General features: G+C 32.3%; 2 protein-coding genes across 2 annotated transcripts; both read right to left on the reverse strand.

Annotated features, from left to right (window-relative positions):
* Window positions 1–1,773: 1,773 nt before the first annotated feature.
* Window positions 1,774–66,156, reverse strand: LOC101901730 (gustatory receptor for sugar taste 64e). Its single transcript, XM_059121377.1, has 7 exons — window positions 65,935–66,156; window positions 57,613–57,772; window positions 7,300–7,494; window positions 5,312–5,586; window positions 5,002–5,156; window positions 2,100–2,262; window positions 1,774–1,905 (listed from the first exon to the last, which is right to left on the reverse strand). Exons 1-7 carry the CDS (start codon window positions 66,154–66,156, stop codon window positions 1,774–1,776), a joined length of 1,302 nt encoding a protein of 433 aa, XP_058977360.1.
* Window positions 66,157–82,585: 16,429 nt separating this feature from the next.
* On the reverse strand, window positions 82,586–83,566 carry LOC101894096 (uncharacterized). The gene is made up of 3 exons (XM_011293479.3): window positions 83,297–83,566; window positions 82,872–83,195; window positions 82,586–82,807 (listed from the first exon to the last, which is right to left on the reverse strand). The coding sequence occupies exons 1-3, from the start codon at window positions 83,378–83,380 to the stop codon at window positions 82,652–82,654; spliced, it is 564 nt and encodes a 187-aa protein (XP_011291781.1). The 5' UTR covers window positions 83,381–83,566; the 3' UTR covers window positions 82,586–82,651.
* Window positions 83,567–144,179: the final 60,613 nt, after the last annotated feature.

Raw genomic sequence — 144,179 nt, forward strand, 5'->3', positions numbered from 1 at the left:
AGACGAGCAGACGCTCAGGGAGTCTCAATAGACGAGCTGGAGCTCAGGGAGTCTCAATAGACGAGCTGGAGCTCAGGGAGATTCAATAGACGAGCTGGAGTCTCAATAGATATACTGAAGCCCAGAGAGTCTCAATACATGAGCTGACGCGCAGGGAGTCTCAATAGACAAGCTGACGCTCAGGCAGTCTCTATGGACGAGATGGAGCTCAGAGAGTCTCAAGGAGTCTCTATTGACGAGCTGCAGTTCAGGGAATCTCAATAGACGTGCTGGAGCCCAGGGAGTCTCTGCAGCCTGGACGTGCTGCAGCCTGGCTGGCTGAAGGACGTCACCATAGACGAGCTGCAGCCTGGCTGGCTGGAGGACGTCACCATAAACGAGCTGCAGCCTGGCTGGCTGGAGGACGTCACCATAGACGAGCTGCAGCCTGGCTGGCTGGAGGACGTCACCATAGACGAGCTGCAGCCTGGCTGGCTGGAGGACGTCACCATAGACGAGCTGCAGCCTGGCTGGCTGGAGGACGTCACCATAGACGAGCTGCAGCCTGGCTGGCTGGAGGACGTCACCATAGACGAGCTGAAGGCAGGCTGGCTGGAGGACGTCACCATAGACGAGCTGCAACCTGGCTGGCTGGAGGACGTCACCATAGACGAGCTGCAGCCTGGCTGGCTGGAGGACGTCACCATAGACGAGCTGAAGGCTGGCTGGCTGGAGGACGTCACCACAGACGAGCTGCAGCCTGGCTGGCTGGAGGACGTCACCATAGACTAGAAGAAGGAAGGCTAAAGGACGTCACCATAGACTAGAAGAAGAAAGGCTAAAGGACGTCACCATAGACGAGCTGAAGGAAGGAAGGGTAATGGACTCTCTATAGGAGAGCTGAAGAACGTCTCTATCGACGAACTGAAGGATGGCTCGTCTAAGGATTTTAAACGAGCCTATAAAATCCTCAAGACCTCTATGTCTTCCATACTCTATAAAAGACCTCTTGATCTTCAATATTCGATAGAAGACCCCTGGGTCTTTTACACTCCATAGAAGACCTTTAAGCCTTCTACACTCCATAAAAGACTTCTAGGTCTGCTAAGATTTATAAGTTCGGCTCTTAGTCGTCTATGAAGACGGCCTCCTACGGCTCGTCTATAGATACTACGTGCTGCTCTATGCTCCATAGATGACCTCCGGATTTTCTTTACTCCTCTAGGCCTACACCCCATAGACGACCTCTAAGTCATCTGCTATTTTTACACTCCATAGACGGCTCTGGGTCTTCATAGAAAAAATCTAGGTCTTCTAGACTCCATAGAGACCTCTGACTCTGCTAGACTCTTCTATACTCCAGGTCTCCATTCTCCATAAAAGACCACTTGATCTTCAGAGAAGACCTGTAGGTCGTCTGGACTCTGTAGAAGACCTCTAAGTCTTCTATACTACAATGAAGACCCTGGGTCTTCTATACTCCACCACCTACAGCTCGTCTATAGAGAAAACTCCTCCGGCTTGTCTATAATAAAGAACTCCTTATGCTCCGGCTCGTTTGTAGAGCCGACCTATAAAGACGAACTTCGGACATCTCTCCGTCTATAGCGACTTCATATTGCACATGTAAAGAAATTCACTCTCTCCAGCTTGTCAGAATGGACTCCTTCCAGTTGCTCTATAAACATTCTCTCCACCCTTTATATTTTTTGTTATGTTTAATTTTGAAAAACACAAGCCTTATACGACTCCATCACTTCGATTTCCATGAAAATTATCCTACACAAAAACACTTTAAGTTTCCAAACCATATTGACTTTTCCAACCCGACAACAGATGGCAATTTATTATCGCTGCTCGTGTCCATAAAAATGAGACCTTATATTTTGAAAAATTGCGGTAGCAAAAATTGCTTTTTCGGGGAGACTGAGAATTGGGGTGGCAAAAAAAATCTAATCCAATTTCCCAAAAATTTTCTCCACGTATTGGGGTTGGGGCCGATACACGTGTGACAATTATTGACTCCAACAAAAGTCGACAAACAAACACCAGATACCATTTAACTGTTGCTTACAATATATTATTGTTGTTGTTTTGTTGCTGTCGCTTTTATGACTTACCTCCGAACACCAATATTCCCTTTTGACATTACGAAATATGACCAGAGGACGTTTCGATTCATCATGAACGGCTGCCGCAAACAGGGCAAACAAAAAGGTGCGAAATATCACAAAAATCAATGAATACCAAAAGTAGAGAGTGTGGGCGATGGATGGCTTCTTTCTTTTGTTTTTTTTTTTTTTTCGAGATTGTTTGATTTTGGAATAGCCATCCGCCAGCCATGGGTGTTGCCGAAGTCGTTTGGAATTTAGGTTGTGGCAGTTGTCGTTATCGTTGATCACAGTGCGTGGTGGGAAATAAGAGACAAGGGAAAGGAAAAAAAGAAGGGAATAAATAAATTGAAATGTCTAAAAGATTTTTTTTTATTTAAAAACAATGGCAAAATCTCCTCGAAAATGAGAAAGGCCTATAATGTGGGACAACTGAGAAAAAAAAGGGAGATACGATTATATTGGGTGTAAGTACTGGAAAAAATATCCCTAAAATCCAGATATTGTGGTTCCTATGGTCCTTGAAAAATATTATGAAAACAATTTTTGTGGCTGTTATAGTCGAAAGGTCCTTATTAGTCCTTGAAAAAATATTCTTAAAAAAATGCAGCTGATTTGGTCCTTGAAAAAATATTTTAAAAAATTCAAAAAAAATATTTTTTCAAGGGCAAGGAAAATCCAGGAATTGCGGTTCCTATAGTCCTTGAAAAATATTATGAAAACAATTTTTGTGGCTGTTATAGTCCAAAGGTCCTTATTAGTCCTTGAAAAAATATTCTTAAAAAAATGCAGCTGATTTGGTCCTTGAAAAAATATTTAAAAAAAAATAAAAAAAGAAATATTTAAAAAAAAAATATTTTTTTCAAGGACAAGGAAAATCCAGGAATTGCGGTTCCTATGGTCCTTGAAAAATATTATTAAAACAATTTTTGTGGCTGTTATAGTCCAAAGGTCTTTATTAGTCCTTGAAAAAATATTCTTAAAAAAAATGCAGCTGATTTGGTCCTTGAAAAAATATTTAAAAAAAAATAAAAAAAGAAATATTTAAAAAAAAATATTTTTTTCAAGGACAAGGAAAATCCAGGAATTGCGGTTCCTATGGTCCTTGAAAAATATTATTAAAACAATTTTTGTGGCTGTTATAGTCCAAAGGAAAAAATATTCTTAAAAAAATGCAGCTGATTTGGTCCTTGAAAAAATATTTTAAAAAAATATATTTAAAAAAAATATTTTTTCAAGAAGAAGGAAAATCCAGGAATTGCGGTTCCTATGGTCCTTGAAAAATATTATTAAAACAATTTTTGTGGCTGTTGTAGTCTAAAGGTCCTTATTAGTCCTTGAAAATATATTCTTAAAAAAAAATGCAGCTGATTTGGTCCTTGAAAATATATTTAAAAAAATTAAAAAAAAATATTTTATCAAGGACAAGGAAAATCCAGGAATTGCGGTTCCTATGGTCCTTGAAAAATATTATTAAAACAATTTTTGTGGCTGTTATAGTCCAAAGGAAAAAATATTCTTAAAAAAATGCAGCTGATTTGGTCCTTGAAAAAATATTTTAAAAAAATATATTTAAAAAAAATATTTTTTCAAGGAGAAGGAAAATCCAGGAATTGCGGTTCCTATGGTCTTTGAAAATATTATTAAAACAATTTTTGTGGCTGTTGTAGTCTAAAGGTCCCAATTAGTCCTTGAAAATACATTCTTAAAAAAATGCAGCTGATTTGGTCCTTGAAAATATATTTAAAAAAATTTAAAAAAAATATTTTTTCAAGGACAAGGAAAATCCAGGAATTGCGGTTCCTATGGTCCTTGAAAAATATTATTAAAACAATTTTGTGGCTGTTGTAGTCTAAAGGTCCTTATTAGTCCTTGAAAATATATTCTTAAAAAAAATGCAGCTGATTTGGTCCTTGAAAATATATTTAAAAAAATTAAAAAAACATATTTTATCAAGGACAAGGAAAATCCAGGAATTGCGGTTCCTATGGTCCTTGAAAAATATTATTAAAACAATTTTTGTGGCTGTTATAGGCCAAAGGTCCTTATTAGTCCTTGAAAAAATTTTCTTAAAAAAAATCAGCTGATTTGGTCTTTGAAAAAATATTTTAAAAAATTTAAAAAAAATATAAATATTATAATAATGTTATATTATAAACTAATCTAAAGGTCCTTATTAGTCCTTGAAAGTATATTCTTAAAAAAATGCAGCTGATTTGGTCCTTGAAAATATATTTAAAAAAATTAAAAAAACATATTTTATCAAGGACAAGGAAAATCCAGGAATTGCGGTTCCTATGGTCCTTGAAAAATATTATTAAAACAATTTTTGTGGCTGTTATAGTCCAAAGGTCCTTATTAGTCCTTGAAAAAATATTCTCAAAAAAATGCAGCTGATTTGGTCCTTGAAAAAATATTTAAAAAAATTAAAAAAAAAATATTTTTCAAGGAGAAGGAAAATCCAGGAATTGCGGTTCCTATGGTCCTTGAAAAATATTATTAAAACAATTTTTGTGGCTGTTATAGTCCAAAGGTCCTTATTAGTCCTTGAAAAAATGTTCTTAAAAAAATATTTTTTCAAGGACCAAATCAGCCTGCATTTAAGGAATACTTTTTCAAGGACTAATAAGGACCTTTGGACTATAAGAGCAACAAAAATTGTTTAAATAATATTTTTCAAGGACAATTTTTAAACAATATTTGTTTGAGGACTAATAAGGACCATAGATCTGTTGGAGCCACAAAAATTGCTTAAAGAGTATTTTTACAAGGACCACAGGGGCCAAAATTCGTGGATTTAAAAAAAAATCACACCTTTTTCCGATTTGTATTTTTTCATACCCCTAATACCGAAAGAGTTATTTGTGTTTGGGTATGTATGTGTATGTGTTTTTGAACAAAATAAACTTACTGTAAACTTTTTAGAATTTTATTACAAATAAAATATAGATTATTTGTCAGACACAAAAGGGTCGCCACAGCAATGGTGTCATCCACAGCTTCGCACAAATGACAGAGCATCCGATAGGTCTTGCGTCTCTCAATCCAAAATGAACGAGTTGTGGGCTGCCGAATTCGTGGAGAAGACAAAAAAAGGTCAATACAAAATGCTATTAGTTAATAAAACAAACAAAAAAGAAACAAAACAAAAAAAAAAAACGCAACCCAAAAGACATTTGAAATATGTTTTTGTTTAACTCAGGACTCTTTTTTCTTCAAACCTTTTTCGAATATTTCGCCATGTAATCATTTAACTGTCGAAACTTGGCCGTCATGGACACACAGAGACACATCACAAAGACATCGTTGAAACTCCAGGCAAATGTCGACAGGATATTGATGACCTTGCCGCAAATGCCCGCAAAGGTGGTGTATTCAAAGAAATAAAAGAATTGGCTGAAATTCGTAAAGAGAAAGCTATTCAACGGCTGATTCTGGAAGCGGGGACAGCGATTGACATAATAGATAATGGTCAGCATGCTGAGAATATGTTCCGCTATTAAAAAGGAAATAAAAAGATAATTACAAAAAAATGAATATATAAAAATGAGAGAAAAAAAAGAGAGAGAGAGGGGGTGAGAGAGAGAGAGAAGAAAGGTAAGGAGAATTTCTGCATTATATAGGTCTTCTATACCCCATGGAAAACCTCTAGGTCTTCTATAACCCATAGAAGACCTCCATGTCTTCTATAATCCGTAGACGACCTCCAAATCTTCTATAATCCATAGAAAACCTCCAGAGAAGTCTTCCAGGTCTTCATTAATTCAGAGAAGACATCCAGGTCTTCTAGAAACCATAGAAGACCTACAGGTCTTCTAGACACCATAGAAGGCCTACAGGTCTTCTAGACACCATAGAAGGTCTTCTAGACACCATAGAAGACCTACAGGTCTTCTAGACACCATAGAAGACCTACAGGTCTTCTAGACCTCCAAATCTTCTATAATCCATAGAAAACCTCCAGAGAAGTCTTTCAGGTCTTCCATAGACACCATAGAAGACCTCCAGGTCTTCTAGACACCATAGAAGACCTCCAGGTCTTCTAGACACCATAGAAGACCTCCAGGTCTTCCAGACACCATAGAAGACCTCCAGGTCTTCCAGACACCATAGAAGACCTCCAGGTATTCCAGACACCATAGAAGACCTCCAGGTCTTCTAGACACCACAGAAGACCTTCAGGTCTTCTAAACACCATAGAAGACCTCCAGGTCTTCTAGACACAACAGAAGACCTCCAGGTCTTCTAGACACCATAGAAGAACTCCAGGTCTTCTAGACACCATAGAAAACCTCTAGGTTTTGAATACCTCTAGCTTTCAATACTCCATGGAAAACCTAGCGGACTTTTAGACCTTTTAGAAGACTTCTAGGTCTTCTAGACTCCCTAGAAAACCTCTAGGTCTTGTGGACACTCTAGAAGACCCCTAGGTCTTCTGGACTCTCTAGAAGACCTCTAGGTCTTCTGGACTCTCTAGAAGACCTCTAGGTCTTCTGGACTCTCTAGAAGACCTCTATGTCTTCTGGACTCTCTAGAAGACCTGCAGGTCTTCTGGACTCCCTAGAAGACCTGTAGGTATTCTGGACTCCCTAGAAGACCTGTAGATATTCTGGACTCCCTAGAAGACCTGTAAGTCTTCTAGGCTCCACAGAAGACCCCTAGGATCCATATGCTCCACAGAAGACCTCTAGGTCTTCTAGGCTCCACAGAAGACCTCTAGGTCTTCTAGGCTCCACGGAAGACCTTTAGGTCTTCTAGGCTCCATGGAAGACCCATAGGTATTCTAGGCTCCACAGAAGACCCCTAGATCTTCTATGCTCTATAGAAGACCCCTAAGTCTTCTAAAATTTTTAAAATACCTCTAGGTCTGCCATGCTATAGAAGGCCTCTATTCTAAGTCTTCTTAATTCTTGTTCAAACACTCTTTTTCCTCTATCACCCTAGTGCTCCAACCCTTTAAATGTTTTAACCTTCACAGACCCAGAAATATTCACTGACCATAAATATTTTTCTAAAATTAGCAGCATTCAACACGCAACCGGATCGAAAATCCCCTGAAATTGCCATACAAAAACCTTCCATTTCTAAATTTTATTGCAAAATAAATCTCGCAGTAAGACATGAAGTGACCCCACCCACAAATCGGAATGGACATCCTTTTCTCTCTCCCCCACCCACCCCTTAGTTTCTTTTATTGTTGTTAACTTACCCAGGGAACAAGTGACCGCCACCAGCATTACCATCTTTATGCGATGCGATAGCCATGAGCGTTCCCTTTCCGAGGCCTGTGGCGGCAGTGCCCTCTCCACTTGTTGCCATTGTTGCATTAAATCTGGCCATTTACCAGCAATGCGAAAGAAAATGATGGCAATCAAAAATATCGACGTATAAAACATGATACCCTCTGAAAATAGAGACAACAGCAAAGGAGATGAAGGAGGAACAGAGGAACAAAGCAATAATGAAATTTCAACACAGAAATAACAAGAAAAAAAGTTTATCCCTCCAACACCCACCCACTGCGTTGTGGTGGCAAGAAAATGAGCCCAAAAATAAATAAGCCGAAAATAGGATGCTGAGGCAAGAAGAAAAAAAAAACGCGTTCACGATATAAGCCACAGGCAAATGCTCGGCAAACAATGTAACAACAGGATTCCGAAGCAACAACACAGAGCAAATAAATCTTGAGATATTTTCATGGCAATGTGACAATGTTGCAATATTTGCTTAGACTTCAAGATTTCTTTTTTTCGGTTTTCTTTCATTAATGGCGGGATTTTTTGCCATCGGTATGAGTTTGATTTATTTTATGGAAACGCTGGAAACACTGGGAAATAATTCTCGATTCTAGGAAAAAAAAAACATAATCTCAAGGAGTTTTTGTGGGAAAAGAAAACAATTTGTACTTAACATATGCGACAAATTGAAATCGCATATGTCACTTGGGCGCCGCTAATTGGAGATCACTTTCGATAGTGGTGGTGGGGAGGATTCGAAAATTCCCATTTATTTATGAAAATATTTGTAATCCGAACAGGAGAATTAACGATGTAGGGAAATTTTAAGCAATGCTATGACAGATTTTCTCTGAATATTTAAAATGGCCATAACTCCTTAAATATTGACATTTCGGGGTTTTTAGCTATTATTTGCGATCACTTTTTAAAAGAGGAAAAAAAGCATACTTTAAAATGGCCATAACTCCTTAATATTGACATTTCGGGGTTTTTAGCTATTATTTGTGATCACTTTTTAAAAGAGGAAAAATAGCATACTTTAAAATGGCCATAACTCCTTAATATTGACATTTCGGGGTTTTAGCTGTTATTTGTGATCACTTTTTAAAAGAGGAAAAATAGCATACTTTAAAATGGCCATAACTCCTTAAATATTGACATTTCGGGGTTTTTAGCTATTATTTGTGATCACTTTTTAAAAGAGGAAAAATAGCATACTTTAAAATGGCCATAACTCCTTAATATTGACATTTCGGGGTTTTTAGCTATTATTTGTGATCACTTTTTAAAAGAGGAAAAATAGCATACTTTAAAATGGCCATAACTCCTTAAATATTGACATTTCGGGGTTTTTAGCTATTATTTGTGATCACTTTTTAAAACAGGAAAAATAGCATACTTTAAAATGGCCATAACTCCTTAAATATTGACATTTCGGGGTTTTTAGCTGTTATTTGTGATCACTTTTTAAAACAGGAAAAATAGCATACTTTAAAATGGCCATAACTCCTTAAATATTGACATTTCGGGGTTTTTAGCTGTTATTTGTGATCACTTTTTAAAAGAGGAAAAATAGCATACTTTAAAATGGCCGTTAACTCCTTAAATATTGACATTTCGGGGTTTCTAGCTATTATTTGTGATCACTTTTTAAAACAGGAAAAATATCATACTTTAAAATGGCCATAACTCCTTAAATATTGACATTTCGGGGTTTTTAGCTATTATTTGTGATCACTTTTTAAAAGAGGAAAAATAGCATACTTTAAAATGGCCATAACTCCCTAAATATTGACATTTCGGGGTTTTTAGCTGTTATTTGTGATCACTTTTTAAAAGAGGAAAAATAGCATACTTTAAAATGGCCATAACTCCTTAAATATTGACATTTCGGGGTTTTTAGCTGTTATTGTGATCACTTTTTAAAAGAGGAAAAATAGCATACTTTAAAATGGCCATAACTCCTTTATATTGACATTTCGGGGTTTTTAGTTGTTATTTGTGATCACTTTTTAAAAGAGGAAAAATAGCATACTTTAAAATGGCCATAACTCCTTAAATATTGACATTTCGGGGTTTTTAGCTATTATTTGTGATCACTTTTTTAGATAGGAAAAATAGCATACTTTAAAATGGCCATAACTCCTTAAATATTGACATTTCGGGGTTTTTAGCTATTATTTGTGATCACTTTTTAAAAGAGGAAAAATAGCATACTTTAAAATGGCCATAACTCCTTAATATTGACATTTCGGGGTTTTTAGTTGTTATTTGTGATCACTTTTTAAAAGAGGAAAAATAGCATACTTTAAAATGGCCATAACTCCTTAAATATTGACATTTCGGGGTTTTTAGCTATTATTTGTGATCACTTTTTAAAACAGGAAAAATAGCATACTTTAAAATGGCCATAACTCCTTAAATATTGACATTTCGGGGTTTTTAGCTATTATTTGTGATCACTTTTTAAAAGAGGAAAAATAGCATACTTTAAAATGGCCATAACTCCCTAAATATTGACATTTCGGGGTTTTAGCTGTTATTTGTGATCACTTTTTAAAAGAGGAAAAATAGCATACTTTAAAATGGCCATAACTCCTAAATATTGACATTTCGGGGTTTTTAGCTATTATTTGTGATCACTTTTTAAAACAGGAAAAATAGCATACTTTAAAATGGCCATAACTCCTTAAATATTGACATTTCGGGGTTTTTAGCTGTTATTTGTGATCACTTTTTAAACAGGAAAAATAGCATACTTTAAAATGGCCATAACTCCTTAAATATTGACATTTCGGGGTTTTTAGCTGTTATTTGTGATCACTTTTTAAAAGAGGAAAAATAGCATACTTTAAAATGGCCATAACTCCCTAAATATTGACATTTCGGGGTTTTTAGCTGTTATTTGTGATCACTTTTTAAAAGAGGAAAAATAGCATACTTTAAAATGGCCATAACTCCTTAAATATTGACATTTCGGGGTTTTTAGCTATTATTTGTGATCACTTTTAAAAGAGGAAAAATAGCATACTTTAAAATGGCCATAACTCCTTAAATATTGACATTTCGGGGTTTTTAGCTATTATTTGTGATCACTTTTTAAAAGAGGAAAAATAGCATACTTTAAAATGGCCATAACTCCTTAAATATTGACATTTCGGGGTTTTTAGCTGTTATTTGTGATCACTTTTTAAAAGAGGAAAAATAGCATACTTTAAAATGGCCATAACTCCCTAAATATTGACATTTCGGGGTTTTTAGCTGTTATTTGTGATCACTTTTTAAAAGAGGAAAAATAGCATACTTTAAAATGGCCATAACTCCTTAAATATTGACATTTCGGGGTTTTTAGCTATTATTTGTGATCACTTTTTAAAAGAGGAAAAATAGCATACTTTAAAATGGCCATAACTCCTTAAATATTGACATTTCGGGGTTTTTAGCTATTATTTGTGATCACTTTTTAAAAGAGGAAAAATAGCATACTTTAAAATGGCCATAACTCCTTAAATATTGACATTTCGGGGTTTCTAGCTATTATTTGTGATCACTTTTTAAACAGGAAAAATAGCATACTTTAAAATGGCCATAACTCCTTAAATATTGACATTTCGGGGTTTTTAGCTATTATTTGTGATCACTTTTTAAAACAGGAAAAATAGCATACTTTAAAATGGCCATAACTCCTTAAATATTGACATTTCGGGGTTTTTAGCTGTTATTTGTGATCACTTTTTAAAACAGGAAAAATAGCATACTTTAAAATGGCCATAACTCCTTAAATATTGACATTTCGGGGTTTTTAGCTGTTATTTGTGATCACTTTTTAAAAGAGGAAAAATAGCATACTTTAAATGGCCATAACTCCCTAAATATTGACATTTCGGGGTTTTTAGCTGTTATTTGTGATCACTTTTTAAAAGAGGAAAAATAGCATACTTTAAAATGGCCATAACTCCTTAAATATTGACATTTCGGGGTTTTTAGCTATTATTTGTGATCACTTTTTAAAAGAGGAAAAATAGCATACTTTAAAATGGCCATAACTCCTTAAATATTGACATTTCGGGGTTTTTAGCTATTATTTGTGATCACTTTTTAAAAGAGGAAAAATAGCATACTTTAAAATGGCCATAACTCCTTAAATATTGACATTTCGGGGTTTTTAGCTGTTATTTGTGATCACTTTTTAAAAGAGGAAAAATAGCATACTTTAAAATGGCCATAACTCCCTTAAATATTGACATTTCGGGGTTTTTAGCTGTTATTTGTGATCACTTTTTAAAAGAGGAAAAATAGCATACTTTAAAATGGCCATAACTCCTTAATATTGACATTTCGGGGTTTTTAGCTATTATTTGTGATCACTTTTTAAAACAGGAAAAATAGCATACTTTAAAATGGCCATAACTCCTTAAATATTGACATTTCGGGGTTTTAGCTGTTATTTGTGATCACTTTTTAAAAGAGGAAAAATAGCATACTTTAAAATGGCCATAACTCCCTAAATATTGACATTTCGGGGTTTTTAGCTGTTATTTGTGATCACTTTTTAAAAGAGGAAAAATAGCATACTTTAAAATGGCCATAACTCCTTAAATATTGACATTTCGGGGTTTTTAGCTATTATTTGTGATCACTTTTTAAAACAGGAAAAATAGCATACTTTAAAATGGCCATAACTCCTTAAATATTGACATTTCGGGGTTTTAGCTGTTATTTGTGATCACTTTTTAAAAGAGGAAAAATAGCATACTTTAAAATGGCCATAACTCCTTAAATATTGACATTTCGGGGTTTTTAGCTGTTATTTGTGATCACTTTTTAAAAGAGGAAAAATAGCATACTTTAAAATGGCCATAACTCCCTAAATATTGACATTTCGGGGTTTTTAGCTATTATTTGTGATCACTTTTTAAAGAGGAAAAATAGCATACTTTAAAATGGCCATAACTCCTTAAATATTGACATTTCGGGGTTTTTAGCTATTATTTGTGATCACTTTTTAAAAGAGGAAAAATAGCATACTTTAAAATGGCCATAACTCCTTAAATATTGACATTTCGGGGTTTTTAGCTATTATTTGTGATCACTTTTTAAAAGAGGAAAAATAGCATACTTTAAAATGGCCATAACTCCTTAAATATTGACATTTCGGGGTTTTAGCTGTTATTTGTGATCACTTTTTAAAAGAGGAAAAATAGCATACTTTAAAATGGCCATAACTCCCTAAATATTGACATTTCGGGGTTTTTAGCTGTTATTTGTGATCACTTTTTAAAAGAGGAAAAATAGCATACTTTAAAATGGCCATAACTCCTTAAATATTGACATTTCGGGGTTTTTAGCTATTATTTGTGATCACTTTTTAAAAGAGGAAAAATAGCATACTTTAAAATGGCCATAACTCCTTAAATATTGACATTTCGGGGTTTTTAGCTGTTATTTGTGATCACTTTTTAAAAGAGGAAAAATAGCATACTTTAAAATGGCCATAACTCCTTAAATATTGACATTTCGGGGTTTTTAGCTATTATTTGTGATCACTTTTTAAAGAGGAAAAATAGCATACTTTAAAATGGCCATAACTCCTTAAATATTGACATTTCGGGGTTTTTAGCTATTATTTGTGATCACTTTTTAAAAGAGGAAAAATAGCATACTTTAAAATGGCCATAACTCCTTAAATATTGACATTTCGGGGTTTTTAGCTGTTATTTGTGATCACTTTTTAAAAGAGGAAAAATAGCATACTTTAAAATGGCCATAACTCCTTAAATATTGACATTTCGGGGTTTTTAGCTAGTTATTTGTGATCACTTTTTAAAAGAGGAAAAATAGCATACTTTAAAATGGCCATAACTCCTTAAATATTGACATTTCGGGGTTTTTAGCTATTATTTGTGATCACTTTTTAAAAGAGGAAAAATAGCATACTTTAAAATGGCCATAACTCCTTAAATATTGACATTTCGGGGTTTTTAGCTATTATTTGTGATCACTTTTTAAAAGAGGAAAAATAGCATACTTTAAAATGGCCATAACTCCTTAAATATTGACATTTCGGGGTTTTTAGCTATATTTGTGATCACTTTTTAAAAGAGGAAAAATAGCATACTTTAAAATGGCCATAACTCCTTAAATATTGACATTTCGGGGTTTTTAGCTATTATTTGTGATCACTTTTAAAGAGGAAAAATAGCATACTTTAAAATGGCCATAACTCCTTAAATATTGACATTTCGGGGTTTTTAGCTATATTTGTGATCACTTTTTAAAGAGGAAAAATAGCATACTTTAAAATGGCCATAACTCCTTAAATATTGACATTTCGGGGTTTTTAGCTATATTTGTGATCACTTTTTAAAGAGGAAAAATAGCATACTTTAAAATGGCCATAACTCCTTAAATATTGACATTTCGGGGTTTTAGCTATATTTGTGATCACTTTTTAAAGAGGAAAAATAGCATACTTTAAAATGGCCATAACTCCTTAAATATTGACATTTCGGGGTTTTTAGCTATATTTGTGATCACTTTTTAAAGAGGAAAAATAGCATACTTTAAAATGGCCATAACTCCTTAAATATTGACATTTCGGGGTTTTTAGCTATTATTTGTGATCACTTTTTAAAGAGGAAAAATAGCATACTTTAAAATGGCCATAACTCCTTAAATATTGACATTTCGGGGTTTTTAGCTATATTTGTGATCACTTTTTAAAGAGGAAAAATAGCATACTTTAAAATGGCCATAACTCCTTAAATATTGACATTTCGGGGTTTTAGCTATATTTGTGATCACTTTTTAAAAGAGGAAAATAGCATACTTTAAAATGGCCATAACTCCTTAAATATTGACATTTCGGGGTTTTTAGCTATTATTTGTGATCACTTTTTAAAGAGGAAAAATAGCATACTTTAAAATGGCCATAACTCCTTAAATATTGACATTTCGGGGTTTTTAGCTATTATTTGTGATCACTTTTTAAAAGAGGAAAAATAGCATACTTTAAAATGGCCATAACTCCTTAAATATTGACATTTCGGGGTTTTTAGCTATAATTTGTGATCACTTTTTAAAGAGGAAAAATAGCATACTTTAAAATGGCCATAACTCCTTAAATATTGACATTTCGGGGTTTTAGCTATATTTGTGATCACTTTTTAAAGAGGAAAAATAGCATACTTTAAAATGGCCATAACTCCTTAAATATTGACATTTCGGGTTTTTAGCTATAATTTGTGATCACTTTTTAAAGAGGAAAAATAGCATACTTTAAAATGGCCATAACTCCTTAAATATTGACATTTCGGGGTTTTTAGCTATATTTGTGATCACTTTTTAAAGAGGAAAAATAGCATACTTTAAAATGGCCATAACTCCTTAAATATTGACATTTCGGGGTTTTTAGCTATAATTTGTGATCACTTTTTAAAGAGGAAAAATAGCATACTTTAAAATGGCCATAACTCCTTAAATATTGACATTTCGGGTTTTTAGCTATATTTGTGATCACTTTTTAAAGAGGAAAAATAGCATACTTTAAAATGGCCATAACTCCTTAAATATTGACATTTCGGGGTTTTTAGCTATATTTGTGATCACTTTTTAAAGAGGAAAAATAGCATACTTTAAAATGGCCATAACTCCTTAAATATTGACATTTCGGGGTTTTAGCTATATTTGTGATCACTTTTTAAAAGAGGAAAAATAGCATACTTTAAAATGGCCATAACTCCTTAAATATTGACATTTCGGGGTTTTTAGCTATATTTGTGATCACTTTTTAAAGAGGAAAAATAGCATACTTTAAAATGGCCATAACTCCTTAAATATTGACATTTCGGGGTTTTTAGCTATAATTTGTGATCACTTTTTTAAAGAGGAAAAATAGCATACTTTAAAATGGCCATAACTCCTTAAATATTGACATTTCGGGGTTTTTAGCTATAATTTGTGATCACTTTTTAAAGAGGAAAAATAGCATACTTTAAAATGGCCATAACTCCTTAAATATTGACATTTCGGGGTTTTTAGCTATTATTTGTGATCACTTTTTAAAGAGGAAAAATAGCATACTTTAAAATGGCCATAACTCCTTAAATATTGACATTTCGGGGTTTTTAGCTATTATTTGTGATCACTTTTTAAAGAGGAAAAATAGCATACTTTAAAATGGCCATAACTCCTTAAATATTGACATTTCGGGGTTTTTAGCTATATTTGTGATCACTTTTTAAAGAGGAAAAATAGCATACTTTAAAATGGCCATAACTCCTTAAATATTGACATTTCGGGGTTTTTAGCTATATTTGTGATCACTTTTTAAAGAGGAAAAATAGCATACTTTAAAATGGCCATAACTCCTTAAATATTGACATTTCGGGGTTTTTAGCTATATTTGTGATCACTTTTTAAAAGAGGAAAAATAGCATACTTTAAAATGGCCATAACTCCTTAAATATTGACATTTCGGGGTTTTTAGCTATTATTTGTGATCACTTTTTAAAGAGGAAAAATAGCATACTTTAAAATGGCCATAACTCCTTAAATATTGACATTTCGGGGTTTTTAGCTATATTTGTGATCACTTTTTAAAGAGGAAAAATAGCATACTTTAAAATGGCCATAACTCCTTAAATATTGACATTTCGGGGTTTTTAGCTATATTTGTGATCACTTTTTAAAGAGGAAAAATAGCATACTTTAAAATGGCCATAACTCCTTAAATATTGACATTTCGGGGTTTTTAGCTATATTTGTGATCACTTTTTTAAAGAGGAAAATAGCATACTTTAAAATGGCCATAACTCCTTAAATATTGACATTTCGGGGTTTTTAGCTATATTTGTGATCACTTTTTAAAAGAGGAAAAATAGCATACTTTAAAATGGCCATAACTCCTTAAATATTGACATTTCGGGGTTTTTAGCTATAATTTGTGATCACTTTTTAAAGAGGAAAAATAGCATACTTTAAAATGGCCATAACTCCTTAAATATTGACATTTCGGGGTTTTTAGCTATATTTGTGATCACTTTTTAAAGAGGAAAAATAGCATACTTTAAAATGGCCATAACTCCTTAATATTGACATTTCGGGGTTTTTAGCTATAATTTGTGATCACTTTTTAAAGAGGAAAAATAGCATACTTTAAAATGGCCATAACTCCTTAAATATTGACATTTCGGGGTTTTTAGCTATATTTGTGATCACTTTTTAAAGAGGAAAAATAGCATACTTTAAAATGGCCATAACTCCTTAAATATTGACATTTCGGGGTTTTTAGCTATAATTTGTGATCACTTTTTTAAAGAGGAAAAATAGCATACTTTAAAATGGCCATAACTCCTTAAATATTGACATTTCGGGGTTTTTAGCTATATTTGTGATCACTTTTTAAAGAGGAAAAATAGCATACTTTAAAATGGCCATAACTCCTTAAATATTGACATTTCGGGGTTTTTAGCTATATTTGTGATCACTTTTTAAAGAGGAAAAATAGCATACTTTAAAATGGCCATAACTCCTTAAATATTGACATTTCGGGGTTTTTAGCTATAATTTGTGATCACTTTTTTAAAGAGGAAAAATAGCATACTTTAAAATGGCCATAACTCCTTAAATATTGACATTTCGGGGTTTTTAGCTATAATTTGTGATCACTTTTTAAAGAGGAAAAATAGCATACTTTAAAATGGCCATAACTCCTTAAATATTGACATTTCGGGGTTTTTAGCTATAATTTGTGATCACTTTTTAAAGAGGAAAAATAGCATACTTTAAAATGGCCATAACTCCTTAAATATTGACATTTCGGGGTTTTTAGCTATATTTGTGATCACTTTTTAAAGAGGAAAAATAGCATACTTTAAAATGGCCATAACTCCTTAAATATTGACATTTCGGGGTTTTTAGCTATAATTTGTGATCACTTTTTAAAGAGGAAAAATAGCATACTTTAAAATGGCCATAACTCCTTAAATATTGACATTTCGGGGTTTTAGCTATAATTTGTGATCACTTTTTAAAGAGGAAAAATAGCATACTTTAAAATGGCCATAACTCCTTAAATATTGACATTTCGGGGTTTTTAGCTATAATTTGTGATCACTTTTTTAAAGAGGAAAAATAGCATACTTTAAAATGGCCATAACTCCTTAAATATTGACATTTCGGGGTTTTTAGCTATAATTTGTGATCACTTTTTAAAGAGGAAAAATAGCATACTTTAAAATGGCCATAACTCCTTAAATATTGACATTTCGGGGTTTTTAGCTATAATTTGTGATCACTTTTTAAAGAGGAAAAATAGCATACTTTAAAATGGCCATAACTCCTTAAATATTGACATTTCGGGGTTTTTAGCTATAATTTGTGATCACTTTTTAAAGAGGAAAAATAGCATACTTTAAAATGGCCATAACTCCTTAAATATTGACATTTCGGGGTTTTTAGCTATAATTTGTGATCACTTTTTTAAAGAGGAAAAATAGCATACTTTAAAATGGCCATAACTCCTTAAATATTGACATTTCGGGGTTTTTAGCTATATTTGTGATCACTTTTTTAAAGAGGAAAAATAGCATACTTTAAAATGGCCATAACTCCTTAAATATTGACATTTCGGGGTTTTTAGCTATATTTGTGATCACTTTTTAAAGAGGAAAAATAGCATACTTTAAAATGGCCATAACTCCTTAAATATTGACATTTCGGGGTTTTTAGCTATATTTGTGATCACTTTTTTAAAGAGGAAAAATAGCATACTTTAAAATGGCCATAACTCCTTAAATATTGACATTTCGGGGTTTTTAGCTATATTTGTGATCACTTTTTTAAAGAGGAAAAATAGCATACTTTAAAATGGCCATAACTCCTTAAATATTGACATTTCGGGGTTTTTAGCTATATTTGTGATCACTTTTTAAAGAGGAAAAATAGCATACTTTAAAATGGCCATAACTCCTTAAATATTGACATTTCGGGGTTTTTAGCTATTATTTGTGATCACTTTTTAAAGAGGAAAAATAGCATACTTTAAAATGGCCATAACTCCTTAAATATTGACATTTCGGGGTTTTTAGCTATATTTGTGATCACTTTTTAAAGAGGAAAAATAGCATACTTTAAAATGGCCATAACTCCTTAAATATTGACATTTCGGGGTTTTTAGCTATATTTGTGATCACTTTTTTAAAGAGGAAAAATAGCATACTTTAAAATGGCCATAACTCCTTAAATATTGACATTTCGGGGTTTTTAGCTATAATTTGTGATCACTTTTTAAAGAGGAAAAATAGCATACTTTAAAATGGCCATAACTCCTTAAATATTGACATTTCGGGGTTTTTAGCTATATTTGTGATCACTTTTTAAAGAGGAAAAATAGCATACTTTAAAATGGCCATAACTCCTTAAATATTGACATTTCGGGGTTTTTAGCTATATTTGTGATCACTTTTTTAAAGAGGAAAAATAGCATACTTTAAAATGGCCATAACTCCTTAAATATTGACATTTCGGGGTTTTTAGCTATATTTGTGATCACTTTTTAAAGAGGAAAAATAGCATACTTTAAAATGGCCATAACTCCTTAAATATTGACATTTCGGGGTTTTTAGCTATAATTTGTGATCACTTTTTAAAGAGGAAAAATAGCATACTTTAAAATGGCCATAACTCCTTAAATATTGACATTTCGGGGTTTTTAGCTATAATTTGTGATCACTTTTTAAAGAGGAAAAATAGCATACTTTAAAATGGCCATAACTCCTTAAATATTGACATTTCGGGGTTTTTAGCTATATTTGTGATCACTTTTTAAAGAGGAAAAATAGCATACTTTAAATGGCCATAACTCCTTAAATATTGACATTTCGGGGTTTTTAGCTATAATTTGTGATCACTTTTTAAAGAGGAAAAATAGCATACTTTAAAATGGCCATAACTCCTTAAATATTGACATTTCGGGGTTTTTAGCTATATTTGTGATCACTTTTTAAAGAGGAAAAATAGCATACTTTAAAATGGCCATAACTCCTTAAATATTGACATTCGGGGTTTTTAGCTATATTTGTGATCACTTTTTAAAGAGGAAAAATAGCATACTTTAAAATGGCCATAACTCCTTAAATATTGACATTTCGGGGTTTTTAGCTATAATTTGTGATCACTTTTTTAAAGAGGAAAAATAGCATACTTTAAAATGGCCATAACTCCTTAAATATTGACATTTCGGGGTTTTTAGCTATAATTTGTGATCACTTTTTTAAAGAGGAAAAATAGCATACTTTAAAATGGCCATAACTCCTTAAATATTGACATTTCGGGTTTTAGCTATATTTGTGATCACTTTTTAAAGAGGAAAAATAGCATACTTTAAAATGGCCATAACTCCTTAAATATTGACATTTCGGGGTTTTTAGCTATATTTGTGATCACTTTTTTAAAGAGGAAAAATAGCATACTTTAAAATGGCCATAACTCCTTAAATATTGACATTTCGGGGTTTTTAGCTATATTTGTGATCACTTTTTAAAGAGGAAAAATAGCATACTTTAAAATGGCCATAACTCCTTAAATATTGACATTTCGGGGTTTTTAGCTATAATTTGTGATCACTTTTTTAAGAGGAAAAATAGCATACTTTAAAATGGCCATAACTCCTTAATATTGACATTTCGGGGTTTTTAGCTATAATTTGTGATCACTTTTTTAAAGAGGAAAAATAGCATACTTTAAAATGGCCATAACTCCTTAAATATTGACATTTCGGGGTTTTTAGCTATAATTTGTGATCACTTTTTTAAGAGGAAAAATAGCATACTTTAAAATGGCCATAACTCCTTAAATATTGACATTTCGGGGTTTTAGCTATAATTTGTGATCACTTTTTAAAGAGGAAAAATAGCATACTTTAAAATGGCCATAACTCCTTAAATATTGACATTTCGGGGTTTTTAGCTATAATTTGTGATCACTTTTTAAAGAGGAAAAATAGCATACTTTAAAATGGCCATAACTCCTTAAATATTGACATTTCGGGGTTTTAGCTATAATTTGTGATCACTTTTTAAAGAGGAAAAATAGCATACTTTAAAATGGCCATAACTCCTTAAATATTGACATTTCGGGGTTTTTAGCTATAATTTGTGATCACTTTTTAAGACAGGAAAAATAGCATACTTTAAAATGGCCATAACTCCTTAAATATTGACATTTCGGGGTTTTTAGCTATAATTTGTGATCACTTTTTTAAAGAGGAAAAATAGCATACTTTAAAATGGCCATAACTCCTTAAATATGACATTTCGGGGTTTTTAGCTATAATTTGTGATCACTTTTTAAAGAGGAAAAATAGCATACTTTAAAATGGCCATAACTCCTTAAATATTGACATTTCGGGGTTTTTAGCTATAATTTGTGATCACTTTTTAAGACAGGAAAAATAGCATACTTTAAAATGGCCATAACTCCTTAAATATTGACATTTCGAGGTTTTTAGCTATAATTTGTGATCACTTTTTTAAAGAGGAAAAATAGCATACTTAAAATGGCCATAACTCCTTAAATATTGACATTTCGAGGGTTTTTAGCTATAATTTGTGATCACTTTTTAAAGAGGAAAAATAGCATACTTTAAAATGGCCATAACTCCTTAAATATTGACATTTCGGGTTTTTAGCTATAATTTGTGATCACTTTTTTAAGAGGAAAAATAGCATACTTTAAAATGGCCATAACTCCTTAAATATTGACATTTCGGGGTTTTTAGCTATAATTGTGATCACTTTTTAAAGAGGAAAAATAGCATACTTTAAAATGGCCATAACTCCTTAAATATTGACATTTCGGGGTTTTTAGCTATAATTTGTGATCACTTTTTAAAGAGGAAAAATAGCATACTTTAAAATGGCCATAACTCCTTAAATATTGACATTTCGGGTTTTTAGCTATAATTTGTGATCACTTTTTTAAAGAGGAAAAATAGCATACTTTAAAATGGCCATAACTCCTTAAATATTGACATTTCGGGGTTTTTAGCTATATTTGTGATCACTTTTTTAAAGAGGAAAAATAGCATACTTTAAAATGGCCATAACTCCTTAAATATTGACATTTCGAGGTTTTTAGCTATATTTGTGATCACTTTTTAAGAGGAAAAATAGCATACTTTAAAATGGCCATAACTCCTTAAATATTGACATTTCGAGGTTTTTAGCTATAATTTGTGATCACTTTTTAAAGAGGAAAAATAGCATACTTTAAAATGGCCATAACTCCTTAAATATTGACATTTCGGGGTTTTTAGCTATAATTTGTGATCACTTTTTAAAGAGGAAAAATAGCATACTTTAAAATGGCCATAACTCCTTAAATATTGACATTTCGGGTTTTTAGCTATAATTTGTGATCACTTTTTAAAGAGGAAAAATAGCATACTTTAAAATGGCCATAACTCCTTAAATATTGACATTTCGGGGTTTTTAGCTATAATTTGTGATCACTTTTTTAAAGAGGAAAAATAGCATACTTTAAAATGGCCATAACTCCTTAAATATTGACATTTCGGGGTTTTTAGCTATAATTTGTGATCACTTTTTTAAGAGGAAAAATAGCATACTTTAAAATGGCCATAACTCCTTAAATATTGACATTTCGGGGTTTTTAGCTATAATTTGTGATCACTTTTTAAAGAGGAAAAATAGCATACTTTAAAATGGCCATAACTCCTTAAATATTGACATTTCGGGGTTTTTAGCTATATTTGTGATCACTTTTTTAAAGAGGAAAATAGCATACTTTAAAATGGCCATAACTCCTTAAATATTGACATTTCGGGGTTTTAGCTATAATTTGTGATCACTTTTTAAAGAGGAAAAATAGCATACTTTAAAATGGCCATAACTCCTTAAATATTGACATTTCGGGGTTTTTAGCTATAATTTGTGATCACTTTTTAAAGAGGAAAAATAGCATACTTTAAAATGGCCATAACTCCTTAAATATTGACATTTCGGGGTTTTTAGCTATAATTTGTGATCACTTTTTAAGACAGGAAAAATAGCATACTTTAAAATGGCCATAACTCCTTAAATATTGACATTTCGGGGTTTTTAGCTATAATTTGTGATCACTTTTTAAAGAGGAAAAATAGCATACTTTAAAATGGCCATAACTCCTTAAATATTGACATTTCGGGGTTTTTAGCTATAATTTGTGATCACTTTTTAAAGAGGAAAAATAGCATACTTTAAAATGGCCATAACTCCTTAAATATTGACATTTCGGGGTTTTTAGCTATAATTTGTGATCACTTTTTTAAAGAGGAAAAATAGCATACTTTAAAATGGCCATAACTCCTTAAATATTGACATTTCGGGGTTTTTAGCTATAATTTGTGATCACTTTTTAAAGAGGAAAAATAGCATACTTTAAAATGGCCATAACTCCTTAAATATTGACATTTCGGGGTTTTTAGCTATAATTTGTGATCACTTTTTTAAAGAGGAAAAATAGCATACTTTAAAATGGCCATAACTCCTTAAATATTGACATTTCGGGGTTTTTAGCTATAATTTGTGATCACTTTTTTAAAGAGGAAAAATAGCATACTTTAAAATGGCCATAACTCCTTAAATATTGACATTTCGAGGTTTTTAGCTATAATTTGTGATCACTTTTTTAAAGAGGAAAAATAGCATACTTTAAAATGGCCATAACTCCTTAAATATTGACATTTCGGGGTTTTTAGCTATAATTTGTGATCACTTTTTTAAAGAGGAAAAATAGCATACTTTAAAATGGCCATAACTCCTTAAATATTGACATTTCGGGGTTTTTAGCTATAATTTGTGATCACTTCTTAAGACAGGAAAAATAGCATACTTTAAAATGGCCATAACTCCTTAAATATTGACATTTCGAGGTTTTTAGCTATAATTTGTGATCACTTTTTAAAGAGGAAAAATAGCATACTTTAAAATGGCCATAACTCCTTAAATATTGACATTTCGAGGTTTTTAGCTATAATTTGTGATCACTTTTTTAAAGAGGAAAAATAGCATACTTTAAAATGGCCATAACTCCTTAAATATTGACATTTCGAGGTTTTTAGCTATAATTTGTGATCACTTTTTTAAGAGGAAAAATAGCATACTTTAAAATGGCCATAACTCCTTAAATATTGACATTTCGGGGTTTTTAGCTATAATTTGTGATCACTTTTTTAAAGAGGAAAAATAGCATACTTTAAAATGGCCATAACTCCTTAAATATTGACATTTCGGGGTTTTTAGCTATAATTTGTGATCACTTTTTTAAAGAGGAAAAATAGCATACTTTAAAATGGCCATAACTCCTTAAATATTGACATTTCGGGGTTTTTAGCTATAATTTGTGATCACTTTTTAAGGCAGGAAAAATAGCATACTTTTAAATGGCCATAACTCCTTAAATATTGACATTTCGGGGTTTTTAGCTATAATTTGTGATCACTTTTTTAAAGAGGAAAAATAGCATACTTTAAAATGGCCATAACTCCTTAAATATTGACATTTCGGGGTTTTTAGCTATAATTTGTGATCACTTTTGTAAAGAGGAAAAATAGCATACTTTAAAATGGCCATAACTCCTTAAATATTGACATTTCGGGGTTTTTAGCTATAATTTTGATCACTTTTTTAAAGAGGAAAAATAGCATACTTTAAAATGGCCATAACTCCTTAAATATTGACATTTCGAGGTTTTTAGCTATAATTTGTGATCAGTTTATTAAGGAGGAAAAATAGCATACTTTAAAATGGCCATAACTCCTTAAATATTGACATTTCGGGGTTTTTAGCTATAATTTGTGATCACTTTTTTAAAGAGGAAAAATAGCATACTTTAAAATGGCCATAACTCCTTAAATATTGACATTTCGGGGTTTTTAGCTATAATTTGTGATCACTTTTTTAAAGAGGAAAAATAGCATACTTTAAAATGGCCATAACTCCTTAAATATTGACATTTCGAGGTTTTAGCTATAATGTGTGATCAGCTTTATTAAGAGGAAAAATAGCATACTTTAAAATGGCCATAACTCCTTAAATATTGACATTTCGAGGTTTTTAGGCTATAATTTGTGATCACGTTTATTAAAGGAGGAAAAATAGCATACTTTAAAATGGCCATAACTCCTTAAATATTGACATTTCGAGGTTTTTAGCTATAATTTGTGATCACGTTTATTAAGGAGGAAAAATAGCATACTTTAAAATGGCCATAACTCCTTAAATATTGACATTTCGGGGTTTTTAGCTATAATTTGTGATCACTTTTATTAAGGAGGAAAAATAGCATACTTTAAAATGGCCATAACTCCTTAAATATTGACATTTCGGGGTTTTTAGCTATAATTTGTGATCACTTTTGTAAAGAGGAAAAATAGCATACTTTAAAATGGCAATAACTCCTTAAATATTGACATTTCGGGTTTTTAGCTATAATTTGTGATCACTTTTTTAAAGAGGAAAAATAGCATACTTTAAAATGGCAATAACTCCTTAAATATTGACATTTCGGGGTTTTTAGCTATAATTTGTGATCACGTTTATTAAGGAGGAAAAATAGCATACTTTAAAGTGGCCATAACTCCTTAAATATTGACATTTCGGGGTTTTTAGCTATAATTTGTGATCAGTTTATTAAGGAGGAAAAATAGGATACTTTAAAATGGCCATAACTCCTTAAATATTGACATTTCTGGGTTTTTTGCTATAATTTGTGATCACTTTTTTAAAGAGGAAAAATAGCATACTTTAAAATGGCCATAACTCCTTAAAATATTGACATTTCGGGGTTTTTAGCTATAATTTGTGATCACTTTTTTAAAGAGGAAAAATAGCATACTTTAAAATGGCCATAACTCCTTAAAATTGACATTTCGGGGTTTTTAGCTATAATTTGTGATCACTTTTTTAAAGAGGAAAAATAGCATACTTTAAAATGGCCATAACTCCTTAAATATTGACATTTAGAGGTTTTTAGCTATAATTTGTGATCAGTTTATTAAGGAGGAAAAATAGCATACTTTAAAATGGCCATAACTCCTTAAATATTGACATTTCGGGGTTTTTAGCTATAATATTTGATCACTTTTTTAAAGAGGAAAAATAGCATACTTTAAAATGGCCATAACTCCTTAAATATTGACATTTAGAGGTTTTTAGCTATAATGTGTGATCAGTTTATTAAGGAGGAAAAATAGCATACTTTAAAATGGCCATAACTCCTTAAATATTGACATTTCGAGGTTTTTAGCTATAATTTGTGATCACGTTTATTAAGGAGGAAAAATAGCATACTTTAAAATGGCCATAACTCCTTAAATATTGACATTTCGAGGTTTTTAGCTATAATTTGTGATCACTTTTGTAAAGAGGAAAAATAGCATACTTTAAAATGGCCATAACTCCTTAAATATTGACATTTCGGGGTTTTTAGCTATAATTTGTGATCAGTTTATTAAGGAGGAAAAACAGCATACTTTAAAATGGCCATAACTCCTTAAATATTGACATTTCGAGGTTTTTAGCTATAATTTGTGATCAGTTTATTAAGGAGGAAAAACAGCATACTTTAAAATGGCCATAACTCCTTAAATATTGACATTTCGGGGTTTTTAGCTATAATTTGTGATCACTTTTTTAAAGAGGAAAAATAGCATACTTTAAAATGGCCATAACTCCTTAAATATTGACATTTCGGGGTTTTTAGCTATAATTTGTGATCACTTTTTTAAAGAGGAAAATAGCATACTTTAAAATGGCCATAACTCCTTAAATATTGACATTTCGGGGTTTTTAGCTATAATTTGTGATCACGTTTATTAAGGAGGAAAAATAGCATACTTTAAAATGGCCATAACTCCTTAAATATTGACATTTCGGGGTTTTTAGCTATAATTTGTGATCACTTTTGTAAAGAGGAAAAATAGCATACTTTAAAATGGCCATAACTCCTTAAATATTGACATTTCGGGGTTTTTAGCTATAATTTGTGATCACTTTTTTAAAGAGGAAAAAAAACATACTTTAAAATGGCCATAACTCCATAAATATTGACATTTCGAGGTTTTTAGCTATAATTTGTGATCAGTTTATTAAGGAGGAAAAATAGCATACTTTAAATGGCCATAACTCCTTAAATATTGACATTTCGAGGTTTTTAGCTATAATTTGTGATCAGTTTATTAAGGAGGAAAAATAGCATACTTTAAAATGGCCATAACTCCTTAAATATTGACATTTCGGGGTTTTTAGCTATAATTTGTGATCACTTTTTTAAAGAGGAAAAATAGCATACTTTAAAATGACCATAACTCCTTAATATTGACATTTCGGGGTTTTTAGCTATAATTTGTGATCAGTTTATTAAGGAGGAAAAACAGCATACTTTAAAATGGCCATAACTCCTTAAATATTGACATTTCGGGGTTTTTAGCTATAATTTGTGATCACTTTTGTAAAGAGGAAAAATAGCATACTTTAAAATGGCCATAACTCCTTAAATATTGACATTTCGGGGTTTTTAGCTATAATTTGTGATACTTTTTTAAAGAGGAAAAATAGCATACTTTAAAATGGCCATAACTCCTTAAATATTGACATTTCGGGGTTTTTAGCTATAATTTGTGATCAGTTTATTAAGGAGGAAAAACAGCATACTTTAAAATGGCCATAACTCCTTAAATATTGACATTTCGGGGTTTTTAGCTATAATTTGTGATCACTTTTTTAAAGAGGAAAAATAGCATACTTTAAAATGGCCATAACTCCTTAAATATTGACATTTCGGGGTTTTTAGCTATAATTTGTGATCAGTTTATTAAGAGGAAAAATAGCATACTTTAAAATGGCCATAACTCCTTAAATATTGACATTTCGAGGTTTTTAGCTATAATTTGTGATCAGTTTATTAAGGAGGAAAAACAGCATACTTTAAAATGGCCATAACTCCTTAAATATTGACATTTCGGGGTTTTTAGCTATAATTTGTGATCACTTTTGTAAAGAGGAAAAATAGCATACTTTAAAATGGCCATAACTCCTTAAATATTGACATTTCGGGGTTTTTAGCTATAATTTGTGATCACTTTTTTAAAGAGGAAAAATAGCATACTTTAAAATGGCCATAACTCCTTAAATATTGACATTTCGGGGTTTTTAGCTATAATTTGTGATCACGTTTTAAGGAGGAAAAATACCATACTTTAAAATGGCCATAACTCCTTAAATATTGACATTTCGGGGTTTTTAGCTATAATTTGTGATCACTTTTTTAAAGAGGAAAAAATACATACTTTAAAATGGCCATAACTCCTTAAATATTGACATTTCGAGGTTTTTAGCTATAATTTGTGATCAGTTTATTAAGGAGGAAAAATAGCATACTTTAAAATGGCCATAACTCCTTAAATATTGACATTTCGAGGTTTTAGCTATAATTTGTGATCAGTTTATTAAGGAGGAAAAATAGCATACTTTAAAATGGCCATAACTCCTTAAATATTGACATTTCGGGGTTTTAGCTATAATTTGTGATCACTTTTTTAAAGAGGAAAAATAGCATACTTTAAAATGGCCATAACTCCTTAAATATTGACATTTCGGGGTTTTTAGCTATAATTTGTGATCAGTTTATTAAGGAGGAAAAATAGCATACTTTAAAATGGCCATAACTCCTTAAATATTGACATTTCGGGGTTTTTAGCTATAATTTGTGATCACTTTTGTAAAGAGGAAAAATATCATACTTTAAAATGGCCATAACTCCTTAAATATTGACATTTCGGGGTTTTTAGCTATAATTTGTGATCACTTTTTTAAAGAGGAAAAATAGCATACTTTAAAATGGCCATAACTCCTTAAATATTGACATTTCGGGGTTTTTAGCTATAATTTGTGATCAGTTTATTAAGGAGGAAAAATAGCATACTTTAAAATGGCCATAACTCCTTAAATATTGACATTTCGGGGTTTTTAGCTATAATTTGTGATCACTTTTTTAAAGAGGAAAAATAGCATACTTTAAAATGGCCATAACTCCTTAAATATTGACATTTCGGGGTTTTTAGCTATAATTTGTGATCAGTTTATTAAGGAGGAAAAATAGCATACTTTAAAATGGCCATAACTCCTTAAATATTGACATTTCGAGGTTTTTAGCTATAATTTGTGATCAGTTTATTAAGGAGGAAAAACAGCATACTTTAAAATGGCCATAACTCCTTAAATATTGACATTTCGGGGTTTTTAGCTATAATTTGTGATCACTTTTGTAAAGAGGAAAAATAGCATACTTTAAAATGGCCCATAACTCCTTAAATATTGACATTTCGGGGTTTTTAGCTATAATTTGTGATCACTTTTTTAAAGAGGAAAAATAGCATACTTTAAAATGGCCATAACTCCTTAAATATTGACATTTCGGGGTTTTTAGCTATAATTTGTGATCACTTTTGTAAAGAGGAAAAATAGCATACTTTAAAATGGCCATAACTCCTTAAATATTGACATTTTGGGGTTTTAGCTATAATTTGTGATCAGTTTATTAAGGAGGAAAAACAGCATACTTTAAAATGGCCATAACTCCTTAAATATTGACATTTCGGGGTTTTTAGCTATAATTTGTGATCACTTTTTTAAAGAGGAAAAATAGCATACTTTAAAATGGCCATAACTCCTTAAATATTGACATTTCGGGGTTTTTAGCTATAATTTGTGATCACTTTTGTAAAGAGGAAAAATAGCATACTTTAAAATGGCCATAACTCCTTAAATATTGACATTTCGGGGTTTTTAGCTATAATTTTTGATCACTTTTTTAAAGAGGAAAAATAGCATACTTTAAAATGGCCATAACTCCTTAAATATTGACATTTAGAGGTTTTTAGCTATAATTTGTGATCAGTTTATTAAGGAGGAAAAATAGGATACTTTAAAATGGCCATAACTCCTTAAATATTGACATTTCGGGGTTTTTAGCTATAATTTGTGATCACTTTTTTAAAGAGGAAAAATAGCATACTTTAAAATGGCCATAACTCCTTAAATATTGACATTTCGGGGTTTTTAGCTATAATTTGTGATCAGTTTATTAAGGAGGAAAAATAGCATACTTTAAAATGGCCATAACTCCTTAAATATTGACATTTCGAGGTTTTTAGCTATAATGTGTGATCAGTTTATTAAGGAGGAAAAATAGCATACTTTAAAATGGCCATAACTCCTTAAATATTGACATTTCGAGGTTTTTAGCTATAATTTGTGATCAGTTTATTAAGGAGGAAAAATAGCATACTTTAAAATGGCCATAACTCCTTAAATATTGACATTTCGAGGTTTTTAGCTATAATTTGTGATCAGTTTATTAAGGAGGAAAAATAGCATACTTTAAATGGCCATAACTCCTTAAATATTGACATTTCGAGGTTTTTAGCTATAATTTGTGATCAGTTTATTAAGGAGGAAAAATAGCATACTTTAAAATGGCCATAACTCCTTAAATATTGACATTTCGGGGTTTTTAGCTATAATTTGTGATCAGTTTATTAAGGAGGAAAAACAGCATACTTTAAAATGGCCATAACTCCTTAAATATTGACATTTCGGGGTTTTTAGCTATAATTTGTGATCACTTTTGTAAAGAGGAAAAATAGCATACTTTAAAATGGTCATAACTCCTTAAATATTGACATTTCGGGGTTTTTAGCTATAATTTGTGATCACTTTTTAAAGAGGAAAAATGGCATACTTTAAAATGGCCATAACTCCTTAAATATTGACATTTCGGGCTTTTTAGCTATAATTTGTGATCACTTTTTTTAAAGAGGAAAAATAGCATACTTTAAAATGGCCATAACTCCTTAAATATTGACATTTCGGGGTTCTTAGCTATAATTTGTGATCACTTTTTTAAAGAGGAAAAATAGCATACTTTAAAATGGCCATAACTCCTTAAATATTGACATTTCGGGGTTTTTAGCTATAATTTGTGATCACTTTTGTAAAGAGGAAAAATAGCATACTTTAAAATGGCCATAACTCCTCAAATATTGACATTTCGGGGTTTTTAGCTATAATTTGTGATCAGTTTATTAAGGAGGAAAAACAGCACACTTTAAAATGGCCATAACTCCTTAAATATTGACATTTCGGGGTTTTTAGCTATAATTTGTGATCACTTTTGTAAAGAGGAAAAATAGCATACTTTAAAATGGCCATAACTCCTTAAATATTGACATTTCGGGGTTTTTAGCTATAATTTGTGATCACTTTTTTAAAGAGGAAAAATAGCATACTTTAAAATGGCCATAACTCCTTAAATATTGACATTTCGAGGTTTTTAGCTATAATTTGTGATCAGTTTATTAAGGAGGAAAAATAGCATACTTTAAAATGGCCATAACTCCTTAAATATTGACATTTCGAGGTTTTTAGCTATAATTTGTGATCAGTTTATTAAGGAGGAAAAATAGCATACTTTAAAATGGCCATAACTCCTTAAATATTGACATTTCGGGGTTTTTAGCTATAATTTGTGATCACTTTTTTAAAGAGGAAAAATAGCATACTTTAAAATGGCCATAACTCCTTAAATATTGACATAACTCCTTAAATATTGACATTTCGGGGTTTTTAGCTATAATTTGTGATCACTTTTTAAAGAGGAAAAATGGCATACTTTAAATGGCCATAACTCCTTAAATATTGACATTTCGGGCTTTTTAGCTATAATTTGTGATCACTTTTTTTAAAGAGGAAAAATAGCATACTTTAAAATGGCCATAACTCCTTAAATATTGACATTTCGGGGTTCTTAGCTATAATTTGTGATCACTTTTTTAAAGAGGAAAAATAGCATACTTTAAAATGGGCATAACTCCTTAAATATTGACATTTCGGGGTTTTTAGCTATAATTTGTGATCACTTTTGTAAAGAGGAAAAATAGCATACTTTAAAATGGCCATAACTCCTTAAATATTGACATTTCGAGGTTTTTAGCTATAATTTGTGATCAGTTTATTAAGGAGGAAAAATAGCATACTTTAAAATGGCCATAACTCCTTAAATATTGACATTTCGAGGTTTTTAGCTATAATTTGTGATCAGTTTATTAAGGAGGAAAAATAGCATACTTTTAAAATGGCCATAACTCCTTAAATATTGACATTTCGGGGTTTTTAGCTATAATTTGTGATCACTTTTTTAAAGAGGAAAAATAGCATACTTTAAAATGGCCATAACTCCTCAAATATTGACATTTCGGGGTTTTTAGCTATAATTTGTGATCAGTTTATTAAGGAGGAAAAACAGCACACTTTAAAATGGCCATAACTCCTTAAATATTGACATTTCGGGGTTTTTAGCTATAATTTGTGATCACTTTTGTAAAGAGGAAAAATAGCATACTTTAAAATGGCCATAACTCCTTAAATATTGACATTTCGGGGTTTTTAGCTATAATTTGTGATCACTTTTTTAAAGAGGAAAAATAGCATACTTTAAAATGGCCATAACTCCTTAATATTGACATTTCGAGGTTTTTAGCTATAATTTGTGATCAGTTTATTAAGGAGGAAAAATAGCATACTTTAAAATGGCCATAACTCCTTAAATATTGACATTTCGAGGTTTTTAGCTATAATTTGTGATCAGTTTATTAAGGAGGAAAAATAGCATACTTTAAAATGGCCATAACTCCTTAAATATTGACATTTCGGGGTTTTTAGCTATAATTTGTGATCACTTTTTTAAAGAGGAAAAATATCATACTTTAAAATGGCCATAACTCCTTAAATATTGACATTTCGGGGTTTTTAGCTATAATTTGTGATCAGTTTATTAAGGAGGAAAAACAGCAGACTTTAAAATGGCCATAACTCCTTAAAATTGACATTTCGGGGTTTTTAGCTATAATTTGTGATCACTTTTGTAAAGAGGAAAAATAGCATACTTTAAAATGGCCATAACTCCTTAAATATTGACATTTCGAGGTTTTTAGCTATAATTTGTGATCAGTTTATTAAGGAGGAAAAATAGCATACTTTAAAATGGCCATAACTCCTTAAATATTGACATTTCGAGGTTTTTAGCTATAATTTGTGATCAGTTTATTAAGGAGGAAAAATAGCATACTTTAAAATGGCCATAACTCCTTAAATATTGACATTTCGGGGTTTTTAGCTATAATTTGTGATCACTTTTTTAAAGAGGAAAAATAGCATACTTTAAAATGGCCATAACTCCTTAAATATTGACATTTCGGGGTTTTTAGCTATAATTTGTGATCAGTTTATTAAGGAGGAAAAACAGCATACTTTAAAATGGCCATAACTCCTTAAATATTGACATTTCGGGGTTTTTAGCTATAATTTGTGATCACTTTTGTAAAGAGGAAAAATAGCATACTTTAAAATGGCCATAACTCCTTAAATATTGACATTTCGGGGTTTTTAGCTATAATTTGTGATCACTTTCTTAAAGAGGAAAAATAGCATACTTTAAAATGGCCATAACTCCTTAAATATTGACATTTCGAGGTTTTTAGCTATAATTTGTGATCAGTTTATTAAGGAGGAAAAATAGCATACTTTAAAATGGCCATAACTCCTTAAATATTGACATTTCGGGGTTTTTAGCTATAATTTGTGATCAGTTTATTAAGGAGGAAAAATAGCATACTTTAAAATGGCCATAACTCCTTAAATATTGACATTTCGGGGTTTTTAGCTATAATTTGTGATCACTTTTTAAAGAGGAAAAATAGCATACTTTAAAATGGCCATAACTCCTTAAATATTGACATTTCGGGGTTTTTAGCTATAATTTGTGATCACTTTCTTAAAGAGGAAAAATAGCATACTTTAAAATGGCCATAACTCCTTAAATATTGACATTTCGAGGTTTTTAGCTATAATTTGTGATCAGTTTATTAAGGAGGAAAAATAGCATACTTTAAAATGGCCATAACTCCTTAAATATTGACATTTCGGGGTTTTTAGCTATAATTTGTGATCAGTTTATTAAGGAGGAAAAACAGCATACTTTAAAATGGCCATAACTCCTTAAATATTGACATTTCGGGGTTTTTAGCTATAATTTGTGATCACTTTTGTAAAGAGGAAAAATAGCATACTTTAAAATGGCCATAACTCCTTAAATATTGACATTTCGGGGTTTTTAGCTATAATTTGTGATCACTTTCTTAAAGAGGAAAAATAGCATACTTTAAAATGGCCATAACTCCTTAAATATTGACATTTCGAGGTTTTTAGCTATAATTTGTGATCAGTTTATTAAGGAGGAAAAATAGCATACTTTAAAATGGCCATAACTCCTTAAATATTGACATTTCGGGGTTTTTAGCTATAATTTGTGATCAGTTTATTAAGGAGGAAAAACAGCACACATTAAAATGGCCATAACTCCTTAAATATTGACATTTCGGGGTTTTTAGCTATAATTTGTGATCACTTTTGTAAAGAGGAAAAATAGCATACTTTAAAATGGCCATAACTCCTTAAATATTGACATTTCGGGGTTTTTAGCTATAATTTGTGATCACTTTTTTAAAGAGGAAAAATAGCATACTTTAAAATGGCCATAACTCCTTAAATATTGACATTTCGGGGTTTTTAGCTATAATTTGTGATCAGTTTATTAAGGAGGAAAAACAGCATACTTTAAAATGGCCATAACTCCTTAAATATTGACATTTCGGGGTTTTTAGCTATAATTTGTGATCAGTTTATTAAGGAGGAAAAATAGCATACTTTAAAGTGGCCATAACTCCTTAAATATTGACATTTCGGGGTTTTTAGCTATAATTTGTGATCACTTTTTTAAAGAGGAAAAATAGCATAGTTTAAAATGGCCATAAATCCTTAAATATTGACATTTCGAGGTTTTTAGCTATAATTTGTGATCAGTTTATTAAGGAGGAAAAATAGCATACTTTAAAATGGCCATAACTCCTTAAATATTGACATTTCGGGGTTTTTAGCTATAATTTGTGATCAGTTTATTAAGGAGGAAAAATAGCATACTTTAAAATGGCCATAACTCCTTAAATATTGACATTTCGGGGTTTTTAGCTATAATTTGTGATCACTTTTTTAAAGAGGAAAAATGGCATACTTTAAAATGGCCATAACTCCTTAAATATTGACATTTCGGGGTTTTTAGCTATAATTTGTGATCACTTTTTTAAAGAGGAAAAATAGCATACTTTAAAATGGCCATAACTCTTTAAATATTGACATTTCGGGGTTCTTAGCTATAATTTGTGATCACTTTTTTAAAGAGGAAAAATAGCATACTTTAAAATGGCCATAACTCCTTAAATATTGGCATTTCGGGGTTCTTTGCTATAATTTGTGATCTCTTTTTTAAAGAGGAAAAATAACATACTTTAAAATGGCCATAACTCCTTAAATATTGACATTTCGGGGTTTTTAGCCATAATTTGGGATCAGATTATTAAGGAGGAAAAATAGCATACTTTAAAAAGGCCATAACTCCTTAAATATTGACATTTCGGGGTTTTTAGCTATAATTTGTGATCACTTTTTAAAGAGGAAAAATAGCATACTTTAAAATGGCCATAACTCCTTCAATATTGAGATTTCGGGGCTTTTAGCTATAATTTGTGATCACCTTTTAAGAGAGGAAAAATAGCATACTTTAAAATGGCCATAACTCCTTAAATATTGACATTTCGGGGTTTTTTAGCTATAATTTGTGATCACTTTTTTAAAGAGGAAAAATAGCATACTTTAAAATGGCCATAACTCCTTAAATATTGACATTTCGGGGTTTTTAGCTATAATTTATGATCACTTTTTTAAAGAGGAAAAATAGCATACTTTAAAATGGCCATAACTCCTTCAATATTGAGATTTCGGGGTTTTTAGCTATAATTTGTGATCACCTTTTAAGAGAGGAAAAATAGCATACTTTAAAATGGCCATAACTCCTTAAATATTGACATTTCGGGGTTTTTTAGCTATAATTTGTGATCACTTTTTTAAAGAGGAAAAATAGCATACTTTAAAATTGCCATAACTCCTTAAATATTGACATTTCGGGGTTTTTAGCTATAATTTGTGATCACTTTTTTAAAGAGGAAAAATATAATAACTTAAAATGGCCATAATTCCTTAAATATTAATATTTTGGGGTTTTTAACTATAATTTTTTATCAATAACTCCTTAGAATAACTCCTTGAAATTCACTCTGATAGCCTCAAATATATATTTTTATAAACACATGTGTGTTTATACCCAAACACATTTATTTAAAAAATATTCGTAAAAATCGCCATAGATTGGTGTGGAGGGCCTTGAAAAAATATTTCTACAAAATACCATTTCGTGTCTTAATGTTTTTTGTAAGAAGACGATCGGAATTATCTTCTTTGAATGGACTGAAGACCCTTAAAGCTCTTTTCTTTAATTTCCTAAAGTGTCACCTTTATTGGTCTGAAGGCCTATAATTTTTTTTTTTTTTTTTTTCGTAAAAATCAACTTTAAAAATTAGTTGGTTATTATAAATTTCCCCTTTTTTCGCCAAACTTGTACTCAATTTCAAGCTTAACATGTCTTAAAGACAACATGCATTACATGGTGCTGGCATTGCGGCAAACATGGATACAAGGAACATGTTCATTTTGGCTTCAAACATTTTTTGTAACAAAACAATGAACCAACATCAAAAGTATATTATCGGAAGTTCTTTCTTTCACTTATGGTTTGAATTTTTTGTGGGGTAAGACTATCGTGACACAGCGATGGAAAAGGAACGTTGTGGTGGTATGGTAATTAGGTGAAGTTTAGAAATTCTGCAATTTTATTTTTAAATTATGTTCTAGATCTAGAGTCGTTAACATTTAAAAATAAAAATTTTATTTAATGCCAAATAAATTAATTTTAAAGTCAATGTGTATGATTTGCACACTTTGCCCATTTGTGCGTATGATCAACATTGCGGTGAGTAAATATTACGCATACGACCACATGCATGGACGTTAATTTGCCACGTATTCCAGTCGTATACAAATATTCACACACAATGCATAATATTTATAATACCAATATTACCAGACACTCTCCACAGGATATGGGAACAGAAACCTTGTTTTCGGTTTGGAACAACTGTAATGCATTAATCACAGTGAAGTAGACCGAAAATGCAATACCTTATGAATTACTTTGATAAAATGTGCATACAAGATCCCCCATTATGGGTCTAACAGAACTTGAACACAATTTTAAAAATCCTCGTTTAAATGTTTAGTTTTCCTTGCAATTTGTAAATTGTCAATATATTGTAGAAAAACTACATATTTTTCAGAGACTTTAAAACATATTCCTAAAAGATCCGCCTTAAGAGTCATTGAAAATATATTCCAAAAAATCTACGTTGATGGTCTTTGAAAAATATTATCAAAAATTCTTATTTGAAATATCCACGTTGATTAAATAGTCCTTTAAAAAATACAATGGGATTATGTGGAGCCGATCTGGCGATGTCCGTCCGTCTGTCTGTCTGGCTGGTGCGCACGATAACTCTTGAAGGGAGTGTCCGATTTGATCCATACTTGGTACATCGTAATATTATTGTCAAACTTAGATCAAGTTCGGATGTGGACAATATTGGTCCACTTCTTCTGGTACCTCCCACACAAAATATCAAAATATTCAAAGCACAGTGAGAAGAAGGATAATCCGATTTTCCTTCAACTTTGGATATTTGCATCAATATAGGTCCACTCCATCAAGTACCTCCCCCACAAAGGGTCAACCTTTTGAATATTCATGAATTTCTTTAAGCGCGAAATTAACATCCGATTCCGTTCAGACTTAGCGCGTCTCAATACTTCCATCAATACAAGATCTGATATAAAGATGGTAGAGATCGAACCATTCCTTCTGGTGCCTTCCACACAAAGGGTCAACGGTTTGAATAACCACAACGATCATAAAACCCGAAATTATCATCCGGTTCTCTTCATATTTCACACATCCCATTATTTCTACTAACGCAACATCTGTTGTGAAGATGGGATATATCGGTCCACTCCTGCAAGTACCTCTCCCACAAAGGATCAAAAAGTTTGGAAATTCATGAAGCTCATAAAACGCGAAATTAACATCCGATACCATTCAGCCTCGTCACATCTCAATGTTTATATCTACACAAGATCTCTACGATGATGTCTAAAGGGACTAGCCTTAAAAGTCCACGCTGAAAGTTCGTTGGTCCGAAAGACTTAAAAAAAAATTCTTAAACATCCATGCTGATTGGTCTGAAGATCCTTGAAAGAATATTTTTAAAAAATTCACGTTGATAACCCTTAAACACATATTCTGGAAAATGCACGTCCTTGAAAATTCTATAGTCCTTGAAAAGAAGCACGATGATTGCTCTTGAATAATATTCCTAACAGTTCGATTTGATTATCCTTTCAAATATATTCTTCATAAATTCAAATTAAAGGATCTAGATGTCCTTGAAAAAATATTGTTAAGAATCGACGTTGATGTTGTTGAAAACACTTATAAAATATCCAGATTGGTCTGAATGTCCTTGAGAAAGTGTTCTCAAAAAATTGAAGTTGGTTTTTCATACTAACCAAATCCTTAAAATTTTTTCTCAAAAGATCCCGGTAAATAGTCCTGACAAAATATTCTTAAAAATTCCATGTTGATTTGTCTGAGGGTCCTTAAAAAATATTTTTTAAAATGTACCTTTAAAGTCCTTGAAGATTTTATTGGCAAATCAATGTTGATTGGTCTAAGATCCCTTTAAAATTTCATAATGATAATATTTATAAAAAATTAGATCCACAATTGCTGGTCTACAGGTCCTTACCAAAAATATTTTTAAAATTCCAAGTTGATTGATTAAGATCCTTAAAAAAATATTATTAAAAATTCACGTTCATTAAATATTCCTCAATGAAATACTCTTAAATATTTAGTTCAATAAAATAATTTTTAAAAGTATTATTTATAATTCCGCCTTAATTTTATTATCCTTAGAAAATATTTAAAATGTTCAATATTTTTATCCTTGATTATATATTAATGAATACCGATATAAAAAATATTTTGGTTCTTGATGGTTCGTATGTGGGTCCTCGGAAAGCTATTTTAGAAAAAATTAACATTTTTGGTCCTTGGAAAGATATTTTAAAAAATCTAACTTTGTATGGCTGATCGCACTTGCAAAAATATTCTACTTAACTATTCATATTTTTAAACCTGGTAGACCTTGGAAAAATATTCGCCAAAAATACGGGTTGTTTCAGACTAACTAACTTTTTTGTATTCTTAAACAATTAATTTTTAGAGACCTAACAGTCCGTGAAAAAAAATCATTTTTTTAATCCACGTTTATAGCTCTTACAAAAAAAAAAAAAAAAAAAAAAACACTTTTCAAAAATCCTCGGTTATATGTCCAATTGTAATTGAAAACATTTTAAAGATCCTTTAAATTATTTTTTTAATCCTCTTTTATAGTTCCAATAATCCTGAAATAACTCTGTAAATAAAAGATCCACGATACCAGGTCCAATAGTTCTTAACAAATATTTTTTTTTAAATTCACGATTATTTTTCCAATATTCCTGATTCTAACTTTTCGTTATTTTCCAAACAATTGGAACAAACCCATGTTACCCTACCCCACCGCACCCTGCTGTTCGGTTAAACATATAAAAAAGAAGTTTTCAAATTGTTTACTACAGTTTTTCATTTACATGCTCTTATTGCTCTCATCTCTCCATGTCTCTACATGTGTATGTTTGGGTATGTGAACGTGTACATATGTGTGTGCTCTGCATGCAGATGTGTTTGCAAATCGGAGTGTATTTACCAGAGTTAAAGTGTTGTAGTACATTTATACCATGGTTAAAAGTCTGTTTGGAATCATTTAAAACAAAACAAAAACAACAACAAGAACCTTGTCGAGTACATTTTCAATGTGGTTGTTGTTGTTTAAACCACATCATAAAAAACACAACAACGGCATGAGGAAGCCAACGCCGGGGAAAGGGGAACAAAAACGGAAGTTGTTGTTATTATGTTTTATTTCTTGATGTGCTTTTGTGTAACAAATTTCTTAACTTTTTTTGTTCTGTCAGTGAGGTTAGATTCAGGCAAATTTCCGAACATATAACGTAAATGATGGCAAGAGTTCTTTTGTTTCACTTTTTTTCTGTTTTTCTGTGAAGTACCTTACCACAAAATGTGGCAAGACTGGTACATATTTGTCACAGGTGACACAGTTGCTTTTAAGGGGTTAATTAGAAATGATAAAAGTAACATTGGCATGCCACATCTGAACCACAAATTCTTACACCTAATTGGTGAGAGGTGGTAAGAGCTTTTGGAAATTTGGGGAAATATAAAGCAGAAAGAATATAATATTTTGTTTCATAGGTCTATGACCTATAGAAATTTATTGAATTGTATTGGACTGGATTAAAATTCTAACGTTCTTACAGGCTTGACAAATAGTTTGGAAAATTGATTAGGCTTATTATTTGATTTATAGAAATTCAATTGGCCCAGAGGCCAACAAAAATGTTATAACAAAATTGAAATCAGTCAAAAATTGTTCGAATTTTAAATTTAATTTCTCTTAAAAGTCTCCGCTGTTTAAAGGCCTATACAATTAGTTCGATAATGTATACAAAAGTAGACGAGTCTCAGAGTCCTGCAAAAAAAGGAATTCTATAAAATTTTCTAGGTCTGGAAGGCCTTTTAAAAATTCTGTATAAAATGTTATTATCATCAGAGGACTATGAAAGAAGAAGATATTGTTTTTTTAGTCATATTTTTGAAAATAATTTGCTGTAAATTGGCAGGATATGTTTCCTATATGTAGGAAATATATTTCCAATGAACTGTCCATACAGATCCAAGTTTTGATATTGTCCCCATATAACTCTAACTTCAAAATTCTGCATTTTGATCATTTGTATTACATTTTCACCGGAATTGTATCAAATTTTGTATTAGGAGTTCGTAATGGATAATACCCCCCACATACAGAAAATTTCCTGTACAGATACACCACTTCGTATAGGCCCCATATAACGGTACCTTCCATTTTATTCCGTGTTTTAACGATCTTAGCCACATTTTTCAGCAGAATTATCTCAATCTTGGTATTTGTAGTTTATAATGCACGCCGTTTTCTCTGACAAATAATTGAAACCAGAGGTCAACGTTTTTGTATGGCTCCCATGCTGCATGCACTGTATATCCTTACGTTCGGTATTTTGATGATTTGTTTCATACTTTTCACCAAAAATATTTCGTAAATAAAATTTGGAGTTCGTTCGAGTTTGGTACTATTTTCTAGGACAGAAATTGGCCTGTACAGATCCAAGTCTTCATACAGACGCCATACAACGGAACCTCCCAAGTTCCTTCCAAATGGTGGAGGGTATTAAAAGTTCCGGCTGGCCAAAGTTAGCTCATTTTTTATTTTTCATTTTATATGCATCTCAGAATACTATAATCCGTAACCTTTTGTAAGCCCATTGAAATCTGTTCATAAAACTGTAGGCCTTACTAAGTTTTTCAGTAAAAATTTTTTTTTAATAATAAATCGTAAAAACCTACGTTGATTGGAAAGAATGTGCCTGAAAGACTTTTTTATGAAATACACGTCCAATCTCATAAAAATTTTAAAAGATCCACGTCAAATCTTATAAAATTCTTAGAAAATACAGTTTAATAGTCCTTGAAATAACATTCTTAAAAATTCGCAGTTGTTGGTCTGAAGGTCCTTAAAAATATAAAAATATAAATAAAATCCACGTTGATAGTCCTTCCACGTTGATAGTCCTTGTTCACGGATAAGTGAACATGTTGTTATAATAAAAGAGAATAGCGGGGCTACCTAGCGTAGATGAGAGGGATTTGTTAAACTGGGATCTTCTTAATACAGTCCACATGAAATAAGATAAGAACATGTGTTGAGCAGACCTTCGAGTTACAAATAAATAATATAGAATTTTCAATTGCTGCATGTGTTATGGTGGAGTTAGATTATGGGATGTAATCTTTACTCAGACTGATAAGCAAGTGCAGCATGCCATGCTTGCCACATGTGAGATAGCTATGCGTGTGTATGAACTCCCCCTAATTTTTATGGTGGCATGGTGCAAATGCATGTGTACGGTTGATATTTATCTCTCTCTCTCATTTACACTTAATTATAATTTAGGTTAAGTCATAATCTCACAACTAGTTCTTAAGAAATGTTTTTAATAAATAAATTCAGTGTCTTACAAACGCTCAAACGGAAAAGACGTTTGATCTTTTAATTGATCCCGGTTTACAGTCCTTAAAAAATTTCTTTTAAAGTCCACTTTGATAGTCCTTTTTTTAAAATCCACGTTGATAGTCCTTTTTTTAAAAATCCACGTTGATAGTCCTTTTTTTAAAAATCCACGTTGATAGTCCTTTTTTTAAAAAAAAATCCACGTTGATAGTCCTTTTTTTAAAATCCACGTTGATAGACCTTTTAAAAAAAAACACGTTGATAGTCCTAATTTAAAAAAAAAATTCACGTTAATAGTCCTTGAAAAATATCTTTAAAAATCCACGTTGATAGTCCTTGAAAAATATCCTTAAAAATCCACGATGATAGTCCTAGAAAAATATTTTTTAAAATCCACGTTGATAGTCCTTGAAAAATATCTTTAAAAATACATATAGGTAGTCCTGAAAATATCTTTTTTCTTTATATATATTTTATTATTATTAAAAGAATTTAAAATACATATTTACAGATCTAATAGTCTTTGACCAAATATTTAAAAAACGCATGTATTAATCTAAAAGTTCTTAAGAAAATATTTAAAAACATTTAATATTAAAAAAATTGTTATTGGGCCCAGAGGCCTATGAAAAAATTTAAAGTCCTGAGAGTCTACAAAATGTATATGAACCAGAGGCCTGTGAAAATTTTTCTATAAAATTCTAATGCCTCGAAGGAACTTACAATTTTTCTATAGGCCTATTAATTTCTATTAAAAATGTAAAATGTTTTTGAGGAATAACATGGATTCCTCAATATATATACATTTTTTTGGACTCAGAGGCCTATGAAAATTGTTTTTTTTTTTCCTGAGAGGCCTGTGAAAATGCTTATAAAGAATATACAGTCCCCAGAGGATTATGAAGAATTTTGTATGGAATTGTATAAGCCTCAGATGTCTATCAAACATTTCATACAAAAGTTAATAGGCCTCTTTCTTTCTAGCTTTTTGACCAAGGACATTTGCCCAATATTTACGAATTCCGTCGTGCTGTTAGTTGTTGTGATCCATTTTACAGCTGAATTTAATCCAATGGTCATGCAAAATGCTAGACTTCTTCCCTGTCCTTAACTCTCTTCTCGTGCAAACTTTAATGTCGATTGGTTTCAATTTTATGATCAGGAAAATTTTTCTGTTTTTGGTTCAAATGAACACTAAATATTTTGCGATAATCTCCAAATGCAAGAGGCCCCTCTGTATCTCCAAATTAAGACTCATCTATATGATTTGCCTATCTACGATATTTGGCTTTATTCGTCAAAGAAATCTACATAAAAAGCCAGAAGTTCAAAGAAGTTGATCGTGTTTGCTTGCCAAAAAAAGTCAGCTGAAAACGTGCACCTTCGGTTGGCCACCAGAACTCAAGCGCCGGCCATGGTGATGATGTGCGCCGCCATAACAGCCGATTATCGCTCTCCGCTCGTATTATTCGACCGTGGCATCATGACTCAGCACCATCGCACTGAGCACGCGCCACCCAAGTATGGTTACAAAAGGAGGTTCCTCGCTTCATTTCCAACGCACAACGGGCACCAAAATCTCCGGAAAATACCAAAGTGTCGATCACCTCAAGCAAGTGCTTCGCCGGGAATGGGCAAAAATATCGCAGAGCAACATTCGGGCAGCGTGTGTTACTAAAGAAGACCAGAAGGTCTTCTTCATTGGGCGTTTAAAGGCCATAATTCGTGGCAAAGGTGAACAATTCGAAGAAATCTAAATTTATTCTACAATTTGATGCTATTTCCGACATTTTTGCTTTCATTCAATAAAATTTAAAAAAAAAATTAAAAATTATGGTGTTTGACTTTGTTGCAGTTTTTTTATCTCACCTTGTATATTTCCAAAGAACTGTCAATGTAGATCCAAGTTTTGCTATTGTCCCCATATAAGTTTAACTCCGATATTCTGTATTTTGATCATTTGTGTTACATTTTTCACCGAAATTGCATCAATTTTATATATGGAGCTCGTAATTGGTACTACTTCCTATAGGCGGAAAATTTCCGTTCATACCTATAGGTCCCATATATCGATACCTCCCATTTTATTCCGTGTTTTAACTTTTTTAGCCGCATTTATTATTTCAAACTTGTTATTTGTAGTTCATAATGCACGCCGTTTTCTCTGACAGATAATTGGCTATAGAGGTCAACGTTTTTGTGTGGCTTCCATGCAACGGTATCTCGTTATATTCGGTATTTTAATTATTTGTGTCACACTATTCACCAAAATTATTTCACATTCACAATTTGGAGTTCGCAATGGACACTACTTTCTATGACAGAAAATTGCCTGTACAGATCCCCAGATCCACGGTCTAGGACTCACAGAGATGAGGACCAAGTTTTTCAGTTAAAGTTTTTGTTTAAATAATAAATCTTAAAAAAACACATTGATTGGAGAGAAGGTGTCTGAAAGCTTTTTTTATAAAAATTCGTGCAATCTTATAAAAATCTAAAAATCTAGTTCTTGAAAAATATCTTTAAAAATTCATAATTATTGCTCTAAAGTTCCTTGAATATTATCTAAAAAATCCATGTCAATTGTCTTTAAAAAATATCTTTAAAAATTCAAATTATTGGTCTAAAGGTCCTCAAATTATATTTTTAAAAAATCCACGTTGATAGTTAAAAAAAATATCTTTTAAAAATTCACGTTGATAGTCCTTGAAAAATTTCTTCAAAAATCCACGTTGAAAATCCATGTTGAAAGTCCTTGAAAATATCTTCTAAAATCCACACTGATAGTCCATAAAAAAGATCTTCAAAAATGCATGCTGATAGCGTCCTTAAAAAATTATTCAAAAATATTTAATAAAAAAATTTTGTAGACCTCAGAGGCCTACCAAAAAATGGTAAAATCCTAAGAGACTAAAAACTGTATATGAATCAGAGGCCTACGTCAATTATTCTATAAAATTCGAATGGTACATAAAAAGTGTCTATAAATTTCTACTAAAATTGTAAAATGCTCCTGAGGTTCCATGTTCTATAAATTTTTCCGGGACTCAGAGGCCTATGAAAATTGTTAATTTGTAATCACGTCACAGGTGTCTTTGAATATGTTCTTAAAACATTTAGAGGTTGATGGACAAAAACTGTAAATTTTCCTCATTCACTCTTCAGGTCACAATTAAATTTCTTAAAATCTTTTTAATTTTTTTATAAATCTCGGAAGCCTATGAAAATTATTCTATGAAATTTTGGAAGCGGTTAGTCAATTTTTCCAAAAATTATGAACGATTCATGTATCGTCGAAATATGCTTCAAAAATTGGTAATTTTTATGTGTAGGGTATCACCACTACTACTAACGTCCTTTACAATATTTCAATTTCCTTTTCTATTTTACATAAAATGTCGTCTGCACATTGCTGAAATTTCAACATAAACTCACTCACACACATAAATAAATATAGTTAATCTTTTCCCAGAAAGTTAATTGTGTGTGTATGATTTCTGCCACCCAAAAACCAAAAAAAAAAGAAACTTTTTCCAAATTTCTGCTTTTGTTTTTCTCGAATGGCATATTCAGTTAAAAATAAAATTAACGTATCATGTGGCTGAAATTGTGTTTTTAACAATTTAATTTCAAAGTTAAGAAAAAAAACGTTTGCTTTCCTTGAAAGGATTGTACGAAACAACATTAATAAGAATCTTTCAAATACTGACGTCGTCAAGTAAATAAAAGTTGAGGCAATTTATTTTGATTTAAACGGAGAACAGTTACTCACCGAGAGTCTATTTAATTGAAAGAGTTTATGAGCAGGTGTAGAATGAACCCTGACCTGTTCACTAAGATTGATTGGCAACATTAGAGGGTAAATTAAATTAGAAGTGGAAATGAATGAATGGGTTCATAAAAAAGTGCTCTTTGTGGAATGTTTATTTAAAAAGCAGCTGCTATTTTATTAGTTTTTAAAATTTCTCCAAACTAATTTTGGTATATTTTTTCATTAAAATACTCATAGTTTGCAGATTTTTTTAAAGCTTTTTTGTCACAATATAAAAAATTAATGCTTTTGATTTTGCTATGCTTTTAGAACAAGCATTTTATAGCTCAACCTTAGTCATTGTCATTAATTTGATTTTGTATCTTCTAAGGTTATTTGTTTAAGAGGTCTGCCAAGGAATTTTAATAACTAATGCCTGAGTGTCCCTAGCAGAAAATCTTAATGTCAACCTACGTCATGATCATGAAAACAAAAACTATGTTATTGCAATATTGCAGTTGTTCATCATTTTTATACCCTCAGCCATATGGCTAACCTCAGGCACATTTTACATGAGATTTCAAGTACAAATTTAATTTTCTTGAACAGTCCTTGACCTAAATCATTGGGGAATGAATGTTTATTCTTTCCAATGTGGATTAAAAATTCTAGGTCGATTCATTTGAGTATCTTTTAAAATATCAATTTGAAAATGAACCTTGGATCCTTGAAGTAATAATCTTACAAAATCCTGTTAGATTCATTGGCAATCAGAATATTTCTTAAAATTCTTCAAACCTCTTCTCATTAACGTAATTGTGTCTTCAATAGACCCTAACAAGTAAGAAAACGCTATAGTCGGGTGGGGCCGACCATGTGATACCCTACAACACTACAATATGTTGAGAGATCGCTTATGTCAAAATCCATTTTGGTGCTGTTAGTTGTTGTGATCCCTCAGCTAAATATTATCCAATGGTCATCCAAAATGCTAGAATTCTCCCTGTCCTTAACTCTCTTCTCAGGCGTGTCGATTGGCTTTAATTGTGTGATCAGGATTTTTTCTGTTTTTGGTTCATTTGACCCCGTAAATATTTTGCGATCATCTCCAAAAGCAAGAGGCTCCTCTGTATCTCCAAATTAAGACTCATCTATATGATTTGCTTGTCTACGATATTTGTCTATATTGGTCAACGAAATTAGCATAAAAAGCCAGAAAAGTTTGCCTTTTGTGTATTTCGGATATCGCATGCAAGTAATGTTCTCATTTTTCCACACAAAAGTAGTGGTCCATTCTACCCGCTGTCTTAAATTCTAACTTCATGCAAGATTTCGTGTCCTTTGGTTTCTATTTGTGACCTTTATAATGGCTGCAAAATCAGGAAAATTTTTAGTTGTTGGTTCATTTCAACCCCTATATGTATTGCGGACATCTTTAAAAATAATAGGCCTAGCCATTCTGATCCTAACCATACCCTTGTGAAAATTTTCGTGATAATCGGACGATAATTGCAATCTGTGTATAATATCCACAACCTGTGTTGTAAGGTGAAAAAAATATAACAAAATATTATAAGTCAAATTGAAAAAATCGCATGCGATAAAAAATATGAAAAAATAAAAAAAATGTCACAAAATACTACAAAATCTATATTAACATCATTATTGGCACCTTTTTGTGCGATTTTTTTAGATTTTATTCTTTTATGCCTAGAATGCATTCTGAATTCAAAAAATTGTCAATCGGTCCAGCCATTCGTGAGATATAAGCATTCTAGCTAACACCTCCTTCCTTTGTATATACACATTGTATATATATTTCGCTATATATATCCGATATACCTACTATCGGCATCTACGTAACGGTCTGAATTGACCTTTTCGTCTATTTGCGATTTCGTCGGGATTAAAATTATTCATGGTTTAATGAAAAAATTTACTTTTATTTAACACAAATGTTATGGTCTATTTTACCCACTAAATATTACCCGATTACCATCAAAATTGGAAGGCTTCTGCCCAGACCTAAGCCCTAGCCATATTCTTACTTCCACGTCGATTTGTCCATAATTGCGACCTGTAGAGCAACTGCAAAATAAGGAAATTTTCCTAAACATTATGCGATCACCTGCAAAAGCAATAGGCTTCTATTCTGACTCTAATCCCACCTCCATTCTAATTTTTTTGAAGATCGGGCATTAATTGCGACATGTAGCGTGATTACAAATTAACAAAGACAGACGGACGGACGAACGTATATAGCTAGATCGACTCAGCTCGGCGAAATAGGAAGATCCATATATACTTTCCTATGTGGGAAACCAATATTTTGAGGTGTTACATAATTGTTGGCCCAATCAAACTTATAATGCCCCCAACACATAGCGTTGTAGGGTATAAATATTCCTCAAAAACCCATGAATCCTTATAGAAATTCTTTCTTAAACAATCAAGAGTGTCTTAAAAAATCTAGTTTGATTCCTTTGATATTCGTTAAAAAAGCTTCATTAATCGAATTTCATTTAATAATGAGTCCTTAGGAAGCATTTTTGAAAATCAAGATTTATTTCGACGTTGAATTCATTACAGTCGCTCAAAAAATATTTCTAAAAGTTTCAAGTTCATTACTTTGATAGACCATTAATCATGTGCAATCCATGTTGCAATCTTTTAAAGTTCTTATAGAAGTAACCCTCAAAGATCGACATCTATTACAAGACCATATCTTTGAAAATCATCAAAACAATTACTCAAAAATCTACGATAACTACTTTATGAACCCTTAATAAAAATACTCTCTAAAAAATCCAGATTTGATAGTATTAAAGAATTTCGCAAAAGTTTACATTTTTCCTTTTCCTTAGTCCAGGTTAAATCTCAAATAATCCATAATAAGTTTAAAAAATAGTTTTCTTAAAAATTTACCAAAAATAAAGAGTTTTCTCTTTGATAATGAAAATTATTCCTCAAAAATCCACATTAATTTCCTTAAGAATCCTTTGGACTTTTTTACAAACCAGATTGATTCCTTTGAAATTTCTTAAACAAATTCTTTAAAAATTGACACAAATTCACAATTTGATATCGTAGAAAACATTCCATAAAATCGTTGTTTTATTACTTTTATAGCTCTTTAAAAATGTCCGCAAAAATCTACTTTGAGACTTTAAAAATATTTATAAATCCAGGCTAAGTAATTTATCCAGTTAAATGCTTTGATCGTCCTTAAAGAAATATTTGTGTCCTTTTTTCCGTATCAAATGATATATACCCTCTGTAGCCTCTGCATAAAAAAAAACACGTTAATTGTTCTTGAGAACCTTTTCAAAAAAAACTCGAAATCAAAAATCCATGAAACTATCTTGAAAAAATGTCTAAAAAACTCGAAAATATTTTTTAAGAATATTGCTTAAAAATCTGTTTGGTAGTCCTTGAAAAAAATGCTTACAAAAACTATTCTTCAAAATAAACTAACAACCAATTTCGATACACTCAACTTCCCTTCCTTTGAAAATAATCGAACAGTTTATTCACCGTTCAGCACAAACTATTGTTAAATATTCATTGAACAAAAAATGTTCCCAACCATCCGATGTCCCTTTTGCGAATTAAAACATTTTGTCAACTCATACATTATGGAAATTTCCCACAGGCTTAAAATGGGGACAACAACTCGGCTGTAAACCGAAAAACCACATACATGTGAATCCTTTCGTTTAAAGCCAATGACTTTTGGCGGAGGAAGAGGAGGGGGGGATGGGGAACGAATATATTGTCATTAAATAACAATGGATGAACAAATAAATCAACAGAAGACAAATGGGGAAAATATGTTTTGGCTTTTGATTTAATAACAAAGCGGCTTTAAGTTCAGGGACGGCACAAAAAGAGTGACTTGACAAATTGTGGCTTTAATTTTTGAAAGGGTAGGATTTTTTTTGGGAGGGATATGAATGAAATCGTTCCACAAGTTTCAATTTGTTCTTAAATGGACATAAGGACCAATATTAAACAATAATTATAATTCTACCAAAAAGTATCCCAGGTTTAGATTTTTTTATTGCCTTGGAGATTTTGACTAAAATTCTTTAAAACCAGTTTTATATTCATAATTTAAATATCTTAATAGGGTGAGATGAAAAAACTGCACCAACTTCAGACTGCTGTCATTTCTAAGCCACTTATCCGACAGCTGTTAAAATGCCAGTGACAGCTCAATTTATTGCTTACAAGCGTACAAAAGCATTTTGGTGAGAATTTTCCAGAAAAAAAAAATTATTCGTAATGGAACTCAAGGGTGACAGTGGGATTTCTTTATATTTGGCTGTAAAACCAAAAGTGGCTATCGTTAGAGCACTCCAGCATTTAAATGTGAATAAATCGTTTGTGTCTCCTACCATCGCTCGCTACCGTGATACTAGTAGCGTAGCCCGACGTCAAAGAAGTGGAGGAAGAAGGAAGAAAACAGCAACATCAGCAGAAATGGTCCGAAGAGTAAAGAAGCAGCTTGATCGAAAACCGCGTCGCAGTTGCCGAAAAATGACTCGTGAGCTGAACATATCGCAATATTGCATTCGGCAAATATTGAAAAATGAGCTCTAAGTAAAGCCAATGAAATTCCAAAAAGTGCAAGAACTTACACCACAACAGAAAGAAAATAGACTCAAAAGAACTAAAAAGTTGCATCGCTTGGCCGAAAGGGCTAAACTGTCGCATTTGGTTTTCGGTGATGGGAAAACATTCCTCGTCCAGCAGTTTGTAAACAAAGGCAAACAAAATGACCGTGTTTACTTGTCAAAGAGGTCAGCTGAAAATTTGCACCTTCCGTTGGCCATTAGAACTCAAGCACCGGCCATGGTGATGGTGTGGGCCGCCATAACAGCCGATGCTCGCTCCCCGCTCGTATTAATCGACCGTGGCATCAGAATAAATGCCAAATATTATCTCGAAAATATTCTGCAGGGTGTATTAAAGCTTTGGGCAGACCGTGGACATTCGAACAGGACTCACGCACTCATCTCAGGACTCACTCACTCATCTACGAACTATTTTTACTATTGTTTCTGAAGTATTTTGGAAAGCAAGGTAGGCATTAAAAAATACCAAAGAGTCGATCACCTCAAGCAAGCGCTTCGCCGGCAATGGGCCAAAATACCGCAGAGAAACTTTCAGGCAACGTGCGACGGTTTCATTGGCCGTTTGAAGGCCATAATTCGTGGTGAAGGTGACCAATTCGAAAAAAACTAAACTTATTCTAAAATTTGATGCTATTTCCGACATTTTTTGCTTTCATTCAATAAAATTTAATCGAGTCTTGCATCAGAATAAATGACGAATATTATCGCCAAAATATTCTGGGCCAAAATCCCGCAGAGCAACATTCGGGCAGCGTGTGACGGTTTTATTGGCCGTTTAAAGGCCATAATTCGTGCCAAAGGTGACCGACTCGAACAAATCTAAACTTATTCTAAAATTTGGCTATTCCGACATTTTTTGCATTCATTCAATAAAATTTAAAAAAAAAAATGTAAAAAATTAGTTCGTTTGACTTTGTTGCAGTTTTTTTTTATCTCATCCTGTAGATTTATGCTTCGAAACCCGTTTCGACTTTGATTAATTTTTTTCACATAAAATACATTTTTATATTCGGAGCCATATAGCCCCGAAATTTTCGTGTGCCATTTTAAAGATGCCATTCATTCCCTGCCCCGATATTCCAAGGTTGCTCCCATACTTTCGTAACACCTTCCAGACTCAACTGTCTTTTGCTATTCATTTGCAATGGTTAAGACAAATTCAAGCCTTGCATGACAAACATTCCTCGGAATGAATGTCTGTAATGGTCGCATTCATAGCCCCATTCTTTAAGAGCTACACTTTATTTAACGCGGCGTTGAAATGAATTGCATGATTTTAATTTTGTTGGTTTTCTTCTTTTTTTTCAACATTGTGGCCACAAAAATTACAAATGTTCTCCCACACACATTCAACCACCCAGTCAACCGCAGACGGGACGGAAACACACAGACACACACAGAAACACTCCAACTCATGGCATCTAAGAAGAAACCTCTAAATGGATGTGTCTGTCACATATGTGAAGCTTCAACAAAAAAATAGAAAATTACTTCGACCCTTTAGACACAAGTGGACGAGGGAGGAATGATAATTTGAGAAAATCGAGGTTTTCCAAAATTTGAGATTCTAAACTTTTCTTTGAATTTTTATATTCTACAACACTCTGTGTTTGGGGGTACTATAAGTTTGATTGAGGCACCCCAATATATTGGTCATGGACCGATGATGATACATATGGATCTTCCAATATCGCCGAGCTGAGTTGATCTAGCTATATGTGTCCGGCCGTCTGCCCTGTTAATTTGTAATCAACCTACAGTCGATATAATGCTCCGATCCGCATGAAATTTTGTATGGAATCGGGGTCAGAATAGAAGCCTAATGAACCAGGAATATTTTTAACCCCACCGGAATGACCTAGAATTCTGGTGCCTAGGGATGTGATAAGGTTGGGTTTTTGGAAATTCGTACTAAAAGGGTTCTAAAAGTACTAAAAATTGAATAATTTGTATTGGGCAAACGGAATAAACTTGAATTTGGAATGAAGGTCACTGATGGAGTGAAGGATAGATGTACCAAAGTGCTTTGGAATTTCGAACTGTAAGGTTACGATAAGTTCTGAATTGGTACTAAACTTCTAAAATGTTACCATTTGGTACTAGGTTAACGGAAGTAAAAAATTGAAAATGAAGATGGTTTCCGAAATGTGTACTAAATGTGCACTCTGCACTAAATGGTACTAAATTTGGAAAAGTTTGGTTTAAGATGAACGGATGAAGCTGGATTTTTGTATTGAGTTCACAGTTGGTGGTAGATTTATAATAAAGAGGTTGTTTTGGAAATTTGTACTACAAGTTTACGAAAAGTACTAAATAGTATTATGTTTGGTACAATATGGTGTTGGGTGAAAAGTTAATGCTTAAAATGTGGAATTTGGTATTTGGGTCGCTGCTCATGTGTAGCCTGTACTAAAAGTACTAAATGTTACTAAATTAGGTATTTGGTTAAGGGATACAGATAAAATTCTGAAATTTGCGTTTGAGATTTGGCGGTTGCGGTGCGTCCGAAAAGTACCAAATGATACTAAATCTAGTATTGGGTGAAGGAATAGGGCTGAAATCCTCAAATTTGATATTGAAGTCTCTATTCCTCAAATTTGATATTGAAGTCTCCATGGGTATCTGGGATTAAGATGTGGAGGTGGTTTTAGAAATGTATTCTATAATTGTTCGAAAAGAACTAAATGTGATATTGGTTGAAGGATAGAGCTGAAATCCTTAGATTTGATATTGATGTCAATGTGGAAATATGTACCACAAGTGCCCCAAAACTACTAAATAGTACTATATTTAGTACAATTTGGTATTGAGTGAAAAGATAGTGCTCGAAATCTGAAAATTGGTATAATGATCGCTGTTCATGTGTGGCCTGGACATGTAGAGGTAGATTCGGAAATGTGTACTATAATTGTACGAAAAGTATCAAATGGTACTAAATCTAGTATTGGGTGAAGGGATAGGGCTAGAACCCTCAAATTTGATAAAGAAGTCGCTATTAGCATCTGGAGTTGAAATTTGGAGAAAGTTTTGGCAATGTGTACTATAATCGATCGAAAATATTGAGATATGGAGATGGTTTTGGAATTGTGTACCATAATTGTACGAAAAGTACTAAAGAATAGAGCTGAAATCCTGGAATTTGATATTTAGGTCACTGTTGGTATCTCGAATTGAGAAATGTGGTAATTTCTGAATTGTGCACTACAAGTGAACGAAAAGTACTAAATAGTACTACATTTGGTACAATTCGGTATTGGTAATGGGCAAAACTACAGAGCTGAAATCCTAAAATTTGATATTGAGGTCACATTTTGTAAATTGTTTAACCCTACAACTAACTCTATGTATTGTGGTATTATATACCGATCGTCATTTAAGTCCGATTATCGCAGATTTTTTCTTGGATTCTTTAAAATATTTTTTGAAGTACACTAATGGGGCTTGGGTTTTTTAAAACATTTTTTGAAAGACACTCATGGGTCGCTGATTTTTTAAAATATTTTTTTTAAAGGATTTTTTTGAAAGGCTCTCACGTGACGAGGATTTTTTAAAATATTTTTTGAAGGACACTCATGAGTTGTGTTTTTTTTTAAATATTTTTGAAGGATTTAAAAAAAAATGTGAAGGAAAGGCACTCATGGGGCGCGAATTTTTTAAAATATTTTTTGAAGGACATTCATGGGGCGGGTTTTTTAAATAATCTTGAATGACACTTATGGGGCGTGTTTTTATACCCTACAACACTATGTGTTGGGGGTATTATAAGTTTGATTGGGCCAAAAATTATGTAACACCACGAAATATTGATTTCCCACATAGGAAAGTATATATGGATCTTCCTATCTCGCCGAGCTGAGTCGATCTAGCTATGTATGTCCGTCCGTCCGTCTGTCCGTCTGTCCGTCTGTCCATGTTAATTTGTAATCACTCTACAGGTCGCAATTATGGTCCGATCTTCACGAAATTTAAAATGGAGGTGGGGCTAGGGTCAGAATAGAACCCTATTTCTTTTGATGATGATCGCATAATAATTAGGGGTTGAAATGGACCAAAAACTGAAAAAATTCCTGATTTTGCACTTGCTCTATAGGTCGCAATTATAGACCAATCGATGCGGAATTTCGCATGTAGCTAGAGTTTAGGGCTGGCAAGAAGCCTACCCATTTGGGTGGTCATCGGATAATATTTAGCGGGTAAAATAGACCATATCTTTTTTGTTGAAAAAATTCAAAATTTTTCATTAAACCGCGAATATTTTAAATCCCGGCGAAATCACAAAGCCATGACAAGGTTACTTCTGATCTTTACATTGATGTTAACATCCAACAAATCGGATATATAGCAAAATATGTGCGATATATATGTCTATCAAAGAAGATATGCTTGAAAAATCTCTTATATGTCGAGAACGGCTGAACTGATTTCAACAGTTCTCATTAATTCAGAATGGCCTCTTGGCAGGAAACATAAAACGTCTAAAAAAATCGCATAAAAATATCTCTCTAAAGATGAAAATATTGATTTTGTAAAATTTTCTCATATTTTTTCAATTTTGTCATATTTTTGGCATATTTTAATTTTGAATTAAACATTTGGTAATATTTCTACAGCTAACAAAACTAAGTAGTTAAGATATCAGGATATCATATACAGATCGCATTTATGGCCCGATCCTTACGAAATTTAGCATGGAGATAAGATGAGGGTCAGAATAAAAGCCTATTCTTTTTGGAGATGATCGCCATATATTTAGGGGTTGAAATGGACCAAAAAACTGCAAAATTGTCAGCAGGTCGTAATTGTGGGGGTTACCGGACATTGCAAGAGCCAAGCAGTTTTGGATGGCCATCCAAAAATATTCAATGTGTGAAGGAGTTTGCCAACTTTTATAGACAAAATACGAAAATGTCCATTCCAGTGACTTTTTGGAGAATTCACAAATACAGGAAAGACACACTTCTGACTATTTCGTTAACGCTGATTTCGTTACAGAATATAGTCAAATGTCTGTATCTCATATAGATGCGTTTCAGTCAAAAACCAATAATAAATGTTAATCTTTTGCCACTTCTGAGAGATTATAGGTCTTTGGGAAATATTGGTTCCAGATCTTGGAAGACCATTTAAGTGCAACATCTTCCAATAAATTGGAAATGAGCAAATTAGTTTAAGTTGCTATTATTCAAAAATTAGAGAACGAAACCTGATGGTTTTCTTTTATTATTTGTCACAATATCTTTTGGAATTCTTTCGAGTATCTCGCCTATATAAGCTGTATCGTTTATTATAGTGTTGTAGGGTATTCAACGGTCGGCCCCGCTCGACTGTAGCCTTTGCTTACTTGTTTTTAATATATTTTTTTGAAGGCAAACAGAGGGCGTGGATTTTTTAAAATATTTTTTGAATGACACTCATAGGGCGTGTTTTTTAAATATATATAATTTTTTGAAGCGCAATCATAGGTCGTGGATTTTTTAAAATATTTTTTGAAGTTGACTCATGGTTCTTGGATTTTTTAAAATATTTTTTGAATGTGACTCATGGTCCTTGGATTTTTTAAAATATAATTTTGAAGGTCACTCATGGGTCGTGGATTTTTTAAAATATATTTTTGAAGGTCACTCATGGGACGTGGATTTTTAAAATATATTTTTGAAGGTCACTCATGGGACGTTGATTTTTAAAAATAGTTTTGATGGACATTCACGGCGCGTGGATTTTTTAAATATTTCTTGAGAGACACTCATGGGGCGTGGATTTTTTAAATATTTTTTGAAGGGCCTGAAACGCTACGGATATTTTAAATATTTTTGAAGGATGCCCATGGAACATGGATTTTTTTAAAATATTCTTTGAAGGACCTGAATAGCTGTGGATATTTTAAATATTTTTTGAAGGACCTGAAACGCTGCGGATATTGTTAATACTTTTGAAGGATGCTCACGTGGCATGGAATTTTTTAAATATTTTTTGAAGGACTTGAATAGCTGTGGATATTTTAAATATTTTTTGAAGGACCTGAAACGCTGCGGATATTTTAAATAAAGGGCCTTCAAATAACGTGGATGTTTAAAATATTCTTTATTTTGAGGCCTAAAAATTACATGGATTTTTATTGAATATTTTGTGAAATAATCTTAATTACAAAATGTTTTGAAGGACCTCCAACAACTGCTGTTTTTTACATTTATACATTTTGTTTAATGTTTTGGAAGGACCTTTTTTTATTATTATTATTATTATTATTATTATTATTATTATTATTATTATTATTATTATTATTATTATTATTATTATTATTATTATTATTATTATTATTATTATTATTATTATTATTATTATTATTATTATTATTATTATATTATTATTATTATTATTATTATTATTATTATTATTATTATTATTATTATTATTATTATTATTATTATTATTATTATTATTATTATTAGTATTATTATTATTATTATTATTATTATTATTATTATTATTATTATTATTATTATTATTATTATTATTATTATTATTATTATTATTATTATTATTATTATTATTATTATTATTATTATTATTATTATTATTATTATTATTATTATTATTGATCTTCATTAGATGTAGATTTTTCTATTTTTTAACAAAAATATTATTATTATTTTTTCTTTATTTATTTATTTATTTTATTATTATTATTATTATTTTTTTCTATTTTTAAAAGAATACTATAAAAATTGATTGCTATAAATTTTATTGTTTGAACGAGCTTTAAAATACAAATAGATTATAAGGATTTTTAAATTATATTTTTCTGCATTACCCATACCACCCACTTTCTTGGTTTTTCGAATTTTGCGTTGAACCCAACACGTACTGTCTGTCCTTCAAAAAAAAATGAAAATGAATGAATGAATGAAATACCTTTTGACCATAAATTCGCACACAAACACACTTGATGTCTGTAACCCAAGAAAGCAAACAAAAATTGAACACAACACAACTGAACAAAGCAAAATATATAACAAGACTGTTGAGAATACAAAGTGTTGAAGAATGATGGCAAAACAAATGTAACTGACAACAACAAAGCATTGTTAACGTGTTAACTATGTTATAATAGAATGGCATAAATTTGCATTGTTTTCCTTTTCGTTTTTTGGTTCAACACTTTTTGGCTATTCAAAATTTACCAAAATATACCAAGTGCTGAGTGAATGAACGAACAAAAAAAATGCCAACCAAAAAAAAAACACTTCTACACACACACAAAAGCAATAAAAATCTTTGGCAGACATGTTGGCAGACATTGTGGGTGAAAATAGTAACATCTGTATCGAAAGGATATTCAAGGACCAGAATATGAAAGATGGAAAACCTTTGCAACATGTGTTTTGGGAACCATATACCCGATGCTCATTCATTCATTCATTCATCCAAGTGTTAAGTGTGGCGAATTTTTGGCTAACCTGCCAAATGCTGTCAATCGCCCTTTGAGAGTGGAGCAAAAAAAGGAAAGAAAATTATGCACTGACAATGATTTACACACCAAACTTACCTTTATTGTGTGGAAATTCATGTTTGCAGATGATGGAAATAGTGAATAGATTTTCCATACCCTTAGGGACTTGGTGACCACATGTGGTGATGTGTGCTCGTGTGGCTCCCCAAGGAGGCAATGTGTTAAAGTGCAAATATACGATCATTTTGTCCGTGTTCTACATCATTGAATACGGTTGTGCAAGATGTCAGAGATTGATTATGAGAGTATGGAAAAGTGTGGGCCTTTTTTGAGGGAGGTAGCGGAGCCTTTGTGGGGGAGATTCCAGAAGGAGTGGACCGATATATACCATCTTCACAACAGATCTTCTGTTAGTGGAAATAATGGGGTGTGTAAAATATAAAGAGAACCTGATGCTAACTTTGGATTTTATAATCGTTATTTAAAACTTCGACCCTTTGTGGGGGAGGTACTAGAAGAAATGGTCCGATCTTTATCATATTTATAACAGATCTTGTGTTAATGGAAATATTGAAATGTGCCAAGTCTGAATTGAATCGTATGTTAATTTCGCGTTATATGACCTTCATAAATATTCAAAATTTTGACCCTTTGTGGGGGAGGTATAAGAAGGAGTCGACCGATATATTCCATTTTCACTCCAGGTCTTGGGTTGTTAAAAATATTGTGATGTGTGTAATTTGAAGACACTTGCATCATAATTTATAAAATTAAAATTATTCAAAACTTTTACCCTTTTTGGGGGATAGGTACAAGAAGGAATGGTCCGATCTCTACCGTTTTATAATAGATCCTATGTTGATGGAAATATTCAGCTGTGCCAAGTCTAAATGGAATCGGATATTAATTTCACGTTTTATGAACTTAAAGGATATTCAAAATTTCGACCTTTTGTGGGGGAGGTACCAGAAGGAGTGGACCGATATATTCATCTTAACACCAGACCTTGGGTTAAAATAAATATTGGGATTGATGAAATTCTCAGGCAATCGGACTCTTGCATCACATTTTATAAGAGTTGCAATTGTTCAAAATGTTGACCCCTAGTGGGGGAGGTACTTGATACTATCCATTTTCGCACCTGACTTAGCACTGATAGAAATATTAGGACTTGCAAAGTTGGAGCAAAATCGGATAACCCTTTCTCTTTCTGAGCAATAAAATAGTTTCTTTGAAAATTTCGACATTTTGTGGGGGAGGTAGTGGATCGATATCACCCATCTCCGAACTCGATCTCAGTTTGACAATAATATATCTATGACCAAGTTTGGATCAAATCGGACACTCCCATCATGGGTTATCGTGCGCACCAGCCAGACAGACGAACGGACGGGCGGACATCGCTAGATCGACTCCAAATGTCCTGAAACAGATTTGGTCCAAAGAGACCTAGGATCTAAAAACGTTATTTCGACTAGGCACGTTTTGACCGTATCAAATGATATATACTCTCTGTAGGCATATGGCTGAAGGTATAAAAATATTACTAAGAAATAAATTACAATTACTGATCCTGTAAATATATATTTTTAAAAAATCTGCCATTAAAAAAACTGTGAGAGTATTATTAAACAATTAGAAGGATCCATGAATTTTGTCATTAGGTTTTGGAAAAAATTTCTCAAAAATCAACGATTCGTGGACCCACAGCAATTGAAAATGTTCCTTAAAAACCAAGGTTATTGGGCTGATAGTGCTTGAAAAAATTAGAAATTAGAATATTCACTAAGGTTCTTGAAAAAATTTTCTTAAAATGTATCCCAAAATATTATCGCTTTTGTTGACTGACAATCCTTTAAAAATGTTTTTAAACATTGTCCGTAAAAAATACTCGTTAAAATTAGGCTCAATTCTCTTTGTTGCTCCATTTTTTGTTTCAATTTTTTTTTTCAAAATAAGTTTCTCAAGACACCTAAGCTATAAAAAATAAATCCTATATCCAAATATACAACGTTTCTATTCAAATCCATAATTCCAACCTACAGTCTATAAATATCACAAACTCTGGTAACTGTTTTTGTGCCTGTCATTTATTCGCTCAAACTTTTCTAATTGAGTTTCTAGTTTTGGAAAGTAAACGCCCAGAGCGGCAATGGTGCTGGCGTTTTAGAACTAATCCCAGTTTGTTTTCGTTGCATTGCAGTGTCTAATTATTATCTATATTTCATCAACTTCAATTAAATTACCTAATTACTTTTGATAAATATCAGCGTGACATACATACGAGTACTGCTAAATGTGCGTAGATATTTGAGTGAATGAACATACAAATGTGTATGTGCCTAACTTTATTAACATGATTGCTAAATTTGGATGTTAACATTTCGATACACACATTAGTTGTGTTCCAGTACTTTTTTAGTAGTAAAACTAGCAGAAGAGAGAACAGTTCGAAATGTCATTCTCATTTAGGTTTGCTCAAAAAATAAGGGAACGGAAAATTAGCAGAAATGCGATAAAATATCAAAATTCAAAATTCCAAAAGTAAACAGCCTAAATCGGACTGGTGAAACCTTACTGAAAAGAACGCCAAAATTTAAAAAATGAGAATTGAAGACGATAAGTTAAAATTAATAATTTATAATAGTAATTAATAATCTGATTCCTCATTCAGCCAGTCCTCTTCACTGCTGGAATCATCCAAAAGTGAATACATCAGTTGCCCCATATTTCCTCTTTTTGTTTTTTGAACGACAAATATTAGTTTTTCCTTTAGTTTTCAAGTTGGTTATTTTCTTTATTGAAATGTATCAATACATTTTCAACCTTGTTAGCCCTGCCAATTAAATGTCAAATTTACAATATGCACATTTCTGCTCGGCCAAATTCATGTAGCTAAAACAAGCAGAAATGTGCACCACTCAGCGCCATTTTTTTCTCGAGAGAGCTGCAAGTTTTGCTAGTTTGTGGAGTACGGGAACGCGTTGTAGCAGAATTAGTGCTAATTAGTACTAATTTGCAGGTTCTGGAACACAACTATTATGTGGCAGAACCTTGTAAAACTTTTGAAATTTCCAAAAAATGTTCCTTGTAATTCATAAACCATAGGTTCCATCTACCTGTAAATTAATTAGACAATCAGTCAAATATTACTTTTGCATACATCCCAAAATTTGTATTTATTTTTTATACCCTACAACACTATGTGTTGGGGGTATTATAAGTTTGATTGGGCCAGAATTTATGTAACACCTCGAAATATTGGTTTCCCATATAGGAAAGAATATATGGATCTTCCTAGCTCGCCGAGCTGAGTCGATCTAGCTATGTATGTCCGTCCGTCCGTCTGTCCGTCTGTCCATGTTAATTTGTAATCACTCTACAGGTCGCAATTATGGCCCGATCCTTACGAAATTTTGCACGAAGGTGGGGTTAGGGTCAGAATAGAAGCCTATTTCTTTTGAAGATGATCGCCAAATGTTTAGGTGTTGAAATGGACCAAATACTGAAAAAATGTCGGATTTTGCAGTAGCTATACAGGTCGCAATTATAGACCAATCGACGCGGAATTTCGCATGTAGCTAGAGTTTGGGGCGGGGAAGAAGCCTACCAATTTGGGTGGTCATCGGATAATATTTAGCTGGTAAAATAGACCATATCTTTTGTGTTGAAAAAATTCAAAATTTTTCATTAAACCGCGAATATTTTAAATCCCGGAGAAATCACAAAGCCATGCCAAGGTTACTTCTGATCTTTACATTGATGTTAACATCCAACAAAACGGATATATAGCAAAATATGTGCGATATATATGTTTATCAAAGAAGATATACTTGAATAATCTCTTATATGTCGAAAACGGCTGAACTGATTTCGACAGTTCTCATTAATTCAGAATGGCCTCTTGGCAGGAAAGAAAAAACGTCTAAAAAATCGCATAAAAATATCTCTCTAAATATTGATTTCTCATATTTTTTTTTTTCAATTTTGTCATATTTTTGGCATATTTTAATTTTGAATTATACATTTGGTAATATTTCTACAGCTAACAAAACTAAGTAGTTAGGATATCAGGATATCATATACAGATCGCATTTATGGCCCGATCTATACGAAAATTTGCATGGGAATAAGATGAGGGTCAGAATAGAAGCCTACTCTTTTTGGAGATGATCGCCATATATTTAGGGGTTGAAATGGACCAAAAAGTGCAAAATTGTCAGCAGGTCGTTATTACCGCCCGATCCTCACGCACATTTGAATGGGAGTTACCGGACATTGCAAAAGCCAAGCAGTTTTGGATGGCCATCCAAAAATATTCAATGTGTGAATAGTTTGTCAACTTTTGTAGACAAAATGTACATAAACTGTATCGTTCATTATAGTGTTGTAGGGTATTCAACGGTCGGCCCGCTCGACTGTAGCCTTTGCTTACTTGTTTTAAATTAAATTCTCCAATTTATTATCATATTTTTGCAATATTATTTGCTTTAAAGACTTAAAAAATGTATATTTTAAACTCTTTTCCCTTCCAAAAGTCCCCTACATCATCTTTGTGCCGATGTATGTCAATTAGCTTCAATGATGGCAATAGACTTTATCTAAATACTTGTATCCGAATACTTCTAGGCCAGGCCTAAGTAGACAATGTATGTGAGCGCCATAAGTGCATACGGACGGAAATATATACAGTTCTTACACAGTAAAAAAATTATTGATACATTCGGAATTTGTTGTCCATCTTTACTTGGAAAATGTATCTGCGAATTATATGCAATCAAAACTTATTTCTATATTTTTTATACCCTCCACCATAGTATGGAGGGTATATTAAGTTTGTCATTCCGTTTGTAACACCTCGAAATATACATTCTAGACCCCACAAAGTATATATATATTCTTGATCAGCATAAAATTCTATGTCGATTTAGCGATGTCCGTCCGTCTGTGGAAATCACTCTAGCTTCCGAACGAATACAAGTAGAATGTTAAAATTTTACTCAAATGTATGCTATGTCTGCAGGACTTTTGGTATTGAAAATGGGTCATGTGGGTCCAAGTTTTGGTATAGCCCCCATATAACGGTACCTCCCAATATTCGGTATTTTGATGATTTTAGCGATATTATTCAACGCAATTCTTTCAAATTTTGCGTTGAAGTTCGTAATGGATATTACAGCCTATGATAGAAAATTGTCTGTGTAGGTCCACGTCTTCGTATAGCCCCCATATAACGGCATCTCCCGATATTCGGTATTTGGATAATTTTAGCGACATTATTCACCGGAATTGTTTCAAATTTAGTATTTGAAGTTCGTAAAGGATATTACTGCCTATGATAGAATATTGTCTGTGCAGGTCCACATCTTCGTATAGCCCCCATATAACGGCATCTCCCGATATTCGGTATTTTAATGATTTTAGCGACATTATTCACCGGAATTGTTTCAAATTTGTGTTGAAGTTCGTAATGGATACTATAGCATATGACAGAAAGTTTTCTGTGCAGGTTCACGTTTTGGTATAGCGGCCATATAATGGCACCTCATTAAATTTTTTGATGATTTTAGCGACATTATCCATTGACGTTTTTTTATGTTTCGCATTTGAATATTGTAATGGCTTGCCCATGCAGGTCCACGTCTTCGTATATACCCTAATATAACGGCTACATTTGGTATTTTTAAGATTTTAAGAGAATTTTTAACGGATTTTATTTTTTTGAAAATTTTCTAAATTCGTTCCAAATGGTGGAGGGTATTCAAAGTTCGACCCAGATGAACTTACAGCCTTTTTTACTTGTTTTGAATATAATTTTGTTGAAAATACACCACTTAAGTGGTAGGTAGGGAATGTTTAAACATATGTTGACTTATGATATGATTATTCAAAATGTTGACCCTCTATGGAGTAGATTCCGGAGGAACAGGTCAATGTTGTTCATTTCGTATCGGACCTAAATAAATATGATATAAATATTGCGACGTTCCACGTTATGTTCTATATAATATATATTCTTCACTTTATATGAGATATGTGATAATTTCTAGAAAATGTTAAAATGTCCGTGAGGTACCAGATGTATCGGATTTTTTAATTGTTTTGGTTATTCAAAACCTTGGCCCTTTGTGGGGAAGATACCAGAAGGAATGGTTAGATTTATAACATCTTTACAACAGATCTTGTATTGATGGAAATATTAATATATACCAAAATCTGAATGGAATCGGATGTTATTTTAGATTTTTGTGAGAGGGTATTCAAGACTTTGACCCTTTGTGGGGGAGGTATCAGTTGGTGTGGACCGATATATTCCATTTTTACACCAGACCTTGGGTTTATCTAAATATTGTGATGTGTGTAATTTGAAGAGAATCGGATGCTTATTTTATAATCGTTTATTCGAAAGTTTAAGCCTTTGTGGGGAAGATACCAGAAGGAATGGTCCGATCTCCACCATCTTTATAATAGATTTTTTGTTGACAGAAATATTGAGATGTGCCAAATCTGAATGGAATCGGATGTTAATTTTGAGTTGTATAAGCTTCATGGATATTCAAAATTGTGACCCTTTGTGGGGGAGGTACCAGAAGGTGTGGGTCGATATATTCTATCTTCCCAGCAGACCTTGGGTTAATAATAATATTGTCATATGTGTTACTTGAAGACAATCGGACCCTTAAATCACATTTTATAAGAGTTATAATTATTCAAAATTTTGACCCTTTGTGGGGGAGGTACTTGATGAAGTGGACAGATGTTGTCCATTTTCGCACACGCCCTAACACTGATGCACATTTTAGAATTTTCAAAGTTGGAGCAAAATTGAATTATCGTTTCTCATTCTGTGCAGAATTTTTTTTTTAATTCGACCTTTTGTGGGGATGGTATCAGAGGGAGTGGACCAATACATTCCATTTTCACACTAGACCTTGGGTCAATAAAATTATTGAGGTGTGAGAAATTTGAAAACAATCCGATTTCTACATCACATTTTATAAGAATTGTAATTATTCAAAATTTTGACTCTTTGTGGGGGAGGTACCTGATGGAGTGGACCGATATTGTCCACTTTCGCACACGCCCTAGCACTGATGCAAATATTAGGATTTGCAAAGATGAAGCAAAATCTGATTATACTTTCCCTTGCTGTTCAGTTAAATATTTTCTTTGAAAATTTCTACGTTTTGGGGGGTAGTATCAGAGGGAGTGGACCGTCATTGTCCATCTCCGAACTCGTTCTAAGTTAGATAATAATATTACGATGTAGCAAGGACCAAATCGAATACCCTCTTCGAGAGTTATCGTGTTCACCAACCAGACATACGGAAGGACATCGCTAGATCGACTTCAAATGTCCTGAAATAGATTTGGTCCAAAGAGACCTAGGGTGTAAAATGTTATTTCGAGGAGGCAAGTTTTGGCCGTATCAAACGTATATATACCCTCTCTAGCCATATGACTGAGGGTATAAAAATGGCTATAACTTATGGTACGATGAAAAAAATAAAATAGTAATTGAACAATATATAGAAAGCGAGCATATTTTCTTAACAAAAAGTCAAAAAGAAGCCAAGTTCGGCCGGGCCGAACTCTTTATATCCTCCACAATTCGGAAGGAACTTGAAAATTTCCAAAAAAAAAAAAAAAAAACGCTCCAATAAAAAACCTTTATATGGCACACACCTGGTGCTTCATAAGTGATTTTTTGTCATAGGCTGTAGTAATGATTCCGAACATTAAATACGAAATTCGAAACAATTCTGGTGAAAAATGTCGCTAACATCGTTAAAATACCGAATTAAAGGAGGTACCATTGCATGAGGGCTATAAAAAGACTTGGACGTGCACAGACAAATTTCTGTCTTAGGCTGTAGTATCGAACATTACGAACATCTAATACCAAATTTCAAACATTTCCAGTGAATATTGACGCTTAAATCACCAAAATACCGAAAATAAGGAAGTATTATTATATGAGGCCTATACCAAAACGTAGGTCCACATGGTCCATTTTCAATACTAAAAGTCCTGCGGATATAATATACATTTGAGTAAAATTTTATCAACCTACTTCATTTCGTTCGGAAGATAAACGGACGGACATCGCTATGCTGATCAAGAATATATGTACTTTGGGGTCTTAAATGTATATTTCGAGGTGTTACAAACGGATTGACAAACTTAATATACCCTCCATACTAGAGGGTATAAGAAACAGTATAAGTAGTACCATGAACATGATTATAATAACTTGTTCCCGTACTTAAGGCTACCAAAATGAAAAAAAAAAAAAACTTTTAATCGAATTATACAAAATTCATTCAAATATTTTTCTCGGTGTATGCATCCACGTACACATTTATATACACACAGTATCTTGCATTTCCATGCAGTAGTTACATATCTACACCTAACATTGGTTGCATTTTCCTTGCCTTTGTTGCCATGTTCGGTGACTTGAGTGCATCTTGTACTTGACGTACTTGTACTTTTCGTATTGCCTTGAACGAGGCTACTGCCAATGGGCGGAGAGGGAGGATAAGAATACTTGTGGGTGTACTTGCCTGATATTGTGTAGGCAGGCAGGCAGGCATATGCCACACAGTTATCTAACATAATTGGCATTGGCATAGACATTTGCTGGGTGTCGATATTGTTTTTTTTTTTTTTCCTTTCTTCGATACGGTCTATTGACCTTTAAATGCTGGCGAATCGAAAGGTGGTAACCTTAGCATTGATTTGTAGGTTGAAGATTTTGTAATTGTTATGCATTTGTGGTTTTGCGATAATTTGTAGAAATGTGAATAAAGGTGAATTGTAATAATGAAATAATTTGGAATTTCGAATTGCATTAGAAGGCAGAAAGTTGTATATGGCATTCTATATAAGGAAACGCTTAAAAAATGTTAGAAAAATATATTTTTCTAAAGAAGACCAATAGCAGGACTTCTTAGAAAACGAACGACTGGGCATACATAAAATAATTAATAATTAAAAAAAAACTGGTAAAATATTAACCTATATAACGCTATTCCCTCAATGTGCATATCGGTTGGCAGAGAATTTTCTTAAAAATCCATAATTATTTGCCAAAAGTTTCGAATGACATCAGAAAATTCTTAAAAATATTGTTATGGAATCCCGCATTTTTAGGCATTATTTTTGACAAAATATTTTTAAAAATCAATAATTGTTTTTCCAGAAAATACACTTAATCCACGACTTTTAGGCAGTGAATATTTTATGTGTCCTTAAAATTGTCAACTGAAAATTTCCTTAAAAATCACTACTTTTGGTCAGAAGGCTTTCGATTTTATTTGTATTCATTATTTTTGGTCCATGAAGAAACCTTTAATAAAATCAACGACTTTGTACAAGAAATCTATGAATGAATATTTTTAAGTTTGATATTTTTTTAAAAAAATTTCCTGAACTCTGTTAACGATTTTTGACTAGAAACTATTACAGCTATTCTATAAAAATCTGCGAATAAAAAATCTTAAAAGTGCAAGTGTTTTTGGTCAAATGGTCAATGATTATTTTTAAATACACTAGTTTTGTTCGAATAGCTCGTTTTTTTTCTAATTTTTGATTTTTGGTTGTTAAACAATACAGGACTTTTGTCCACGAAAGCAATGAGAAATATTCATAAATATCCACCTTCTTTCAAAAGTTTCTTGTAATAAGTTCATGATTTCTGAGCAGAAATTATTAAAATTTTTCTTAAAAACAATTGGTAATCATAAATCCACGATTTTTGATATGCAAATATTAAAAAGATTCATTACAAATTAGCCATAAAAAAATTTAAATATCCTGGAATTTTGTCTTAAAGTGTTCTTAAAGATCCACGATTTTGGACAGGAAAAAATCATAAAAGTCCCGCAATAGAAAAATTTCATAAAAGAGGAAAAGTAGCTTATCTTAAAATGCTCATAACTCCTTAAATATTGACATTTCGGGGATTTTAGTATGTTTAGGAGGCCTTTAAAAATATATTTAAAATAAAAAAATTTTGTCCGAAGGACTTTGAAAAATATTCCTAAAAATCCACAATTTAAAAAACAAACTTTACAAATAGGAAGGAAAAAATCTTAAAATTTAATGTTTGATGAGTTAGTAAAGATTGAAAAAGGTAATTTAAATCCATTTTGGCCAAAAAGATCTTGAACCAAATCTAAAAAAAAAATCCAACAAAGAACTGGACAATTTTTAGGCAGAATGTCCATGAAAAAATATTTTAAAAACCCTTATATTTAAGGTAAAGATTTATTTTGAAAAAAGTAGAACTTTCTGTCAGCTAGGTTTGGAAAGCTCTTCTAAAATATCAAAGATTTTTGGTCAGAATGTCCTAAAAAAAAATCTACGATTTTTGAACAGTTCATCCTTAAACAAATTTATTATAAAAAAAACACCATATTTCAGTCAGGAAGGCCATGAAAATGTATTAAAAATTAAATCTTTGGTTAAAAGACCCCAAAGAACTGGACGATTTTTGTTCAGGATGTCCACGAAAAAGTCTTAAAAAAACACCCAAGATTTATGGTATGAACTTCTTTTGAAAAGGGTAGAATTTTTAGTCAGGTAGATTTTGAAAAAATCTTTTAAAAAATCGACGATGACGCCTTAAAATAAACTTATTTAAATCCAATATTTTTATTTTTTAAAAATTTATTTAAAAAAATCAACCATGTTTTAGTCAGGATATCCATCAAAAAAGTATTTAGAAAAATCCATGATTTTCGGTCAGAATATCCATACGATTTTGTGTAAGGCGGTCCTATAAAATCTTTTGAAAAGCTTCAACCTTGAAAAAGTCTTTAACAAATCCCAACATTTTTGGTAAAGACGACTTTTCAGAAAACTTGATTTTTTAATCAGTAGGATTTTGAAAAATATTTTAAAATATCTACGACTATTGGCCACGAAGTCCTTAAAATAATTTCATTTAAATCCACTAGTTTTATTTATTAAACATTTATTAAAAAATCTACCAGATTTTAGCCAGGTGGTGCTTAAAAAAAATATTTTGAAAAATCGGTGATTTTTTCGTCGGAATGTCCATTAAAAATTATTTAAAACCCCCTAAGATTTTGTGTAAGGTGGTCCCAAAAAAATCTTTTGAAAAATAATCAATTTTTAGTTCGAAGCTCTTAAAAAAATATTTTTATGGGTTTGGATTTATATCCAAGATTTTTGGTAAGGAAGAGCTTGACTTTTTTTGAAAAATTCATAATTGTTGGTAAGTAATAATAAAATGTTATTATTAACAATAATAACAAATAATCTTTAAAATATTTAAGTAAGAAGTCCTGAAAAGGTATTTTAAGAATATGGTATTGAAAATGGACTGTTTTCGGTTTCTTTTATCCAGAAAATCTCTAAAATATTCTTTAGAAAACCTGGTTAGAAGGTTCCAAGAAACGTCCTTAAAAATCCATAATTTTTATTCAGGAGGTCCAAAAATGTCTTTAAGATGGTCCAAGAAAATTGTTCATTCAATAATCCATGATTGGTCAAATTCCTTAACAAATTTTACAGGATATCCAAAATTTTCGGTCGAAGGATAAAACAATTTCAGTAATGCACGATATTTTGTCCAGGGATTATTAAAAATACTCTTAAAAGGAATTTTCTGTAAATATCAAAGCGGTTTTGCTTAGAAAGTCTTTGAAAAAATATCATTAAAAAAAAAATAATAAAACTAATTTCAGGTTTTCCTGATTTGATTTTTATCCAACAATTTTTGCCAAAAAATGTCCTTTAAACTGGTCTTTGAGAAAAGTCGTATAAAAATTCAGTATATCTTGTAAGTAAGTTCTTGAAAAAAACCCCTAACAATATTTTAGGAAATGAGAATCTTGAAAAAAAAATGATTAAAAGATTCATAATTTTATGTCACACGCTATGACAATTTTGTTCTTAAAAATCCTCTGATTTTGGGTGAGGCGATTCTTGAATCAAATTTTTTAAAATTCCCTGAAAATTATCTGTAATAAAAGCCATTTATTTTTTCCGAAAAATGTTAAAAATATATATTTTATATAAACAAATAAAAAATTTTGGTAAGCATAATTCTAAAAAAGTTGTGCAGAAAATTTTAAATTTATGCACCGAATTCAAGATTTTTTTTTTGTCCGAAGATCTTTGAACATTTTTTTTTTTTTTTTTTTTTTTTGAATTTCAAGATCAGTTATTCCCTACAAAAATTTATTCTTTATAATCCCCGATTATTTTGTCACGATGTCTTAAAAATATTCTTCAAAAATCCAAAATCCTTGACCAATTTGTGAATAAATCTTAAAACATCACGATAGCTGAGACTACCTTTTTTAAAATTTTATATTATAAACTCTTAAATTTATGCAAAAAACTCAATTTTTTCAGAAGATCCTTGAACCAATATATATATATATATATATATATATATATATATATATATATATATATATATATATATATATATATATATATATATATATATATATATATAACACTTTTCAGACCTAGGACTTGAGGCAAACATTACTTGAAAGAATTTTTATGAACTTTTCCATGCTCTGTATAACACCATGAGCATTCACATCAATATAACAAAATCTGCACACCGATTGATACTTGAAGCGAAACAAATCAACATCTGTTATATTCAACAAAACAATCACCGCCTAACAATGAAATTTTCATTTACCCAGAAAATCGGAATTTTTAGTGATTTTTTGTTGTTGTCGATGGTTTTCCGCATTTTATTCAGGCGCTTTACAATTGCATAGCTTGCTTTCAAAACCGAAACAAAAAAACAAGCCAAACAAAAAAACAAAGCTCTGATAAAAATCGTTTGTTATTCGATAGTACCATTGTTTATTGTACTAGTATACATATATACATACATATTTCAAAGTGATTTTGAAACAATATTGAATTTCAATTCTTTGTTTTGTATTCTTTTGTGAACTTGTGTTATTGTGTCTCTGTTTTGGAAACTTTTGTTTAAGACAATTTCGAGCAATTCATTCGATTAAAGTGCATTTGAAAAGAGAAAAAAAAACCTTTTTGATATTTAAATTTTATGGTTGGGGATAAAAATGTTTTTTTTTTTTTAAAGACGATACTATTGTGTTGAAGATACATTTTTGAAATTTTGGAGTTAACCAAACCAAAAAATCAGATATGTAGCAATTTCATCAAATAAAGTACTATAACTATATTATTTTTTAATAATGAGGACTATAACTGTATTACTTTTTTTTAAGAGGTTAATCTAAATTGGAAATCGAAAGAAACCCCTCAGAAAGCCCTTGAAAAAATTTTCTTTTAAAATGTTTGGTCAAGAGAACCTTAAAAATATTCTATAAAATTTAACAAATTTCTGGACCTTGTCTGAAGGACATTTATTAAAATTTTTTATCTACAATTTTTTTGTTAAGAAAGCCCTTGGAACTGGGCTTTGGGAAAAGTCGTATTAAAAATCTACTATTTTTTGGAAAGTAGGTGCTTGAAAAAAAAATTGCTGTAAATCCCAGATTTATAGTCAGGAGAATCTTGAAAAAAATTATTAAAAAGTCCATAATTTTAGATCAGCACGCCTTGGAAATAATTTTCTCAAAATCATAGTCCTTAAAAAAATTTATTCAATTTCCATAGCTTCCCTAAACATTTTTCTCAAAAAAAAAATCCATTTCCATCCATTTGTTTTCTAGAGAATCTTAAAAATATTAAATATAACAAGTAAAAAAGCAGTACCGAATATCGGGGGGTAGGTTATATGGGGCTATACGATATCGTGGACCTATATAGATAATTCTCTTCCGAGGTATACAGTACCCACAAGGTACTCCTTGCGTGATTTTTCAGACAATTCCTTTGAAAAAATGTGGGTGAAATCATCAAAATACCGAATATCGGGGGGTACCGTTATATGGGGCTATACGATAACGTGGACCTATATAGATAATTTTCTTCCACGGGATAAAGTACTCACAAGGAACTCCTTGTGTGGATTATCAGACAATTCCGTTGAAAAATGTGGCTAACATCATCAAAATACCGAATATCGGAGGGTACCGTTATAATTCTCTTCCGAGGTATAAAGTACCCACTAGGGACTCCTTGTGTGGATTATCAGACAATTCCGTTGAAAAATGTGGCTAACATCATCAAAATACCGAATATCGGGGGGTACCGTTATATGGGGGCTATACGATATCGTGGACCGATATAGCCCATCTTCGAACTTGACCTGCCTGCAGATAAAAGAGGGATCTGTGCAAAATTTTAGCTTCATATCTTCATATGATGGAGGGTATAAAAAAGTAACAAATTTTGGTTATAAGGTCCAAAATACTGAAAATCAGGTACCGTCATATGATGTCTACAGATCGTTGTAAATAGTAATCGGTTAAAGTTCACGCTCCTCCATAGGAAAAATCGACAATGTTGCTCCACATTTTTTCTTACAAAATTACTTTTCCCAAGGAAGAATGTGAACATCTTACACCATCATACCTAAGTTCTTTTGAAAAAAAATTTAAAAGCTCCACGTTATGCTTAAAGAAAATGGGGAGCATAGGCCCACTTTCCTCCTATGAAATAAATGGTAATATAGATCCACCTTCTTCCTAAGAGAAATAGATGGATAGATAGGTCTTCGTTCCTCCAATGAAATATGGAAAGCTGAGGTCCGGGTTCCTTTTTGAAAATAAAAAAAATATATATTCCTTCCTTTTACGAAAAATGGGTAATGGGTGGACCTGCATTTTTTCATAGAAACAACGTGGACTTTTGAAGTTTTATGCAGTTCCACGTGCCTTCAAATATAAAATGGAAAATATAGTTCAATTTTTTATACCCTCAACTATATGGATACAGAGGGTGTATATCATTTGATACGATCAGAATGTGCCTCATCGAAATAATTGTTTCAGATCCTAGGCCTCTTTGGACCAAATCCGTTCCGGGATATTTGGAATCGATGTAGGGATGTCCGTCCGTCCATTTGGCTAGCTGGCTGGTGCGCACGATAACTCTCGAAGGAAGTATCCGATTTGGTCCAAACTTGGTGCATCGTAATATTATTGTCAAACTTAGATCGAGTTCGGAGATAGGCGCTATCGGTCCACTCCTTCTGGTACATCCAATGGGTTGAAATTTTTACAAAAAAATATTTTTATCAATAAAAGAAGTAAAGCTTGCCCTATTTTGAGTAAACTTTACAAATCTCAATTTTGTCATTAGTGTTAGGTCAGAAACGAAAATTGAGTACATCGGCCCACTCCATCAAGTACCTCCCCCGCAAAGGGTTAACGTTTTGAATAATTATAACTCTTGTAAAATGTAAATCAAGAGCCTGAATGTCTTCAAATTTCGCACAACTAAATATTTTTATTAACATAAGATTAAGTGTGGAAATAGAATATGAAGGTTCACTCCTTCAGGTACCTCCCCCACAAAAGGTCACAGTTTTGAATAATAGTCGCTCTTATAAATTGCGCAATAAGTGCCCCATGGTCTTAAAATTTCACACATCCCAATTATTTTACCAACACAAGATCTGGCATCAAGAACAGATAGAACGGACCATTCCTTCTGGTACCTCCCTGAAAACGGGTCAAAATGTTTGATAACCATGATGCCCATTAAAGGCGAAATAAGCATCCGATTCTTTTTAAACGTGGCACATAGCAACATTTCCACCAACACAAGATCCAGCATGAAGATGGGATACATCCGCCTTCTCCTCCTGGTACCTCCCCCCATTAAGGGTAAAAATTTTGAATAATTATGACTCCCATAAAATGTGATACAATAATAATGGTACGAAAATGAAATACATCGGACCACTCTTTCTAGTACCTGTCCCACAACGGTTCAAAATTTTGTATAATTATACCTCTTAGAAAATGCGAAATAAGCACCCGATTCTCTTCAAATTTCGCACATCCCAATATTTTTATTAACAAAATATCTGGTGTGAATATGGAATATGTCCATCCACTCCTCCCGGCACCTCCCCCATAACGGGACAAAATGTTGAATAATTGTATGTTTCATATTCTTTCTTTCGTATAGCCCCCATATAACGGTACCTCCCGATATCCGGTATTTTGATAATTTTAGCGACATTATTCACCGGGCGGTTTCAAATTTGGTATTTGAAGTTCGTAATGGGTACTACAGCCTAAGTCAGAAAATTGTCTGTGCAGGTCCACGTCTTCGTATATCCCCCCATATAACGGTACCTCCCGAAATTCGGTATTTTGATGATTTGATCAACATTTCACATTTGAATATTGTAATTGCTTACGACAAAAGTTGCCTATGCATGTCTACGTCGCCGTATAGACCTTAATATAACGGCTACATTCGGAATTCGGCAGGTTTTAACAGAATTTTTAACGTTCCAAATGCTGCAGGGTATTCAAAGATCGGCCCGAACGAACTTACTGCTTTTCTACTTGTTTAATAATTATATTTATTCCCTACAACACTATGTGTTATGTAACACGAAGAAATATTGGTTTCCACATAGGAAAGTATATATGGATCTTCCTATCTCGCCGAGCTGAGTCGATCTAGCTATGTATGTCCGTCCGTCTGTCTGTCCATGTTAATTTGTAATCACTCTACAGGTCGCAATTATGGCCCGATCTTCACGAAATTTAGAATGGAGGTGGGGATAGGGTCAGAATAGAACCCTTTTTTCTTTTAGAGATGATCGCATAATATTTAGGGGTTAAAATGGACCAAAAACTGAAAAAATTAATGATTTTGCAGTTGCTCTACAGGCAATTATAGACCAATCAAAGCGGAAGTTAGCATGGGGCTAGAGATTATAGCTGGTCAGAAGCCTTCCAATTTTCATGGTCACCGGGTAATATTTAGTGGGTGAAATAGGTCACAGCATTTGTGTTAAATAAAAGACAAACTTACTATTAAACCGAGAATATTTTTAATCCCGGCGAAATCACAAATAGACGAACAGGTCAATTCTGACCGTTACGTAGATGCCGATGGTAAATATATCGGTTATATATAGCGAAATGTACACAATGTGTATGTACAAAGGAAGGGGACGTTAGTTGGAATGCTTATATCTCAAGAATGGCTGGACCGATTTTGACAATTCAGAATGCCCTCTTGGCATAAAAGTATAAAATCTTAAAAAAATCGCAGAAATATATGCCAATAATGAAGTTAATAAAGATTTTGTTTTATTTTGTGACATTTTTTAATTTTTTCATATTTTTTATCGCGTGCGATTTTTTCAATTTTGTAATATTCTTTCACCTTACAACACAGGTTGGGGATATTATATAAGTATTGCAAATATCGTCCGATCCTCACGAAAATTTTCACATGGGTAGGGTTGGGCTGAGAAGGGCTAGGCCTATTGTTTTCAAAGATGTCCGCAATATATTAGTGGTTGAAATGGACCAACAACTAAAAATTTTCCTGATTTTGCAGCCGTTATAAAGGTCACAAATTGAAACCAGAGGACAGCAGGTACAATGGACCACCAATTTTGTGTGAAAAAAATACCAGCTTTACTTACAGGCGTAATCCGAAATACACAAAAGGCGAACTTCTGGCTTTTTATGCTGATTTCGTTGACGAATATAGCCAAATATCGTAGACAAGCAAATCATATAGATGAGCCTAAATTTGGAGGTATGTAGGGGCTTCTTGCTTTTGGAGATGATTACAAAATATTTAGGGGTTCAAATTAACCAAAAACGTAAATGTTTTTTCCGATCATACAATTGAAGCCAATCGACACGCCTGTGAAGAGAGTTAAGGACAGGGAAGAATTCTAGCATTTTGGATAACCATTGGATTATAATTAGCTGTAAAATGGACTACAACAACTAACAGCCCGACAGAGTGCATAAATGTTGGGCAAATGCCCCTAGTCAAAATCCAAATTTCAAAAGCGAAATCTTCCAATATGGATTTGGACATAAGGGGGCTTCTAACATATTGTAGTGTTGTAGGGTGTAACATAGTCGGCCCCGCACGACTATAGCCTTTGCTTACTTGTTTTGACATATTTTCATTTTGAATTAAACATTTGGTAATATTTCTACAGCTAACAAAACTAAGTAGTTAGGATATCAGGGTATCATATGCAGATCGCATTTATGGCCCGATCCTTACGAAATTTTGCATGGGGATAAGATGAGGGTCAGAATAGAAGCCTACTCTTTTTGGAGATGATCGCCATATATTTAGGGGTTGAAATGGACCAAAAAAACTGCAAAATTGTCAGCAGGTCGTAATTATTGCCCGATCCTCAGACACATTTGAATGGGGGTTACCGGACATTGCAAAAGCTAAGCAGATTTGGATGGCCATCCAAAAATATTCAATGTGTGAAATAGTTTGCCAACTTTTGTAGACAAAATACGAAAATGTCCATTACAGTGACTTCTTGGAGAATTCACAAATACAGGGAAGACGCACTTCTGACTATTTCGTTAACGCTGATTTCGTTGAAGAATATAGTCAAATGTCTGTGTCTCATATAGATGCGTTTTAGTCAAAAACCAATAATAAATGTTAATCTTTTGCCACTTCTGAGAGATTATAGGTCTTTGGGAAATATTGGTTCCAGATCTAGGAAGACCATTTACGTGCAACATCTACCAATAAATTGGAAATGAGCAAATTAGTTTAAGTTGCTATTATTCGAAAATTAGAGAACGAAACCTGATGGTTTTCTTTTATTATTTGTCACAATATCTTGTGGAATTCTTTCGAGTATCTCTCCTATATAAACTGTATCGTTTATTATAGTGTTGTAGGGTATTCAACGGTCGGCCCCGCCCGACTGTAGCCTTTGCTTACTTGTTTTAATTAATTCTCCATAAAAATTTTTTGTTCAACTTTTGCTCTTTCTGTGATATGGTGTTTGTATGTCTCCACACCTTTTTCAGTCGGCGCCCACACTTTATATATTTAAATAAATAAAACTATTTACCTACAAACCTATACTTACAAATTAATACCCCAAATCCCATTTTATACACACACACACATATGCATGCCATTATTTAAATAATCAAAGCCTATCAAAAATTCTATTAAAATTGTGGCTGCTAAGGACATTTTTGTGGATAAACCACAAAATACTTTCAGGAAACACAACAAACAAACTATCAATGCAATGAATATGGCTTTCAGAAACTGACAACAACAACAGAAACAACAACAACGACAATACCAATTGTAATAACGAAAGAAAAGTAATCGCTTATAGGTAAACCACAAAAGCAAACCGGAGAACAACAAAAAAATGCTACGCAACAATTGAGAAAATAATAAATTGTTGTGGTTGAGTTGTGAATGGCAAAAACAAACAAAAAAATAATGGCAACTTTAATAAAAACCGAGATTAATATTAATTTTTGTTATTTTGTATTATTCTTTTTCACTTTTGCTATTTGTGTGTGGAGGTATGTCTTTTTTTCGCCACCCCTTAAATCACAACCGTTCCCCCATTTCCAACCAACTGTCATCGTCGCTGCTTATTTATTATTTGGTTTAGTGAAATTTATTTCCACGTAATTGTAATAAATGCCGATTTTTATCGAAACAAATAAATTTTAGTAGGTGTTGGGTATTTTGTTTTCATTTCGATTTTCTCTTTTCGTTTGGAGGCCATTTACTCGAGTAATTGTCGTATTTTTTGCAGACGACCAATGAAGAAGGTACTTTGATGGGATGGTATTAAGTGGGAAATTACAGTGTTTTTCAAGGAAATTAATAAAATTTATTTCGAAATAAAACAGATGAAAATAGGCTATAGTTGGGAGCGGTCGACCAAGAGATACCCCACACCAATACAACTTCTGATAAAGTTTCTGTAGAATTTTCAACAATATTTGAAACTATGCATTTCTAATAGAACTACCGGTATCAATTGAACATTTATATTGGAAGTTTCCGTGAAATACAAACTAAACCACGACGGATATAAGGATATAAATTTAAAACCGGATGAAACCAAGCTATATCTTAATGTTTTTACTTATGTGCTTCCAATGGGATCTCTAGTAGCAAATACCATTTCTAGAGAGCAGGTTATGACTATTAAAAAACTTTACTAGAAAACGGGTAAAACATATATATCGGAGCTGAAGCTAAACCGAATTTTATCAAAATCGACATACTTGTAAGCAGACTGAACTTTGTCATACGTGCCCAAATCTATTCAAATCATATATGCGATTTTTATTTAATTTTGAAAATGAAGAAATACTTATTTGATGAGAAAACTTGTTGCATGTCATTATACCCTCAGCCATATGGATACAGAGGTTATATATCACTTGATATGGCCAAAACGTGCCTCACAGAAATAACGGCTTTAGATCCTAGGTCTCTTTCAACCAAATCCGTTTCAGGATATTTGGAGTCGATTTACGAGTGTCCGTACGTCCGTGTATCTGTTACGATAACTCTCGAGGCTTGGTTCATCGTAATATTATTCTCAAATTTAGATTCAGTTCGGAGAGGGGCAACATAGGTCCACTTCTTCTGGTACCTCCCCCACAAATTATTCAAAGAAAATATTTACCTTATAACAAGTAAAAAAACTGTAAGTTCGGCCGGGCCGAACTTTTAATACCCTCCACCATTTGGTACAAATTTGGCAATTTTCAAAAAAAAAAATCTGTTAAAATCTTAAAAATGCCGAATGGCTATACGACGACGTGGACCTGCATAGTCAAATTTTGTCATAAGTTATTACAATATTTAAATGCGAAACTTGAAGAAAAATCTGTTTAAAATATAGCTAAAATCATCAAAATACTGAATATAGGGGGTACCGTTATATATACGATGACGTGGACCTGCACAGACAATTTTCTGGGATGGGCTGAAGTATCCATTACGAACTTCACATGCGAAATTTAAAACAATCCCGGTAAATAATGCCCCTAAAATCATCAAAATACCGAATATCGGGGGGTACGGTATATGGTGGCTATACGAAGGCGGGGACCTACATGGCCCATTTTCTTTCTTATGCTGCAGTACGTATTACGAACTTCAAACACCAAATTTGGAACGATTCCTTTAAGTAATGTCGCTAAAATCATGAAATACCGAATATCGGGGGGTACCGTTATATGGGGGCTATACGAAGACGTGAACCTACATGGCCCATTTTCTTTTTTATGCTGCAGTATGTATTACGAACTTCAAACACCAAATTTGGAACGATTCCTTTAAATACTGTCGCTAAAATCATCAAAATACCGAATAACGGGAGGTACCGTTATATGGGGGCTACATGAAAACGTGGACCTATACATATAATGTTACCCCACTGGAGCTTGAATCCATTACGACTTACAGAGGTCAATTTTTAGACAAATCCGTGGAAAAATGTGGCAAAAATAATCAAAATACCGAATATCGGGAGGTACCGTTATATGGGGGTTATACCAAAACGTGGACCGATATATCCCATTTCCAATATCAACCATCCTAGGGACAATACACACACTTGTGCCAAATTTCAAAGGTCTACGTCAAATAATGTGGGCTCTATCGTGATTTCAACAGACAGACAGACGGACAGACAGACAGACAGACAGACGGACAGACAGACGGACATCGCTAAATCGTCTTAGAATTTTATGCTGATTATGAATATATATACTTTATGGGGTCTACGACGAATATTTAGAGGTGTTACAAACGGAATGACAAAGTTAATATACCCTCCTACCCATGGTGGAGGGTATAAAAAGAGAAAGAGTTATATATATAGGGTGAGATGAAAAAAGTACCACCAACTTCAGATTGCTGTCATTTCTAAGCCACTCGCCAGACAGATGTTAAAATTATTCCAGTGACAGCTCATTATATTTCTTACAACCGTACAAAAGAATTTTGGTGAGAATTTTCCAGAAAAAAATTTATTCGTGATGGAACTCAAGCGAGGTAGTGAGATTTCTTTATATTTGGCTTGAAAACCACAAGCGTCTATCGTTAGAGCTCTCTAGCATTTAACCATCGCTCGTTACCGTGATACTGGAAGCGTAGCCCGACGTCAAGGAAGTGGACGGAAGAAAACAGCAACATCAGCAGAAATGGTTCGAAAAGTAAAGAAGCGACTTAATCGAAACGCGCGTCGCAGTAGCCGAAAAATGGTTCGTGAGCTGAACATGCCGTAATATTCCATTCTATAAATATTGAAAAATTAGCTCGGGGTGATGCCATTGGCATTCCAAAAAAAGGGAAAAACATACACCGCAACAGAAAGATAATAGACTCAAAAAAGCTAAAAAGTTGCTTCGCTTGGCCGAAAGTGGTGAACTGTCGAATTTGGTTTACTCCGATGAGAAAATATTCGTTGTTCAGCAGTTGGTAAAGAAAGGAAAACAAAATGATCGTGTTTACTTGCAAAGGGGGAAGCTGAAAATGTGCTCCATCGGTTGGCCACCAGAACTCAAGTGCCGGCCATGGTGATGGTGTGGCGTGGTGTGGACGGCCATAAAAGCCTGCGGTCGCTCTCCGCTCGTATTAATCGATCGTGACAAGCGTCTCAAGCAAGCGTTTCGCCGGGAATGCGAAATACCAAAAAAACCACAGAGCAACATTCGGCCAGCGTTTGACGGTTTCATTGGCCGTTTTAAGGCCATAATTCGTGCCAAAGTGACCTATTCGAACAAATCTAAACTTATTCTAAAATTTGATGCTATTTCCGACATTTTTTGCTTTCAATCAATAATAAGGGAGGCCGCCACCCCAAAATGCTTACTATTCTGACATTTTTGTAATGTTTGCACAGAAAATATACATATTTTACCACATATTTTATGACAATTTCAACTATTTAAATGCTCCATAGGAAGTGGAGGTCTAATATTATAAGAGTTGCCAATATTGAAAATTTTGACACCTTGTGGGAGAGTAGGTCTATATTTTCTTTATTCACACCTGATTCCTTACGATATTTTGTTGAGTCACATACAAAACGGTATCTACCCTCTGAAGCCATAAAGCTGTGGTTATACAAATATTTAACCAGTGTACACGATATATATTACATATGTAGTTACCACTATCCGGATTTGTTCTCAAATAAACCTAAAATGACTTTTGTTTTTATGTTCAGCTTTCTTGCAGAATCATGTTTCTTTCTTTCTTCTTTTTTTTTTGCAACTATTCCAAATGTGTTTTATTGTTACGGGTGAATGATTAGTTAGCAGAGCAGGTGATTGCTTGTGGCGGAATGACTTCAATGGATTTCATGGAAGTGTGAGTTAACTACATACATTAATCACACTGGAGCTACACAGGTACACACACATATCTGGTTGTAAATTGCTTCATTTCGTTCATAATTGCAAGAGTTAATTACAAAAAAGAACAATTTAAAAATCAGTAAGTTCGGCCGAGTCGCACTTTTAATACCCTCCACCATTTGGGACGAATTTGCCAATTTTCAAAAAAAAAATAATAAAATCCGTTAAAAATTCTGATAAAATCTGAAAATACCGAATGCAGCTGTTATATTAAGGTCTATACGACGACATGGACCTGCATAGGTAACTTTTGTCATAAGCCATTGCAATATTCAAATGTGAAACTTAAAAAAAAAACGGTGAATAATGTCGCTAAAATCATCAAAATATCGTATATAAGGAGGTACCGTTATATCGGAGCTGTGCGAAGACCTGGACCAGCATAGACAATTTTCTATCATAGGCTGTAGCATCCATTACGAACTTCAAATACGACATCTCAAACAATTTCGGTGGGTATTGTACCTAAACTCGTCAAAAGGGAGGTACTGATATATGGGGCTTATACGAAGACCTGGAGCTGCATTGAGAATTTTATGTCATAGGCTGTAGTATCCATTACGAACTCTAAATACGGAATTTGAAACAATTCCAATGAATAATGACGCTAAAATCATCAAAATACCGAATATCGGGAGGTAACGTTATATGGGGGCTGTACGAAGACGTGGACCGGCACAGACAATTTTCTGTCATAAACTTCAAATACCAAATTTGAAACAATTCCGGTGAATAATGTCACTAAAATCATCAAAATACCGAATATCGGTAGGTACCGTTATATGGGTGCTATACGAAGACGTGGATCTGCACAGACAATTTTCTGTCTTAGGCTGTAGTATCCATTATGAACTTCAAATACCAAATTTGAAATAATTCCGGTGAAGAAATGCGCTAAAATCATCAAAATACCGAATATCGGGAGGTATCGTTATAAGGTGGCTATACGAATACGTGGACCTGCACAGACAATTTTCTGTCATAAGCTGTAGTATCCATTACGAACTTCAAATACCAAATTTGAAACAATTCCGGTGAATAATGTCGCTAAAATCATCAAAATACCGAATATCGGGAGGTACCGTTATATGGGGGTTATACGAAGACGTGGACCTGCACAGACAATTTTCTGTCATAGGTTGTAGTATCCATTACGAACTTCAAATACCAAATTTCAAACAATTCCGGTGATTAACGTCGCTAAAATCATTAAAATATCGAATATAGGGAGGTACCGTTATATGGGAGCTATACGAAGACTTGGACCTGCACAGACAATTTTCTGTCATAGTATCCATTGCGAACTTCAAATACTAAATTTGAAACGATTCCGGTGAAAAATGTCGCAATAATCATCAAAATACCGAATATCGGGAGGTTCCGATATATGGGGGCTATACGAAGACGTGGACCTGCACAGACAATTTTCTGTCATAGGCTGTAGTAGCTATTACGAACATCAAATATGAAATATGAAACTATTCCGGTGAATAATTTCGCTAAAATCATCAAAATACCGAATATCGGGAGGTACTGTTATATGTGGGGTTATCCCAAGATGCCAGACGGATAGACGGACGGAATAGAATTTTTTGCTGATCAAGAATATATATACTTTGTGGGGTCTAAAACGAATATTTCGAGGTGTTGCAAACGGAATGACAAACTTAATATACCCTACATACTATGGTGGAGGGTATAAAAAGAACATGGTGGGAGGAGGAGTCGAATATGAAACTAAGTACAAATTGCGGTATTTACCAAGAAAAGACATTTGTTATTTTATTTTTGATGTACATCGAACTATCGGACTTTTACTTTATATATGCCACCCGACCCCAAAACATGGTTTTCGCTATGGATTTATTTTCATATTTTACAGAGTTGACTGCTGTGAACACACCTTCAGGCAGATACGATGGATAGAGGCTTGTGTCGAATTTAAATCCGATTAGGGTGTAATTGAAATTCTAAAAAAATGAAATAAAATTTAATTTAAAATCCTTCAAAAAAATTAAATTTCCTCCCTCTTACCTTTCGAAAAGGACACTTGGCATCGGCATTGTAGTATCGTTTAAATGACTTCAGCAATGTTATAAAGAGTCGCAACCTATTCAAGTTGGCCAAAAAATCACAGGCACTCAAATTCACATCATATATTGTTAAGGTCGGCATCTTGGGACGATAGCCCTTCATTACGGAGTGAATTTGAAAATCCCTTATTGTCGTGGTCAATTCCATGCGTATATCCAAAACACGTATATTGCTTTCATTTCGAAGCGAACATTGCAAAGCCTTGAAATGTGTGGAGTTTTGATAGCATCTCACTTTGGTTAATTCTATGATGTAGTTACGCTCCTGAAAATATAGGGAAACCTTTATTTGTCTTTCTTTCTCTAAGTATATAAGGAAGTAGATCCATATGATACAATAACATATCTTACTCTCTGTCTACCCACCTGTGCACTTAAAGATGCGATCGAGAGACAAATTACTGCTATAAAAACATATGCAAGATAGATCGATGTGTTATTCGATGACATTCTAAAAATTTTCCGGAAACAAAAAATTGATTTTCTGCCGTGACAATTTTAATATGTTTAGTTCCATTGGATATTTTGTTTTCTAATAATTGCCTGTTTCAATAAAAATTTCCATTCAATATTTTCATTACTTTAAACACCAATTAAATATAATTCAAATAATTAAAATCTGTATTTTAGTTCAATGACATTATTAATAAAGCTATTAATTTTGATAAATGTATTTTTTAATATAATGTATGTATGTATTAATCAACGTATCATGTGTCAAGATTTTTCGAAATTTTTGAAATCAAAACATGTTTGTTTACAATTGAAGAGGTAAAAAACATTCCAAACGTTTGAATAACAATTTTATACCTCACCATATAGATGTCGCAAAAAGATGTCATTAAAATACCAAATATCGGTAGGTACCGTTATATGGGGGCTATACGAAGACGTGAACCTGCACAGACAATTTTCTGTCATAGGTTGTAGCATCCATTACGAACTTCAAATACTAAATTTGAAACAATTCCGGTGAATAATGTCGCTAATATCATCAAAATACCGAATATCGGGAGATCATCGCCAAGTTTACCAATGGGATTTTTGGATGCGAAAATTTGGCCAATGCTCTGGGGGAATATGTCTCGACGGCGAGACGAATTTCTATGGAATAGTAGTAATAGTGTGAATTTTCGAAAATCGTTCGAAAAATGTTATTAAAAGATAGACACTCGAACCTAAACAATAAGTTTTTTTTTGGCGGGGCCGACTTTATGATACCCTACACCACTTCACTAATTTAGTAGATCTCCACATAACAATTAAAAGTCTTTATGGGAAAATTCATTCATACACGCTATGTTTTTTATTATATTTTAAAGTTGAAAGAACTAAATATGCCGAAGCATTTGTGCCTTTCAAATTCGGACTTGTATTGCTCATTTGGTGCAAAATTAATTTGAAATCAGATAAAGATATATATAGGAGCTATATCCAATTCTGAACCGATCTCGATAAAATTTGGAAAAGATATTTCTGAGCTGTATTTCATATATTTCCCTGAATATCGTTGTTACGGAGTGCATATTACGACTGTGGGTAACAAATATAACAAATCGGATGAACAATATATATGGGAGCTATAGCTATATCTAAACCGATCTTCACCAAATTTGACATACTAGCTTCTAGACTCATTTCGGTTATAAGTGCCAAATTCCATCCCATTTGGACAAACATTAGACGTTTGGTGCACAATACAAGGTAAATCGGACGAAGTTATATATGGGAGCTATATCTAAATCTTAAGCGATCTCGATAAAAATTTAGCAAAGGTATTTCTGAGCTGTATTTGATATATTTCCCCAAATATTGTTGTTACAGAGTGCATATTACGGTTGTGGAGGACAAAAATAACAAATCGGATGAACAATATATATAGGAGCTATAGATATTTCTGAACCGAGTTCGATCAAATTTGGCATACTTATTTGCAGGCCTAATTTGGTTGCATGTGCAAAATTCCATACTATTCGAACTGACATTACACGTTTGGTGCACAATAAAAGGCAAATCGGACGAAGAAATATATGGGAGCTATATCTAAATTTTGACCGATTACCTCCAATTTCCTTTTGACCGATTACCTCCGTCCTTGGGCCAAACAAATGATTTGTGCAAAATTTCATCTGGATAGGCAATAAATGCAAACTGTGTTTTGTTTACAAAAATACATGGACAGACGGACGGACGTATATGCATAAATAGACTCAGAATGTGATTCTATGCAGATCATCAATAGGAACTATGGGTCTATCTCGTTTCCTTTTGCCAGTTACAAACAAATGCACAAAGACATAATACCCTGACCACCTTGTGGTGTAGGGTATAAAAACAGCCAAGTTCCGCCGGTCCGAATTTTTAATACGTTATAATACCCTGGCCACTTTGTGGTGTAGGGTATAAAAACAGCCAAGTTCCGCCGGTCCGAATTCGGTTAAATATGAAAAAATCTATCCAATTCGAGCTGATATTACACATATGGTGAACAATAACCGTAAAATCGGATGATATCGGATAAAAATCTGAACCGATCTCGACAATATTTGGCAGAGGTATTTTCGAGCAGTGTCTGATGCCCGGTATCAAATATCATTGTTGAAGAGTGCATATTACACCAAATTACATATACATATATGGGATCTCCGATTTCGATAAAATTTTACAGAGGTATTCCTGAGTTCTATGAGTTTCTCCCGAAAAATGTAAACACCCATTAGGTCGTAAATTTCAAGTCTAGAATTTTTTCCAAATTTTAGGAATTTTCGAAATTTGAACTCTCTCGAACTTACGGTAATAGTTTTTATTTTATTTTCTAAAGTTATCCTAATATTTTCGCATAGGATCTCAAAACATATTAAATTATTTGTCTCCTAAGAAAGGCTTACTGTCCACGTTTCAATGTTTTGAGTTCCGAATAAACACAATACTTTATTACTCTTAACATGCAAAAAAGTTTAAAACATGTTTCGAGATTTTATGCTAAATTGTTCAACGATATAAGTGCATGTATGGTACCCCATAAACAAGACATACAAAGTTCCTAATACACATCAATACTTTTGGAATTCAGTATGGAATTCCAATAAACATTTATACCATCCTGCAAGCAAGCATTCATGTACTGCCAATGAATATGTCAATTTTTTTTTTTTTTTTGTTGGCAACCTTCTACTATCAATTTGTTCGATATTTCTTTTCTTCCAATAAATTTTCTAAAACGATGCACTAAACGAGCTACGGAAACTTTGGTAAATAGAACAAGTAAGCAAAGGCTACAGTCGAGCGGGGCCGACCGTTGAATACCCTACAACACTATAATAAACGATACAGTTTATATAGGCGAGATACTCGAAAGAATTCCACAAGATATTCTGACAAATTATAAAAGAAAACCATCAGGTTTCGTTCTCTAATTTTCGAATAATAGCAACTTAAACTAATTTGCTCATTTCCAATTTATTTGTAGATGTTGCACGTAAATGGTCTTCCTAGATCTGGAACCAATATTTCCCAAAGACCTATAATTTCTTAGAAGTGGCAAAAGATTAACATTTATTATTGGTTTTTGACTGAAACGCATCTATATGAGATACAGATATTTGACTATATTCGTTAACGAAATAGTCAGAAGTGCGTCTTTCCTGTATTTGTGAATTCTCGAAAAAGTCTCTGGAATGGACATTTTCGTATTTTGTCTACAAAAGTTGGCAAACTATTTCACACATTGAATATTTTTGGATGGCCATCCAAAACTGCTTGGCTTTTGCAATGTCCGGTAACCCCCTTTCAAATGTGCGTGAGGATCGGGCGATAATTACGACCTGCCGACAATTTTGCAGTTTTTTTTTTGGTCCATTTCAACCCCTAAATATATGGCGATCATCTCCAAAAAGAGTAGGCTTCTATTCTGACCCTCATCTTATCCCCATGCAAAATTTCGTAAGGATCGGGCCATAAATGCGATCTGTATATGATATCCTGATATCCTAACTACTTAGTTTTGTTAGCTGTAGAAATATTACCAAATGTTTAATTCAAAATGAAAATATGCCAAAAATATGACAAAATTGAAAAAATATGAGAAAATTTACAAAATCAATATTTTCATCTTTAGAGAGATATTTTTATGCGATTTTTTTAGACGTGTTTTCTTTCCCGCCAAGAGGCCATTCCGAATTAAACACAACTGTCGAAATCAGTTCAGCCATTCTCGACTTTTAAGAGATCTTTCAAGCATATCTTCTTTGATAAACATATATATCGCACATATTTTGCTATATATCCGATTTGTTGGATGTTAACATCAATGTAAAGGTCAGAAGTAACCTTGTCATGACTTTGTGATTTCGCCGGGATTTAAAATATTCGCGATTTAATGAAAAATTTTGAATTTTATCAACACAAAATATATGGTCTATTTTAGCCGCTAAATATTATCCGATGCCCACCCAAATTGGTAGGCTTCTTCCCCGTCCTAAACTCTAGCTACATGCGAAATTCCGCGTCGATTGGTCTATAATTGCGACCTGTATAGCTACTGCAAAATCCGACATTTTTCCAGTATTTGGTCCATTTCAACCCCTAAACATTTGGCGATCATCTCAAAAAGAAATAGGGTTCTATTCTGGCCCAACCCCGACCTCCATTCCAAATTTCGTGAAGATCGGGCCATAATTGCGACCTGTAGAGTGATTACAAATTAACATGGACAGACGGACAGACGGACAGACGGACAGACGGACGGACGGACATACATAGCTAGATCGACTCAGCTCGGCGAGCTAGGATGATCCATATATACTTTCCTATGTGGGAAACCAATATTTCGTGGTGTTACATAATTTTTGGCCCAATCAAACTTATAATACCCTCAACACATAGTGTTGTAGGGTATAAAAATTGTTTGCAAATTTCTTTCTAATGTTGGTAACTTTATTTCGTTCGGATATTTGGAACATAAGTACATTTGTTGTTGTGGTTGTTGTAACACCTACAACATAACCACAAGTCACAACCCCAAGAGCATTAAGAGTAATGTACACTTGCAAATAAATACACATGTGCATACGCACACACTCATGCACACACAATTTGCAAACAATTTGTGTAAAATGACAGAGAGAATATTGGGGTGGAACGGAAAATAAAATTATTATTTTTTACTTTACAAAGAAATAAATAATAAAATAATTATAGAAAAATATATATTCAAATGTATTGTGACTAAATGTATTATAATATGGGTTCCACCCCAATGTATAAAACTCCGATTGTTTTGTCACCGCAGAACACGGTTGTGTGTTAACCATGTGGAACGTGTTCCCATTAGGAAATTTTTAATACCTGCATCGATTTGTGTGTGTGCCATTAAGTCTTTGACAAAATGAGTAGCAAATGAAGTAACATTTTCAGCCTGCAGTTCCTTTTTGTTTTCCCCACCACCTTCCTATCGTTTTCTTAATTGAGATTTGCTCATATTGTGGAAAATTGAATTTTGTTAGCAATTCACGTCTTAAATGTTTCGCCTTCCCCTCCTCACCCCCGCCTTTACTCCAATTACTCACACACATCGAACTGTTGTTGACGTTTGTTTCTGTGCAGAAAATTGACTTCCAGCTCTGACAGACAACATCGAGCAGCTGATGGATGCAACTCAGTATTACTTTGTTTTTGGCAAAGACGACAAGAACGTCGAAGAGGATGACTAACATTTGATTGACAAATCTTTTTTTTTTGGTGGAAGAGTTTTTGTTCTTAACAAAATTGCAGTTTAATCGATTTATTTAGGTTGTTTTTGTGTTTTCGAAATTGATTTTATGAAAAGCCTTTTTGTTGATCTAGAATGTTTACAGTTGGATGTAGGTAAGTAAATTAAACTTAAGTCTAATGAAGTCAATAAAAATATTAAAGGACATGAAGATCCCAATTACAACGAGCAAAAATATGACAACATTTTATTGGCAAAACTAAAGAGTGTAGGAATTCTCCAACTTTCAACAAATATTTTTCAAAAAATTCCAGGCTTGGTGACCTGTATGTAGTCAAAAAAGATTTTTTTTTAAATCCACGTTTGGTGGCTTGTATGTAGTCAAAAGAGATTTTTTTTTAAATCAAGTTTGATTGGTCCTTAATGGAGGTCTGTTGATCCTTGAAAAAATATTCTTTAAAAAATTCACGACTGGAGGTCTTTCTGGTTTGAAAAAATATTCTTTAAAAAATTCACGACTGGAGGTCTTTCTGGTTTGAAAAAATATTCTTTAAAAAATTCACGACTGGAGGTCTTTCTGATTTGAAAAAATATTCTTTAAAAAATTCACGACTGGAGGTCTTTCTGGTTTGAAAAAATATTCTTTAAAAAATTCACGACTGGAGGTCTTTTTGGTTTGAAAAAATATTCTTTAAAAAATCCACGACTGGAGGTCTGTTGATCCTTGAAAAAATATTCTTTAAAAAATCCACGACTGGAGGTCTGTTGATCCTTGAAAAAATATTCTTTAAAAATCCACGACTGGAGGTCTGTTGATCCTTGAAAAAATATTCTTTAAAAAATCCACGACTGGAGGTCTGTTGATCCTTGAAAAAACATTCTTTAAAAAATCCACGACTGGAGGTCTGTTGATCCTTGAAAAAATATTCTTTAAAAAATCCACGACTGGAGGTCTGTTGATCCTTGAAAAATATTCTTCAAAAATCCACGACTGGAGGTCTGTTGATCCTTGAAAAATATTCTTTAAAAAATCCACGACTGGTGGTCTGTTGATCCTTGAAAAAATATTCTTTAAAAATCCACGACTGGAGGTCTGTTGATCCTTGAAAAAATATTTTTTAAAAAATCCACGACTGGAGGTCTGTTGATCCTTGAAAAAATATTCTTTAAAAAATCCACGACTGGAGGTCTGTTGATCCTTGAAAAAATATTCTTTAAAAAATCCACGACTGGAGGTCTGTTGATCCTTGAAAAAATATTCTTTAAAAAATCCACGACTGGAGGTCTGTTGATCCTTGAAAAAATATTCTTTAAAAAATCCACGACTGGAGGTCTGTTGATCCTTCAAAAAATATTCTTTAAAAAATCCACCACTTGAGGTCTTTTTGATTTGAAAAATTATTCTTTAAAAAATCCACGACTGGAGGTCTTTTTGGTTTGAAAAAATATTCTTTAAAAAATCCACCACTTGAGGTCTATTTGATTTGAAAAATTATTCTTTAAAAAATCCACGACTGGAGGTCTGTTGTCCCTTGAAAAAAATTCTTTAAAAAATCCGCGACTGGTATTCTGTGGTCCCAGAATAATATTCACGGTTGGTTGGTCCTTGAAAAAATATTCCTTAAAAAATCCACGACTGGAGGTATTTTGGTCCTTGAAAAATATTGTTTAAAAAATCCACGTTTGGTGTTCTGTTGGTCACAGAAAAATATCCACGGTTGGTTGGTCCTTAAAAAATATTCTTTAAAAAATCCACGTTTGGTGTTTTGTTGGTCCTAGAAAATATCCACGGTTGGTTGGTCCTTGAAAAAATATTCCTTTAAAAATCCATGTTTGCTTGGTCCTTGAAAAAATATTCTTTAAAAAATCCATGTTTGATTGGTCCTTAAAAAAATATTCTTTAAAAAATCCACGTCTGGTGGTTTGGTGGTCCTTAAAAAAATATTCTTTAAAAAATCCACGTCTGGTGGTTTGGTGGTCCTTAAAAAAATATTCTTTAAAAAATCCACATCTGGTAGTTTGGTGGTCCTTGAAAAAATATTCTTTAAAAAATCCACGTTTGATTGGTCCTTGAAAAAATATTCTTTAAAAAATCCACGTTTAATTGGTCCTTGAAAAAATATTCCATAAAAAATCCACGTTTGGTGCTCTGGTGGTCCTTGAAAAAAAATTCCATAAAAAATCCACGTTTGGTGCTCTGGTGGTCCTTGAAAAAATATTCTTTAAAAATCCACGTTTAATTGGTCCTTGAAAAAAAATTTTATTTAAAAATCCACGTTTAATTGGTCCTTGAAAAAATATTCTATAAAAAATCCACGTTTGGTGCTCTGGTGGTCCTTGAAAAAATATTCTTTAAGAATACACGTTTAATTGGTCGGGTGGTCCTTGAAAAAATATTCTTTAAGAATACACGTTTAATTGGTCGGGTGGTCCTTGAAAAAATATTCTTTAAAAAATGCACGTTTAATTGGTCGGGTGGTCCTTGAAAAATATTCTTTAAAAAATCCACGTTTGAAGGTCCTTGAAAAAATATTTTTTAAAACTTCCACGCTTGACGGTCTGATGGTCCTTGAAAAAATATTCTTTAAAAAATCCACGTTTGACGGTTTGATGGTCCTTGAAAAAATATTCTTTAAAAAATCTACGTTTCATTGGTCCATAAAAAAAAATTCTTTAAAAAATCTATGTTTCATTGGTCCATGAAAAAAATATTTTTTAAAAAATCTGGTCCATGAAAAAAATATTCTTTAAAAAATCTGGTCCATGAAAAAAATATTCTTTGAAAATCCACGTTTGTTTGGACCTTGAAAAAATATTCTTTAAAAAATCTGGTCCATGAAAAAAATATTCTTTGAAAATCCACGTTTGTTTGGACCTTGAAAAATATTCTTTAAAAAATCTACGTTTCATTGGTCCATGAAAAAATGTTCTTTAAAAAATCCACGTTTGTTTGGTCCTTCAAAAAAATTAAAAGAATCACGTTTGTTCGGTCCTTCAAAAAAATATTTTTAAAAAAAACCACGTTTGATTGGTCCTTGAAAAAGTATTATTTAAGGAATCTATGTTTGTTTGGTCATTGAAAAAATTAATTTAAAAATCCACGTTTGTTTAGTCCATGAAAAAATAATTTTTAAAAAATCCACGTTTGTTTGGTCCTTGAAAAAATAATTTTAAAAATCCACGTTTATTTGGTCCTTGAAAAAATAATTTTTAAAAAATCCACGTTTCTTTGATCCTTCAAAAAAAAAAAACAATTTTAAAAATCCACGTTTGTTTGGTCCTTGAAAAAATAATTTTTAAAAAATCCACGTTTTCTTGGTCCTTCAAAAAAAAAACAATTTAAAAAAATCCACGTTTCTTTGGTCCTTGAAAAAATATTCTTTAAAAAATCCACATTTGATTGGTCTTTGAAAAAATATCCTTTAAGAAATCTATTTTTGTTTGGTCCTTGAAAAAATATTTTTTTAAAAAATCCACGTTTGTTTGATCCTTGGAAAAATATTTTTTAAAAAATCCACGTTTGATTGGTACTTGAAAAAATATTGTTTTTAAAAATCCAAGTTTGATTGGTCCTTGAAAAAAATATTCTTTAAAAAATGCACATTTGATTGGTTCTTTAAAAAATATTCTTTAAAAAATCCACGTTTGGTGATCCTTGAAAAAATATTCTTTAAAAAATCCACCAAAATTTTTTTCTTAAAATTTACTCATAAACTTGTCTGAGTTATTCAAAACCCCCATGCAGCTGTCTTCCTCTTTAACGAAAACAATACGCCCCAAGGGGAACCAAGGCGACTTCTAATCTAATTCAGTGTTTTCAGCATTTTCCAGTGAAAAACAATATCCGAGAAAAACAACAATGAAACAATCAGCTTTTGTTTCATTATAAACTGGATAACGACATTCCCTGGCTTGGCCAAAGGAATTGTGTCTGTGAGTGTTCCTCAAAAAAGAGGAACGCGATGAAATTACTTTTCTTTCAACGCCATGAAGTACTCAAAGGCAACGCAGCGTTGCCTTTCTGCTATGCCACCAAAGAATAATGTTCACCATGAATAATGGAATGTTACTGCCATGGCGCAGCCAAAGCATCTGTTGCCATTTATGAGACTCTTGGAATAACTGAAATAGTTTGAAACAAAAAAAAAAACAAGAACGAAAAAGCACCAAGAGCCAACAGAATTGAAAGAAAAGGAACCTTAACAGCTTTCACATTATTTGTTTCCATCTTCATTTGAATGCCATGCCGTTGGCGGTGTGAAAAATGTTAACAATAACTGACAAGGTGTTAACACGTCATTGTCGTTGTCTTCTTCCTTGGCTTGGCTATGGCAAAGTTTCATTTTTTCGTTATTCTCGCCACAGACAAAATGGACTTAGACAGAAATTACAGGAATTTTCTCTGGGAAAAATAACAGCTTATGAAATATTTAGAATTTTATTTAAATGCAATTTATATGTGAAGGAGTAGGGTGAGGGAGGGTGGGCGAATTCATGATTAGATATTGTTCCGAAAAAGAAAAGCGTAGTTACTTTAAGGAAATTTTTTGTTTAGAAAAACTGAATGTATAAAAAAATGATTCAAGAGGCGAAATTTGGGATTTTGAGAATATTATGTCACGAACCATCAATGGCGCCCAATCAATGGGAATTTTTTAAGGATATAATTTTTTGGAACACAATTAGCACCTAAAATGAATTTTTAAGGATATTTTTAAGGCCAAATGAATATTTTTTAACGCCCAACGTGTATGTTGAAGAAAATTGTCCAAGACAATCAGTACTGCGGCCAATGTGAATATAGTGTAGAATTATTTAAAGCGGTTATTTTCTAAATGTTACTTCCAGGACCATTTGTGGATCTCAAAATAGATTTTTGATAATATTATTTCTGGTGGCGCCCAACGTGGATATTTTAAAGAATATTTTTTAGGATCAATGGATTATTGGATTATTTTAAAAATATTTTTAATAAAACAAATTCAGACTTTTTAAACCGTTTTCTCATTGACAAATTTTTTCTAAGGCCAACGTTTTTTATTTTATTTTTAAAAAAATTTAGTTTTTAAGAATATTTTTTCTAGTTGCACAAATTTTTTAAAGAAAATTTTGTATCGTGGCACTTGACTTACATAACCCGGAATATGGGCGTCATATTAACATTTTTATTAATATTTTTCTAATTGTGCCCAATGTCGATTTTTAAAGAAAATTGTTTAGAGACCTAGTGTATATTTTAAATAATATTCGCTGACCCTCGTGGATTTTTAGGAATATTTATGTAAAATAATTTTTTCTCTAATGCCACCAAACGTGGATCAAAGACTGGACAAAATGCATATGGGCTTTAGATGGAAGGCGACATAACAGAAATGCATTGGAAATTTTAGAAAAATATATTATTCCGATATCGCCGAAAAATGGCGGAAAATCTATTCCAGAGCATTTCCTTGTACATTGAATCGATAAAAATCAACAACAACCCTTAAAATGTGTCAGCTCTGTTAAATTATAACATAATGCTATGTCACGATATCGTGACATAACATCATTTTCCACATCCAACGCCATCTATTGAAGAAAAGAAACAATGTAATGTCCCATCTTATATTATATGTCTTTGCGTGGATATTTAAGAATGTTTTTTCTGGTGGTGCCCAACATACTTGCTACGTGAATAAAGTCGATTTTTAAAAATTTGTCTTTGTGCATTTGTTTGTAACATGGAGAAGGAAGCGAGGTAAACCCATAGAATCACTTTCTGAGTCGAATTATGGATGTCATGTGATGACCGTCCGTCCATCCGTTTCTCCATACATTTTACTTAACAAATTGCAGGTTGCATTTATTTTTCAATTGAGATGAAATTTTGTTTGGCCCAAGGACGAACCCTATTGAGTTAGATGGTGGTGAGAATCGGTTCAAATTTCAACCGAATTTCAACACAAATTTATATTTTCAACCGATTTCGGGTTAATTGTGCACCAAATGGCCAATATCAGTTCAAATGAACTGAATTTTGGTACATCCGACCGAATTCAGACTAGAATCAAGTACATCAAATTTGGTGAAAATCAGTTCAGATATAGCTATAGCTTTCATGTATATGTTTAATCCAATTTGTAGTCCCTCACACGCTTAATATGCACTCCACAAAAAAGATATTTAGTACCACATAACTTATGGAGATCAGGAATACCTCCGTTGATTTTATGGAAATCGAAGCAGATTAGGATATAGCTCCCATATATATCTTTATCCGATATCAGGTTTATAGTGCACCAAGTGGCTAATATCAAATGGGCTGGTACTTCCTGACATTTCCTGACTAAATTCATTCTAAATACAAATACTTCCTAGAAACAGCACACATATGTATATTTTATCTGACTTGGTGTTAAAGCCCCCCGCATGAGTAATATGCACTCCACAACAATATTCTTTGGTACCATATATCAGATACAGCTCAAAACTATGTGTTTAATATTTTGTCAAGATCGGATTTGAGTATAGCTCCCAAACATATCTTTATTTGATTTCAGGTTTATTGTGCCCCAAATGGACAATATTATCGCAACTAGACTGAATTTTGGCACGTCCGACGAAATTCGGCAAAAAAGCAAGTGAAACTGTGTTCAGATATAGCTATAACTCCCATATATATGTTTCATCCAATTTGGTGTTAAAGCCCCCTCATATGCGTAATATGCACTCCATAACAATGATATTTGATATCGGACATCAGATGCAGCTCGAAAATACCTCTGCCAATTTTTTTTTAAGATCGGTTCAGATTTTTGTATAGCCTTGATATACATCTTCATCTGTTCTACGGTTATTATCATATATGTAATACCAGTCCAAATTAAATAGATTTTTTCATATTCACCCTAATTTTATCATTTAGTGAAACTCGGACCGATATATCTATTGCTCCAATAAATATTTTTTATATAATTCTTATCGAAGTTATATCATGCACTTTATAGCAATATTATTTGGTACGAGATGCGTTTATTTGTAACGGGTTGTTCTACTAAATATGTATAGTGGTATAGGGTATCACACAGTCGGCCCACCCGTCTTTTGACTTTTCTTTACTAGTTTTTTTATAACCAACGTGAATTTTTAGGAATATTTATCCCAAAAATAAATTTTTTTTCAAGGGGTTTGAGAATGGTTTTTGTAATGGCGCCCAACATGGTTTATTCGTGGAATATTTAAGAATTTCTTTTCTAGTGTTACTATGGTGGATTTTAGCAACCAACTCCAATTTTTACCCCTACGTGAGGTTTGAATTTATATGATTAGTTTTTAACCGGGCTAATGTGCATTTAATGTGCATCATGGCGTCTCAACAATATTTTTTCCAAATAGTGCCCAATATTGTCCAAAAAAGGTCCACAGATCCAAACGTTTTAACAGTTGTTTTATAGGTTCCCAACGTTTTTATGAATTTTTTCAGGAATATTTGTTGATGGTAACCCACATGTATTTTTTATGATTAACTTTCCAAGAACCCCATTGGCTCCCAAAGTGTTGTATTTTCTAAGAATATAATACCATTAGTGGCGCCCAATTGGTAATTTTAGTAATATTTTAAAGTTTCAGCAAATTTGTATTTAAAACAAGTAAGCAAAGGCTACAGTCGAGCGGGGCCGACCGTTGAATACCCTACAACACTATAATAAGCGATACAGTTTATATAGGCGAGATACTCGAAAGAATTCCACAAGACATTGTGACAAATAATAAAAGAAAACCATCAGGTTTCGTTCTCTAATTTTCGAATAATAGCAACTTAAACTAATTTGCTCATTTCCAATTTATTGGTAGATGTTGCACGTAAATGGTCTTCCTAGATCTGGAACCATTATTTCCCAAAACCTATAATCTCTCAGAAGTGGCAAAAGATTAACATTTATTATTGGTTTTTGACTGAAACGCATCTATATGAGATACAGACATTTGACTATATTCTTCAACGAAATCAGCGTTAACGAAATAGTCGGAAGTGCGTCTTTCCTGTATTTTCATTTTCGTATTTTGTCTACAAAAGTTGGCAAACTATTTTACACATTGAATATTTTTGGATGGCCATCCAAAACTGCTTGGCTTTTGCAATGTCCGGTGACCCCCATTCAAATGTGCGTGAGGATCGGGCAATAATTATGACCTGCTGACAATTTTGCAGTTTTTTTTGGTCCACTTCAACCCCTAAATATATGGCGATCATCTCCAAAAAGAGTAGGCTTCTATTCTGACCCTCATCTTATCCCCATGCAAAATTTCGTATGGATCGGGCCATAAATTCGATCTGTATATGATATCCTGATATCCTAACTACTTAGTTTTGTTAGCTGTAGAAGTATTACCAAATGTTTAATTCAAAATGAAAATATGCCAAAAATATGACAAAATTGAAAAAATATGAGAAAATTTTACAAAATCAATATTTTCATCTTTAGAGAGATATTTTTATGCGATTTTTTCAGACGTTTTTTCTTTCCTGCCAAGAGGCCATTCTGAATTAATGAGAACTGTCGAAATCAGTTCAGCCGTTCTCGACATATAAGAGATCTTTCAAGCATATCTTCTTTGATAGACATATATGTCGCACATATTTTGCTATATATCCGATTTGTTGTATGTTAACATCAATGTAAAGATCAGAAGTAACCCTGTCATGGCTTTGTGATTTCGCCGGGATTTAAAATATTCGCGGTTTAATGAAAAATTTCGAATTTTTTCAATACAAAAGATATGGTCTATTTTACCCGCTAAATATAATCCGATGACCACCCAAATTGGTAGGCTTCTTCCCCGCCCTAAACTCTAGCTACATGCGAAATTCCGCGTCGATTGGTCTATAATTGCGACCTGTATAGCTACTGCAAAATCCGAAATTTTTTCAGTATTTGGTCCATTTCAACCCCTAAACATTTGGCGATCATCTCCAAAAGAAATAGGGTTCTATTCTGACATTAACCCCACCTACATTTTAAATTTCGTGAAGATCGGGCCATAATTGCGACCTGTAGAGTGATTACAAATTAACATGGACAGACGGACAGACGGACAGACGGACGGACGGACATACATAGCTAGATCGACTCAGCTCGGCGAGCTAGGAAGATCCATATATACTTTCCTATGTGGGAAACCAATATTTCGAGGTGTTACATAATTTTTGGCCCAATCAAACTTATAATACCCCCAACACATAGTGTTGTAGGGTATAAAAATCCATTATTGGCCCCCATTTTGAATTTTTATAAATAATTTTTCTATAACCATCAGGGGTGACCAAAGTGGATTTTTTAGGAATATTTTTCTACAACCAGTTGTGCCGCCCAACGTAACTCTTTTTGAATATTTGTTCTGAGGACATTAATATGATAAATCACATTCTCTTGAATGCAAACCTTTTTTTTTTTGTAAACAAATGTCCAGTCTTTTCAAAATGTATTCACCCATACAAACGGAAATAAATCTATTCCATAATGCATCCACCCGGTACTTGTGTTCTGCTTGCAATTTTTCTAACATATTTTGAAGTGTAACTGTAGATGCGTGCTAGTGCGTATTACTGCTTTGCTGATGTATTTGTGTACTTGACACAAGTGTCATGGCGAGTGTTTTTTTTTTTTTTTTTGCTGCCCTACATGTTTTCGCCTCAAATCTCTTGCATGATGTGGCACCGTGTCGCGTTTCTATATCACCCCTCAGCAGGAGTAAGAAACTAAAAAAAACACATATGGTAAGCTGCATTTGATGCATGCCTTAAACCGATCACGTTCCATCCAAACGACGACTGACACAGACTTTGGAAGGAAAGAAAAAGTGCTATAAAAAAACTAATACTTGAAACAAAAATGAAACGTGGGAAAGGGAAAGCAAAGATTAGCCTGCAATATGTCACCGAAATAAAACATATTGCACAGTGGGAGTTACATAAAAAAATAAAAGATTTTTTAAAACACTTTTAAAAGGACTATCTGCCACCAAACGTGGATTTTTTAAAGAATATTATTTTCAAGGACCAATCAAACGTGGATTTTTTTAAGAATATTTTTTTCAAGGACCAATCAAACGTGGATTTTTTAAAGAATATGTTTTTCAAGGACCTATCAAACATGGATTTTTTAAAGAATATTTTTTTCAAGGACCAATCAAACGTGGATTTTTTAAAGAATATTTTTTTAAGAACCAATCAAAAGTAGATTTTTTAAAGAATATTTTTTTAAGAACCAATCAAACGTGGATTTTTTTAAGAATATTTTTTTCAAGGACCAATCAAACGTGGATTTTTTAAAGAATATTTTTTCAAGGACCAATCAAACGTGGATTTTTTTAAGAATATTTTTTTAAGAACCAATCAAACGTGGATTTTTTAAAGAATATTTTTTTAAGAACCAATCAAATGTGGATTTTTTAAAAAATATTTTTTCAAGGACCAATCAAACGTGGATTTTTTAAAGAATATTTTTTTAAGAACCAATCAAATGTGGATTTTTTAAAAAATATTTTTTCAAGGACCAATCAAACGTGGATTTTTTAAAGAATATTTTTTCAAGGACCAATCAAACGTGGATTTTTTAAAGAATATTTTTTCAAGGACCAATCAAACGTGGATTTTTTAAAGAATATTTTTTCAAGGACCAATCAAACGTGGATTTTTTAAAGAATATTTTTTCAAGGACCAATCAAACGTGGATTTTTTAAAGAATATTTTTTCAAGGACCAATCAAACGTGGATTTTTTAAAGAATATTTTTTCAAGGACCAATCAAACGTGGATTTTTTAAAGAATATTTTTTCAAGGACCAATCAAACGTGGATTTTTTAAAGAATATTTTTTCAAGGACCAATCAAACGTGGATTTTTTAAAGAATATTTTTTCAAGGACCAATCAAACGTGGATTTTTTAAAGAATATTTTTTCAAGTACCAAAAGACCACCAGGCCTGGTTTTAAAGAAAACTTTTTTAAAGATTTTTTTCAGAACCAAAATACCACCAGGCGAGGATTTTTTAATGAATATTTTCTCAAGGACTAAAAGTGGATTTTTTAAAGATTATTTTTTCAGAGACCAACAGACCACCAGGCGTGGATTTTTAAAGAATATTTTTTCAAGGACCAAAAGACCACAAAGCTGGGATTTTTTAAAGAATATTTTTTCAAGGACCAAAAGACCACAAAGCTTGGATTTTTTAAAGAATATTTATTCAAGGACCAAAACACCACCAAACGTGGATTTTTTAAAGAATATTTTTTCAAGGACCAGAAGACCACCAAATGTTGATTTTTTAATGAATATTTTCTCAAGGACCAAAAGACCACCAGGCCTGGTTTTAAAGAAAACTTTTTCAAGGATTTTTAAATAATAGTTTTTCAAGGACCAAAATACCAACAGGAGTGGATTTTTTAAAGAATATTTTTTCTAGGACCAACAGACCACCAGGCGTGGATTTTTAAAGAATATTTTTTTAAGGACCGACAGACCACCTTTTTCTAAGGTTACAGTTGCTATAATCCATTTTTTTTTTAATTTTAGGGACAATCAGTCCTTGTTTTATTTTTTTCCTTTTAACCAATAGACATTACATTCTTAATAATATTTTAATTTATTCATAGATAATTTTCCGAGGGTCTTTCAAATCCATCCATTTATTTAATCCCCATCATCCCTTTTTACCCACCCTAATGTCACTCACTGTTTTCAATTATTTCCATTCAACGAATGCAGTGTTGCATAAATTAAAAGCTTAAAACTAGAATTATGTTATGCTTCAGCTGACTGTCTGTATGTGTGCGTGTGTGTGAGGTATGTCAGATGCCCTAACGAACAGACGTTTATCTGCAAGTAAATAACCTTAATTTGAATACTCTCCCGGTCTGCTGGTGCTGTTGTTGTTGTTGTTGCTCTTGACGTTATTACTACTAAACGCAGAGAAAAACGTGTTTGGAATTTCCAAAAATTCATTCTCCAACAGCTTTCAATCCGGAGTGAATCAAAGGAAAGTATTTTGTCTTCCATTAGAATAATTTCGAGTAGATTATATTTGTGAACATAATAATGGCTACATGTGTGTGTGTACATATGTGTAAGTTTGCATGTAGGAGTCTGTGTGTGTGTGGATGTTTGGATGCTAGTTTTGAGGTTTTTGATATATTCCGAAATTGAAAATTTCATTTTTGTTTGTATGCGGGTGTGCGAGTGTTTGTGTTTTATGTGATTTTGTGATTTTCTTGATTAAATTTCAAAAGTTGAATTGACTGATGAATGAACGAATGAATGAATTGAACCAAAAATGAACTGGAAACCATTCTCCTCTCCTTCTTTTTGGCTGTGGACAAAATATCCTTATAAATCTATTCAAATCAATTGAATACGTGAGTCACATTTGTAAATCTCATGTTTGTTAGTTTTGCTGGAGCTGTTGTTGTTGCTGCTACGATTTGTTGATTTTTAGTTTAATTTGGAAATAATTGAAAGATAACAAAATTACATAAAATGAATACCAAATCAATTTGTTAAATATAGTTTAAGACAGAATGTAAATAACACTAGTTGACAGATTTTCCAATTTTGAAGATTATCAGTTTTTTTTTTCAGATTTTCTAATGACAAGACCGTTAGAAATTTTATGCATATTTGTCTAGGTTTTTGTTTTTCAATGAAAGTGTTGCTACAAAAGTAAATTTTATAAGATTTTAAGATTTAAGATTTTTCAAGGAGCATAGGAATTTAATTTTATTTTCGTGTGGATTAGGAAAAAGTGAACTTATTTGAGATCTGTCTAATCAAGAAACCTTATATAGAGGAGCGATGGAAGACAACAATTTTTGGAGCTACAGAAAGTAGATTCTTCAGAACAATTTTTAAGATTAGTGAGTGCCCTAGAATATGGCTTTCAGAAAATATATTTTAAAGACTATAGGAGATACAAAAATGATTTCCTGTAAAAATTTCTTAAAAAATCATGATTGTGGCTCTCAGCCACATCGAAAAAAAAATCCTCAGGAATCAATGTCCTTGAAAAACTAATTTTCAGATATTCACGTCATTGAAAAGCTTTCGTTAGAAATCAAAATCGAAACACCACTCTTCGAATATCTATGCCCTAAAAACCGCTATTTGAATATTTATGTCCTAGAAACTCTACTCTTCGGATATCCGCGTCCTTCAAAAACTATTCTTCAAACAACCCTGTCTCGAAAAAATATCCACGTCGTTCAAAGTATACTTTTTAGTTTTCTAGTAGATCTTGACCTAATACTCTTTTAAAAATCCAAATGTGATAGCCCTTTGGTCCTTGATAAAATATTATTTTAAAAAGACACTTTTGTTGATCTATTGGTCCTTAAAAAGTATTATTTAAACAATCCGTGTTTGGTGGTCTGTAGATCCTTGAAAAAATATTCCTTCAAAAATTATCTTTATTAGCCTGATAGTCCTTGAAAAAATATCTTAAAATTTCCAATTTTTGTGGCCAGATGGTCCTTGAAAAAATACTCTTTCAAAAATCCAGGTTTATTAGCCTGATGGTCCTTTAAAAAAATATTCTCAAAATTTCCATTTTTGGGCCTGATGGTCCTTGAAAAAATAATTTTAAAATTTCCACGTCTATTAGCCTACTGGTCCTTGATCCTCGAAAAATATTCTTAAAATTTCCACGTTTGCTGGTCTGATGAAAAATATTCTTCAAATTTCCACGTTTGTTGGTCTGATGAAAAATATTCTTAAAATATCAACGTTTGTTTGTCTGATGATCCTCGAAAAATATTCTTAAAATTTTTACGTTTGTTGGTCTGATCACCCTCGAAAAATTATTCTTAAAATTTCCTCGTTTGTTGGTCTGATGATCCTCGAAAAATAATCTTCAAATATCCACGTTTGTTGGTCTGATCATTCTCGAAAAAACATTCTTAATATTTTCAAGTTTGGTGGTCTGATGATCCTCGAAAAATATTCTTTAAAAAATCCACGTTGTTGGTCTGATGGTCCATGAAAAAATATTCTTTAAAAAAATTCACGTTTGTTGGTCTGATGGTCCATGAAAAAATATTCTTTAAAAAAATCCACGTTTGTTGGTCTGATGGTCCATGAAAAAATATTCTTTAAAAAATCCACGTTTGTTGGCCTGATGGTCCTTGAAAAAAAATCTTCAAAAACTCACGTTTGGTGATCTGTTGGTCCTTGCAAAATATTCTTTAAAAATCAACGTTTGGTGATTTGTTGATCCTTGCAAAATATTCTTTAAAAAATCCATGTTTGTTGGCCTGATGGTCCATAAAAAAATATTCTTTAAAAAATCCATGTTTGTTGGCCTGATGGTCCATAAAAAAATATTCTTTAAAAAATCAACGTTTGATTGGTCCTTGAAAAAACATTCTTAAAAAAATCAACGTTTGATTAGTCCTTGAAAAAATATTTTTTCAAAATTCCACGTTTGATTGGTCCTTAAAAAAATATTCTTTAAAAAATCCACGTTTGATTGGTCCTTAAAAAAATATTCTTTAAAAAATCCACGTTTGATTGGTCCTTAAAAAAATATTCTTTAAAAAATCCACGTTTGATTGGTCCTTGAAAAAATATTTTTTAAAAAATCCACGTTTGTTTGCTCCTTTAAAAAATATTCTTTAAAAAATCCAGGTTTGATTGGTTCTTGAAAAAATATTCTTTTAGAAAATCCACGTTTGTTTGGTCCTTGAAAAAAATATTCTTTTAGAAAATCCACGTTTGTTTGGTCCTTGAAAAAAATATTCTTTAAAAAATCCACGTTTGATTGGTCCTTGAAAAAAATATTCTTTAAAAAATCCACGTTTGATTGGTCCTTGAAAAAATATTCTTTAAAAAATCCACGTTTGATTGGTCCTTGAAAAAATATTCTTTAAAAAATCCACGTTTGATTGGTCCTTGAAGAACTATTATTTAAAAAATTCACGTTTCTGTTAGTCCTTGAAAAAATATATTTTAAAAATCCACGTTTAATTGGTCCTTGAAAATATATGTTTTAAAAAATCCACGTTTAGTGGTCTGTTCGTCCTTGAAAAATATTTATTAGAAGCCACGTATGATTGGTCCTTGAAAAATATTTCTTAGAAGCCACATTTCATTGGTCTTTGAAAAATATTCTTTAAAAAATCCACGTTTGTTTGGTCTTTGAAAAAATATTCTTTAAAAAATCCACATTTGTTGGTCCTTGAAAATAATATTTTTAATTTTTTTTCTTTTAGTCCTTAATAATATTCTAGAAGAACTTTTGTGTAGTTAAGTGTAATTTCTATGTTATTGAAATTTTGTTATTCAATAGATGTTTTGTGAGAATAATTTTCCGGCAAGGGTCAAGCCGTTTGACTTTGATTGTTGATTAACTCTTTCAACATTGATAAGCAAATCATGTTTGAATATTTTAAGAATAGAACGGGTTACGCATTATGCGAATAAATATTCCTATTAATTATGCACTTGAGTGTCATAAACGATTTCGAAATGGCATTATTTTAAATATTTAATGCTATTAAAGTATTTGAATATTAGGATTCTCAAATATTGCTATTCGCAGCACACATCGTATAATTAATGTGGTGAAGATTTCCCGGAAAATGAACTATTTATATTGCAATCGATATCCACTCAAATTTAATTAATTTCAATTAATATGGTTGCAAGATATTTTGATTTAAATGTGAGTAATGCAACACGTGCACAGAGTAATGAGCACCTGTGTCGTATACGTAATGTGTGGTGTGTAGTTATGTTATGTATACGCAACCTTGTACAAGAAATTAGATATTTATGCGACACAAAAACTGTTGACCTAAAAATAAAATTTAAGATTTAATTTCAATTCGTGTTCAAAATTTGCATCGTTTTACCTTTTTCTTGTTAAAAAGTTCTGTTAAAAGTTTTGCTATTCAGGGTGAGATGAAAAAAACTGCAAACAACTTCAGACTGCTGTCATTTCTAAGCCACTCGTCCGACAGCTGTTAAAATTGTTCCAGTGACAGCTCATTATATTGTTTACAAGTGTACAAAAGCATTTTTATGAGAATTTTCCAGAAAAAAAGTTATTCGTGATGGAATTCAAACGTGATAGTGTGATTTCTTTATATTTGTCTGGAAAACCACAAGTGGCTATCGTTAGAGCACTCCAGGATTTAAATGTGAATAAATCCTTTGAGTCTTGCACCATCGCTCGTTACCTGGATACTGATAACGTGGCCCGACTTCAATGAAGTGGACGGAAAAAAGCAGCAGCATCAGCAGAAATGGTTCGAAATATAAAGAAGCTACTTGATCCAAACCTGCGTCGCATTGGCCGAAAAAATGGCTCGTGAGCTGAACATATCGCAATATTCCATTCGGCAAATATTGAAAAAAGAGCTCGGGGTAAAGCCATTGAAATTCCAAACAGTGCAAGAACTTACAATGCAACAGAAAGAAAATAGACTCAAAAGAGCTAAAGAGTTGCTTCGCCGAAAGTGGTGAACTGTCGAATTTGGTTCTCTCCGTCTCCGATGAGAAAATATTCGTTGTCCAGCAGTTTGTAAACAAACAAAATGGTCTATTTACTTGCCAAAGAGGTCAGCTGAAAATGTGCACCATCGGTTGGACACCAGAACTCAGGCGCCAGCCATGGTGATGGTGGTGGCCCGCCATAACAGCCGATGGTCGCTCTCCGCTTGTATTAATCGACAGTGGCATCAGAGTAAATGCCGAATATTAACTCGAAAATATGTATTCTGGAGGGTGTACTAAAGCCTTGGGCACGCAAACATTTTGGCCTCAGACCTAGGACATTCCAACAGGACTCAGCACCATCGCAGAATGGTGTTAAAAATGAAGAATGGTTTCAAAATGAGGTTCCTCGCTTCATTTCCAGCGCACAATGGCCACCAAAATCTTCGGATACCAATCCGTTGGACTATTTTGTCTGGAGTATTTTGGAAAGCAAGGTTGGCACTAAAAAAATACCAAAGTGTCGATCACCTCAAGCAAGCTTTTCGCCGGGAATGGGCCAAAATACCGCAGAGCAACTTTCGGGCAGCGGGTGATGGTTTTATGGCCGTTTGAAGGTCATAATTCGTGCCAAAGGTGACCAATTCGAACAAATCTAACCATATTCTAAAATTTGATACTCCACCTTGGAAAGGAGTTCGTAACACCTCTAAATATTCGTCGTAGACCCCATAAAGTATATATATTCATAATCAGCATAAAATTATAAGTCGATTTAAATATGTCCGTCTGTCTGTCTGTCTGTTGAAATCACGATACAGCCCACATTATTTGACGTAGAGCTCCAAAATTTAACATAGCAATTTGTATTGTGTCTAGGATGGTTGGTATTGAAAATGAGATATATCGGTCCACGTTTTGGTATAGTCCCCATATAACGGTACCTCCCGATATTCGGTATTTTCATGATTTATGCCACATTTTTTCACGGATTTGTCTAAAAATTGGTATTTGTAGGTCATAACGGATCCCAGTTCGTGTAGCGAGACATTGCATGTATAGGTCCACGCTTTGGTATAACTCCCATATAACGGTTCCTCCCGATATTCGGTGTTTTGATGATTTTTGGCACATTTTTTCACGGATTTGTCTGAAAATTGGTATTTGTAGGTCATAACGGATACCAGTTCGTGTAGCGAGACATTGCATGTATATGTCCACGCTTTGATATAGCCCCCATATAAAGGTACCTCCCGATATTCGGCATTTTGATTATTTTTGCCACATTTTTTCACGGATTTGTCTGAAAATTGGTATTTGTAGGTCATAATGGTTCCAGCTCCGGTAGCGAAACATTGCATGTTTAGGTCCACGATTTGGTATAGCCCCCATATAACGGTACCTCCTGATATTCGGTATTTTGATGATTTTTGGCACATTTTCCCATGAATATGTCTAAAAATTGGTATGTGTGGGTCGTAATGGGTTCTAATGTTTCCTTTACCCAAAAGTGGAGGGTGTTAAAAGTTAATGTTTTTTTAATTGTTTGCTTTCATTCAATAAAATTAAAAAAATGTAAAAATTATGGCGTTTGACTTTCTGCAGTTTTTTATCTCATCCTGTATTTTTGACCACAAAAAAAATTAAATATTTAACATGTGTCCAAAATTTGTATCGTTTTTTCATTTTCTTGTTAAAAAGTTTTGCAGGCAGAATTATTAATTTATCTTTTCATTTTCTCCACATTTCCAAAAAAAATATGAATTCTAAACTGCATCTATATTCCCAAAGCATTTACAACATTTTCATCCCAACATACGATATCATAATGTCAACGATAATTGCCTTGCTAATCACCATCGATGGCAATTAAAGCCAGCAGATGCCCTTTTTTCCCTCGAACAGAATATCGCTTTTCCACCAAAAAAAATTCAATTTCAATTAAAAATCATTAAAACCAAACTGGGTGATGGACATGTCTTCTATCAGCTGACCAAAATATCAAATATTTTCCACTTAAAACATCAGCAATCAGTTAGTCAATCAATCAACGAAATGATCAATTAAAATGCAAAATGAACACTCATACGTTCGTCCATATATTGCCAACACATTGGGTATTGAAACCCCAAAAAAAAGAGAAAATACAAGAACAAATATATATTCAAATGAATTTTAACCCCTCCCCTCCCCGAAAACCTCGTCTGTCAAATGCACGCAGACAAGTTAATGGAAAAACTGCAGAAATATATGGCGAAAAAATTGCATTATCATTGAAATTGTTGGCAAATTTTTATAACGCGGCAAATGTATTGCAAATAAAAATATTTTGAAATAAATATTAAAATTCAAATATATAATTTTAAATACTAATCAAATAAGACTAAACATTTGAGCAATTTGAAAATATTAAAATTCTACTCTTGAAGCGGCATTCTAAAAAAATATTTATTAGATGGTATACTTATGCTTGAAAAAAAAACTCTCAAAAACCATAAATATTGTGAACTTTTTTGGTCTTTGAAAATTAATTCCCAAGGAAATGACGAAAAATTAAAAATTCCAATTATTCCAAAAAATCCATGAGTTGAAAATTTTCTTATAAACTGAGTTAGTTGCTCTATTGTAGACATACTCCCTTAAAAGAAAAAAATTAGAACGAATCCTTACTCCTTGAAAAATTATCCACAAATCCTTAGTCCTTGAAAAATTATCCACGTTTAATACCTTGAATTTTTTAAACAAAAATTATTCACGTATAGTCTTAGAAATGGTTGCCTAAACTTGGATAACTTAGCCGTGAAATGTTTTCACGATAAAAAAAATATGTTTTCATAAATTTGAAAAAAAATGGACGTTTAGTCCATTGAAGGTTTTCCGTAAAAAAATCTACTCTTAGTCCATAGAATTGTTCCTATAAAAATATCTACGTTTAGTCCATAGAATTTTTTTTAGAAAAACACGCGCGTTATGTCCTTGAAACTCTTCTCATTGTAATATCCAAGTTTATTCCTTGGATCTTTTTTCATTAATAAACCAAATTTTGTTCTAGGAAATTTCTTCATAAAAATCTTCGTTTAATTATTGGAGCTTTTTCCATAAAAAATATGCTTGGTCCTTGGACATTTCTTTATAAAAATCTACTTTTAGACCTTGGAACTTTTTTATATAAAATATCAACGTATAGTCCTTGGAATTTTCTTCATAAAAATACACGCTTAGTCCTTGGATCTTTTTCTTTTCGTTTAGTCCTTGTATCTTTTTTTTTAAGAAAATATCAACGTTTAATAATTGGAATTATTTTCATTAAAAGTCCACGTTTAGTCTTTGAAAATCCATGAACATTTAGTTCTTAAAATTTTTTCCATAAAAATGTCCACGTTTAGTCATTGCAACGGTTTTCATGAAACTACCCATGTTTTGTCCTTGGGATTGCTTCTAATAAAATATCGAAGTTTTTGTAAATTTTTCCATTAAAACGTGTAAGTTTAGTCCTTGGAAATTTCTTCAAAAAATCCACGTTTAGTCCTTGAAAACTTATTCAAAATCATCCACCTTTAGTTCTTAGACCTTATTCCATTAAAATATCCACATTTAGTCCTTATAATTGCTTCCAATAAAATATCTACGTTTAGTCCTTGGGACGTTTTTTCATTTAAAAATATCAATGTTTTAAATGTCCATGTCTAGTCCTTGGAACTTATACCACTAAAATGTCCACATTTAGTCCTTGGAATTTTCTTCATAAAAAATCCACGTTTAGTCCATGGATCTTTTTCTATAAAATATCCACATTTAGTTATTGGAACTCTTTTCATTAAAAATCTACATTAAGTCCTCGAAAATTTCTTTCTAACAGTCTGGGGTTTTTTCCATTAAAATATCCACCTTTAGCCCTTGGAAGATTTCCCATAAAAATGTTTACTTTTTTCAGTAAACTACCCATGTTTTGTCCTTGGAATTGCTTTCACTAAAATATCCACGTCCTTGGAACATTTCTCCATTAAAGCCAAGTTTAGACCTTGGAAAATTCTTCAAGAAAATCCACGTTTACTCTTTTGGTTTTATTCCATAAAAATGTCCACAAAACGCTTAGAACTGCTTCTAATAAATTATCCACAATTAGTCATTGAAACTTTTTTCATTAAAAAAATCTGTGTTTTAACAATAGGTTTCTGTTCTAACCCTAACCTTAGCTATCAGCCTATGAGAAGCGGTCAAAAGTGACCTTTGTAATTTCGCCGGTATTCATTTGCTGAATATTACCAAAAATTTATGATAAATTCTTGACTGAATATTCACAGAAAATAAAATATTATCTAAACATTCACTTTGATACTTAAATCTTTGAGAAAATATTAAAAAATTCTCATTAAATGAGTTCTTGAAGAAAATATTTTAAAAAATAATCATTGATTGATAGTCCTTGAAAAAATGATTTTAAAAAAGTTAATATTGCCATTATTGAAGAAATATTTTTAAAATAACCCACTTTAATGAGTATCACAGTCCTTAAAAAAATGTTAAAAAATTTATCATTGAATGGTCTAATTGTCCTTGAACATTTTTTTTATAGAAGTTAATGTTGTCATCAAAGAAAGGTTTTTAGACAATCCACGTTGATTGGTATGACAGTCCTTGAAAAAATGCTTACAAAATAATCAGTTATTGGTCGGATATATCTTAAAAAAAAATATTTTTACAAAATTAATATGTCATTGAAGAAATATTTTTAAAAATCCAAATTTATTTGTATAAGAGTACTTAAAAAATATTTATAAAAATTCACGACGATTGGTATGACAATCCTAAAAAAATATTTTTAAAAATCCACGTTTATTGGTATTACAGTCCTTAAAAAATATTTATTTTTTTAAACCCACGTTTATTGGTACTACAGTCCTTAAAAAATATTTATTTCTTTAAACCCACGTTTATTGGTATGACAGTCCTTAAAAAAATATTTATTTTTTTAAACCCACGTTTATTTGTATTACAGTCCTTAAAAAATATTTTTTTTAAATCCACGTTGATTGGTATGACAGTCCTTAAAAAATACTTTTAAAAATATTTTTTTTAAAATCCACGTTTATTGGTATGACAGTCCTTAAAAAATATTTTTAAAAATCCACGTTTATTGGTATGACAGTCCTTAAAAAATATTTTTAAAAATCCACGTTTATTGGTATGACAGTCCTTAAAAATATTTTTAAAAATTCACGTTTATTGGTATGACAGTCTTTAAAAAATATTTTTTAAAATCCACGTTTATTGGTATGACAGTCCTTGAAAAGTATTTTTTTTTTAAATCCACGTTTATTGGTATGACAGTCCTTAAAAACTATTTTTTTTTCAAAATCCACGTTTATTGGTATGACAGTCTTTAAAAATATTTTTTTTAAATCCAAGTTTATGACAGCCCTTAAAAAATATTTTTAAAAATCCATGTTTATTGGTACGACAGTCCTTAAAAATATTTTTTTTTTAAATCCACCTTTATGACAGTCCTTAAAAAATATATTTTTTTAAAGTTCTCGTTTGTTGGTATGACAGTTATTAAAAAATATTTAAAAAAAAAATTATTAGAACTAAAAGTCAAGGAAACAGCACACAGTTTGAAAAATCATAACTCAAGGCTGGGGTATACATCTACCGGAAAACCGCCTTATATTATTTTACTTGGAATAATCTACATTGGTAGCTCTAAAATTAGTTGGAAAAATAGTTTTAAACAATCCACGTTAGCTGTGCCCTATTGATCCTTAAAACAATATTTTTTAAAAAACAAATTAGTTTCTCTGTTATTCCTTGAAAAATAATGTTATAAAAGTCCACATTGTGTTATAAAATCCACTGAATGTCCTTGAAAAAATATTTTCACATTGCTAGTCGCAGAAAAATAAAAAAAAAACATTAATTGCCCTTGAAAGAATAATATCGGGTCCAAGTTTATAAAATATTTTTTAAACAACCATTTAAGCCCCTGGAAAATTATTCTAAAAAATCCTCTTTTATAGCCACCAATGTCCTTGCAAAAGTCCAATCAATCTAACTTAAGATTATGTTTTTCCATTTTGTTCTTTATTTCATTACAAGATTTTCTCCATTCACTTGTGAGGAAAATTACCTCTTTCCAGTTACGAAGACAACAACAACAGCAACAGCAACGACTACAACTAACATTCTTTTATTTAAATAAACACAAGCATAAAATTAATGTAATTGCACACTTGAGGAAACATATCGCACACAAAAGCTGTTGGCTGCATTAAATAGACATAGATGGGTGGGGTAAGTATGTATGTACACTTACAACCAGTCACACACACACACACACATAATCTGACATACGTATGTGCATATGTGTAGACACAATCCTTTGCTGTCAATGTGGTTGTAGTTATACAAGGCATTCTAAATGTCAGATTTGATTTAAAGCACTTGTCGATGTTAAACACAAGTTAAAATCTCAATGTGAATGCTAAAGAGAGTTGAGGAGGGGACAGTGGGAAATTTATAGAAATTGTTATAAGATTTCGAAAGCAAATATTGAAGGGGGTAAAAATAGAAATTTAGTCATTATATCAATAATAGGCCCACAGTACTTTTTATTAAAATGTGTGTTAGTCATAAGTTTTCAAAATAATTTCTTTGTATTTTGTTCCACTGTTCACCATTAGGACCCTGCACGTAACCATAGCATGCATACAGAGCCAGCACGACAGACATGACTGAAAGGATTTGCTATTCCATTTGTGTGCCAGGAATGTGTTTACCGACCAACTTCAACAGTTCATTTAAATTTGCCATTAAATTAAAAACGGATTTTTATAGTAAAACTAACTACTTTGGGGGATTTAGTTGTGTCAGTTTTACAAGAACAACAATTTGTTATTTACATGTGTGTGTGAAAGAAATTCATGTTTACCGGACTGCATTTTTGGGGTAATCACATGGTCTAATAATATTTCTTATTACAAATGTAAACTGTTGCTGTTGTTGTTGAAAAGTGTTTGGATGGGTTACAGAAGTGATAGGGAAATTATTCATAAAACCAGAGAAGGCTTACTTGGCAGGCAATATAGGCAGTGGAAAGGGAATGGTATTTGTTATTCATACCTTGAAAAAGAATTTGAAAAATCCAAGTTTATATCCCACGCTAAATCCTAAAAATCCTTTATTGTGGGTCTTATAGTCCTTGAAAAAAAATTATTAAAAAATTTACGACCATTGGTCTCATAGTCCTTGAAATGAAATTAGTAAAAGAAATCCACGATTTTTGATATTATAGTCCTTGAAATAAAATTATTGAAAAATCCACGATAATTGATCCGATAGTCCTTAAATTACAATTTTTCAAAAATCCAAGATTATTAGTCTCATAGTCCGTGAAATAAAATTATTAAAAAAATCCGCGATTAAAGCTCTATAATCCTAAAAATTTGTCCTTAAAATACAATTATTAAAAAATCCACGATTATTGGTCTCATAGTTCTTGAATTAAAATTATTAAAAAATCCACGATTATTGGTCTCATAGTTCTTGAATTAAAATTATTAAAAAATCCACGATTATTGGTCTCATAGTTCTTGAATTAAAATTATTAAAAAATCCACGATTATTGGTCTCAAAGTCCTTGAAATGAAATTATTAAAAAATCCACGATTATTGGTCTCATAGTTCTTGAATTAAAATTATTAAAAAATCCACGATTATTGGTCTCAAAGTCCTTGAAATAAAATTATTAAAAAATCCACGATTATTGGTCTTATAGTTCTTGAATTAAAATTATTAAAAAATCCACGATTTGTCCTTAAAATACAATTATTAAAAAATCCACGATTTGTCCTTAAAATACAATTATTAAAAAATCCACGATTTGTCCTTAAAATACAATTATTAAAAAATCCACGATTTGTCCTTAAAATACAATTATTAAAAAATCCACGATTATTGGTCTCATAGTTCTTGAATTAAAATTATTAAAAAATCCACGATTATTGGTCTCATAGTTCTTGAATTAAAATTATTAAAAAATCCACGATTATTGGTCTCAAAGTCCTTGAAATAAAATTATTAAAAAATCCACGATTATTGGTCTCATAGTGCTTAAAATAAAATTATTAAAAAATCCACGATTATTGGTCTCATAGTACTTAAAATAAAATTATTAAAAAATCCACGATTATTGGTCTCATAGTCCTTGAAATAAAATTATTAAAAAATTAACAACTATTTGTCTCATAGTTCCTGAAATAAAATTATTAAAAAATCCACGGATATTGGTTTCATAGTCCTTGAAATTATATTATAAAAAATCTACGATTATTGGTCTCATAGTCCTTGAAATAAAATTATTAAAAGATCCACGATTATTGTTCTCATGGTTCTTGAAATAAAATTATTGAAAAATCCACGATATTTGGTTTCAAAGATCTTGAAATGAAATTATTAAAAAATCCAAGATTATTGGTCTCATAGTCCTTGAAATAAAATTATTAAAAAATCCACGATTATTGGTCTCATAGTGCCTGAAATAAAATTATTAAATAATAAACGGTTATTGATCTCATAGTGACTGAAATAAAATTATTAAAAAATCCACGATTATTAGTCTCATAGTCCTTGAAATAAAATTATTAAAAGCTCCACGATTATTGGTCTCATAGTCCTTGAAATAAAATTATTAAAAGCTCCACGATTATTGGTCTCATAGTCCTTGAAATAAAATTATTAAAAATCCACGATTATTGGTCCTATAGTTCTTGAAATAAAATTATTAAAAAAATCCAAAATTTTTGGCCCCATAGTCCTTGAAATAAAATTATTAAAAAATCCACGATTATTGGTCTCATAATTCTTGAAATAAAATTATTAAAAAAATCACGATAATTGGTATGATAGACCTTGGCAAAAATTGTTAAAAAATCAACTATTATTGGCATCATAGCTCCGATAGTCCTTGAAAAAAAGTTGTTTTTCAAATATGTTTTCATACATTTTCAACTTGTCTTCTTCAAATCCTAAATCATATTTGAATCCTGCTCCAAATAATTCCATTCCAAACTAATATGTTTTATCCCAATAGAAAATGAAACTTCGTTTTCCGTTTGATTTCCATTGAATGGAAATGAAAATTTAACTTTTAGTTCTATTTAATATCGAATGATTTTGAAGTTAAAAAATCACTGACGCCTGGCTAATTCGCTACTTCATTGGTCATTCAACGGGAAATACACTTTCACCGTTACGCATTTCTGTTTCCCTTTTCGGTTCCGCGTTTTTCTGTTAGGCATTTTGCAACAATGATTTGCTTGTGAAGTAGCCAGAGAGCAGCTACTGAATTGGATAAAATTAGCAGTAATTCATTTCAATTTCATTCTATGCTATTAACAATCAAGCAAATTAATTTTCACAAAAAAAACTGCAATCGATTTTAATTCTATTAATGGGAAGAGTCGACGAGCAAAAACTGGTAATTAAGGGATGTAAATATGGATAGAATTGAAATTTATAATAATTTGCTTTCCAAGTATCATCAAAACATTTTTGAAGGATTACCAGAAATAATATTTTTTTCAAGGACCAACAGACCAAGGAACGTGGATTTTTTAAACAATATTTTTTCAAGGGCCAATTAAACGTGGATTTTTAAAGAATATTTTTCAAGGACCATCAGACCACCAAACGTGGATTTTTTAAAGAATATTTTTTCAAGGATTAACAGACCATCAAACATGGATTTTTAAAGAATATTTTTTCAAGGATTAACAGACCATCAAACGTGGATTTTTAAAGAATCTTTTTTTAAGGACCATCAGACCACCAAACGTGGATTTTAAAAGATTATCTTTTCATGGACCAAGATACCTTCAAACGTGGATTTTAAAAGAATATTTTTTCAAGGACCATCAGACCACCAAACGTGGATTTTTAAAGAATATTTTTTCAGGGACCATCAGACCACCAAACGTGGATTTTTTAAAGAATATTTTTTCAAGGACCATTAGACCACCAAACGTGGATTTTTTAAAGAATATTTTTTCAGGGACCATCAGACCACCAAACGTGGATTTTTTAAAGAATATTTTTTCAAGGACCATCAGACCACCAAACGTGGATTTTTTAAAGAATATTTTTTCAAGGACCATCAGACCACCAAACGTGGATTTTTTAAAGAATATTTTTTCAAGGGCCATCAGACCACCAAACGTGGATTTTTTAAAGAATATTTTTTCAAGGACCATCAGACCACCAAACGTGGATTTTTTAAAGAATATTTTTTCAAGGACCATCAGACCACCAAACGTGGATTTTTAAAGAATATTTTTTCAAGGACCAAAAGACCATCAAACGTGGATTTTTAAAGAATATTTTTTCAAGGACCAACAAACCACCAAACGTGGATTTTTTAAAGAATATTTTTTCAAGGACCATCAGACCACCAAACGTGGATTTTTTAAAGAATATTTTTTCAAGGACCATCAGACCACCAAACGTGGATTTTTTAAAGAATATTTTTTCAAGGACCATCAGACCACCAAACGTGGATTTTTTAAAGAATATTTTTTCAAGGACCATCAGACCACCAAACGTGGATTTTTTAAAGAATATTTTTTCAAGGACCATCAGACCACCAAACGTGGATTTTTTAAAGAATATTTTTTCAAGGACCATCAGACCACCAAACGTGGATTTTTTAAAGAATATTTTTTCAAGGACCATCAGACCACCAAACGTGGATTTTTTAAAGAATATTTTTTCAAGGACCATCAGACCACCAAACGTGGATTTTTTAAAGAATATTTTTTCAAGGACCATCAGACCACCAAACGTGGATTTTTTAAAGAATATTTTTTCAAGGACCATCAGACCACCAAACGTGGATTTTTTAAAGAATATTTTTTCAAGGACCATCAGACCACCAAACGTGGATTTTTTAAAGAATATTTTTTCAAGGACCATCAGACCACCAAACGTGGATTTTTTAAAGAATATTTTTTCAAGGACCATCAGACCACCAAACGTGGATTTTTTAAAGAATATTTTTTCAAGGACCATCAGACCACCAAACGTGGATTTTTTAAAGAATATTTTTTCAAGGACCATCAGACCACCAAACGTGGATTTTTTAAAGAATATTTTTTCAAGGACCATCAGACCACCAAACGTGGATTTTTTAAAGAATATTTTTTCAAGGACCATCAGACCACCAAACGTGGATTTTTAAAGAATACGATCAGGATTTTTTAAAGAATATTTTTCAAGACCATCAGACCACCAAACGTGGATTATTAAAGAATACCATCAGGATTTTTTAAAGAATATTTTTTCAAGGACCATCAGACCACCAAACGTGGATTTTTAAAGAATACCATCAAGACTTTTTAAAGAATATTTTTTCAAGGACCATCAGACCACCAAACGTGGATTTTTTAAAGAATATTTTTTCAAGGACCATCAGACCACCAAACGTGGATTTTTTAAAGAATATTTTTTCAAGGACCATCAGACCACCAAACGTGGATTTTTTAAAGAATATTTTTTCAAGGACCATCAGACCACCAAACGTGGATTTTTTAAAGAATATTTTTTAAGAACCATCAGACCACCAAACGTGGATTTTTTAAAGAATATTTTTTAAGAACCATCAGACCACCAAACGTGGATTTTTAAAAAATATTTTTTCAAGAACCAGTAGATAACCAAACGTGGATTTCTATAGAATATTTTTTCAAGGACCATCGGACCACCAAACGTGGATTTTTTAAAAAATATTTTTTCAAGGACCAGTAGATAACCAAACGTGGATTTCTATAGAATATTTTTTCAAGGACCATCGGACCACCAAACGTGGATTTTTTAAAAAATATTTTTTCAAGGACCATCAGACCACCAAACGCGGATTTTTTAAAGAATATTTTTTTCAAGGACCAATCAAACGTGGATTTTTTAAAGAATATTTTTTTCAAGGACCAATCAAACGTGGATTTTTTAAAGAATTTTTTTTTCAAGGACCAATCAAACGTGGATTTTTTAAAGAATATTTTTTTCAAGGACCAATCAAACGTGGATTTTTTAAAGAATATTTTTTTCAAGGACCAATCAAACGTGGATTTTTTAAAGAATATTTTTTTCAAGGACCAATCAAACGTGGATTTTTTAAAGAATATTTTTTTCAAGGACCAATCAAACGTGGATTTTTTAAAGAATATTTTTTTCAAGGACCAATCAAACGTGGATTTTTTAAAGAATATTTTTTTCAAGGACCAAAAAAACCCAATTTTAGATTTTTACAAATATTTTTTTGAAGGACCAAAAAAACCCAATTTTGGATTTATACAAATATTTTTTTCAAGGACCAATTAAACGTGGATTTTTTTAAAGAATATTTTTTTCAAGGACCAATTAAACGTGGATTTTTTTAAAGAATATTTTTTTCAAGGACCAATTAAACGTGGATTTTTTTAAAGAATATTTTTTTCAAGGACCAATTAAACGTGGATTTTTTTAAAGAATATTTTTTTCAAGGACCAAAAAAACCCAATTTTGGATTTTTACAAATATTTTTTCCAAGAACCAAAAAAAAAAAACACCAAATGTGTTTTTTTAAAGAATATTTTTTTCAAGAACCAAAAGAAGACCAAAAGTGGATTTTTAAAGAATATATTTTTCAAGGACCAAAAAAACACCAATTGTGGATTTTAAAATAATATTTTTTCAAGGACCAGCAAACCACCAAATGTGGAATAGAATATAAAAGTTCGCACACTTAACATACATTTTCAAAACCACCTTTTTTCAAGGACCAACACTAAAAGAGATTATTTTTAATGATTATATTTTGAAGAACATTTTTTCCAATCTTCATTAAATATCTTTTAATCCACTGCTCAAGGACAAACCAATTTGTTTTGTACATTTCGATTAATTGCTCTATTCGAAAATTTCCCGAATTTGTTATTTATAACCAAACTTTCTTAATTTTATTGAACGCTTAACGTTCAATAATTTTTCCATTATCACGTTGCTGCTGTTCGCATTTTTTGGTTTTGCAAAACTTTTCTTATCTTTAAATTGCAAAAGTTGTTGGAAAATTAATTTGGGCATTTAATTTGTTTTCCATTTCACGCAGATCCATATTGGCGGTGGGAAAAGGGTCTCTCAGGAACTTTTTTTTCGAAATGTAAATTCATTCGGAAAGTTTTAGCATTGCTTTAAAATTTTGAAAATTTCAGAAATTTTAAATAAAGAATTTCATGCACCTTCAGCATTTAGGGTCTATATAATTGTTACGCCAATGAGCACTTCAGCCCCTTCTCCCTTTTAAATAAAAGGATTCATTGTTGTAGTAAAAGTTTGCAGCGTTTAAATAAAACACCTTTAAATATTTCCGTTCTCTTTAATAAGAAAATAAAAAACTTTTGCGATTTTCTGTTAATGGCGGAAAGTGGAAAAAAATCTTTCCACCAGCAGCTGTTTTGTCTGTTATTTAAATCAGGCAAAGTTTTGCTTGATTCCCAGCTACCGGGTGGTTGGTTGTTTGTTTGTTGATTGGTTGGTTTGCTAAAGTTGGAGGTGTTCTATTGAATGCAGAACTTTCAATAATAATTAAATCCGTTGTAATACTCGTAGACATTGACACGTACACGCACACACACATACACACAATCACAAGAAAATAATATTGAAGTGGAGTGAGAATGAACGATACGACTGCTTCGCGCTGCGCATTATTCAAAATCAATTAAAGCGTATTTAAATCGAACAACAACAACAGCAACATAAAAATATAATGATTTTATTTTCAATGCCATTTTCAGTTAAACACCAGCACAACATTTGTGTTGCCATTTCGCAAAGAATCATTTGACAGAAATAAGCTTTTAAATCCGACCATCTTTCCCACTCTCCACCAACATTCCAAATTATCTTCTGCCTCACATCACATCTCTCGCGCGTCATTTTCTTAAAGATATTTTGGAGACAACAACAGCAAATGGATTTTATTTAAAAGGTGTTACCTGTTATTGACAATGAAATGTGGTTTTTGTCGATGCGCCACTCCTCGTCTGAATATCCCCAATTGGAATATTCAGATACCACCAATGTTCATGGCGCGAAAATGGGCAGGAGATGAGCTATCATTTTGTTGGTGAATAATTGATTTAATGAGAATAAGTGTGTGGGGGTGGGGGAATGTTATTGTGAAAGCATTATCTGGTTTCGAATTTCAGCTCCCTCTCCTCCTCCCCCTCCATAACATAACAGGAAATAAACAACATTATATTTGCGGATTTATAAGTTTCGAGTGAGAAAATATTTCTTACGAATGGGAAATGATTCTAGGTCTTAAGAAGTATTTTGGTTGCCAATGGTATGAGAAACAGGTAGCAGAGAGGAGACCTTCTAACTCCTAGACAGGGAAAACATAATATAACTCATCTGAAGATAGAAGACTCTCTGGGAGTATCCTTTAAATGGAAGGCTCTCGAAAACTGTTACCAGAAAGATCTTTTAAAGTACCTCCACAGATGGATACTTTGGAATGCTGCCTTAATGATAGAACGGTAATTAATAGCCTGTTGTAAGAATATCATTCCCAGATCTCTGATGGCGAAAGGCCTTTCGTTTGTAGAAGACCTGAATAAATCTTTCTTATACCCTCCATCATACATAGTTTGGAGGGTATATTAGGTATGCCATTCCGTTTTTAACTCTTCTAAAAAATAATTTTAGACCTAACAAAGTATATATATTCTTGATCAGCGTAGGTTCTAAGACAATTTCGCCCGTCCGTCAGACCGAAAAAAATTAGGAAACTAAAATTTTGCAAAGGTCAAGATCGAAGATGGGCTATATGGGTCCACAATATTGTATAGCCCACATATAACTGTACCTCCAGAAATTCGGTATTTTGATGATTGTAGTAAAAAATTTTCAATAAAATTGTCTGAAATCCACAAAAGGAGTTCCTTCTGAGTACTTTACCACCTGGAAGAGAATTGTCTATATAGGCCCCCCATACAACGGCAACCCCCCACCCCTATTCGGTATTTTAAAAAAATTTAGGGACATTATTCACCGGAATTGTTGCAAATTTCGTATTTATAGTTCGCAATGACAACTACAGTCTATGGCAAAAAATTGTATTTACAGGTCCAGGTCTTCGTATAGGCCCCATATAAAGGGTCATTTTTTTGAGGTTAGGATTTTCATGCATTAGTATTTGACAGATCACGTGGGATTTCAGACATGGTGTCAAAGAGAAAGATGCTCAGTATGCTTTGACATTTCGTCATGAATAGACTTACTAACGAGCAACGCTTGCAAATCATTAAATTTTATTACCAAAATCAGTGTTCGGTTCGAAATGTGTTTCGCGCTTTACGTCCGATTTATGGTCTACATAATCGACCAAGTGAGCAAACAATTAATGCGATTGTGACCAAGTTTCGCACTCGGTTTACTTTATTGGACATTAAACCAACCACACGAATGCATACAGTGCGTACAGAAGAGAATATTGCGTCTGTTTCTGAGAGTGTTGCTGAAGACCGTGAAATGTCGATTCGTCGCCGTTCGCAGCAATTGGGTTTGTGTTATTCGACCACATGAAAGATTTTACGCAAAGATCTTGGTGTAAAACCGTATAAAATACAGCTCGTGCAAGAACTGAAGCCGAACGATCTGCCACAACGTCGAATTTTCAGTGAATGGGCCCTAGAAAAGTTGGCAGAAAATCCGCTTTTTTATCGACAAATTTTGTTCAGCAATGAGGCTCATTTCTGGTTGAATGGCTACGTAAATAAGCAAAATTGCCGCATTTGGAGTGAAGAGCAACCAGAAGCCGTTCAAGAACTGCCCATGCATCCCGAAAAATGCACTGTTTGGTGTGGTTTGTACGCTGGTGGAATCATTGGACCGTATTTTTTCAAAGATGCTGTTGGACGCAACGTTACGGTGAATGGCGATCGCTATCGTTCGATGCTAACAAACTTTTTGTTGCCAAAAATGGAAGAACTGAACTTGGTTGAAATGTGGTTTTAACAAGATGGCGCTACATGCCACACAGCTCGCGATTCTATGCCCATTTTGAGGGAAAACTTCGGAGAACAATTCATCTCAAGAAATGGACCGGTAAGTTGGCCACCAAGATTATGCGATTTGACGCCTTTAGACTATTTTTTGTGGGGCTACGTCAAGTCTAAAGTCTACAGAAATAAGCCAGCAACTTTTCCAGCTTTGGTAGACAACATTTCCGAAGAAATTCGGGCTATTCCGGCCGAAATGCTCGAAAAAGTTGCCCAAAATTGGACTTTCCGAATGGACCACCTAAGACGCAGCCGCGGTCAACATTTAAATGAAATTATCTTTAAAAAGTAAATGTCATGGACCAATCTAACGTTTCAAATAAAGAACCGATGAGATTTTGCAAATTTTATGCATTTTTTTAAAAAAAAAAGTTATCAAGCTCTTAACAAATCACTCTTTATCAGTACCTCCCTATAATCGATATTTTGATGATTCCAGCGACATTAATCGCTGGAATTGTTTCAAAATTGGTATTTGAAGTTCGAAATGTATACTACAGATTATGACAGAAAATTGTCTGTACAAATGCAGGTCTTCGTATAACCTCCATATAACGGTACCCCCCCCCCCCCCCCCATTATTCGATATTTTGATGATTTTAGCTGCATTGTTTTTACAAATTTCGTATTTAGAGTTCGTAATGGGTACTACAGTCTATAACAGAAAATTATCTATGCAGGTCCAGGTCTTCGTATAGGCCCCATGTATCAGTACCTCTCTATATTCTGTATTTTGACGATTTTAGGTACAATATTCACCGAAATTGTTTGAAATTACGTATTTTAAGTTCCTAATTGGCACTACAGCCCGTGACAGAAATTTTTCTATGCAGGTCTTCGTATAGTCCTAATTAAACGGTACCTCCATATATTTTTAAGATTTCAACAGAATTTTTAATCGATTTTATTTATTTATTTTTTTTTTTTTTTTGAAAATTTCCAAATTCGTGGAGGGCATGCAAAGTTCGGCGCAGCCGAACCTACTGCTTTTTTACATGTTGTCTCTAAGAGACAACAATGACGTGCCATTTTCTTATTTTGACCATAACTCTTTTATAATTGATTTTTTTCGCATTTCTAGTGGGTTTTAAATCGTCGTTTTTATACCCTACACCACAGAGTGGTGGATTGAGATGAAATTTTCCAAACAATATTTGTTTGGCCCAACGGCAAACTCTATTGAAATTGGGGATAATCGGATTCAACCGATTTCGGGTTAACTGTGCACCGAATGGCCAATATCAGTCCGAAAGTCCTGAATTTTAGCACATTCGACTGAATTCAGCCTGGAAGCAAGTACATCCGATTTGAAGAAAATCAGATCAAATATAGCTATAGCTACCATATATACGTTTCATCCAATTTCGTGTTAAAGTCCCTCACATTCGTAATATGCACTACACAACAATGATATTTGATACTGGACATCAGATACAGCTCGAAAATACCTCTTCCAAATTATATCGAGATCGGTTCAGATTTGCATACACCTTCGATGTACATTTTTATCCGATTCACCATATATGTAATGTCAGACCCCATTTGGTGAAACTTGATCCAGATTTGGTACTAGAAGCATAAAAGCCTCTATCAAATTTGTTAGAAAAAGATTCAGAGTTGGACATAGTTCCCTAATTGTGACTACTCTAAAACCAAGATACGCATTCACATCTAAAATGTCAATATAAACTTTATTTGTTACGAGATCTTTACTAAATATGTAAAATGGTGTAGGGTATCATATAGTAGGTCCCGCCCGACTTTTGACCTTTCCTTACTGATTTATTCTTATTTTGACCATAACTTCTATATTATTGAGTTTTTCGCATTTTTAGCTCGTATTTGGAAATGAACAGTCCATCCAGATAAATTATATGGAAATCGCTATTTATAGTCCCCATAGATATTGCTCTTTGCCATTCGCTCTCCTTATCCATTCCCTCATTTCCACATCCACCGCATGACAGCTCCCACAATCATCATTTATAGTTGAAGTGATGATGATGATGTCGGACAATGTTGATGACAATGTTGTTGATGATACACCACTCTCGACCAACTTATCATCGATGTCGCTGTACTACTTGGTAACAGCAACAGGAAAGCAAAAGCACGCAACCACAGTCATCAGTGGAAACAGAAGAGACCACCACGAATGACAACAACAACAACATCATCCCATACCCCATTGAGATAATCTTGAGAGTGAATACAACAACAACAGCAACAGCAAAAAATTCTCCTAGAAAATGGAATAACAAATTATTTATCATTTACATTTTTATGATAAAGTTATTTCGCTTCTTTTTGTGTTTGGAGAGTATGTCCTTTTCAGCAGTTTGCATCATCGCAATGGACGGAGAGCTGACTGGCTGGCTCGATGGATATCAAAAATGCAAACCAAAAGAACCTCGGAAAGAGGATTGGTGTAAGTGAATTTTTGTTATCCTTTCAAAAAAGGTGTTCAAGTGTCATTCAAATCTGATTACAATGCACCCTGGGGGGGCGTTGGGAAACAGGTTTTTGGGATTATGTATTGCATTTTTTTCCACAAGCCAGGATGAAAATTATGGGAAACTCACAATTCTCAATGCGGATGGAAACAATATTTTTAGTATTTCAGATCTCTCATTGATCACATCCATATTTAACATCCTTCGAAAATTGTGTCTTCCTCAGACATCCTCCATGAACATGTGTGGCTATACTTTAATCCACAAACTCCCACAAAAAGAAAATATCCAGATAATTTTATTATCTGGCGATAATTTACTTCCCCTCTGGCAATAAATTGCATTTCCTTCCCCCCACCCACCACATCCTCCTCCCAGCCGCCAGTTTCCATTTATTTAATACAAATTCAATTTTGTCCTCTTGCAACTGATTATAAATTTATAATTAACTCAATTTATTGCCGAACAAGTCGATGTCATATTTTTTATTAAGCCGTGACCATCATCATCATCATCAGCGTCGTCGACGTCACGGTGGCGTATGTGTGATGCGTAATGCTATTGACAATCCATTAAGTATACGCCCACATATTTGTCCAACACTTGCCTGCATTGATTCCGAGAATCAAGTATTCAGATGACAGCTTAATTGGAATTAATTCCACTCAAAATGGATATCTGCGAAATAAATGCAATAACATTTTTGTTTTCGATTGAATAAATATGATATTATTATTATTTAAAATCGAATGGAATTTATTTGAATACCATAGGGAGTTATTGTGGGGAGATGGGAGTTTGTTTTTTGGTTAAGTGGCCATAATGGACAATTTTTAAAACAATTATTTGTAGTTTTGCCTTATTAAGGCGAAGATCATATGTTTTATGATTTATGTGTTTGATTTCTCTTTCGATTTATTTATGTGTTTGATTTATGTGTTTGATTTCTCTTGGTGTGGATGATGGCTTACAACGGCCCTTGTAAGCCATCATCTACACCAAATATGCCTGATGAGCCGCTTAACCAACGGCGAAACGCGTCGCATAGTGGTGAGTGTGTGATAGTGTCTATCTGGCTTTCCTTTTCACTGCAAATTTCAGATCATTAAGCTCGTCTCGAAAGAGAAATCAAACATTATTTGTAGTAGTTATGGATTTTTTAAAAGGACTCATAAACACCATTTTAACTCATTTCGTTCTGAGATTTAATTATACCCTACACCACATAGTGGTAAGGGTATTGCGTCTTTTTGCATTTGCTTGTAACATGGAGAAAGAAGCGAGATAGACCCATAGTTTCTTTTGGATGATCTTCATAGAATCACTTTCTGAGTCGATGTATGTATGTCAGACCGTCTGTCCATGTATTGTGAACAAAAAGCAGGACGTATTTATTATACGATTAAGATGATTTTTTTTTTTTTTTTTGAAATTTTGTTTGGCCCAAGTTCGAGTCCTATTGAAATTTATGATAATCGGGTCAGATTTAGATATAGCTACCATATATATATTCAACCAGTTTTGTATTAATTGTGCTCCAAACGGCCAATATCAGTCCAAATGGTCTGAATTTTGGCACATCCGACCGAATTCAGTCCAGAAGCAAGAACATCAAATTTGAAGAAAATCAGTTCAGATATAGCTATAGCTCCCATATATATGTTTCATTTGATTTGGGGCTTAAAGTCCCTCACTCGCGTAATATGCACTCCACAACAATAATCTTAGGTACCAGATATCACAAACAGCTCATAAATAAGAGCCTAAAATTTTGTCAAAATCGGTTCAGATTTAGATATAGCTCCCATATATATCATTATTCGATTTCAGGTTTTTTGTGCACCAAATGGCTAATATCAGTCCAAATGACCTGAATTTTGGCACATCCTACTGAATTCAGTCTAGAAGCAAGTAAATCAAATTTTGGTGAAAATCGATTCAGATAAAGCTATAGGTCCGATATATATGTTTCATCTGACTTGGTGATGCCGCGCATCAGATACTGCTCGAAAATAACTCTGCCAAATTTCATCGAAATCGATTCAGATTTTTATATACCTTCGATATACAGGGTGAGATAAAAAAGACTTCGACAAAGACAAAAGCCATAATTTGTACATTTTTTTTTTTAATTTATTGAATGAAAGCAAAAAATGTCGGAAATAGCATCAAATTTTAGAATAAGTTTAGATTTGTTCGAATTGGTCACCTGTGGCACGAATTATGGCCTTCAAACGGCCAATGAAACCGTCACACGCAGTCCGAATGTTGCTCTGTGGTATTTTGGCCCATTTCCGGCGAAGCGCTTGCTTGAGGTGATCGACACTTTGGTATTTCTTAGTGCCAACCTTGCTTTCCAAAATAGTCCAACGGATTGGTATCCTGAGATTTAGGTGGCCATTGTGCGCCGGAAATGAAGCGAGAAACCTCATTTTGTAACCGTTCTTGGGTGGCTCGTGCTGAGTGCGATGGTGATGTGTCCTGATGGAATGTCCAAGGTATGCGGCCAAAATGTTTGCCTGCCCAAGGATTCAATACACCCTCCACAATATAATAATATTCGGCATTTATTCTGATGCCACGTTCAATTAATACGAGCAGAGAGCGACCAATGGCTGTTATGGCGGCCCACACCATCACCATGGGGCGCTTGAGTTCTGGTGGCCAACCGAAGGTGCACATTTTCAGCTGACCTCTTTGGCAAGTAAACACGATCATTTTATTTGTTTACAAACTGCTGGACAACGAATGTTTTCTCATCGGAGAAATCCAAATTCGGCAGTTCACCACTTTCGGCAAAGCGAAGCAACTATTTATCTATTTTGAGTCTATTTTCTTTATGTTACGATGAAAGTTATTGCACGTTTTGGAAATTCAATGGCTTTACCCCGAGCTCATTTTTCAATATTTGCCGAATGGAATATTGCGATATGTTCAGCTCACCAGCCATTTTCGGCCACTGCGACGCAAGTTCGATAAAGTCGCTTCTTTACTTTTCGAACCATTTCTGCTGATGTTGCTGTTTTCTTCCGTCCACTTCCTTGACGTCGGGCTACGCCACCAGTATCACGGTAACGAGCGATGTTACGAGGCACAAAAGATTTATTCACATTTAAATGCTGGAGTGCTCTAACGAGAGGCACCTGTGGTTTTCCAACCAAATATAAAGAAATCACACTATCACGCTTGAATTTCATCACGAATAACTTATTTTCTGGAAAATTCTCTCCAAAATGCTTTTGTACGCTTGTAAACAATATAATGAGCTATCACTGGAATAATCTTACCAGCTGTCGCACGAGTGGCTAAGAATTGACAGCAGTCTGAAATTGGTTGCAGTTTTTACCTCACCCTGTAAATGTTCGCTTTTCTTGTAGTTTTGCCCATGCCACCGAACCATCAATTTGTAAATTAGGAAATCAACAAACGTTTGTAACTTTAATTGTTTTCATTTTAGCAAAAGATAGTTCCACCAAAATGTTATTAAAAAATAATTATTTTTCTAAGAGATTCTTCTATAAAAAATTTCAATTTTGCCCAGAACCACCCTAATACACTGATATAACTTATAACAATAATAATATAAAATATTCATATTTTAGTATCACAACACAAGTACAACATTCTCCTTAAGTATGTTTTCCACTTCATCTGCAGTCAAGCACTACAACTCTTCTCCACTCTCTCCCCCTCTCTCTATCACAGTCTCCTCCGCTATCTCTGCATTCAATTCAATTCTATTTGACTGCACTTTACTCGACTTGATTCAGTTCAGCTTTGTTGTGTATTCACCAGCACCACCACCACAAGCTGGCAATTCAGTTCTGCATAAATAAATCTATTTGAAAAATTCTAAAAGAAGTTACTTTTTTCTCCCGAAACTTACATATGGTGTGCGTGTTGGTGCGGTTGAATGAATTTATGAATTTATTAGAATACAAATTGTGCGGTTTTCCTGTTGCAATGAAATGGAGTGGAGTTTATATTGCAAATGATATCTTTTCGTAATTGTGGGGGGCAAGTATGGGGGTGGGGGAATGGAAAAGGGCAAGCCAAACTGGAAAGTATTGCAGTTAAGTGTTATTTGTGTGTTATAAGTCGTTTTTATTGTGTTTAGTTATTTAATTCTAATGAAGTTAATATTTTTGTTGAGAGCATAATTTTGAAGTTTGATTTGAGAATCGCAAATGATAGAGGATGGGCAGTAAAGGATGGAATGAAATTTATTTTTGGAAAAATATTTTTAAAGAATCGCCGTTAATAGATCGTACTTAAAAAAATGTTTTTAAAAAATTCATGCTGCTTAATCGTTTTTCAAAAAATATTTTTAAAGAATCGCCGTTAATAAATCGTCCTTGAAAAAATGTTTTTAAAAAACCCACGTTTATAGATCGTCCTTGAAAAAAATATTTTTGAAAAATTCACGTTAATAGATGGTCTTTCAAAATATACTTTAAAAAACGCACGTCCTTGAAAAAAATATTAAAAAAAATCCACGTTGATTGATAGTCCTTGAAAAAAATATTTTTGAAAAATTCACGTTAATAGATGGTCTTTAAAAATATACTTTAAAAAATCAACGTCCTTGAAAAAAATATTAAAAAAAATCCACGTTGATTGATAGTCCTTGAAAAAAATATTTTTGAAAAATTCACGTTAATAGATGGTCTTTAAAAATATACTTTAAAAAACCAACGTCCTTAAAAAAAAAAATATTTTTTTTAATCCTCGCTGATTGATTGTCCTTGAAAAATCCACATTGATTGTTAGTCCTTGAAAAAATATTTTTAAAAAATCCACCTTGATTGATAGTCCTTGAAAAAATATTTTTAAAAAATCCACGTTGATTGATAGTCCTTTAAAATATTTTTAAAAAATCTACGTTGATTGACAGTCCTTAAAAAATATTTTTAAAAAATCCACGTTGATTGATAGTCCTTGAAAAAATATTTTTTAAAAAATAAACTTGATTACCGTCCTTTAAAAATATCATAAAATATCAAAAAATCCAAGTTAATTGATCGGCTTTGAGAAAATACTTTAAAAAAATCCACGTTAACAGATCTTTCGTTAAAAAATATTTTTTAAAATTCCCCGTTAATAGATAGTCCTTAAAAAAATAAATTCAAAAAAAAAACACGTTGATTGATAGCCCTTGAAAAAATATTTTTAAAATTCCACGTTGATTGATCGTCCTTGAAAAAATATTTATAAAAATGCACGTTGACAGATCGTCCTTGATAAAAAAATATTTTTAAAATATCCTCTTTTAATACCTTTTATATTTGTTCCCCTTTAAGTGCCCAAAATCAATACAATTTTCCAAAATGTAGTTAAAAACCATTTTGTTCGTGTTGTTTTGTCATTATTAGCTATCACATGAATATTTTCATATCCTTATGAATTAAGAATGAGAAACGCTTTTGTTTTTTTTTTTTTTCACTTTTTTGCTGTTGATTTTTCAATTATCACCAGCTAATTGAAAATCACTTAACATCGATTAGCATTCAAATAATTCATTTCATTTGTTCAAACACACAAAGCCCCTATCAAGTGTGTGAAAGTATGTGTGCGTAGGTGTGTGTGTGTGTGAAAACGATTTGATAAAAATTAAATGAAATCGAATTTATTATATATTTGAGTTTGTTGTTGTTATTGCAATACGTGGGTGTAAGGAAAAGTTTTAACACAAAAAATCTGAAAAATTTCAAGTTTCAAGTTTAGAAAAAAAAAATAATACAATTTTTTTTTAATTTGTAACTTTACATGATTTTTTGGTTACAGTCCTATCATTTAAAATATTTTATGGCATTTAGTTAGGATCGTTTCTTTTTTGCAAAAAAACGTGATAGTATTTTCTTTGCCTTCCATCCACGCACCAGCATTTTCAAAAGCTACAAATGCCATCACCAAAAATAAAACTCACCTAAATATTTCATTGTAAATGAATTGAATTTCAATTAAAAAACAATCAATCACAAACAGATTCCGTGACATTTCACAATAAAATAATCACCACTTCAATGTTTTATTCAAAATGTAATTTCACCAATACTCCACCCCCCCCCCCCTCCCCCCCACCCACACACACACACACAAATCAATAATCGACACAAAAATATCCCGATTAGCTTCCTAAGAACTTTTAATTTGCAATTCAATCAATAATTTATTAGACAAACCATCACCGAAGCCACATTCAATTTTGTCACGCTTTCATCTCTCATCGATTTCCGCACACCACATGCCTCGCCCTCCCCATTTAGCGCAAATCATATGAACGAGAAAGGAACTACAGGCACCTGTTGTGCTGTTCGCCATTGACATTCATGGAATGGGGGATATTAGGCCAAAGGGCATTAAAGAGAATTCAATAATAACATCATAAATAGATTGGCAATTGAGAGAAAAAAATATGAGATTAGGGAAAATACATGAGATTTTTTGGACTATTTTTTTTTTTTCAAATACCTTTAGTGGCTCCCAACTTTCCAATTTTTTAAGAATATTGTTTATAGGTTTATTAGTGGCGTCCAACATTTTCCAAGAATTGTTATTCGGATTGGGACGATATATTTTTAAACTTTTAAATATCTATAGCACAATTAGTAGCTCCAATCCGAAGTATGTGTCTTTTTAAGAGTATGTTTTCTAGAATCATTTGTAAACCTAACATGAATTTTTAAAAATGCTTCTTGTTGAAATTTAGTGGCGCCCAATGTGGATTTTAATAATTTTTTCCATACTAGGATTTTTTAAAAATGTACAATCATTGCGGATTTTGTACGCTTGTAAACAATATAATGAGCTGTTACTGGAATAATTTAACTCGGACGAGTTGCAGTTGGTTGCAGTTTTTTCATCTCACCTGTATTTTCCCTAGAACCAACAGGTATTCTGAAGAGTGTTTTCCTTAAAATCAATGTGGATTTTTAAAGATATTTTAATTTTAGTGGCGCCCAACGTGAATTTTTAAGAATATTTAAATATTAGTGGCGCCAAATGTGGATTTTTAAGAATATTTTAATTTTAGTGGCGCCCAACGTGGATTTTTAAGAATATTTTAATTTTAGTGGCGTCAAACGTGGATTTTTAAAAATAGTTTAATTTTAGTGGAGCCTAAAGTGGATTTTTAATAATATTTTAATTTTAGTGGCGCCCAAAGTGGATTTTAATAAATATTATAATTTAAGTGGCGCCCAACGTGGATTTTTAAGAATATTTAATTTTAGTGGCGCCCAACGTTGATTTTTAAGAAAATTTCAATTTTAGTGGCGTCCAACGTGGATTTTTAAGAATGATTTTTTTAGGACAAGGAGTGGCGCCGAACATTGAGAATATTTTTTCTTAGAGCATTACAATTATCAAAGACAATTTTTTCTGGGACCAATAGAGATCATTTTGTAGAACCATCAAATGCTCCAAATCCGAATTTTTTATTTAATTCTACTTAAAAGCATTTTTTCTAGGGCCACTTTTTTCTAGGACCATTATTGGCGCAACACTTGGATTTCTATTTCTTTGAAAATATTTTTTTCTATGGCCAATGGAGTTGGTATATTTGGTATTTTGATGATTTTTGAATATTTTAATGGCTTTGAATATTGTAATGGCTTATGACAAAACTTGCCTATGCAGGTCCACGTCATCGTATGTACCCTAATATAACGGCTACATTCGGTATTTTCAAGATTTTAACGAAATTTTTAAATAATTTTTTTGAAAATTGCCAAATTCGTTCCAAATGGTGGAGGGTATTCAAAGTTCGGCTCGTCCGAATTTACAGCTTTTTTACTCATTAAGAATTATTTTAGTACTGTCAGTGGCGCCCAACGTCAATTTTTAACAATATTTTTTCTAGTACCATCGTTGGTGTTAAACATGTATTTTTTGGAATATATCTTCTGGTTTCGTCAGTGGCGCCCAATGTGAATGTTTGAAGAATACTTTTTATGCCATCAGTGGGATTCTCAAAGCTGATATTTAAATTTTTTTTTAAATTTTCGAACATAGATTTTTTTCTTCAAGGACTTTGGACCTATAATGGTTCAATGTAGAATTTTAAGATTTTTTTTTTTTTTTTGTGGACCGTTGGTGGTCGCTAACGTCAATTATTTAATAATAGAATTTCTATCATTGGACCCAACATGAAGTTGTAAGCACATTTTTTACTACCATTAGTGGCTTCCGACGTGAATTTTTTGAAATATATTTGTCGAAGTTGGTTTCCAACGTTAATTTTATAGAATTGTTTTTCTAATGCCATCAGTGGCGCCCAACAAGAATTTTTTAACAATATTTTTCTAGTTCCATCGGTGGTGATAAACATCTATTTTTTAGAGTATATCGTCTAGTTTTGTCAATGGCGCCCAACGTGAATGTTTAAAAAATATCTTTTTGGGCCGTCAGTGGCTTCCAACTTGGAGTTTTAAAATATGTTTGGCCCCATCTGTACTTCCAAAATTTTTATTCCCATCTCCCGCATTACAAACATTCCTTTGTGCTGTGATTCCTTCCCCAAAAAACAGTGTAACCAAATAGGTATTGATGTTCACATGTTTGTCATAGCAATTTACATACCCAAACAAAAAGACAAACACTGCAAAAAAATCATATCTTAAGTACAAAATCATGTCGTCATTCGTGATAAATTTCATAGTCTCACACGTCTCCTCGTGCCTAAGGCATTCATTGTTTTTTGGGGTTTGCTCGCATTTACTCCCACCCCCGACCATAAAGAATGTGCAATGTAAACGAGTCATGTCAATTCTCATTTTGTTTGGGTTTCGATAACAAATGCCAGTGTATCATCCATATTGTTGGTCTGTCCTTCAGACACTGTAATTTGCGTTGGCGTATGCGAAAGTCGTGTGACAAACTTTATTTGTTCACATACATTCTCAAAAATATGAGTGTGGATGTACGTACCTCTTCTCCAGTACAAATTGACATTAATGTGATTTAAATACTTTTGGTACTTATTTTTGTCAGTACTCGTGTATTAGAAATGTTTTATGGCTGGGTAGGGGGAATTCTGAAAAAAAAATATTTTCAAAATTGAAGTTTTAATATACGGGGGGTGAGATGAAAAAACTGCAACCAACTTCAGACTGCTTCCATTTCTATGCCACTCGTCCGAAAGCTGTTAAAATTATTCCAGTGACAGCGCATTATATTGTTCACAGGAGTACAAAAGCATTTTGGTGAGAATTTCCCAGAAAAAAAGTTATTCGTGGTGGAATTCAAGCGTGATAGTGGGATTTCTTTATATTTGTCTGGAAACCCACAAGTGGCTATCGTTAGAGCACTTCAGCATTTAAATGAGTAAACAGAAACATTAGCAGAAATGGTTCGAAAAGTAAAGAAGCGACTTGATCGAAACCCGCGTCGCGAAACATGACTCGTGAGCTGAACATATCGCAATATTCCATTCGCAAATATTGAAATATTAGCTTGGCTTAATGCCATTGAAATTTCAAAAAGTGCAAGATTTACACCGCAACAGAAAAAATTGGACTAAAAAGAGCTAAAGAGTTGCTCCGCTTGGCCGAAAGTGGTGAACTGCCGAATTTGCTTTTCTCCGGTGAGAAAACATTCGTTGTACAGCAGTTTATAAACAAATCAATTTAAAAAGAACCATTAGAAACGAAATTGGAAAAAAACCTAAAAAATACTGTTAACATTTTAAAAATACCGAATATAGCCGTTATATTTCTGTCTATAAGACGTAGGTCCACGTGGGCATTGTTTGTCATAAGTCATTACCATATTCAAACTCGAAACTTGAAATAAACGGTGAATAATGTAGCTAAAATCATCAAAATATCCTATATAGGAAGGTAGCGTTATATCGGAGCTGTGCGAAGACCTGAACCAGCATAGACAATTTTCTGTCATAGGCTGTAGCATCCATTACGAACTTCAAATACGCTTCTCAAACAATTTCGGGGGTTATTGTACCTAAACTCATCAAAATACCGAATATAGGGAGGTACTAGTATATGGGGCCTATACGAAGACCTGGACCCGCATAGACAATTTTCTGTCACAGACTGTAGTTCCCATTACGAGCTCTAAATACCAAATTTGAAACAATTCCGGTGAATAATGTCGCTTAAATCATAAAAATACCAAATATCGGGAGGTACCGTTATATGGGGGCTATATGAAAACGTGGACCTAGCCTTCAATCTCAATTCGTACGAAAGATAGCGTGATTACAATAGACAGACGGGCAGACAGACAGAAGGACGGACGGACATATGGACATGGCTGAATCTACTTAGAATTTTACGCTGATCAAGAATATATATACTTTGTTGGGTCTGACATGAGTATTTCGAGGTGTTACAAACGGAATGACAAAGTTAATGTACCCTCCATTCATAAAGAGGTCAGCTGAAAATGTGCACCTTCGGTTGGCCACCAGAACTCAAGCGCCGTCCATGGTGATAGTGTGATCGACTGTGGCATCAGAATAAATACCGAATATTATCTCGAAAATATTCTGGAGGGTGTATAAAAGCCTTGGACATGCAAACATTTTGGCCGCAGACCTTGGGATATTCCAACACCATCGCACTCAGCACGCGCCAACCAAGAATGGTTACAAAATGAGGTTCCTCGCTTCATTTCCAGCACACGATGGCCACCAAAATCTCCGGATAACAATCCGGTGGACTATTGTGTCTGGAGTATTTTGGAAAGCAAGGTTGGCACTAAAAAATACCAACATGTCGATCACCTCAAGCAAGTGCTTCGCAGGGAATGGGCCAAAATACCGCAGAGCAACATTGGGCAGGCCATTGAAGGCCATAATTCGTGCCAAACGTGACCAATTCGAACAAATCTAAACTTATTCTTAAATTTGTTGCTATTTCCGACATTTTTTGCTTTCATTCAATAAATTTAAAAAAAAAAATGTAAAAAAAAATACTCTGCAACAAAGTCAGTTTATTTATCTCACCCTGTATGTGTGTGGTTGTACCTCTTCTCCAATACAAATTGGCATTAATAATATTTAAGTACTTTTGGTACTTATTTCTGACATTACTCGGCATTTAGAAGTGTTTTTGGCTGGATAAAGGGGAATTAAAAATTGTCTGTAAATATTGTTTTCGAAATTGAAGTTTTAATATAAGTATGGATTTTTTAAGGAATATTTTCCAAGGACTCTTAGACTGTTATAGGACTCTTAGAAATTAAGTAATTTTTTTGAAGGACTATCAGACCAACAATCGAGAATATTTTAAAGAAAAAGTTTCAGGGACCATCACCCCTAAAAACGTTGATTTTTCAAAGAATATCCTTTTAAGGACTTTCACTCATTAAGAGCACATTTTTAACGCATTTTTTTATGTTTTTAAATTTTGTCCTTTGTCCTACCAAAAATTAAGATTCCTTTTTGACCTCCAAGTAATGAAACGTTTACAAATTATTATTGTTTTCATGGCACTCATTAACATGAATGGCCAAGAAAATTAAATCACTTTTAAGTAGAACCTTTAAAGGAGGCCATTAAAAAAGCAAAGGTTCAACAATTAACCTTCTTTTCACCGAGAAAAAAAATGTCCAACAAAACAATTTACTAACTTTGGTTCATAATAAAATTGACCCAAAACACTTTCGCCGGGTCACAGAGTAAAAAATATTCAAATGCAATCCAAAAAGGAGTTCAAGCAACAATTCCGTGCGACAAAAAACAGAAAGGCTTTTTTCGAAATCTAAAACCACCTCTTCGTCAATCTTTCAATTGGCCACCATTTAAAAGTTTGGGCAATTATAGCAATGGTTTTTCATATCGCCTTTCTTGTCGGCCGAAAATCAACAGCAAATACTTTTTATTACACCGCTTTGTGTTCCTTAAACGCTAACAGCAACAAAAACAACATCTACGTGCCGGTAAAGCACCAATTATTCGTCTTTTATTGCATTTTTTTCTTTCAAAGGAAGTACGAAAGTAAGAGAGGTTTGGAAAATTAAATGCTGGGATTTTGAATATTAATGGGGGAGGAAAATATGAAAGAAAGCAAAATAAATAAATAATGTTTAGCCATGCTGAGATTTTTTGTTCAATGTCTGAGGATAGAAGGACGAAGGTAGTCTACTCAGGTAATCAGCGAGGTTAAGAATATACTTGTTATTGGCAAAGTTTAAGAAAGGATTTCCATTTGTTAACTTTTTTATTTTATTAACTGGATTTTGAAAAAAAAATATTTTAAACAAGGTTATAAACAAGGACTATAAGGAAATCAAAATGTAAAGGACTATCAGGAAAATAAACGTAGACATTTTAAGAGTTTTCGGAGATACTATAACCATTGGCAGGGTCCTTTAAAGAAATTTATTTCTAATATTATTTTGCTCATAAAAAAGCTAGAAATAAAAACTCATAAAAACATTTGAAGAAGAACTCAAGGAAACTGCAAAGAAATTAAAGCAAAAATTTTGAACTTTTTAAAAGATGTATTTCTAGGACTATCAGTCTTGAATTTTAAGTATTTTACTTCAAAGATTGTTTGACTCATGAAAGAAAGATTTTATTTCAAGGATTATTAGAACCATAAATGTGATTTTTTTGAGAATTTTATTTCAAGGACTATCAGACCTATAAATGTGGATTTTATCTTGAGAAATGTTTAAATAGTTCTCTAGGAAAAAATTCTATGTTTAAAGTGGCGCCCAACGTGGATTTTTAACAATAACTTTTCTTGGAACATTAGTGGCACCCATAAATAATTATCTAAGAAAAATTTTCCTGAGACCAGTGAAGAGCATTGTGAGAATTTTTTTCTAAAATTTTTTTGAATGGCGCCCAACGTGGAATTTTAAAAATAATTTTTCTTGGAACTTTAGTGGCAGCCAAAAAATAATTATTTAAGTCAATTTTTTCTGAGACCATTGGAGAGTATTGTAAAAACTGTTTGTAGCACTATAAGTTTTTTTAAATATGTTTATAGGGCCACCAATACTACCCAATTTGGATTTGTATTTTATTCAATTTTTGAAGTTTTTTTTTCTAGGACATTATTGGCGCACCATTGAGATTTCTAAGAATATTTCTTTTAGAATATTAATGGCGCCCAATGCGGATTTTTGAGAATATTTTTTCTAGAACCAAAATGCAGTGTGAGTATATTTTTAACACCATAGGTGACACCCAACGTGGATTGTTGAAAAATAAATAAAAAACATCAGTGCAACCAATTTGGATTTTTGTTTGTATTTTCTAGAATATTTTTCAAGGAATATTTATGGGCCCAACTTGATTTTTTAAGAATATTTCCTTTAGGATAAAAATGCCTAACAAATTTTACTCAAATGTATATTATGTTTGCAGGATTTTTGGTATTGAAAATGGGCCAAGTATGTTCACGTTTTGGTATAGCCCTCATATAACGGTACCTCCCGATATTCCACATTTTGTATTTTCGTAATGGATACTACAGCCTATGACAGAAAACTGTCTGTGCAGATTTTAACAAAAATTTTAACTGATTTTATTTATTTATTTATTTATTTTTTTATACCCTACAACACTATGTGTTGGGGGTATTATAAGTTTGATTGGGCCAGAATTTATGTAACACCTCGAAATATTGGTTTCCCACATAGGAAAGTATATATGGATCTTCCTAGCTCGCCGAGCTGAGTCGATCTAGCTATGTATGTCCGTCCGTCCGTCTGTCCGTCTATCCGTCTGTCCATGTTAATTTGTAATCACGCTACAGGTCGCAATTATGGCCCGATCCTTACGAAATTTTGCACGAAGGTGGGGTTAGGGTCAGAATAGAAGCCTATTTCTTTTGGAGATGATCGCCAAATGTTTAGGGGTTGAAATGGACCAAATACTGAAAAAATGTCGAATTTTGCATTATCTATACAGGTCGCAATTATAGACCAATCAACGCGGAATTTCGCATGTAGCTAGAGTTTAGGGCGGGGAAGAAGCCTACCAATTTGGGTGGTCATCGGATAATATTTAGCGGGTAAAATAGACCATATCTTTTGAGTTAAAAAAAATCAAAATTTTTCATTAAACCGTGAATATTTTAAATCCCGGCGAAATCACAAAGCCATGACAAGGTTACTTCTGGCCTTTACATTGATGTTAACATCCAACAAATCGGATATATAGCAAAATATGTGCATATCAAAGAAGATATGCTTGAAAGATCTCTTATATGTCGAGAACGGCTGAACTGATTTCGATAGTTCTCATTAATTCAGAATGGCCTCTTGGCAGGAAAGAAAAAACGTCTAAAAAATCGCATAAAAATATCTCTCTAAAGATGAGAATATTGGTTTTGTAAAATTTTCTCATATTTTTTCAATTTTGTCATATTTTTGGCATATTTTCATTTTGAATTAAACATTTGGTAATATTTCTACAGATAACAAAACTAAGTAGTTAGGATATCAGGATATCATATACAGATCGCATTTATGGCCCGATCCTAACGAAATTGGGGATGGGGATAAGATGAGGGTCAGAATAGATGCCTACTCTTTTTGGAGATGATCGCTATATATTTAGGGGTTGAAATGGACCAAAAAACTGCAAAATTGTCAGCAGGTCGTAATTATTGCCCGATCCTCACGCACATTTGAATGGGGGTTACCGCACATTGTAAAAGCCAAGCAGTTTCGGATGGCCATCCAAAAATATTCAATGTGTGAAAAAGTTTGCCAACTTTTGTAGACTAAATACGAAAATGTCCATTCCAGCGACTTTTTGGAGAATTCACAAATACAGGAAAGACGCACATCTGACTATTTCGTTAACGCTGATTTCGTTGAAGAATATAGTCAAATGTCTGTATCTCATATAGATGCGTTTCAGTCAAAAACCAATAATAAATGTTAATCTTTGCCACTTCTGAGAGATTATAGGTCTTTGGGAAATATTGGTTCCAGATCTAGGAAAACCATTTACGTGCAACATCCACCAATAAATTGGAAATGAGCAAATTAGTTTAAGTTGCTATTATTCCAAGATTAGAGAACGAAACATGATGGTTTTCTTTTATTATTTGTCACAATATCTCGTGGAATTCTTTCGAGTATCTCGCCTATATAAACTGTATCGTTTATTATAGTGTTGTAGGGTATTCAACGGTCGGCCCCGCTCGACTGTAGCCTTTGCTTACTTGTTTTTTTTTTGAAATTACCAAAATCGTTCCAAATGGTGGAGGGTATTCAAAATCGGCCCGGCCGAACATACTGCTTTTTTACTTGTTATATATTTATTTTTTTAAAGAACTCCAACGTGGATTTTTTTAAAATACTATTTCAAAGACCCCCAACTTGTATATTTGAAAAAAATATTTCAATGACTCCCAACGTGAATTTTCTAAAATATTTTTCAAGGACACATCGTGGTTTTTTGGATTTATTTATTTATTTTTTTTTTTTTGTGCCAAATTTTAATTGTTGATTTTGAGCAATTATTATTCAAAAACTAATCGTGGATTTTTTTACCAAAGACAAATGTGGATTTTTTAATAGATCGGGTTTTAATTGTAGATTTGTTAAAATATATTTTCAAGGACCTGTCGTTGATTTTTTTGTTAACTATTCTTCAACGACTAGTCATGAATTTTCTAAAAATACTTTTCAAGCACTGATTTTTAAAATATTTTTTCAATGACTAATGGCGAATTTTTTTAAAATTTTTAAAAATATTTTTCAAAGAATATTAACCCAACAATTATGTTTTTTTAAATAGTTTTTTTTTCAGTATTAATCATTAGTTACTACAAAAGTTTATTTTTCAAATTATTTTTAAAATATATTTTCAAGGACCTGTCGTTGATTTTTTTGTTAACTATTCTTCAACGACTAGTCATGAATTTTCTAAAAATACTTTTCAAGCACTGATTTTTAAAATATTTTTTCAATGACTAATGGCGAATTTTTTTAAAATTTTTAAAAATATTTTTCAAAGAATATTAACCCAACAATTATGTTTTTTTAAATAGTTTTTTTTTCAGTATTAATCATTAGTTACTACAAAAGTTTATTTTTCAAGGTCTAATCGTTAAATTTTTAAAAAGTTTTTTTCAGAAACTTTTGTGGTTTTTATAAAAAAAAGCTTCAAAGACATGTGTTAGATTTTTTAAAAATATTTGTTCAATGGCTAGTGGATACTTTTTTAAGCATATTTTTTGTACGGGTTAGTCGAACATTTTTTGAATTATTTTTTTAAAGAGCTTTAGTCAATTTTTTAAAATATTTTAAAGGACTAAACCATATTTTTCTAAATATTTTTCATGGACTAGTCTTGTTTTTGAAATATTTTTAAGGGCTAATAGTAGATATTTAAGAATTAACATTCCACGACTAATAGTAGATTTATATATTTTTTAAAGACTTGTCGTGGATTCTTTAAAAATATTTTCAAGGACAAATCTTAGATATTAAAAAAAGTATTGATGGACTAATTGTGGACTTATAATTACGGATTTTTAAAAAATGTGTCCTAGAAGGACGTTGAATTTTTCAAATATACAATGATTAATCGCTGGTTTTTGAAGAATTTCATTTCAAGACCTAAAAGGGTTAGAGGGTGCCATATAATTTGTAAATTTTATTTCAAAAACTATCCAGGAAATAAAAAGAGATTTTTAAACATTACATTTCTAGAAATATTTATTTCCTTATATATTATGCCCACTTCACGTTTTACGACTTTGTAATTCGAGGTTAAAAAGCGTAAAAGATAACCATCCGGCAATGTTTTATGGTCTCTTAAACACACTATTTTATGGATAATATATATGTGAAGCATCTTTAGCATAGTAAATTCCCCCCTTCCTTATGAGCACACACACTCATATACAGTATTTCTTCAAGGATTTCAGAATTCGCTTAAAACACGCACATATTTCCCTCAGTCTGATGCATTGTTGTTTGTGTTATAGTTTCGCATTTTTTTGTGTTTTGTTCTCTTCGAAAAGGAATGTAAAGGAAAATTGCACTCTTGGGAAAATGCTCACACCATCCAATGCTCCTGCTGCCACATCCCTGCTTTATAGCACTCGTGCCTTATAACCAACCAAAAAATAGCAAGATACTTGAAATACACATTCATCTCGCGAAATAAAACATGAATAAAAATAACGCATTCGTTGAACAAAACGGAAAACTACAAGAAAAGAAAATCACAGAACTTGTATTTGTGTTGCTAAACGACACACACACAAACCAGGCTGGAGGGAAATGGGAAATATATATATGTTTGGTTATATATGCAAAAATTCCATTGCACATACATCTTCTTGGGTTTCCCTCCAAAGAACATTCGCTGAAATCGAGCAGAGTAAAATAAAAGCTTGCAATCCTCACCGAAGAAAACCAAACTCCTTTGGACATTTCGCAGTAATCTGTCAGTGCATTTAGACAAGGACACAGCCAAGAGCGTTTCAGATAATCACAGCTATTTGTAACACCAACCAAAATAGAGAAACAAAAAAAAAACCAAGACAAATTGAATACTGAGATGAGCTCTGAAAGACTTGCTAAATTATTTTAATGTAAACCAAGTGGTATTTAAAGAAATATTAAACAATTCGGGGAAAATTTTAGAGATTATGGATTTATTTGTATATATTAAAGATTTGTATACTTTGGAATAGTTTGGTGATTTCAATTCACTTTTAGACGGCTCAAATCTCTAAAAAATATTTCAAAAAAATTGACGATTATTGGGTCTTTGAAAATATATTTTAAAAAATCCTCGAGCATTGAGTCAATAGTCTATGAGGAATACATTATGAAAAATTTGGATATTCAGGCTGATAGTCTTAAACAAATTAAAAATATTATCGTTTATTAAGTTTACAGCTCTTTAAAAATATTTTTAAAAAATCTTAGAAATAACCTTGAAATACATTTTTTAAATCCATGGTTTTGTCAATGATTTTTTTAATCCACGACTAGTCGTTGAAAAAATTGTTTTTTAAATACACCACTTATTCTTAAAAAAAAACATTGAAAAAATTAACCACGACTAGTCCATCCAAAAATATTTGGGTTGGAAAAATTATTGAATCCTTGTCATCCACGATTATTGAGTTAATAATCCTTAAAATGTTTTTGAAAACAAAAAATCCAACATTGTTAGTCCTACTACTACTACTCCTTGAAATTGGTTTGATAGTCCTCGAAAAAATATATTTAAAATATCCACGATTATTGGTCCGAAAGTTCTCGAAAAAATATTTAAAAAAAATTAGCGCTTGTTAAGTTGATAGTCTTTGAAAAAATATTTTTAATTATTATTCGTCCGATTGTCCTTAAAAAAGTATTTTTAAGAAATTCATAAAAAAAAATTTTAAAATTCCACGATTATTTGTCCGATAGTCCTTAAAAATTATTTTTAAAAAAATCCATGAAAAAACATTTTTAAAAAATTCACGATTTGTGGTGCGATAGTCCTTGAAAAATTATTTTTAAAAAGTCCTTGGAAAAATATTTTTAAAAAATCCTTGAAAAAATATTTTTAAAAAATCCACGATTACTGGTCCGATAGTCCTTGAAGAAACATTATTATAAAAATTGGTTTATAGTCCTTAGAAATGTATTTTTAAAAAAAAAAGCTATAGTCCTTTATTTTTTTTTAGAAAAATTCATCTTTATTGGGTTGATAGTCACTAAAAAAATATTTTTAAAAACATCCATCGTCCTTAAACATTTTTTAAATCCATTTTTATTGGGTTTATAGTCCTTAAAAGATGTATTTTTAAAAACAATCCACAGTCCTTAAAAAAATATTTTTTAAAAATCCATGTTTATTGGGTTCATAATCCTTTGTCTTTAAAAAAATATTTTTAAGAAAATCCATGATTAATGGTCCGATAGTCGTTGTAATAATGTTTTAAAAAAAAAATCCTTAACAAATATTTTTAAAAAATCCACGATTATTGGACTGATAGTCCTTGAAAAAATATTTTTAAACAAAATTTTTAAAAAAAATTTTAAAAAATCTAAAGTCCTTAAAAAAATATTTTTAAAAAATCCATGATTATTGGGCCAAAAGTCCTTGAAAAAATATTTAAAAAAAAATATATAATCCTTGAAATAGTCTTTAAAAAAATTATTTAAAAAAATCGGTGGTCCTTGAAAATTTTTTTTTTCAAAAATCCACATTTATTGGGTTAAGAGTCCTTAAAAAGTATTTATAAAAATCGATGGTCCTTGAAAAAATATTTTTTTAATAAATCCTCGTTTGTTGGGTTGATAGTCCTTAAAAAACTTTTTTAAGTTTTTTTAAAGAGAATCTATAATCCTTGAAAAAATATTTAAAACAAAATCCACGTTTATTGGGTTAACATTTAAAAAAGCCATAGTCCTTGAAAAAATATTTAAAAAAAAATCTATAGTTCTTAAAAAAGTATTTAAAAAAGGACCATCATTAAAAAGATATTTTTAAAAAATCCACATTTATTGAAAAAAAAATTGACGATTATTGTGTCGAATTCAAAAAACCCGATTAGCTTGCTATTATATATATGGAATATAGTGTTTATAAAAATCTACAGTAGTTCCCTCAAAAAAAATTCTCGCTTCATGAGACGTTTGATATTGAAGTCTCCAAACTCCAAGGTCACATTGAATTTTTTCGAGAATATCTAAAATACTCTTATAGGAAACTTTAAGGTTTTCTATGAGAATATTTTGATGCATTTTTGGGTGAAGGCTTTTGAAAAAAAATATTTTTTTTAATAATTTTTTTATACTTCTATTCTAAGTAGACCTCAAGGTCTTCTCTTCTCTTAAACATCCTCAGTGTCTTCTATGCAAAAAACCTATGTATCTTCTTAAAAGATCTGAACTTCTTTAATTAGAAGACCTCAAAATCCTCTCTTAGAAAATCACAATGTCATCTTAGTTTTCTATGTAAAAAATATTGTCCTAAAATTCTTTTAAAATTTTTCTTACACATCTCCTTCTGTTACTTTGCAAAAAAAATACCTTCCATTCGAAAATTTCTTCATAGCAAAAGTGTGTGTGTTCCTCTTCACATGTGCACATGTACATGTATGTATGCTTATTCATACATGTAACTTGCAATATTTACAAATGTAATTTTCTGCATAAATTCTAAATAACTTAATAAACAAAGTGAATAGAATTTTTCAATTTTTTGCGTCTCGCTCCCAAATAATCCCCCATGATCCCCAAAAGCACAGCTCTTTGAAGTGCCTTGTTGTGGTACAAATTATATGGCAGAGTCTACGAAACTAAATTTAGACACGGCAAATGTTAAAGAGAGGGAGAACAAGAAAGGCGAAGAAGGTCATATGCAAAAAATGTTCCAAAGAATTCATTGGGCTTATCCCCAGCTAGACTGACGTCTCGACAGCTACACACATCCATATGCACACATTGTTTTGCAGTTGGATATTGCGTTCGTTTGTTCCCCATCGCTAGTTAGCTTTTGTAGCCCCATGTAACCATACTCATCAGCATTTTCATCATCAGCGTTTGTGGCATAAGTTACTTCTTGTCCCACGGCAGAAAATG

This window comes from Musca domestica, unplaced genomic scaffold (assembly GCF_030504385.1).
Source record: "Musca domestica strain aabys unplaced genomic scaffold, Musca_domestica.polishedcontigs.V.1.1 19, whole genome shotgun sequence".
NCBI classification, from domain to species: domain Eukaryota; kingdom Metazoa; phylum Arthropoda; class Insecta; order Diptera; family Muscidae; genus Musca; species Musca domestica.

Excerpts from the sequence above, each read along its gene's own strand:
- LOC101901730 (XM_059121377.1), bottom strand. The coding sequence starts at position 66,156 with ATGTCTATGCCAATGCCAATTATGTTAGATAACTGTGTGGCATATGCC. Across the intron at positions 5,587-7,299 it reads GGCGGTCACTTGTTCCCTGG|CGGAACATATTCTCAGCATG; the intron begins GTAAGTTAACAA and ends CCTTTTTAATAG. Across the intron at positions 1,906-2,099 it reads GGGAATATTGGTGTTCGGAG|TCTCCCCGAAAAAGCAATTT; the intron begins GTAAGTCATAAA and ends CCCAATTCTCAG.
- LOC101894096 (XM_011293479.3), bottom strand. The coding sequence starts at position 83,380 with ATGTCATCGAATAACACATCGATCTATCTTGCATATGTTTTTATAGCA. Across the intron at positions 83,196-83,296 it reads TCGCATCTTTAAGTGCACAG|GAGCGTAACTACATCATAGA; the intron begins GTGGGTAGACAG and ends CTATATTTTCAG. Across the intron at positions 82,808-82,871 it reads CCAAGTGTCCTTTTCGAAAG|AATTTCAATTACACCCTAAT; the intron begins GTAAGAGGGAGG and ends TCATTTTTTTAG.